The sequence below is a fragment of the Coloeus monedula genome, assembly GCF_965178545.1.
Source record: "Coloeus monedula genome assembly, chromosome: 1".
NCBI lineage: Eukaryota > Metazoa > Chordata > Aves > Passeriformes > Corvidae > Coloeus > Coloeus monedula.
In genome coordinates this window covers 91,709,417-91,820,589 of record NC_138781.1, presented here as the reverse complement: position 1 = coordinate 91,820,589, position 111,173 = coordinate 91,709,417, and the positions used below count along the sequence as shown (strand labels likewise).

At 38.6% G+C, this 111,173-nt stretch overlaps 1 protein-coding gene across 5 annotated transcripts; it reads left to right on the top strand.

The window, feature by feature from the left end:
• The first annotated feature begins 20,664 nt into the window (after positions 1-20,664).
• On the top strand, positions 20,665-108,233 carry GALNT1 (polypeptide N-acetylgalactosaminyltransferase 1). 5 transcript variants are annotated; one of them, XM_082296623.1, is made up of 13 exons: positions 20,665-21,158; positions 46,224-46,393; positions 63,284-63,514; positions 70,831-71,005; positions 84,275-84,441; positions 90,278-90,485; positions 91,970-92,140; positions 93,586-93,703; positions 94,670-94,850; positions 102,186-102,325; positions 103,257-103,355; positions 104,120-104,254; positions 106,588-108,233. In XM_082296623.1, the coding sequence occupies exons 3-13, from the start codon at positions 63,376-63,378 to the stop codon at positions 106,732-106,734; spliced, it is 1,680 nt and encodes a 559-aa protein (XP_082152749.1). In that variant the 5' UTR covers positions 20,665-21,158; positions 46,224-46,393; positions 63,284-63,375; the 3' UTR covers positions 106,735-108,233. The 5 variants fall into 5 exon arrangements, with proteins under 5 accessions (XP_082152749.1, XP_082152748.1, XP_082152750.1 ...); XM_082296622.1 differs by having other exon boundaries at positions 46,219-46,393; XM_082296624.1 differs by lacking the exons at positions 20,665-21,158; positions 46,224-46,393; positions 63,284-63,514 and adding an exon at positions 65,705-65,819.
• The last annotated feature ends 2,940 nt before the right edge of the window (positions 108,234-111,173 follow it).

Below are 111,173 nucleotides of genomic sequence, written 5' to 3'. Positions count from 1 at the left end.
CCCAAAAGGTTTTGTTAAATACAGATTTCACTATGGTAAAATAGAGTTTTATGCTGGCAAAAAAAAAAAAAAGGTGCATGTAATATTTGACTTTGATTTTGAACATTATTCTGGTTGCATACAGTCTGAAAGGAAGAAGCTGGCCATTGTGCAAGTTAATGGAATCCTGTATTCTGTATATCCCAGATAATTAATTATTATGCAATATTTAGCATATTTAGGTACTGTCTCCGAAGATTTATGAATTAGTTTATCATATTAAATTTAATCTTATCTCTTTGAAAGTGAAAATGGGTTAAGAATTTCCCTATTTAGTTTGCATTCAGAGACTGATGAATGTTTTCTGCAGTTATTCATGTGAACAAGTTCTTGATTTCCGAAATGCTCAGCTGAGAAAGATAAAAATGTCATGATACTCATTTGCATAATCTTTAATGTAGTAACCACCTTGAAAATGCTGTGGGTTTGTAGACAGAAAAGTATGTGGATTAGCTGAATAAGTAATCTGATTTAGGAACATAAAATCTTGGTGGGTTGGCTATTAGTTTGCAAGCAATCTGGAGACTGAGCATGGTTATATAATTAATTTATTAGTAATTCTAAGGAATAAATTCACAGAAATAAATATGTCCCATTGAATTCATTAACAGAACAGGGGTTGAAGGCACTGAATAAATTGCTCAGAGGGATTAGCTCACACATCTCTGCTTGTTACAACAAGTCTTTTGGTGCTATAACACTCTTAATTCTCTAGTAATTTTGCATTTGCCTGTACATTAAGCCTGTGGTATTTTTATTGCAACTGGGATACAAATTTGAGTAAGTCAATAATGCCAGCAGTGTCTCTAACTGTTAGTGGGCAATTTGTGGATGTTATTTACTTTGCTCACTATTAATTCTCAATGCAAGAAAAAAGCTCAAATGGTGAAGATGCAGAATTCAGCCAAGATGTGACATCTGCTTGATGACATCTTGACTTTGGTGGTTGTTTGTCAGTCTCACTTGGTTTTTTTCCCTAAATGCTAAATAGCACTTCAAGTGCTAGATAAACCACTGTAGCAGGTTGGGTTTGTAACCGGGCGGAAACACCAATTTAGTGTCGTGGTTTGGTCTAAAATACTCATTACTGTTTATCTTCTGTGAGATAAGAATTAGGAGAAATGCAAAGCAGGCACCAAACTTGAAAGAATATAAAGAAGTTTATTAACAGAACTAAAAGAAGAAAAAAAAAAAATTATACCACCTTCAGAACTCTCCTCCTCCCCCCACCTTTCTCCCTTCTCCCACTGACAATGTAACAAGACAACCCTTAAGATGTTCAGTCTGTTTACCACTTCCATAATAACCTTGTTTAGTCCATTTAGAAAGAAGAGTCTCTCTTGCTCATGCTATGAACACATTATCACAACGAGACAGCCGCCCACTTCCAAATAACTTTGTTCAGTCCATTTAGGAAGAAGAGTCTCTCTACTCACATGTGAGTCCCTTCCCCCGACTTGCAGCTTTTCCCACAACTGCTTTTGAGGGTCCACTCTTGAAGGTTTTTGGGGTACAATTTTAAGGTTGAGCCGTTCAGAAATGGAAGTTCTCTTCACCCATCTCTGGGAGCATTTCATCTCTAAGAACAGAGGCCCTTCTCCTTCCCTGGGAGCAAAGGGTCTGCCTCATCTTCATCTCTAGGATTATCTCTGGAAGCATCTCTAGGAACTGAGGTTTCTCCTTTCCCGTTTGGAGCAAAAGTCCTCATCACTTCCATCTCTCCCTGTCCAAACTTCTCATGAAATTACAGCTGCGTCAGCATCTGCCTATCTCAGCGCAGGTGCTTTTGCTTCATAAGTTGAACTGAACACTCCACCCCCCATATCTTCATGAAATTACAAGGGATACTCTGATATATCATAGCTTCACAACAGAATTTCAGCTCTAAGCATCTCCTCTTTCTCTTCCCTCAGGTTTTCAGCTCTTCACAGCACTGAAAGGGTTAATCTCACCTAGGCCTTGCAGCTGGAATGTGGTTTATCACTGTTGGTCACCTGACCTCTGCCAGACAGCCGTGCCCCTTTCCTGAAATCTTGGCCGCAGTGGAGGGGGGGGGGGGGGGGGGAGCCGAGCTGCTCTGGCTGCCCACAGCCCTGCTGGGGGATGGGGGGGCCTCCGCCCATCGGCTCCAGGATGGCCATGGCCCGGCCCGGCCTGGCCCAAGCAGGGCCTGGCCGGGCCCGCTGGCCCCCACACGGGGCCCGCAGCCACCTGTGCCAGCGCCGGAAACGACACAGAGAGCTTGGGGGGAGTTTGTCTATTCTTCAGTGTGGATCACAGAGGCGGTCACAACTTTAAGTGGCTTAAAGAATTGTCCATATTCAAACTGGCCATCTGATAGGTTCTATCAGGTCATACAGAAAGCTGTAGGAAGAACATCACTTCTGAGACTTAGCTTGCTAACCTATGACAACCACTCTGGTGTGTGCTGAGCTAGTCAGACTGCACCCAGTGTCTTAGCCAAGGTGTCTGCTCTGAGTTGCTACTGTGCAAACCAGATGATTGGATGGACAAAAAAGCCCTAAGTGTGCAGATACTCAAGAGGAGCCCAGTTGGAGCATAAGATTAGAACCTAGAGAAAATGTTTCTGGGCTGTTTTCTTGTTTTTTTCTTAATCTCATATATATATATATATATATATATATATATGTATGTATGTATATATATATAAATTAGCACAGACAAGCACAAATTCACAATTTCTACAGCCAGTGATTTTTAGATTTTTAAAAGTCTCACCGGTTGATCCTGGGAAATCCTTACAGTCCATGTGAAGTGACCAAGAGAAGCAAATTGATATTTATCATCACTGCAGTTTTTGAGACATTCCTAAAAGGATCATCTCTTCTTGAATAAAAAGTGTTCTATATGAAAGAAAAAAAAAGAAAATTAGTTGAACTGCATAAATCATAGGCTGGGGTAAAAATGAGTGGATAACAGTTGCAGTAGAAGGCATTGCAGAGCCTGGGTGATTTATGAGCTGGCTATGAATCAGCAGGATTGCAGTGCCCTGAACACACATGTCACAGAAGCAGAAAGCCTGCAAGGCACACGCTGTATTCCCTTCTCTTGTCAAAGCTTTGGTTAGGCTCAATTTGAATGCTATGCCTAGCTTTGGGCATTACACCTCTGGACTCTCTCCAAATCTTTCCTGTCTTTCTTGGAGAGAAGAAGAGGATGCTCTGAGGTCAAGGGATTGTAGTTTGTGAAGAGTGATTGGGTTATCTATGTGGCATAAGGATAAGGAGGAGAAGGGGACTGGAGGAGATTCCTGCAGAAAAGGAAGAGCTGTTCTCTGTGCCTGTTGTAGATGTACTCAATTTATTATGTGCTATAGGCCATTCTTTATATAATAACCAGACTTCACACATTTTTGAGTTTGTGTGTTTGTGGTTTCCTTTTTACCAACAATGTCCCTACTAGAAGAATCTTTTTTGTTACTTTCTGTGATGCACTCAAGTGGGTATATGTGGAGGAATTTTGGTATTTGCAAGGAATGATGCTTTTTTTTTTTCTTTCAATGATAGGGTGACTACAATTTGAAAGGACTTGGGTTTTCTTTCTAGGTTTTGGTAGCTAAGTCAAAGGATATGAAAAGCCACTGCAAAAGGGGGAGGACCATCTCTCTCTGTGTTTGTAACAATGAAGAAATAAAGGGATTAACTTTGCAGCAAAGAAGATTCAGGTTGTATTACAAAGAACTTTTTTTCAGAGAAGGCCCACTTCACACTAGAATAGCTTGCTTTTGAAGGTTTTGAAAAACAGGTTCGACATCTGCCACAGCAGATCATGCACAACTGATTCTGCCCAGAGACAGGAGAGTAGATTAGATGACCTCTCAATAATTTTTTGCAGTTCTGTTTTCTGTGATTCTGTCAACTCCGTGGTTATTCATTAGAGGCATGTGCTTTCACACAAAGCAGTGAGAATGTGAGGCTGGCTGGACGGGGTCAGACTGTTTACCCAGTGCACCTTCCCAGTGGGAGCTGAAAGCAGATGTGCAGGGAATACTGTACCAATGGGGTGACTACACAGGATGATACCTTTTCTGTAGATGGTTTCTGTGTATTTAGTAGCTTTCATTAGATTCCAGTTCCATTAATTTATCCAGTGCTCCTTGAACAAGTCTGAGCTGTTGGTGTTCATGGTATTCCACAACCAGAAGTTCTTGCAGCTCAGTCACCTGTGTGACCACCATTCTCTTGGTTTTGAACCTGACCTCCTTTTAGCTTCATTTGATGCTTCTTGGCTCTTTCTTTTAGACAGACATTAGAGACCCACCCTCTCCATTGCGGCTAAAGACTTTATAAACCTTTACCTTGTTCATTCTTAAACACTTCTGTGTCTAGCCTCAAAAGTTCTAGTTTACTTAGCTATTTATTATATGGTAGATGATTCCTGGATTCTCCTTGTTGCTCTGTTTAGAACATTTTGAGCTCTGCGTCCTTTCAGATGGAGGGAACAAAAGTAATTTAGAAGTTAAGATGCAGGTGCTGTATAGGTAGCAAAGAGATGTTCTTTGTTTTATTCTCAATTCCTTTTCAAATAAGTGATTTTTTTCTTTTTGTGTTGTTGTTGAGCACTAACCTTCTGTTTCCATAATCTGCTGTCCTAACCTCAAGGCCCCTCTTCCTTAGTAGTGCTGGTCAACTCATTGTATATTTGACATTTGGACAGCTTTGTTCTCCTGTCTATCTTTAAACATTTGTCTACAGCTAATTTCCTGTGCTGGATTATTGCTGAATTTCTAAGTCATGTAAGGTCCGTATGTGGCTCTTCATTGTAAACCCTCACCTTCAACACCCTAAATAATGAAGTGGCATCAGCAACTTTTGCCACCTTGTTACATCTCCTTTTCTGGCTTTCTTAACTCTTGTAGGTGATTTTATTCTATTTTTGAAAAATTCTTCATCTGTGCAAGGGCCTTCATTATTTTTTTTGTCTGTCCTTAGCTTCCTTAACCCTTCTGGAAATCCTGATAGATTGTATAATCTGGATTTCCACTGTCCATGTGCATTTGGGAATAAAAATAAGACAGTAGTAGCAAACAGTGTGGTTATCTTTGACATGAGAAACTATTCTCTTCACCAAATACAAATTTGCTGGTTTAGTCACACTGTCACTTTCCACGTTCTGACACATGGCCTTTCTGTGCTTTTTAATGCTCAGAATGCAATGATGTCATCATTTCTGTCTTAATTTTTTTAGTACTGGCATTATAAATGCATGCATTTTGCCGCTTGAAGAAAGATTCTGATGAAGAACATTGTTAACTGTGTGCTGTTGAGTATGTCATGTTGTACAATAAAAAATTTGCAAACCAATTTGAGTCTTTTCAGTACTAATCATGCCTATTGAAACAAACGACATTTTTTTCTCAGTACTGTTTAGTGTTGTGTTATTGCTGAGCTTGTTGACAAAAATAGGTGTATTGTCTTTTATATTTTCTAATTTGTAGTTGAATATAACTCAGCAAACTGAGTGAGGAAAAAGAAAAAACAGCCTCAAGTCAGGGTTATGCTCTCCTGGTCATGTCCATTGCTCTGAATTTGGTAAAAAGGCTGAGTTTACTTGCCTGTATTAGGTGGATATATACCGCCCTTTGCAAACAAGAAATGTTGCTGATTATGTCATTATATGAGCAAGCTAAGATCTCTGCCCCTTTAATGGAAAAGAGCCCATCATTAAAAATGTAATGCACATTTTCAGGTAATTAAAAATTATGTATCTGAGTACTTTCCGAGGTTTTTCCCTTCCTCCAATTCCTTCCTTCCTCCAACACACTCCTGGCATGGGAATGTGTTGTTTCCTGTGGCAAATATTGAGGGCTGATATGAACAGAAGATATTGTCTTGATCACCTTTCATCTTTTATGATTGAAAATATTATCTGCCTGGTTTTTTGTTTAAAAAAAACCCCAATAAACCTACAAATATTTAAATTCCTCTCTTGAAGTATTTAAAGGAATTTGTCAGCTAAAGATCTGAGAATGCATATAATTATGCCTAATAATTTCACCACTGTCAGATTAGATTGATTTTTAGTCACTTTTGTGCAGATTAGATTCAACTCAGGTGCTCAAACTGAAAGGAGGTGCATTAATCTGCAGTGACGTTCAGTCTCTCTCAATTAGTAAGTTCTAAGAGATGTTAGAGAATGTGAGTTTGGTGATGTGAAGCATTTTTGTTCTGCCATGGATGTAGTAAATTTAAGGAGGTTTAGGCCTTCAAAGACAACTACCAGCAACTTAAGTGTTGGGCCTAAAAAAAAAAAAAGAAAAATTAATGGAAATAGAGAATATTTCTGACAGATTTAAAGCCTGGAGACAAATTAGGGTGGTTGAGACTTTGAGGGAAACTTTAAAAAAAAAAAAACCAAAACCAAACATTATTTCTGTAATGTAGGGCTGTAATGCATACATCTTTGCGCAATCCAAAGGTGTCTTAAAATTTTGGTTGGTGTATTGACTTTTATAATGTGCATAAGTTTATGTAGTAGTTTCCCTAATGCTACATAACCTTGTTTTCTAGCATGTATGTGTTTCTGTGTAGTGTTGAAGGTCACCCGCTAATTTCTGCAAACTGCATGTGGTCAGACCATAATATTAATTATTTGCAAAGCAATGGTACATTAGCATTACAGAAGAGAACAGTGAAGGACGAAGCACTGAAAAACGAAGTGTGAATAAATGACATTGCAATGTGTGCATGGCTTCTGATTTGCCAGAATTAATGCTGGCAAGGCTTTGCTGTAGCTCAAAGTATATGTGTATTGCTTAATTATCTCAGTTACTGAATATGCTTATTGCATAATCTGGGGTAGGAGTAATTGAGTCCATTACTGTACATAAACAATTGCCAATTTATAGTACTTCAGAAAAAATTCCTGACTGTAAACAGATGTTACAGATTCTAAAATATTGATGCTATCTTTTTTTTGCCATGATGAAATCTTAAGTGATTTGCTAAATGTGTGCTCTGCCAATGCTTGTTGAAAATTGATGGTATTTTCTTTATGTTTCTTGGAGAAGAGTCTACTCCAATTTTTTTTTTTTTTTCCTTTCCACACTTGCCTTAATTTTTGAATGAGCTAGTAGTTTATTTTGATTTGTTTAATGTTGGTGTTAGCTAACACCAATAAGCTACCTCTTTTTACTAACTTAAGAAGTCTGGCATTTGATTAAATGAGAGTAATATGGGATGTGATTTTAACTGATGAAGCAATGATGATTTTGTAGGCAGGTAGGCAGTTTTCAGTCTCCTGTTTAAAAAGATGTAAGTTCATTGTATTTCAGGAATGTTTGCATAAATCCCAAATTTTGTTCAAACAAAATACCCAACCTGATAGGAGCTCAATATGAATACCAGAAACTAGTTTGAACAGCCGGCAAGATGTAAGGGTTTTCCTGCAGATCGTAATCCCTTGTAATTTTAAAGTTTAAATTCTTATATTTTGCCAGAATGTTAACCTGCCTAGTCCCAAAGCAGTGGTCAATGTCCACTTCCCACTTTCATAAGACTCTAACTGATTGTTTAAAATTATACATGAGGTTGCAAAGAGGGAATTTTGCTACATCTGAAACAATACAGAGAAGAAATGAGCTTGCTTGCGTGTGGTTTGGGTTTTGTGTTGTTTGGAGGTTTTTTCCTTTACTGGTGGTCCTGCAATATCTTCTGCTATAAAATATGTAACTCCAGCATCAGCAGGGACACCACAGTCTTGTCTGAGTGATTTCTGTTTGGATGGAGCAAGGCCTGGTCTGATTCCTCTTGGAAGCAGAGGAACACTCTCCATTGCCCATAGCAGGAGCTAGAATTCCCGCAGAAAGAGGAGGTACTTCATGTAGTTAAGGAGATGGTATTTCTCTATAACTGCAAGTGGGATCTCTGATGTCTTATGAGAATGAAGTTGCAACTTGTATGAAAGAGTTTGTATCTAACTGCCCCCTTGCTTTGTTAGCTTGTGAATTCTTATTACACTATATGCCATACAGCAGTGATAGATTGGATTTGAATAAATATATATATGAATATACAGGGACCTCAATATTATGTGACTGGAAGTCACATACCCAGACACAAATATATATAGATTAAAAAAAAAAAAGTCTATATATACATATAAAGAGGTATAAGTGAGTGTGTGTAAGAAGACTTCAGAGGGCTCTCCTATTATCATTAAAGCTTTGCTATGGAGTACAGTAAGTGAGTACGTGCCTCCTGTTATGCGTAATTATTCTCCCAGTCTCAAGGGAAAGTTTTGTATCTTACGTCTGCAATATGAAACTGATCTCACAAATACTCAGCCCAGAAGTGTTCATTTAATCTTGGAAGTAGTCCCACTGAATTTAATGAGCCCTTAGATGGTAAATTCTTTGGGGCTCTTATTTTCGTTTGTGCCTTATTCAATTTTAAGAACAATCTCCATTAGCTTTTACATTAGCTTCTACTGTTACTTACAGCAAAATGCTTTTAGGTTTTGGCTTGAAAATGTTAATTGAAACACATAGGCACAAAAACTCTGAGGCAAAACACAACAATTAAATTAGAATTATTCCAAAATTACATTTAAAGAATCTGAGTTGGCTTTCTGAAATTTCAAAAGCTACATTTTTGAGTGCTGCTCCAGGGATTGTCTCACTTTGCCTTCTTTGGGGTTTTTGAGAGAGGAAGGATTGTAGACCTTGGACAGTAAGATTCCAGCCTACTGATGAACACTGATAGTCAAGGTAACTTTGGCTTCTATGCAGCTGGGAGTAAGTGTAGAAGATCACAGCTTTTCTTTACTCTGATGCTGGCAGCCAAAGGTATCTGCTTTTACCCATCAGAGTCCTTTGAACTCCATTCCAGTTAACACCATTTTTCCAAGTGAGCTCACCAGCGCTGGATGAGCCTTCTTTTCTTCATGCTTCCCAAATCACATGCATAAAATAAGTTTTCTGCGGGCTGGGGTGGCTCAGTAGAATTGCTGTGGTCTGCCTATATATTTATTAATAAGCTGTATGTAAAGCACAAGCTCATTCTAGATAATTGACACCTCATTTTTTTTTTCCTTCCCAGATGGTTTCAATCTTTCAGAGCAGGGAGTAATTTAACCTTGCCAGCAGAGAATTTCTAAACTTTGCAATTTTATAAACTTTGGAAGCTTTTTGATATAGTTAGAGCAGCATTTCTATTCTAGCAGTGTAAACAATGTCCCACACTGACCAGAGCTCAGTTATGAGGCTGCAGTGCATGACGATACTCCTTTAGGACCATGCTTTGAAAGAATTCTTGGGAAATTGTGCGCGGTTTCTTAGGTATTTTTATCTTGAGGGTTACTCTGCTAGTATCTGTTATCTTCTCTTTCGAGAAAAAAAGAGTGGAGTAGGAAATGGGAGGAAGAGGGAGCAGTAATAAATACAAATACAAGCAATAAAACCATTTTGTTATGAGAAAATTAGGTGAGATGAGTTGGTTCGTGTATTGGTTTTTACTTTAAATCTGTATTTGAAAGGCACATTATTTACTACATTGGTTTTCTTGTTAAAAAATGGTATTCTGGCTCAGTAGTGCTGTCAAGAAGTACAATATGTCCCACCTCATTAAGTACTATATTTTTTCATCTCCATCTGTCTAGAACAGCAGGAAAAGTTGTTTTCTAATAGAAAAATAATCAGTTTTGTCCATTTCCTTTCTTTACCTCTGTATCTGTGTATGTCCAAAACTTCATTTGCATTTGAATAGGGAAGTGCCTCTAGAACAGCAATCCTAATAAAGGCGCTATTCAGAACATTGGGGTATGTTGTTTGGCGAGGTGATCAACTATGAGAGCCCAAACAAAAAAATAGAGAGTCACAGACTATTTTGGGTTACAAGGGACATTAAAGATCAGCTAGTTCCAACTCATATGCTGTGGGCAGAGGCACCTTCCACTAGACCAGGTTGCCTTTTGCTGGACACATGAGGGAAGGCAAATCTGCCCCCTTAATAGAAACAGAAACTCTGGTTGACTAACAGCACAGCTGAAAGAAATTTAGAAAGGGAGGTATTTCCTGCTCTTTTTGAGTATGTGACCAGGAGTTCATCGCTGTTTGGACATTAGAAGCAGCACAGCACTTGTGCCTAAAAAGCGTGTTTTACATGGAAGTAAATACCTGTGCCATATGCAGGAGAACTGCCCTGGAGGTTGTTTGATTCATTACAGACAGTACTGTTCAGATTCAGGGCCTGATCCACCATAACAGAAGGGCAATACTGGCCACTTGCTGATAGACAGCAGCAAACTGCAGGTGCTGGCTTTACTACTGGACCTAAGAGAAAAACAGCTCCAAAAGCCAGGAAGAAAAGGCAATAGCACAAACATCAAAACACTGCCTATGTTTTCCGGTAATTGCTTTCATCACCATTCAGCTTTTGGGAATTCCAGTGTTCTTCAGGTTAAAGTGATTTTCTTCGTGGGACTTCTATCTGTGCCATCTCCTTATTCTCTGCAGCAGCCACTCACAGGTCCTGCAAGAAATCAATTTTAACCCTGTATTGTCTTTTTGTGTTTGAAGAATACTTCCAAAGACTGAATGAGAGGCTCTGATTAAACCTTTTGCTTTCAGAAGCCTCAGATCATCCTGATAGTGTTCAACTAGTTGGAGTAGTGATAGTGAATGAATGAAATGGTGTTAACTTCCAGAGGTCACTCCTTTGCAAAGTCAGAGAGAGTGGCCATGGGCAGAAGTTGGCTGCAGATGAGGCTGAAGTCCTACATCAAAAGTTGGGTAGAAAATTGTATTTTGCATCTGAGGTAATACCAGAGGATGTGTAACTGTGTGAAAGAGTATTGTTTGTAATAAAAAAGTCTTTTTTAAGAAGCAAATAAATACAGGTTTAGAAAAGAGCAAATAGGCTAGGATAATTTATTCTCTCAATCCTAAAATATTTACAACCTTAGTTCTATTATGGACACAAAAGGTAAGAGACCCCAGTGAGTTAACAAAAGAAATAAGCATGCAAATCAATTTCAGGCAAGAGACATCAGTTACTAATTTGCCACTGGGTGATGTTTAACAATCTGAGAGTAATGAAAGAAATTTTCAAGAATAATTTACTGTGTTCTGGGCTATGCATGTGCTGAGAATGATGTCATACCCTGGAAGAATAACTATGCAGGCCATAAATGGTCTTTCAGCTAGAGATTTAACACTTACATTGCAAGATGGGAGTGTATTTTTGACGAAAATGCTTTTCTCTTTATCCAAAGAAGGATGCTTAAAATCAAAAAGTAAGTTTTATCGTTAAAACTCTGCTACACAGTGATACATTGTAATGAAGAGTGAGCTGCATGTAACAAAATAGAAGCATGACTTAATAAAATGGCCCAGGAGTAGGAGGGGAAGTGAGACCTCGAGTCCTTTTGGCACTAGGTCATTGACTTGCTCTGCAGCCTGAGGCAAGACCCCAGTTGGCCTCCCGAGAAGCAGGGAGGGAGGTCACAGGGTTGCACCCTGCATTACAGGGTCACATGTAGTGTAGTTAGGATTCGGTGTGGTGTCTCTTGGCCTTGATGCAAGTGTAGCTGTCTGTCTAAAAGGAAGGGGACTGAGGCAGTTGCATCTGCAAAAGCTCAGAAGACCCTCAGGCTGAGAACCTCAGGCTAAAACCATGGGGGATGTATATGTTTACTCACCTAACACTTGCGCTAACCAGTGCCAGTGGTCCCAATATTTAATAAAATTCAGATCTTGTGTACGTTCAGATGAGTAGCAAAAAGCTACACTTTGTTTAAATGCAAAGGTGCTACTTTATAAATTGTAGTGTGCTTACTCCTGACTGATGATTAGCCCCAGAATAAGTACAGGACAGCTGGAATGCAGTTAATAACCCTGAGCAGGTACTATTTTACCCTCCATGGTCACAGGCCGTGCTGCATCATTCTGTTGACTGCATCAGGCTGATGAGTTCACATAAAGGCTTTGAAACAGTTCAAAAAGGAATGATCATATTCCTGCACTGTCTTTGACTTTCTTCCATTGTCTCTTTTCCATAGCAAGCCTCACTATCCCACTGGGACTTGTGGTATTTGGGCATTGTATTAAGCACTTTATCTAAGCTCTCTGGAAATACCTACTTACTGAGCTGTACTCACACACATCTGCTGCTCACTTATTATACTGGAAAGCTCATAGACTTTTCCCTCTTGCATTATGGGAAGCTGTCTCAGAAATGGCACTCTGGAGAGTTAAACCTTTTTCTAGAAAAGACTGAGGAAAAGAAAGGTATGAAAATAGATTCATACAGAATTAAATAAATTAATGCTGCTCTGTTGGTTCTAGACTATATGCAATCTTTTTCTCATCTTTTCCAAAAAGTATAGCTCATTGCTTGCAGTCTCCATGTTTGTTACATTTGAGGAAAGGATCTTTCTTACTGTCCACCTGTGCTAGGATTTCTGATATATAATTGTAATGTATAAGAATACATAATTATTTCATATATAATTTTGGAAAATAATGAGGTTTATTTTTAATTTAGCATAATAATTGGCTGGGGGAATATAGGGGAGGCTTCTGTGGCTGTATTGTGTAATAGGCATGAAAACATAATCTTTCTCTTGGATCCACAAGATTACTCTCCAGGTAGAATTATTTGCATCATGTAAAAGAAGAGCAAAAAAATGCAGGCCAGCCACAAGGTGGGAAAAAGCACATCAGACAAACCTTCCTTTTTTTGTCTGTGCCAAGCAGTACTGCTTTGGCTGTGGCAGCTGCTCTAGCTCTAGGGCTGAAACAGCAGCTGACAAGTACTGCCTTGAGGTGCTGGATTTTTTTTCTCTAATCCCTCCATCCTGGACTTGTGCTCAGCCATAGTGCACTCTGTTCCTGTACAGGATTTAAAAATTGGGCAGTAAGCATTAAAATAGCTCCAGGTGGAGGGATTTCCATCCACCTTGTCTAAAATCAGTGCAAGCCTGGAAGGGAGGCAGTGAATGTACTAAGATCAAAGATCATTGCTACACAGCAAGACAGAAGGAAACATGTTAAAATGCCCATATCACTTAAACATATCCTGAGCCAAATATTTTATACTTGTATATACTTTGATATTGTGGGGTAGAATGATTTAATAATAACAGAGCTGTAAAAATTTAGACATCTTCCTAATTCTTGAAAATTTTTAACAAAGAGCTCTGAGTGATGGGTTTCTTGGTTATACAGAAAAACATCTTTATACTTTGGATAAATTATTTGACCCACATACACATCATCCACTGTTTCCAGAAATCAAACCCCTAGGGAAGGTATGTGAATTCCCATGGTGTAGGAATGATCGTCATGGAGAAACTGAATTAAGACATAGAGGTGATGTTTGCCTTTTGCTTTTGCCAGCAGCTTGCTTGTCTACAAAGCTCACCTGCAGCAATTGCATATTGTCAGTACATTTCAATTAGGCATGTACTTCAGGAGAGACCTAGCTAAGGATCATCTTCAGGGTTATTGCCTCTGCAGACTCCTACAAGTTGTAGAAAACAAGTGAAGTACAAATCACCTTTGTATTGAAAAGAGAAAGGAAACCCAAGTTCAGCTGGAAGCTGGGGAGGTGTCATCATGTGTTTGTAGTGGCCCTCGTAATCTTTTCCAGGGTACTCATTTTGTGAGATGTCAGAGAGAGGATATGAAGTTAGACACACCTTTGGTCTATCCCAAACCATTCATTGATGCAGGTGTAGCACACTTGCAATGCCATTTAGGTAAATGGTAAATATAATTAAATAATTGAATTGCTGTGGATGTTAATCATTTTAAAAACCCAGTTGGGAAATCAAACTGGAATCTAGATTAGGGGTGGAGTATTTTGACTGCAAATAACATGTTGGAATGCTACTTAATGCATACTTTAGGAATACCAGAATTACCAGGTAAGGAAAACTTACCAAATACATCTTAAAGGCTTATTCTACCTGAAAAGTGAGTGGTAAGTAGTATATTTTTATCACATCAGTCCGGTTTCTTTATCTGCCAGTATTTCTTCTGATGCTTGTAACAAAAAAAATAAGAAATGTTCCTGCTTTCATCTGCTCCTTGTGCTTAACAAGCCATATATATAACAAATAGTGTTTTTCTAACACAACTGTTTATTAAGTTCCAGTCATTGCCTCCACTAGAAACCCGCTGAAGGCAAATGGACTATTTAGTTGTCACTGAAGGCATAATTTAATGATGCAGTGTATCTCTACACTGATGAATTCAGCCTTTTTATTCTGCTTAATCTATGATGTGTGAAGCAGACGGTAACTTCGCCTTGCAGACCTGTCTGTGGGAAGCCCATTTCCTCTTCTTTGCTCTTCTGTATGTGATAAACAGAGCCTATTTATTAAAGAAGCCATCGAGGTACAAAGTTGAAGCCTCGGGTGCCGCTTTTACAGTCCCTTTTCAGAAGGTACCTTCTCCTTCAAGCAATTGGTTTCCAAGTGGCCTCCAGCATCCCCTACAAAATTGCCTTGTTTCACTTTTGGCAAAAAATTATACTGCTGACCCACTGTGTGAACAGTGATGGTAAATAGTGAAGGATAGATGGAAACATTTGGGTGAGAAATCTGTGACAGGCTTTTATGTGAAAACATTTAGTATCTGCTCTCACTTTAATCGCTTATTATTTTTAAGTCAGTGACAAAAACATCCTGCTGAAATAGGAACACTGGGATCCCATCTGCAGGGAGAGCTGGTAGTGTTAGACAGACCTTACTATCTTGCAGACATGACAGTGTATCAGGCAAACATATTAGTTGCTAGTTTTACTGTTGTTTTTTAAGGCTGCTCATGAAAAGTTGCTTTAGCCAGGCTTATGAACTTTCACAGGGCTGCATAAAATTATGTCTTGTCTTTGTTTATCCATAACATAAAATTATTATGGTAAAAAATAAAATAGAGACTTCATCTTTTAGAAGCTTACTATACCTTTATGTTGCCCTCAGGCTGGCTCCATTTTTCTTGGGAGAAAGCACATTCATATTTCTTGCAGAATGGGACCACTTGGTAAAGGCTGGAGCTGTTTGTGATAAATCTTCAGTCCTTTTTGTTGCATGTATATTTGAATGAAATGTAATAGTTATTTTTCTTTTGTCTCTTGAACATCCACATTTTATAGCTGTGGATTAAGTGTTTTGTAATATATTGAAACATTGCTGTGACAGAAATGTCCTAGAAACACAGGACTTGCCTTTTTTTTTCATGTTACAGGACTTATTTCTAAGTATCAAAACAAATTATCACACATGGAATAACAACAGACTGTGTAAGAGTGATGAATATGTTCCAGGTTTAATGGAAGTACTTTCATATCTGCCAAAACCTTTTAACGTTTTGAAAACTGGTGTTCACATTCTTTGAAATGTTTATATCTAGGCGCAACCTCCTACTTTGGCCAACTTGGTTTAAATCCTTTTGGACCTCTGACAACCAAATTGATGAATATACTGATATGCTCTGATGCTGTGTGAAAGCTTGTTTTCAGCACAGAATGGGTTTGGTTGGAAGGGATCCCAGTGAGTTTTCTCATCCGACCTCCCTGCTCAAGCAGGGTCATCCTAGAGTACATGGCACAGGATTGTGTCCAGATAGTTCTTGAATATCTCCAGTAAGGGAGACTCCACAACTGCTCTGGGCAACCTGTTCAATGGGAGAGTTAAAAAAAAAATTAAGGACTGAGATTTGAGAAACTATCCCCCAATGGGGAACTAAGTCTGAATTCGTTATTCTCTGGTGGTTTCCTCCAGTAGGCCCAATAGGAAAAGTATAGTATCAGTCAAGATGAATTTTAGGAATATTGGAAAAAAACCTGGCAAAGTCACCTACAAGTAAGCATGCTCTTTTTTGAAAAGCTTTGCTTAGTGATTCATGGTCTCCTGCAACTCCTGACCCTCCCATGGTACAGTATTGCAGCACAGATGTCAGTAGCACCTTGTGGCTGCTATGCAGCTTGCACAGGATGCCAAGTAATTCAATAATTATTAGGCTGTCAAACCCACATGATATCTTTAGGGCTAGGCTTACACAGTCCAGTCTTGCAGGTCCAGTCTCACTTTTTCTGTCCTTAATTTTCTCCTCAGGTAAAGGACAGCATCCTAGTGCCAGTCCAATACAGGGGGAAGGGTGCTGTGAAAGAGACCTGTTCTCCCTTTAGTCCTTCCCAGCAAAGGAGTGAATCAGACAAGGGCTTTCCACTCATCAGCTCAGGGAGCAGTCATGGGAAGTGAGAGTGCTGGGACCTTTGTACTCCTCACCTTGGGAGGTGAGATGGTATTCTTACCCTCCATCTGGGTATCAGCAGAAATCCCAGCTGTTCCCTCCTTCCATCCTTAAAAGTCGGGTGAGATCAGATCAGCTGGGAGGTAGGACTGGGTTCATGAAAGACAGACAAGTTCTTGTGGTGCTCTTTCTTTTTGCCATTTGCCCCAAAGGGTGTTTTAATTGATATAAAGAAAAATCCATTCAGTACAGCCACAGTTGTTTTGGAGCAAATCAAAGATCTGAGTGAGGAATAGAGTGATTACCTGCTCCTGTTGTTCGGTTTTGAGCAAAGGAGCTTTAACCCACCTTTATTCACTGCACGTCATGGGAACAAATGAAGGGCATAAAGCACTTTGTTCTTCCCAAGGCTCAAGGGGGAGAAAAAAAAAAAAGAGGTTGCACTGAAAAGACAGAAGCCTGGGATTCTAGAGTAGAAGCTGTGTATGACTGCCTCTCAGATGGTGCTCCATTTCAGGAAAAGTGGTGAAAGGACATCTGTTGGCAAATTGCCTTTTTGGGTTATTGAAAGCAGCAAGTTGAAAAACAGAGGAGACGAGGACATGTGGGATCCCAACTGACCATAAGAAATCAGACTGCACTCTTTAAAAGACAACTGATTACCAGGCATATTAAAGTTTAATCTTATTTGCAGTTAGTAGCCCCGAAGAGAATGCTTTGTTGGAGACCTTCCAGGAACAGCTATTTCAGACAGCTTGTATAGCAAAGACGATGCGATGGAAATAATGCAAATACAATTCAACTTTTGCTGTAATAAAGTTAGTTAATGACACCCTTTGTACCAACCTCAACAATAAATGGCAATTTCCTCATTGGCAGTTAGCTCTGGTGAGACAAACACTTCCCCAAATTTGATGTGCAGACAGTATTTACATATTTCTTCCTTTTGACAAAGCGGACTCTATCTGGCACATAAGTATACTTTTTATTTCTAAGATTTCTAAGTACCATCTAAATACTGAATGAGTGCAAAATGACCTCCACTAAGGTACTGCTCATTTGCAGTTCAAATGAGCTGCTGCCTCAGATGCAGCAAATTGCAAACCCCTGATACTGTGACCTCCTTCAGCTGGGGAGTATTTTAATCCCAGTTCTGTGGGGGTTCTTTGGCAAGGCTACTCCTGGCTGTTGTCCTCAGGACACTAAGTCATGCTGCTGATGTGAATTATACTTGCCTGTGGGGTCTAGTCACTGATGCTTCCATTTATCTTGTAGGTAGCCTGAACCTCAGTTCCTCATCTGGCAGCTTTGGCATTTGTCATGGTCAATTCACCTCTCTGCAGCTGTAGGTGGGCTCCAGATGTAGGATGGAGACCTATGCAGGGAACTGTGCCCATTAGTGCCTGCTGTAGTACAAATTACACAGGAGGTTCTCCTCTACTGTTTTCCTTAGACCTGGTATTTTGTGGGGTTCTGGGAGGAGGAGTGGTGCAGCTTGGGTAAACACATAACCAAAGTAAGAAAAATACTCAAAGTTTTTTCTTGCTTCCCTCCAGGCAATTCTGCAACATGTATGTTAGAAGAATTTGAGAGTCTCACGAAATCAAAAGGCTAGCATTGACTATAATTACAGAGCACACAAAGATTTTTAAAAGTATTTATTTGTTCTCATGCCTGAAAGATGTACATGTTGTAAAACATCCCTCCAATAGTAATTTTACAAAGTTGACTTAGTAGTGCTCCACAATCCATAAACCTGAATCTCAGTATAATTCTCTAAATACAAATACCATAAAATCAGCCCTTAAATTATAAACTATGTTTTTGAAAGTTCACTTACTCCTAAATTATATATTTTTATTTACAGAGTTTAGTGAACTCATGTCATTTCTTAAAGTGTCTTTGGCTGTATCTAGACATCTCACACTGACTTTTTCTTTTCATGAAATTAATAACATTTTTGCTAAGTGAGTTTCCTGGACTTGGCTGCAATGCAATAGAATAGATAATTGAGGTGTCATAAAGACATTCCACCTGAGGCACTTGGGATACATTCTATGGCATCATCAATCATAACAGAAAAAGTATATAGCTGCTTGCATACAATAGATCACTTAAAAAAAAATTAGTGTAAATTTAAAACACACTTTTGTTTTGGTTTTTTTTTGCATAGAAAAGCCTGATACTTCTTGTGTTATCTGCCTGTGTATAAGCGCACACATATTTAGAGCCCAGCCTATAAATGCTAAGTGAAGGCAGCTCGACAGCTCCTGTGTGCCTTGCCTCTCACAGGGAAGCTACCTGTCACAGTGCACACTCCCTGGTGGATGTATCAGCTGAGCAATACAGCAAAGCTCAAACATTTAAGTTGTTTAAGCACACAAGGAATCCCATTCAGCTCACTGAAGGTGAACATATGTGAGAGCCCTCCACTGGGCAAAGAATGCCCCCTTGTCCTACTGTTTATGCATTGGCTACCTTGGTATTTTCACAGGAATGTTTACTCTGTCACCTGACTACACCTTTAGGCATTTTCCAAAATATTTTTTTTTTAAATTCAAACTATTTCAGTCAATATTAGCCAAATTCCCTTTTAGTCTAATCCTCAGTGCACCCTGGCTAGATGTCTTCTCAGGAATCTATCCTGCACTTTTGACTCTTCCCCAGTGAGGGGAGAACAGGCAGATGGATTTCAAGCAGAATCACCATGCTGCTGCCTGCACTCTCCTGTTTAAAGAGGCTGGGCCTGAAAGAGCTTCAAAATATGCATCAAAATATATGGATAAACAGGGTCCTGTATGCTACCTCACAAACTAAGTACTCATCCTCAGTGGATCTGTGTGGGTACATGAGGGTTCTGAACTCGCTGGTTTTGTCAGAAGAAAAAGCATCACAAATGAGTGGCTGGAAAACCTAAATGCCTTTAAAAAAGCCTAAGTAACTTCAGAGGGCAGCAAGAGCAAGTAGCACCTGCAGATATTGCAAAGAAAATTTTTAAAAAATCACTCTTAGGGTTAAATAAAATAAAAACACCATAGGGTAACTTCAAGTTCTGTTGTGGATAAAGGGCTGGAACCAGTCAGTGACTGAACAGAAAGATCTTTAAAGAGAGAAATAAATGGAAGCACCAGCAAAATTCCCCACAAAATTGTGAGGCATCAGTATGACATGTGTTCAGCATTCACCTAACTTTGCACACTTTTTTTCCTTTCCCTGTTTAAGTTCTATTTTGAATATAGGGTTTCTGCCAAGAAACTTGTTAAAAATGTTTATAATGAGCACAGCATGGTTTTTGGGTTCTGTAAACAAATACCTCTTTAAAGTTATACATCATTTCAGAGACTTAAGATTCACTTGTCAAGGAAACCCAACGTTTTCTCGCTGAAACTTTGTGAGTTAGACTTTCTAAAGGGGACATACAAACTTTGATCAATAAACTTTAAAAAGCTGAATTTAAGATTAGGGAGAAGATAAAACACTTCACAGAATTCAAGTGTCAGAATATATCTTGGAGTGTGTGTGTGTGAAGTAATTTTCTAGTTGTACTGAATAATCTTAGTACACAAATGTGGTCCTAGGGGCACATACGTAACATTTTGATGCTTCCTTGCCCAGGGGCCACTGCTAAGAAGAGGCTTTTTTCAACCTCATGACCCAATCCAACATGTGTTTCAGCTATGCGTCCCAACAGCGCTGTCGGCGCACCACGTTGACGGCACACAAGCTATGCCAAAGCCAACCGTGGGCCCAGCAAGGAGCTGGGAGCTGCTGCTGACCCCCATCACAAGGCGTAGGAAGGACAAGACGGTGCCACGCCGTCCTCGCTCGTCCCCACCGACCAGACCTACTTTTAAAGCACACGTAAGCGCGGGTGCAGCAGGTGCCAGCGCATCAGGGATGACACAGGAAAACACCACACCTGCTCACCGGCTGCAAACCCTGCACACCACGGAGAGCCGCAACCCGGCTGGCAGCCACGCACCCACAGCCCGCAGGGCCGCGCTCGAAGCACCGCGCGGCCCCCTCAGCCAGGGACCCCCGGGTCGATACGTGTTGCACTAGAACCCGCCAAAGCCGGCAGCCGCCCTCGCCCGGGGACCCGCGGGCACCGAGGGCAGCGGCGACCGCCGGCTTTGCTGCACCGGGGTGGGCGGCGGTTCCCGCGGCAGGCACCCGCACGCCCGAGACAGCGCCCCGTGCAGCGACATCCCCGCCACGGCGACCCCCGCACATCCGGGGCAGCGGCGGGGCGGAGCGGGGCCGCGAGGGGCGGTCACCGCCCCTTCCCTGATCCCGCCTCCCCGCGCCGCCGCCGCCGCTGCCGCCGGCGATGGAGACGCGGCGCTGAGCGGGGCTCGGGCGGCAGCGGTGGTGCGCGGGAGAGCGGGCGGGGGCGCTGCCGCCGGCGGCAGCAGCGGGAGCGGCGGAGCGCGGGGCATGCGGAGCGGGCGCCGCCGGGGGGCTGCAGCTGCGGGCTCCGAGGCGCCAAGGGAGGCGGCGGCGGCGGCTGCTCCGCGGGGCTCCGTGTGACCACGCCGCTGCGCCCGGAGCGCGGCTCCCGGCAGCCGCAAGAAGAGGGGGGCCGAGGCGGCGGCGGCGGTGGTGCAGCGCTGCTTCCCCGGCCGCGGAGCGAGGCGGCGAGCGGAGGCGCCGGCTCCCCGTGGCTGTAGCGGCAGCCGCCGGCAGCGCAGCGGCAGCGGCGGCCGCGCCTCAACTTGGTGCGAGGCAGCGGCCGCCGCGACGAGCGGGTGGAGCGCGGCTCGTCCCCGCCGCCGCCCGGAGGATTTACCCTGCGGGACTCTCCTGCTCGGGCTCCCGGTGACAGGCGCGGCAGCGGCGGGGCTGGCGGCGCTCCTCGCCTCGCCCCGACGTCCGCTCGGCAGCGACGGAGAGGAGGGCCGAGGTGAGTGTGGGCTCCGGGCGCCTCGGGTTCCGCTTCCCCCCGCCCCGCTCCCAGCCGCGCTGGGGCTCGGGGGAAGGGAAGCGCCAAGTTCAGGCAGTGCCGGGCTTCTTCCCTCTCCGGCCGCTTGCTGAGGAGCCGCCGCTTCCTCCGAGCGGGCTGACCCCGCCGCGGTGCCCGCTCGGGGGCAGGCGGCGAGGCGGACGGGCACACACAGCCTGCGGCTGCCTTCCGGCGCCTTCCCGAGGTGCTCGTGCCGGGGAAAGGGTCGTGGGGCTGGGGACGTCCTGTTGCAGCTTCCAGGGGTCGGGAGCTGCTGTGTGTCAGCAGCCTCCGGCAGCGTGGCCGTGTGTGTGTGTGCAGGGGGGAGTACCAGGGCTGCATCCCCGGCTCTACCTCTTCACCGCTGTCACATCAAGTTCGTTCAGTTGATGTTTATTACGTAACATGTGACTAATATTCTAGAGTTTATTTTATCTGCTGGGCTCCGGATCAGCCTTATTTTATTGCATTTTAATTCATAAAGCTGAAGAGAGTCGGGGAAGCTCTCATTCTGAGTGGTTGCCTAATGGAACTTGGTTTTCCTGTGTCTTTAGCCGTGTTAACAGAGGGTTACTACCTCCTTCCACTCTAGGAAAGCAGAAGCGCGTGTCTTCTGTCCCCTCCACCTCCGCTCCCCTTTTATTATTAAGTATGGGCAAGTTTCTTTAGGTCACACTTGTTTTTAGTTGATTCTGGAACCTGCCACTTCGTGAACTTACAGCGTGAGATACTGAAATAGAAACTGATTTTTGTGCAGCAGCTGCTGAGAGAAATAACTTTTATGGCGATGAACAGGAGTGAAACAGCCTCTTCTGTTTATATAAATGGTGTTGGCACTAGATGAACGGTAAATGAACATAGCCAACAGCTGTGCAAACCAAAACTATGTAACTAACCATGTATTATTATGCATTGCTGCTCTCAACTTCACTCGTTTGTAAAGATCATGCTACCCTGAACACTTGGAACACCACAGAATTAGTTTTTCTTGTGAATACAAAGGATTACTTATCTGGAAGAAAGCACTTCACTTTCTAGTGCCAGCTTCATCGTTTTCTGTGACTTGGAATTGTGATGCTGGCCTTTTTTTTTTTGAGTGGTATTGCTAGCACTTTGAATTTGCTGCATTTTCTCAGGCTTACCTGTGAAACACGAATGTAAGCCGGAGACAATTATGGTCAGTAGGGAAATTGTGGCAGCATGGTCATCTTCAGAAAAATGATACAGATGTTACTTGGCAAGGACACCACATACAAGCCACCCTTGAGATCAAGGTGATAAGGATAGCACTTGGACTATTACTGGATGATGTCTGTCTGTTCAGAATCGTAAGCTGCATTGAACGAGTATACCTTATTCCTCATGCACCTTGTTCTTATAGGACTAGGGCAATTCAAAGACACTAACGAAAGTCATGAAAAAGCTTTAAAAATACCATGTGACAGTCGTTTCATAGCCTAGTGGTGAGGTGGTACTGTTTCACTTTTATACAAAGATTTATTCTTCCCCCCTCATCATTTCAGAGTGGATTTGTTCAAATGAGTTCAGGAATAAGTTATACAGAAAAAGAATGGAAGTAATTTGGAATAAATTTCAATGCCCAATTGCTGCTGTAGGGAAATAGTATCCTGCTGTCCTTTCTTTCTTGCATATGTGTTGATAACCTATATGTTAGCTGTAAACTTGTTAAATATTTTTATTTTTTCTATCACAAAAAGTGTGTAATCTTTGGGCTATGAACAAAAAGTAGCTCCAGAGACACTCATCTAAAAATAAGTTACTTCCAAATACTTAGCTCCTTTGAATGCAATTTACATCATGTTTTGTTCAAGAGACTAGAGACTCTTGACAGATTTTACATTTTATATTTTTAGTGATTTTTTTTTTTCGTTTTAGTGCACATGGTATCAGACTGTCCATGTAGCACAAAAGTTTGATTCACAGGACCAAAATGGTATGGTCTTTGGCTCTACAGTCTTCCCCAGCTTGTGTCTTTAAGTGTCTTCTCATGGAAGTACAGGGACCATCTCTAGATTCAAGTTGAGCTGTATTGGGAGCTTTCAGTGCTTATAAAGAAAAGGAATAGCCTACAAATTCAAATAAAATTCTTTTTGTGTGTAAGATGCATTAAAATACTTTTTAATAGTTGTAGTGGTGCTGTTTAAAATGGTGCGGTTTCATACTTAACCAATCACCTTATTAATAATTTTGGAGTTCTTTTATCTGTCTTAAATTATAACCAAAATCTGGAAATATGTGGTGCTGTCCTTCAGGCCAAGTTATAGTGGATCTTTTGCATTCCAGTGTTGCTCTTCAGGATCTTGATTTTTAAAGTTTGTTTGGAAGGAGGTGGTTTTGGTGCCCCTCTCCTCCTTTGAAGGGTCAACATGGCGATTTTAGTATTGAAATTTTGTGATGCTGGAGTTTATCTGGAGTTCATCTGGTTGATTAGCTCATGACAGATATAAGAAGTGTTAAAGAAGGCAAGTGTTGGATACTTCTGTTATGGTATGAGTCTTGCACCCAATGCTTAATGGAAGTAGGCTTGGATCATTACATGGAATGTTCTTCATCCCAGTCAATTTTTTCTGTCCTATTTGAATATTGACAGATTCTTTATTATAAAGTTGTGCTAGAGATAAGTGAATATTCAATTATGCATTGTATCAAAAAAGCGTATCTCTGGACTGTATACTTCCTGCTTTCACTGAGCAGCATCTTAATTTTTGAGGTGTAAATTATTTCCCTTCTGTTAACATTTAGTCTTCTTATAACTGTGTTTTTCCATGCTTTGTCCTCTGAACTTTTCTGTTTAATTTCTAATTCTTTATCTAATCTAATGCTGCAGCAGCCTTTTTCAGGTCATCATTAAGAATGAAACACTAGTTTTATATGAAGGCAGTTGTGCTAGTGCTTGCCACTGCTGCTTTTGAATCTTGATACTTTTAATTATCAGCAGCAATGTTCTCATATTGAGCAGAGAGCTTCCCCAAGTTCCACAGGGATGCTTGTAATCCTCTTGTTTGTACTAGGCCTGCTTAACTTAGGAGGTTGCTGACCATACTAGTAATTATTTAAATTTCAGTGAAACTTCTTCTGCATTTATTAACATTGACTTTTATCTGCCAGTATATTATCTGTACATCATGGTTGATTAGCTTGCAGTTGGTTATTTTTTTGGTTTTATGTACTTGACAAACCTATAACTATTAACTTTTCTACTTTCTTTTTCAGCTCATTAATTAGTGCCTTTAAATGTTGATAGCTTTATGGATACTTGAAGCATCCTGCTGCTAACCTTTTGCCATGTTGAAATTTGATTACATATTCCTAGTTCAAACTTCCTGTTTCTTAGCTAGGAATAAAATATTTGAAGGAAAATATATTTTCAATATTTCAGTTATATCTGTAGTGTTGAAATCATGGCTTTTACTCAACTGTTAGCACCAGGTCTATGCCTGACAGAAGAACTCTAAATTTAGCATCTCCAAATAAAATGTTTTAACTGCATGTTTGTCATAAAAGCACTTTGACACCATCTTCCACTAACTCTGGCAAAGCATTTTTCCCCTTTACAGTCTTTCTAGAGAGCTTAATCCATTATGTGAAATCAGCCCATCGTAAAAATCAATGGAATTGATATACTTTTAGCTAATGTATTAAAGAGCAGGCTAACTGCTCTATTATTCACTTTTTGATTACTTAAATACGGTTTTGCACTATGAAATATGAAGGTTCTTTAGGGTCATTTACTTTTGGCTAAATTGGAAGCTTGTGACTTTGAGCACTGCATAAATGATTTCATGCATGTGCTGTTGTAGTAATTTCCAACTCATGGAGGCATTCTTATCATTGGGTTCACATAAATGTCTTTTTATAACCCACAAATACAATTAGCTTGAATTCTAAAGCCCTGGATTGTGCATGTTACTGAGTGATGGTTTGTAGTTCCTTGTAGGAAAAGTGATTTTGATTCCTGCCTTCTTTGACCAATAGAACTGAACAGTCAACATGGAAAAGGTGTGTTTAGCTCGTAACCTCAGTTGTCACTGAAAGCCAATGTGCTTGGAGACTTGGTTAGTTTAGAAAAGGTACCCTTGGCAAGCTAGTCTCTGTAGACTGTCTTTTGATACCAGTTACCAACCTTGCTTTTGTGATCCAGGGCTTTATTTTGAAATATTAAAAAACCTTGCCACGGCATTGCTTTTTTTTTTCTTCCTCCTTCCTTTAAGCAGTAGGTAACTGTGGTGTGGAGCTTGATTATTAATTGACTTCAAAACTTTTTTTTTCTTTTTCCCAAAGTATTTCATTTTCATATTGGAGTTGTCAGTTTCATTTCCTTGGAATTAAAAAGTTATCCTCAAGAGGAAGAGCTTCATAATGGTGCGTTTCCATTGGAATCAGCGTTTAATGACCACAGCAACTCTCATTGATAGTTTCAGCTTGTGAGTTGCTCCTCTATTGGCTGACCAGCGTTTAAGAGAAATATTCCGGTAGGGATTTGAGCACTGCTTATGTTGTGTTGCTGTTCTGTGTAATCTGATGGTCCTCAAGACATTTGTGTTTGTTCTCCTGTGAGAAGGTACTGCAAAGAAGAACAGTATAAAGCAGCAGCAGTTTGCTGCTGTGGTAGTTCAGACTCTGGGACAAGCTCATGTACAGCTGGTGTGAAATTCGTTCTTAATTAAGGAGGGAAGTGTTCTCATACTTTTTTTTTTCCTTCTTGTGCCATGCTGGTATCAACTTCTAGAAACTTTACTCTGTTAGAAAACTTATCCAAAAGGTAAGCCAGTTCAGTGTTTTGCTGTCTAGTTGATAGAACGTTAGCATCCTTTGGAGGCAGAACGTGTGAACTGCTCTTTTGTTGCTTAATTCTCATCTTGCTTTATAAGACTTGGTCCTGTAAATTGCAAGCCAGTGTTATATTGTAAATTTTTTGGAAAAGTTTACTTTGTTTTCACTAGTACTAATATTGGTTAAGATGTGCCTGTGGTAGAATCTCTAGGAATTACATTTTTTTGGTGGGATTTCGTACTGTAGATGAGCTCTTAGCCTTTTTTGTACAAATAATATTTCTTTGTAATGGGATTCAGTACTATTTTCACGTTGAGTTCCAATATATCTTCCTGTAACAGAGTTCCCGAGGTGTAAATGAAGTCATACAACAAAATTTGTCATCCTGGTTATGTGGAACAATTGAGTCAGGATGATATTCAGTATCTAAGTTGCTTGTGAAAACTTCTTACAGGCAAGAGAGAGGGTATGTCATGTTCTTTGACTTTTTGTTTTTACAGTGCATTAGAATAGACTCCGGAGTTTCAGCTGGTGCTTCCTGTCAGCCACAGGAATGATGATAATAACAGCGCACATAAATATCTCACAATAAGTAGCTCGACAGGAGGCAGGAATACTGGTCTGATTTTACAGGCACCACGTGACAAAGGCCAACAGAACCTGAAGAACTTGAATCCCAATCTATTTATTTTTCCATAGCCACGGGTCATTTTTATCTTCTCTCTTTTTCATGCCTTTTAAACCTACACTCAGTATGCTGGCAGTGCTTTATTGCATATTGATAACCAGAATTATGCTGAAAATTAAAGGGAAAGTGATAATGTCAGGATTCTTCCAGGGAGAGGGAAACAAGTTTTGGTGTTGGACTTTTGGTTTTGCTTTTTTTTCTAAAAAAGCTTTGGTGTTTTGTTTTATTTGTTTTGTTTTGGGTTTTTTTGTTTGTTTTTCAGATATCTGTGAGGAACAGACCAGGGGATGGAAATACTGGTAACAGGTTGGAATCAATTGTCGGTATATATAGAGAGATTTGAAAGTGCTTATTACATACCTGCATGGTGAAGCTGACTGAAAAACAGAATGAAAAATTGATCAAATTACCATGGATGTCTATAAAGACAAAAAGGTATTTAGTATTGGTCTGAATCACAGGATATGCTGAGTTGGAAGGGACCCACAAGGATCTTTAAGTCAAACTCCTGCCCCTGCACAGGACCATCCCCAAGAGTCACACCATGTGCCTGAGAGCAGTGTCCAAACTCTTCTTGAACCTTGTCAGGCTTGGTGCTGTGACCACTCCCCAGGGGATCCCAGGCACTTCCAGTGCCTGACCACTCTCTGTGTCAAGAACCTTTTCCTGATATCCAACCTAAACCTCCCCTGACACAACTTCAGGCCATTCCCTCGGGTCCTGTCGTGGTCACCACAGAGAAGAGATCAGTGCCTGCTTTTCCTCTTCACCTCATGAGGAAGTTGTAGCTGCAATGCGGTCTCCCCTCAGTCTCCTCTTCTCCAGGCTGAACAGACCAAGTGACCTCAGCCACTCCTCATTCAGCTTCCCCTCAAGGCTCTTCACCATCTTTGTTGCCTTCCTTTGGACATTCTGTAATAGTTTAATGTCTTTCCCATACTGTGGCGCCCAAAACTGCACACAATGTTCAAGGTGAGGCTGCCCTGTGCAGAGAAGATAGGGACAATCCCCTCCCTTGACCAGGTGTCTCCACAACAGTGTTCAAAAATGACTTTAACTACCATGGCCAGGGTGGGAAAGGACTAAGATCAAGTATAAAGCTGTCTCTCACCCCAGCCAAAAGTGGCTAACAAGTAGATGTAATTTCAGGAGGTCAGTTCTTAACTTTTCTAGGTGTCACTTTTTAAAAATAAAGAAAACAAACCACGTGTACAATAGGCCTCCAAATCTTCTGATGGTCCAAATGCATGTTAGTTGTGGATGAAAAAATAAGATTGATCAAATTGTCTTTTCACTTGGTGACATTCATCAGTTTGATTACCACTATGAATAATTTAGCATTAAGAACAGCCCAGGCTCTTATGTGCATATCCTGTTCATTATGTTTCTGCATTAAATACATTCAGTTGAGAACATTCACTGATGGAGCACTTTTAAAGTATCTTTAAGGACTCATTTAGGTTAAAATTAAACTAATGGCTTTATTTAATTTTCAGTTTCTTATGTACTCGGGGTAATTGGGATTGATACACTTTTCAAACACAGAAGCTGAAACCTAATTTTAGGTGCAAAACCCAGCTTTGACTATTGTTTCCAGACAATACTTCTGTAAGGAATTACTTCAGTTTCGCCTGATTGGAATATTACTTTGGATGTCCAGTTTGTGAGTTTGCCATAAAGAAGTTAAGTATGCATTTTCATGTAACTTGGTTTTTTTTAGATCACTTTGTGGTTTTAAACTCTACTGTCTGTAGTGTCATGTGAATGAATCAAATGTCTGCTATCTTTATCTCTGAAAAACGGTTGAAGACAGCACACCAGAGCAGTCCTGTCCCAAAGAGATACCTGAATAACAGCTCTACTTAGAATAGAAAAGAAAGCCCCTACTCCTGCTGGCAGTGTGTAACTTTGTTCTTCCATTTTCCAATATACTCTTGCAATTTTTTCTTCAGAACTTGCTGATCAGAGGTTTAAGAAAGATAGGTACTTAAATTAGTAATAGTTTAGTAAACTTGTTTTGTTTTCAGTTTTCAAATTCTGAAGATAGTGTAGACATGTACACATCATACAACAAATATTAAGCTTCCTAATGTGCAGCAGAGGTGCTATGATTAAATACATTTATTTGAAATACATATTTCAAGAAAAAAGAACTCACCCCTTAAGGCCCTCTGCCTGCAAAGAATGGTTATAAAGTTGAAGAACTTTTTCAGGCTGACATTTCTAAATATTTGATTTTGTGGTTTATTTTTGCGATCTGAAAGTCTCAGAAATGGCATGAAAAATGTGGAGTTGTTCAATAACTTTAGGGAGTAGGGAAGCACATTACCACCTCCAGGAGCCTTAATGCAGGTTAAAAATACACTCTTTGTACCTTCTTACAGTCTTTGAAAGGCCTTTAGATTCTTATCGGGACTTGTTCCTTGCTCCAGTGCTGCGGGTGTATAAGAAGGGTTACAAATATGATGGGAAAGTCCAGTAAGTTAAACATACATTTGCTTGAGACTTAGCTTTAATCTGATTATCTGACCTCTTAGAAGAGCAGCCTGGTAACCTTTTGAAAATGTGGTCTGAGATAGCTGTGAAACAACAACTTCAAGCTGCTCCATGGTCCCTTTCCTTCAGCTTCTGCTGTGGTTTATTTGGGCACTGAAGTGAACAGGGAGAATAATGTGACAGGAAGGGTGCTCAGGAATTCTTCATTCTTTGTCAAGTTCCCTGCTAAAACAGAACAGAGTGGGGCAGCTGCTGCTATGTTAGATGGCATACTTATCAAAAATGTTTTAGTTGATTGGGGCTTTTTTTTTTTCAGCATCAAATTGGTTTTACATATGGTATCACAGGTTTTATGAACATTGGAATAAAACAGTTTCAAATTATAGTGTATAGTATGTATACTTTGAATATGTACTATACTATATATAGTATATATTCGAAGTATAGATCAATAACATCCTTAAGGACAGCTTAGGCTATGCAGAGTTCCAGAAGTAAATGATAATCTAGTCTTCAACACAACTAATGTGATGAGAGCTTAAAATTATTCTTAGTATAGCTTTAGAAAAAGTAGTGTTCAGCATAGGTTTTGTGTGCTCTAAAATTTGTATTTGGTGTTTGGCTGTGAATAGATTCATTGAATTGCTGGGAGCTGCATTAATATTTTACCAAGTCTGAAGTTATGTGTTGGTAGTTAAAATACTACTTGACTGTACAAAATGTTGAAGAAAAAAGCATGGGTACTGTGACTGTCCAGTAACACTAACAGACTCCTGCAGAAAATATTAAGCAATCCATCAACTCTGTAAAAGTGCAGTTGGAAGATAGATACTTAAATATGGTACACAAGAGCATCCGAGGAAAATCTTAACTTGGATATTTGAAGGATGTGTGGTACAGCCTTTTTTTTTTTTTCATAATTCAAATTCAAATGCTATTTCATAATATTATTCACATTATTCTGCTGTGGTGTCATGTCATCAAATGAAAAAGAGTGTTAAAAAACCATGAAGAATTCTAGGAGTCTAGTGAGCAAACAGAGCTGGTTAAACATTTTAAAGTAATTAATACATTGTGTATGCAGACTCAGCAAAAAACTTTTTTTCTCTAGCCAAATATACTTGTCAAATCCTATATCTAATTTTGCGCTGCAGTTCTAAATCATAAAATCTTTATACCTGCAGTAGTTAGTTTAAAAAAAATTACGGTAACCAATGCCCACAGGAAACAAAATAATCTTGTATATTGAATTTGTTAAATCTTTAAAAAAAGAAACCCTATAAAAACCGTTAAACCAACCCCCTTGTTACTAGACATTATTTATTTTCTTTCCTTTCTTCCTCATGTTTGTTTCTTTTAGTTCCTTTTGGATCTTGCAGAGCTGTCAAATCACAGCTTTTACTCTGTCTTTCCATGTCCAGGAAAACAAATCACTCTTCTGCAAGCAGTTAATGCTTGAAATCTGCTGTGTGCAAGAAACCAATTGACCCAATCTCAGCTGGGATCTGATTCATGAAAGTACAACAATATGTCATTTTCTTGCTTTGGATCATATCGAAGCTTTCTTATGCAGTTTTAGACTACCATGACTATTCATTCTCCCCAAATTGTGCTTTCCCAAACACAGTAAGAACTTCTAAGAGCTTGAAACAATGGTTTCTCTATATTTTGCGGGTGTTATGTATATTTGAGAGGCATCTAAGGACTCCTTTTTTAATCATATTTTCCTCTGTATGGAAAACTTCATAAAACATCTTGGCTTCTGCCAGGAAAACAATGCCTTTTATTTGTGTTTTTTTTCTAGCATACCCCATGTTATTTGCAGTAGAGTTGAATAGCAGTTAGTTGTGGTCACTAATTCGCACTAATCTGCTAGTTTGGGTCACTAGCATTTTTAATCAAAGAATCCACAATGGAGTGGTTTTTAAGGTGAACAGACTTCCTTTATGACCTCTTCTGTGCAGAAGAGTAATTAATACCATGCACATCAGGCACTCATTTCCAAATCAAATGTTTGACCTTGCAATCTTCATAGCTACATATTCAACTCTGTGGCTGTAAAAATATTTGAAACCAACTTTCTTACAGCCAATCCATCTTTTATTGCAGAGGTGAATGAAATTATGATTCACAACTGCTTCCGTTGGCAGGGATGAGCTGTGTGGTATGTTTCTATGGAGCAAACCCAAGAAGAATTTCTCATTATTCTAAGAGACTGCTTCTTTATCTGTCATTTGTAGAATGCTGGCTAATTGTTACTTTAAAACTCCCATCAATTATTGTTGTAGCAAACCAGCTTAAGTTTCCATGATTTGTGATTTCTCCATTTCTTCCATTTGTTTGGGTATGTAATGAGTGGTTGGGTGTATCATTAATTTTATGCAGAAGAACATGGTAATGATTCAAGAATGAGAGTGGAGAAATGTATCTGAAGGAAGTCAAAATAGTAGAAATTGCTAGTAATTTGGAGGTTTTGATACATGGTTTCATATGTCTTAGAGATCTGGCTGTTTGAAAGTGAAGCTCAGTGTTTTCCAAAAAATCATCACTTTTCATGTAACTCAAGTATTTAAATTTTTAAAAAAAGGAAATTACCTCAAAGTCAGCTGACTGAGAATGTTCATTTTACTGTACTGGTGCTTGGAGAGTATCCAGAAAAGGTGTAAGGTCTTGAATTTTCTTTTGCGTGTGAGTTTTTGACATAATTTACTAAAGATATTTCAGTGTAGTTTTGAATAACTTAATGAGTCTCTTTATGTTTTAGCAACTTATTAAACTGTTGCATAAAAGGTAAACTAGGATATGTCAGGGGAGAGAGACAAGACTTCTTTAAGAGCAAATTGAAGACTGGCATATTTGAAGTAAATTGAAATGTAATTATCATCAGGCTTCTTGAAGAGGAGATCATCAAAATGGCCCAACTGACAAACACTGTGTTTAAAATTTCCATATCCCAATCTTAGGTTTTGAGGAAAGGAGTTCGGCTGTTTGGTGATGGCTGGAACTGGAGAAGTTTAGCCAGCCTTCTGCATACTTGCTGAAGAATTACCTTCCTTTTCCAGAAGGGATTTGTTTCAGATGGAAGGGTAAAAAGCCAAAAAATATTTATAAAAACATGAATGTTTATGAAGGAACATAACTGAAAAGTCTCCAAGCTTATGAAGTCGACTGTGTGTAGGCTAGGGAAATTTTAAAACACTTCTGTGTTAAAACTGTGTATATGTCTGAAAATCTTTGTATCCACTGTAAATGAAGGCTTATGGAGGAAATACTGGCTTTTGTTCAACTTCAAAAAGAAAGCTTAAGATGTATAAATACATTTTTTTTCATTGCTCCTTTGAGAGAGAGGGAAGTTAAAGACAAAATTTTAATACACAAAAAGTGAACACACGAAACTTAAATCTGTTGGCTCTGCCTGCGTATGGATGGATCAAATGTCCAGACTTAAGTGATGGGAGGGGCATTTGCCTGGGTGTACCACCACTGGCTGGGGTTCTGTTCCCTGCCCACAGTTTGTCTGTCTGGTTTCTGATCGTATGTCAAATATGGTGACATCATGCCCTGTGATACTCCTTTTTGTAAAAGCTAATAGTGTTTTTTACTTGAAGCTTGCCCCAGTAAGGCAGCAAAAATAATTTTGGCTGGAGAGGAAGAGTTGCCTTTTTGGGACAGTTTGAGCTCCTGCTGTGTTCACCCTCCGCCCTCCATCATTCTTACCTTGTGCTCCTACCACCCTCCTGCTCCAATTTGTAGATGGCTTTTAGTCATACTTGATGGGCAAAAATCCCCAAAATATTAAATTGGCACAATCTGGGAGAAAATTGAAGAAAGGTAACTCTACAGTTACCTGGTGTTTTCTAGCCTGCCCGTTCAGCAGTGAGCCTTACTTTTGGCTGGCCAGATGGAACACCTAAACCTTGGAACAAACCCTAGCATCTGATACCTCTTGATGATTTGGTAATTAAGAGGCATAGGGAAGATGTCATAGTATTGTGAGGGGAATGAACATTTTGGAGGTGGAGGAATAAAGGAGAGCTTGTAAGGGGCAGCAGCAGCAAGGTGCTGAGGTTATTGTTGTCAGTGGGAGATAAACCCAAAAGTTCTGCTTTCCACAAGGCAGGATAAATTGTTTTAACAAGGGCTGTTTGCAGATAGACTGTAATTTTAATTTCTAAGCATCAACATTCCATCAGTCATTTTTTTTTCAGTGTGCTGCGGCTGGTACTGCAGCTGGTCTTTTTAAATCATAAAAAAAGTATCCAGCTGCTGCTACAGGGGAGTTTTTTAGAAGAGCATAGTGGTAAAAGTTAAACCACTCTGTATTAATGAATGGTTGATCATGTTTCTTCTCCCTGAAACAAAGTTTCCACAGTTTGCTTAGGAACTGTTTGGTCTGAATTTATGGAAAGAGTTAGTTTCATATTTTTTATTCTTAATGGGAGTAGTTGAAAGCTGCTTGTAGAAGGGGCAATTAGCTGATAAAGTGGCTATTTTATAAGTGTGACTTCTCCTGTTCTTCTGTTGGAAAACCAAAGAGGAGCACAAGAGAGCAGACTATAGACAAGGTGAGGAGAAGATTAATGTATTGTTCATGCATGTAAAGTATGTAAGCTGATGTAATTAGGAAGAGAGATAACCTAGGTTATTTGCTTTCTGAATTGCATGAGGAAAAGGAAGGAAAGAATCTGAATGTACTGTCTTCGTGCTAATATTTCCTGCACTAAAATTAAAGTGGATACCTTACTCTTACTGGGAAAACTGAGACTTCTTTCTTAACTGTGACAGCTACTTGCACAGAAGAGTGTACGAGAATATTAATAAAGCAACTTTCTGCAGTTCAAAAATTTAATAAAGGAAGTTCCAAATTCAGTTGTTGGATATTTAGTTATGACCTTGTTTCTTTGGTGGACATGTGTTCTACACTGTAGTGTCATAGAAACTATTAAGAAAGACTTCTTATATTGCAAATAAAAGTATAATATTCTCCACTTTTCTGAATGAATGCTACTAGCTGATATGATTTTAAAGACTTGACTGTTACTAAAGTGAAATGTTAATGTAAGCATGGACATATTTTTAACATTGTTGTCAGCTATACTTTCATTCCAGTTTTTACCTGAATTGTCTGCTTTTTATACACATGATATATAATATGATAACAACTTTCTTGGCATAAACCAGTGTAATCATGAAAAGAGGTAGTTACTTCACGCCTTGAAATTAATAAATCCTAAGAAGAAGTGTAGGTTGTCTTAGGATATATTGTAACTATTTTTTCATCTGTTGGTATCTGAATTATATGTTTATGTTGATCTTTCTAACAGGGATTGCACTGCACATTAGCAAAAAAATTCCGAATTGCACATAATACAAAACATTCTGCTACACTCAAATTTCCTGTCATTCTGGTGATGTTCATGAGTCACTGACATACATTTCAAAGCATTATAAGTAAATCAGTGGGTCACGATATTGAAATACTGTACTGTTGGCTCCTCAGCTTGGAATTATTTCAGTACGTATGTAACTTGTAAATAGTCAAAGGCTAGGCCTCTGCTTTAAAAAAATTGCCCAAAGTCTGATAATGAGACATTGCTTTGTGGAAAACTATTGCAGAAGTAGATTACCTCAAAGAGCAAATGTTTGAGATTGAGGAGAATTGAGATTGGATGGTGTGAGTGATGCTACCAAGCATCTTTTAGCAGATAAAAGTAGTTTGCATTGTGTCAGAATTAGAGGCTTTGGCAAGTGTTTGTTGCGAGCTCAAAATAAAGGCAGACAGGTACTGGGCAACATAAAACTTGTAGGAAAAGGAAACAGAAAAGTTGGCAAGAGAGAATAAAATGTAAATGTGTTGCTCTAGATGATCACAAAAATATTAAAATGTCTAAATAGTGTTTCACTATTTCTTTTGTCAAATAGTGATGTTACAGAGGTAATAGCAAGGTAATTAGTAAAAGATGGCAAATCCAGAACTGTTAAGAGAATGTGGAAGTGTTGACTGGGGACAGTTTACCTGTTGGCAGGTAAAAGTTTTGACTAGCATGGTTTGCCTGTCTAGCCAATTTCAGACCTTCTTTCTTCCTGCCCCTCTTGAATGGTGAGGGTAAAATTTGCTCTTGACATAGGATTTAGTTTGCGGGAAAATACCACTGGGATCTTTGCAAGATCTGGGATGGGTTTATATGCCCCAGTAAAATATAGAATAGGCACATCCTCTACTTTCATTTACAGCATAGGGCACAACAGTATAGTCCTGGGGTGTGTTGGAATAGTGGTTGAGGGGGTGGGAAAGACAGTTTATGTATTTGGATAAGACTGTCTCCTGAGCAAAAAGTTACTGGTATTCCAAACCATGGACCATATATAAGAAGTTAGATGTACGTGTTCTTTAAATACTTGTAATTTTCTTTTACATTCAGGTGGTGAAGAGAATACTGAATTGTAAGTCTTTTACAAACTTTTTTTGCCATATTCATTCTTGATGAATAAGCAGAATGTCATCACGGTTTGGAAAATCAAATTTAATTTCCCATTCAGTTTGTAATTTTCCCATTAATATGGAAGGTTGATAAGGCTTTTGCTGAAAGGATCATATTTAAGTAATCATATTTTTATTTAGAGTTTATTTAGAACTTGCTTTCTGGAAGAATGCAACACTTTTTGCTACAAATCTAAGAGCAATGCTGACAAATCACTGGTTTGAGCATTCTTGGTTTGTAGAACACTTCAGCTTGCAAAGCAAATACCTATTCTCAGCACTTGCTATTCTTTTGAAGCTGATGAAGCACTTGAGCTACTACTTATAAGTTGGTGGTTCTTAATTTTATATCAAAGTGTTTTGAACCTAAACGTTCATCTATCATCATGGAAATCCAGCTCAGGTATTTTGACAAATGGATGGTTTTCTGTTTTGGTGGAAGCCTCGCAGGGAGGAAGTTGCAAGCCTGAGGTTTTCAGTTGCAGAGGAAGGTTTTAGAAATGCTGTTTGATCTGGCACTGCTTTCTCTAGTTTACTTAGTAGTGATGGGCTGAATTTGAGTCTTTAAAAAGCATAGTACATATAGCATATGTATATCTTTAAATAGCATATACAAAAAAGACAGTTGATACTTTCCACCTGAGCCAATGTTAAGGAGTCATTTGCAAAGCATGTAACTTTGTCAAACAGTTGAGCTTAGAGCTGAATGAGTTGGGAGGCTTTGTTTTGGCCCGTCATGAGGTGGGCAGAAGTGTTGAGAGCTCCCTGCTTGCTTTGCTGCATGACAAGTTAAACATTTTGGGGTAAGTGGTTTAAGACAGGATAGTACTTCCAAGGATTTTTCCCATGTGTCTAAAGGGATAAAAATAATTCAGTGTTGACTGAACAAAAGTAGTACAATATTTTTTTTATTGCGTTTTATTTAACTGTATTTTTAAAAGGTGCCTTCTTTAATTTTGGTGCTTCCTGAAACATTCTATAGCATAGCAGCCCCCACTTATCAAATGTTCAGATTTTATTCTTCTGTAAGTCATAGTTCTCAATATCCTGGCCTTCCTTTCAGCATAGCAGGTGCCTAGCCTACTTGTTACGCTATTTTATCTTTAGTAATTTTAGTTTTAGGAGCTGATTAGAAACTTAAACATTCTGCATGTTTTCATATTGCTGCCTAGCTTTTGATGTACACTAGGATGAGCTTCTATATAGAAGATTCCTGTTGCATCTCTTTCTGGAATATTCAAGCAAGAATTATTCCTCGACCCTGAATCAGTCAGGTGTTTAGGAACAACTCATGTTGCCAGTTATTGAAAATACTTAATGGTCAAATTCATATCTGAATAACTGATGGAGATTTCCAGTAGTGAAAGTTTCTCAGGCCCTGAAGCATTCTGCCAAGTATCAGATTAATAATCCTTTCCTCACGATATTATGATGTAATTAACAATGTTTGCAGCCCAGCTGCTAAAGAGCTGCTTAAATTGAAGTGGAAAACTGATACAGAATAACTGAAAAACACTGCAGAATCGGAGAAAATAGAAGATACAATTGCCACATAATAGCCATGTTGAGATTTAGTGTAAGAACAGTGGCAACACTTAAATTTTAAGAGCTAGGTTTTTAGCTTCATGAGTCTACCTGTGCTGCTGAAGTAAAGTCTTTTCCTGGCCATTCTTTCCCTTGCTTAGGCAATTATTGTGAAATAGATTGCAAAAATTTCTCGATTGCAGTATATTTCTGTGTTGAATTAGCTCTACTCTGTACTCAACTGTGATGTTGTCAGAAAGGAGTGTGGGGATAGAGCAAATGCTTAGGGACTAGGGGATGTTATTGTGCAGTCCTTGAGCTGCAGTGCTGATTTTCAGCATTCTTGACTTCTTTTTTTTTTCACTTGTTTTAAGCATGGTGTGTATGTAAACTGCATACCTTATTTCCTGCATCCTGAGGTATCATTTGGCTTTGTGCTTGTAAAAAGAAAGATGCTGCAAACAGCTGACTGACTCAGCAATTAGTAAATTAAGTGAAATGGGATATTTCTAGGAAGAAACCTGAAGGTTTGCAGCATGATTTGGGAAACCGTGGGCAGGATTGCTGCATTGCCAAAGGCTGCATTAAAACAGCAGTGCTTTTTTTAGAAAAGCTAATTCATTGGGTTATTGTCGCAGTTTCCTCATCCTTGTTTTGACGGTGTTAATAGCTCAGGATTCTGTTTCAACAACCTGAAAGTAGTTACTGACTTTACAAAAAAAGGGACAAGAAAAAAATTAGGATCTGTATTACTAACTGAATCCATTGTTTTGGAAACTTGATAGCGTAATGTTTCCTGTGTTCCTCCATGGTAAACAAAACTTCCTGAATTAGGGACCATTATCTCACCTGAAGCCAGGAAAAGTTTGCCTGCTTTATTTTACTTAGAAGAATGGAATATTTTGTTGCTGTTGTTGTTTAAAGTGATCTTCCTACTCTTGCAAGTGAGAAATGATAGTCATTTGTCAGCTCAGCCAAATTTCAGATACTGTTGCAAGCAGCAGAGCTTTGCCTGGAGGCAGATGCATATATCCGAAACTAGAATTTCTGTGGGAGGGTTAGTATTTGTGCATGAAGACATATGCTCAGCCAAGCAGTTTGTTGGTTTGGGTATATTTTCTCCTGCTGACACTGACAGACAGTCTTACTGAAGAGCTTTAAATCTGGCAGAAGGCAGGAAACTATTCCCTCCTCACTATTTATTTCCCTCACCACAAAATTTTGGTTTTAAATAGAGCATTAATATTTTTAAATAGAGTCCCTAGGGCCAAACTTTTTTTTTTTTTTCCCCCGGGGAGGTTCTATGTATTAGCTCTGTGCCCTAGGGTAACTTTTTTCTGAAGGTTTACTTTTGTGTACTGTGAACTTAACTGTTCCCTGAGTTAAAGTCCTCCTAATAAGCAATGTGTTATTTTGGACTTTGGAGTTATGATGCTTGTTCACCTCTTAAACTGCTGTCTCTAATAAGGTTTCCATTACTTACTGGGGGCTAATGTTGTAATGTGTGATAATGTAAGACTTAGTAAAAGCTTGTGGACAAGAATACAATTTTCTCATTTTCCTCTTTGATTAACAAGTGCTAATTACATAGTGCAAGAGACTACTTCCTGTTTGATTTGTGAGAGTTTTTATCATTTCATTTAGTTCCTAAGTCAGTAAATATATAAACAGCCTTTTTTAGCTCTGTATACAGCCACAAATGCTTTAGTTTAGAACTCTAATATTTATATTTCTTCTGTGATGAGGCTACAGAGCTGAATAGACAGTAGTCTGTCTCGTGCCAGAGTGCTGCAAGAAATGATTTCTCAGTGTCTAAAGAGACGTAATTGGATGTGTGGAGCGGTGGTTTTACTTGGGGGATTTTCTACCACTTAGGACTTTGTTTGTTATCTTTGTGAGAAAATATTAATATCATTGAGGTCCTTTGTAAATGTTGAGAAGCATTGTGTAAATGTGACATTTGCTTTTACAAATTTACTGGTTGCTTTATTTCAAGTACTGCCTCTTGTGAATGGCAAGTTTTAGGATCTTGCTTAGTTACCTCCCCCTCCCATTTTTCTCACTCTAAGTAATGTGCTATCGTTCCTGCTATAATACTCCATGTGTGTGAGCTTAAAAAATCTAAGCCTTTGACTAGAACAATTCTGTAGTTCCCTTTCTCTGCATATAGGGTAGAGTTGCTGTAACTTTATTATCTCACAGTTGTTAACACTTGCAAACTTGATTTCTTGGCCCATGGAAGGCTGAGGTTGTGGTCTTTTAAGCAATATTAAAGCAGTATATTTGGATGTCTGTAATTTTGCATCCCTCTGATCATCTCTGAGGTAATGGGAGATATTTGTAATTATTTCACTCTGTAGTTCCATTAGTAATTATCAGTGGAAATGAATAAAATGGGTATGGGAATAACTCATGTACATTTTTTTCCCCTAAACTCTGTTCTCCCATGCCATCCATACCTGTAAGATTTACTACTATCTGGGTGTTTTGCATCAGATCAGTGAAAGGGAGGTTACAGATTATTCATTTGAATATTATACCTAGAAGAAAGCCGGCAGCTCTGCTGAAGCCCTCTGCATGCTGTTGAAGAAAGCATTGATCATAGGGCATGCAATTTTACAGAATGTAAAATTTATGAGGGCAGCTTTAATTGATTTTATTGTACCTATGTATTTAGCTGGTTTGTATTCATTATTAAATAGGATTAAATAGGATAGGTTTTTACTCAGTAGGTCTGGAAACTTTTAGTCTTTTCTTATGGGTTAGGGAAGACTAGAAAATGTTAAAGCACCATCTTTCTCAGCTGAAAGGACCCTCATTGATACGTTTGCCAGTGTTAATATTATGTACACTTTTTCTAGCAAAGCACAGTATTCTGAAAATGGAAACTGAGCCACATTTATAAAAACCAAGTGAAGAAATTCACATTGTGTACATGACTGTGCACATGCACACACATATGTAGGTATCTGGGGTTACTACTGGTTTGTACTGTGGAGGGGCTGATGATTCTGCCTGGTTGCTGCTGCTTGGTCTAAGGCTGTTGCCATATTTGTGTTTTTTGAGGAAGATGACTACTTGATCTGTTAGAGTAAGTGATAACCTTCTGATGTCTCCTGAGCTTCATGTGACTTGTGGTGAAGAGTTGCTGGTGAAGTCCAAAGTCACTGCTCTTTACACAGCAAATGTGTTGTCTGTAGTGTCAGGCATGTGCATCTGCTGCTGGTCCCACCTGAACTCATCCAAGCAAGGGGTGAAAGGACAAGACTGGAGTTGAAATTGAATAAGAAGTTGGAGTTTTTAGGGCAAAGTACAGCTCAGAGTTTATGTTTTCATAGCCTATTACAATAGAAGCATTACTGGCAAACGACACTACCCACTCTTTATAAACAAACAGTGCAAACAAAAAACTTCAGTTGATGCAAAAATTATTTTTTTTTGGCTTCTGGGTTCCTTCATAGTGAATGTTTGTCAGTCGAGGGAGCTGAGAGGTGTCTAATGCATTTTGCACTGTGGCTCACATCCTCCATACGCACCAGCGCTGGTTGCTTTGCATACTTGTGAAACAATGAGGGTAGTGTTTCCTGGCGGCTGAAGAGAAGGTGCAGAGGGTGTCTGCCAGCTCGCAGCAGTCAACACACAACTCTTTGTTGATAGTCCCACTGGAGACGAGCATGCCTGGATTGATGCTCTGTGCTCCTACTTAAGGCTGATGTAAGTTAATGCTATCAAAATAAACTGGTTTTGCTGATTGCCTTACTAATGTTTTTGAGTCATGATAGTTAAGAAAGATTTCTGTCATCTTTACAAAGCTGCAGTGCTTCTCCTTATTTGTGAATAATTTGGGTTTTTGTCTTTCTGGAGAGCAGTTGTGAGGTTATGAAAGATAGCTTTTTTTTTTTTTTTTTTTGAGTTGAACAATTCTGTGTAGGTAGCTTGAATTATGAAAAAGCCATTTCTTACAGTCCAAAGAGATTTAGTAGTGATGCTGAATATGACAGTAGACGATTCACTGGTGAGAGCAGTAGACTGTCTTGTATTTTTTATTTTTTCGTGTGCTTTCTAGCAGTGTAGTACTCTCAAGTAACATGAAAATGAGCTTTTCGGTAGTCTTGATTTGGGGTTACAGGTTGGGGTGCACTTCTAAAAATCATGTTTACTTCAAAATACCTCTATGGGTTCAATCACTCTTGGTCTCTTTCATACACTGCTTGTGTTGGCTTGTGTTGCTTTGGGTCCCTGTCCCCATGGGCAGCAGGAGGCCTGTGAGAGGAAGGTGTTCCTGCATTGTTTGCATGGCTGTGTGTGCCAGAGTCATTGCTTGGTTGGTGAACAACCTGTCAGTGAAGGCCAAGAAAAGTAATGACATACGCTTTAGATGTCAGTCTGATCAAAGCAAGTCTTACCTTGACAGATTTTTTCCTAAGTTTTGGGGAGATTATATGATAGCAGTGTGTACTTAACAGCTGTTAAACATAATACCTCTCTTTATGGTTTTGCTGATTCTATTATAAATGATGCCTATAAATCTTTTTTTTTCAGACAAGTTGCATGCAGGGAAAAAAAAATCTTTGGATTGTCTCCATTAAGAAAGATTTATTCAAATGATTTTTTTTTTCCCTTGCTGCCTTTCTGTATAAGATAAAACCATGGAGACTTAAGGAACCAAACTGTGGTTGTTTTGTTGTACACTCTGCATTTTTTATGTATTTTGGTCACTTCAAGAAAACAGGAAGATGATGTGGTTTTCTCAGTGTTACAGATCTGTTTTCTCCAGAGTTTAATGGCAGCCTAATAATTTAATGCTTTTTTGTTCAGTCTCTTGCACTGATTTTTCTGACCTTGTGCAGGGTCATACTGAGCTGGTAGAAAAGTAATTTGATGCAATGGAGTTGTCTTCATACTTTATGGCATGTGCATGATTTTGTGTGTGTGGGGAGGTGTTTCACTGAATACAAAAGAAATTGACTGCACAGACTATAAAGGTAATGTGTGACTAAAAAATAATACAATCAATCTGTATTATATTTAGGAAGAGGTGAAAGTGGTAAGTGGGGTGTGACAAGTTGGGATAGATATTTCATTTGGGCATAGATAGCTCTGCATGATTCTTGCTGTTTTTAATATTAAATGTATCAGAAGGAAGTTCTCTGCATAATACAAATGCAAATATTGAGACTATTCAGTATAGACAGTTGCTTGAAAATGAGACAGTTATATTTTGCAATCTACAAACACTGTGGCTGTGAATCTGGTCAGCATATTAGAGCAACTGACTAAAATTTGTTTAGGTTTAAAAAAGCTTCAAATAATCCTTTCTTCATTTTCAAGTGGTTTGGCTGTGATAGAATTGATTTTCTTCTTAGTAGCTGGTACAGAGCTGTGTTTTGGATTCAGTATGAGAATGATGTTGATAACACACTGATGTTTTAGTTGTTGCTAAGTAGGACTTACTCCAAGTCAAGGAATTTTTAGTGCCTCATGCTCTTTGCGTGTGCAAAAAGCAGGGAGGGAGCATGGCCAGGACAGCTGACCCAAACTGACCAAAGGGATGTTCCATACCATAGGACATCATACTCAGTATAAAAGCAGGAGGTGGGGGGATGGGGAATTGGCCTGGGGTACAAATACAGGTTGTGTGGGGAGTGGTTTTGTTGATGGATGAGAAGCTCAACATGACCCAGCCATGTGCACTCACAGCCCAGAGAGCCAAACGTGTCCTGGGCTGCATCCAAAGCAGTGTGGGCAGCAGGGAGAGGGAGGGGATTCTGCCCCTCTGCTCTGCTCTGGTGAGACCCCACTGGAGCTCTGCATCCAGCTCTGGGGTCCCCAGCAAGGAAAAAGTGCACCTGCTGGAGTGAGTCCAGAGGAGGGACACCAAGGTGGTCAGAAGGCTGGAGCACGTCTCCTGTGCAGATAGGCTGAGACATTTGGGGCTGTTCCACCTGGATAAGAGAGGGCTCTAGGGAGACCTTAGACCTTCCAGTACCTAAAGGGAGCTAAAAGAGAGCTGGGGAGGGACTTTTTACAAGGACAGATAATTACAGGACAACAGGTAATGGCTTTAAACTGAAAGAGGTTAGATACAGATTAGATGTGGAAAGAACTTCACTGTGGGGGTGGTGAGGCACTAGAACAGGTTGCCCAGAGAAGTTATGGATACCCACTCCCTGGAAGTATTCAATGCCAGACTGGATGGGGCTTTCAGTAACCTATTCTGGTGGAAGGTGTCCCTGCCCACGGTGTGGGGTTGGAACTGAATGGCCTTTCAGGTTCCTTCCTATCCAAACCATTCTATGATTCTGTGAAGATCAGAAATGCATAATCAAGCCAGTGTAACATCCTCTGTAACAGGAAGCTTGTGGACTGGAGAAAGCCGCATGTGATACGGTTACAACGCAAACTAAGGAAATATGGCACAGATAAAAAAAGCTATTTTAGGATGTGTGTAAACTCATTAGGTTAACAGTAGGCAGAGGTTTTTTTCAGTAGCTCTCTTTCAGCAAGGAAAGCATATTGTATGGGATTTTGTATAGTTCTTTCAGCTAACTGTTCTTGTTCATACTGGCTAATTGGCATATGGTTATGAAATCTAAAGACAAGATGTGTTTGGGAATAAATGCACTTACATGAAAGTGGGATGGCAATTCAGAAAAGCTTTAAATGTTGGAAAGGTGGCCTGGGAGAATGGGATTTGATTTAGAAGAATAAGTGAAATGCTTTATATTTAGGTCAAAATAATGTAAAGTATGGAGGACATCTGTTAGGTTCCTCCTGCCACCCCATTCCTCACCATGGAATATAAAATGAAAGCAAACACTGTACTTTTGACAAAGAAGAGGTGCGTGTATGTATTGGCATTACTAATTGGTAGTATAATCTGGAGGGTGAGGAGTTGAACCTTGTGCTCTGTTCTATATTGTGAAATTCAAGTATTGTATGTGTTTTGGCCATTTTACTTCAAGAAAGATGTAGGCACGCTTAAGTTGCCTCAGGACTGTAATGACTGATGATTTGGAAAAGGTGCTGTATGCAGAAGGAATAATTGAATTGGCATTTCTGTAACCCAAAGAAAAGATCAAGGGAAATAATAAGCTTTTAAGTGTGTGGAAGCTCACTACAAGTGAACAGCTGCCCTTGGTAGCTGTGCCTTGCTTACTAGTGGCAACGTGGGCCATACCCTGTGTGTCGTCCTCTTACTGTTTGCTTTTTGGGGTTGTGTTTTATAAGGACTATTTCTAGTCAGTGTCTGGACAGCACTGAACAAAGAGCCTGAATCTTAGGATCCTTTGAAGAAATATGTAAATTAGCAAAATCACTGTAGTAAGGATCTTCATGTAACCAGACAGATGTATAGAAAGATACTTCAGTTTAAACTTTAGAGCAGATAGAAGAAAATTTGCTCCCGGACTTGCCAGCCACTTGGCCAGTGGCCAATTTCCCCATCGGTAAAAAAGGATCCTCTGTAAGCACCTGAGTTTTAGTGAAGAAAAGTGCTACACAAAAGGCTAATTTACCATAAGCAACACTCATTTTTTTGTGTGTGTAGTGCATGTTACAGTGCAGTGTGTAGAGCCTAGTCAGATACATCATAGAAATCTGTTTAACCTCTTGAAGGCAAAAGCTAGTTTGCTTTGATAAAGGAGGTTGGGTCTCTGCAGAATTATGTCATGAGCTCTTATATTAACATGTTCAGAAAAGAAACAAACATGTTTATGTTAGGTTTCCTGCCGGATATTTTTCTGGCTCTTTGAAACCTCCCTGGTTTTTTTCAGATTTGGTAAAAATTGGTATCATTTCTAGGAGATCTTTAGCCAGTTCTTTTAATAATCAGCCTTTAAGCCAAGACATTTTGCCCTTCTACTTTGGTATGCAAAAGACGGGAAACTGCCAAATATTATGCTTATTTCACCTGCTTCAGTATAGGGGTAATAATTAATGATTAGGCAATTGACAAACACCTTTTCTATCACTGCCAATCTTAGCCTTCCTTACCACATACTTCCTTCATACTGTCATCTTACCAGAGTATCAGCATCTTTTCTTTTTTTTCCTGCCTTGTGCAAAGATGTTCATCTGGACACATACGGGTGGTATAGAGGTAACAGTTTAAACAGGCAGAGCAAGAAACTTGAGTAACTTTGTAGGTTCAGATATAATGTGGCAAGTGCAAGATACAAGCTTAAGTAATATATGGCAAATATTACCTAAGTGTAGACAAATTACAGTTGCATCAAAAATTGAACAAAATTCTCTTGAATGTTAAGACACATTCTTTACTTTTCAGCTGCTTAGAATTTCCTTCAGACATTGCTGTATTAACTGGGCAAAGGCAGAGATTTGAAGGAATTCATTCAATATTGCTAAAGTTTTAACGGGTAAGACTTGGAAAGGCTCAGCCATCATCTTTCAGGTGTCACTTTTTTCGTAGAAGTGAAAAAACGTCGCTTCTTAAGCGTCAAGTCTGTGTTACTGTAATAACACCTTTTTTTTTTTTACAAAAGCTGTCATTATAAATGCTAATGTTTAACTTGTGGGCGAGAGATGAAAGAATGTAAAAACCCCTACATCTATAAACTAGAATATGTATAGGAAGATTTAGTCCAAAAGAGTGATCATCTGGGGAGTTGCTCATGTGAATGTGTGCTGTTTTTTGAGGAGGCTGTTTTCTTGCCTTACTGAGAACAATTCATAGTTTGTTGTGCTAAGTATTCATGATTGGATAGAGGACGACATATATAGAACTCAAAAATAGATAACGGCTTATTTGGGAGGACAGGCAGTCCTCCCACTTAAATCATATCATCTGGAAGGCTAAAAAATGTTGATGACTTGTTCCACCTCTCCACTCTACCCTGCATATGTTGTTTTCCTCACAAGCTCAGTTCACTGCCTTCTTTTAGAAACAATCTTTGACTCCTTCTTCCTTGCATGGGATTTTAGATTTTGAAATCTTAAATGGGAAACTTTCCTCCCCTTCCACCTCAAGCTCTGCCAGTACTGAGCTAGGAACTTATCTGAATTTGTTTTTCTTCTAGGGCAGCCTTAAGACCTTGCTGGTGGAAGACCTCTTTTGCCTCTCCGTTCATGTCGGAATGGCCTAGGCCAGTCTGTTGCTCTACGGTTCCTGCCACAGGTGCTCTACAGCAATGTGTCGGGACTTTGCCACCAGTGCTAGTGGGCCATCCCGATGGCTGTAAACCTGCAGAGGAGGTGAGTACAGAGTGTGTTCCAGGAATTTTTGGTGCTTTGGTCAGGTCTGGCAGCTTTGGGTGTGTGTCAGAGCAAAGGGAGTGCTCAAGGACTGCCTGTGTGCCCCTGCGGTTTGCGGGGCAAGGTTTTGCTAGTGAGTTAGAGGCGTCTTCTCTGAGAAGCTGCTAGAAACTTCCCCTGTGCCCAGTGGAAGCAATGCCAGCCATCTCCCAGAGGGACCTGCCACTGGCCAAGGCCGAGCCCATCACTTAGTGGTAGAGTGTCTGGGGTACTGTACAGGAAACCCGTGCTAGAGCAGTCTGTTCCTGAAGGACTGCACCCTATGGAAGGGACCCACACTGAAGCAGTTCATGAAGAACTGCAGCTTATGGGAAGGACTCAAGTTGGAGAAGTTTGTCAAGGGCTGTTTCCTGTGGGAGCAGGGAAGAAGTGTGAGTAATCCTTCCTCTGTGGAGGAAGGAGAGGCAGAGCTGGGATGTGATGAACTGACTGTAACCCCCATTCCCTGTTCCCCTGTGCTGCTGGGGGGAGCAGAAGGTAGAGAAAACTGGGAGTGAAGTTGAGCCCAGGAAGATGGGAGGGGTGGGAGCAAAGTTTTTTAAAGATTTGTTGTTATTTCTCATCCTACTCTGATTTGATTGGTAATAAATTGAACTGATTTCCCCATCATGAGGCTGTTTTGCCTGTGGTGGTCCCTGGTGAGAGGTTTCTCCCTGCCCTTATCTTGACCCACAAACCCTTTGTTATATTTTTTCTCCCCTGTCCAGCTGAGGAGGGGAGGAACAGTGACTTTGGGCACCTGGCATCCATCCAGGGTCAATACTCCGCATGAATATTCCATATTTTACTGTTCCTTCAGCATCCTGTTGGACCTGTTCAGTTTTCTGCAGCTATTGAACAAGTGTCCATAAGAAACCCTTTGGATATTAGTGCAGACCTAATTAAACTGTTACTTTGGTTGTCTCTGAGTATTGGGAAGTATAGTATCCAAGTGGATAAAAGACCTCATTATTGGTTTTCCTAATTTTACCTTTACCTTCTCAGTATATCTTGAAAAGAGTTATCTAGTCCAGTGAGCTGGAATTCAGATCACCTTTCCATCCAGATGACCTAAGAAAGCCTGAGTTTCATTTTCTGTGTTTCTACAACAAACACAGTACCCTTAAAGCATCCTTGTCAGACCAAAGAAGATTCATTAAACTACAACTGTGTAGTCACTGGGTGTGCAGTGAGGTGTTTAACAACTGAGTACTCATGAAGCCTCCTCTGTGTGTGCATCTCCCACGCTTTTTTTAAGCTTGATTGAAGCAAGATGAAGAACCAAATTTTATTGGGATGGACAGGCAAAGATGTGGGATGACAAGTCCATTTCCTTTGGCAGAAAAGTTTAACCAGTGCAGTTGTATTTAGTATGTTAAATGCTGTCCTGCACTTGGAATTGTCAGTATTGGCATTTTGTGCTAATTTTTCATCCTGATTTTTTTCTTTCCTGGAACCTATTAGCAGTTTTCATAGATTAGTTTTCACAGGCTGTGTTCTGAAGGACTCTTTGGGCCCAATTCTGACGTTCAGGTTCAGCAGGGTAAAATGGGAAAAGCCTGTTTCATGTTTGAGTAGGTCCTTTTCCAGTCAACTTGAAAAGATCTAACTTGTACTCTTAAATTCAGTGCTTAAAAGGTATAAATGGATCATGTATCAGTTTAGAGGAGAGGAAAAATTATATCCAAAATTACTACCTAATACTCTTTAGTAGTAGAGGCTACTAAGAAAAAAATCTAGGGTAAAAAAAGGTAGAGCAAATTTTTACTTCTGGGTTTACTTCTTTTGGCTGCTCAAGTGGTATCTTCACTGATATTTCTTCCATGGTAGCCCAATCACCTCTTCTGTGTTTTTTAACTCTAATGTTGAGTTTAATGAAAAAACAGATTTGAGTAGAAATAACTTCTGTTGGGGGGATTGGTCTGGGTCTGCACTGAGGGACCAATGTGGCTGAATAAACACAATTGTTCTTGGTTATTTTTCAGTTGTGTTAGTTCTCTGGTTAAGTTTGTTCCTTGCTGTGTAGATTTTTGCTGGCAGAGCAGAAGGCTGGCATGTTGGAGTAGCAGCTACTTACACAGTAATAGTGTGTTGATAAGTCTTTAGCTGTGGTCTGGCTTCTCAGACATATCTACTCTCTCTTCTTGTAAGGATTCTAATGCTTTCAGAGAACATGAAAATCTTTCAGAAAAGGTACTGAAAAGTAATTTTAAATGTCTTGGAGCACAGAATTTTAAAAGATGTTTTAAAAAGTGTCTGATCTCTGATCTGATTTTAATTTAAATTTTAACAGTGATTTTTATTTCTCAAATTCCATGATTTTCAATTAATATATAGCTGAATTTCCAAAACAGTTCCATCATATTCTTTTCTTTAATGTTTTCTGACAGACTGACCTTTTTTATGGTGAGTCTGTCTCTTGGCTTCTAGTCAGGAATTAATTTTGAATTGTAAAAAAGCTCAAGTTGCTACAAGCTTTATACTTTCAAAAATCATGTGTCAAATTAAATACACTAGCTGTTTTTTTCATGAAGTGCCTGACAGTTTCTGGGAAAACAAAATGGCAAAGTAGTAAGCACCAAAGTATTTGAGGAAATGTAAGTAATTTAGTGAAGTCTGATGCATACCTGCCATACCGAATGTTCTGATTGTTTTCTCTATGCAACTATGCAGAAAATTGTTATCGTCACACTTACAGGTAACTGGGGAAACAAGTGAACTCTTCCACAAAATAATCTTTCTGCCTCAAATTGCATATCACACTCTTCAGATTTCTCTGGACTGCTGTACAGCACAACAAATAAATTCTAAATTTTATTTTCTTTTTTACCTTACTGATGCATTTCCTATATCTTGTTATGATTATCTTATTTAAATTTGTCAAACCTCTTTCATACTAGGATGAAAACTTACAAGTTAGGCCAGATGAAAAACATGTTTTGGAATCACTAGCTTGAAGAGTATAGTCTTGAAATTTAGTGTCTGAGTGAATCTGCCATTTTTCTTCCACAGAAAGAAATACTTAAGAAATAAAAAGAAATATTTAAGAAATAAAATCCAGCTACATTTGAAAAGCATTTATTACAGAATAATGAAAATGTAGCATTTTCTTTTGAAAATGACTTTGTTTAAATAATTCCCATGGCCTAAGTGAGAACTATTTTTTAAAAGTTTTATTGATTTTTGTTTTTCTAGCATTTTCTTTCGCAAATGAACTCAAAGCATGATATGTTTGCCTTTTTTTTAAAAAAAAGTGCAGATTTTTGAAGCTATTAACAAAATACGACTGCTGTTTCTATAGAACTCAACTTATCTTTTCCATAGTGCTGCTTTTGACCAAATGTGAACTTGAATGTAAATTTCTGTATTTTTCAATGAAGTTGAAAATTAGGAAGAATATGGGCACGGCCAATTAAAATCTCTGTGATTTGGCCCATATTTGTCTACCTTTACAGTTACAGAAATATATTTAATTGGATGGGTGGATGCTGTGTGCCCCATGCTTTTTGAATCGTATGAGTTACTTTATATTTCTTAGATAGGTGGGTTCTTCTGCCACTTTCTCTTCCTCTTCTTCTACAGTCTTGAGTCCAGCAGTAGCAGATCATTTTCCATCCTGTCTCTACTTTACCTGTTATCTTAATTTTTGTTGGTATGGTAGCAAGCTACCATAGATGTAAGAACAATGGGGTAGGAGGGGGCATCTGCTTGCAGAGACCTGAACTGGTGATAGCTGCTCCCTGGCAGAGTTAAGGATAGTTTGCTTGCTGAATAGCAAAGAGAAAAAGGCACTGAAAAGGAAAGGGACAGTAGAACTGTGGTGAGAATGTCTCAGTGTGAAACCAGCCTTTGCAAGCCTTTGTTCACAATGGACGGTATTGATACCTCTGTAAACTCTCTTGTAATGTCAGGCATCACAGGTCAGCATATAAACCTCTGTAGCTCACCTGAAGTCTGAATTCTAGAGCTTAAGTTCAGTTCCTGTGGAAATATCAGTACCAGTGCTAACAACCAAAATGCCACATGGACAAAGATCCAGGACTCTAGTCCTGAAGAAGAGCCATTGCTATATTGTTCTGCTTGCAAACTATTCTAGCAGCTTCTCCCTATCAGTTTCTTCTTGCCTTGTCCAGTCTTGGAAAATGTTCTCAAGTTCTACAGGATTTCCAGAACTCTGCGTTTATTATTCTGCCTTTTTAGCTTTTTATCTGACAGTTCTTTTCTTCTTGTTCACCTCTTCAGTGTAGAACCCAAAATATGCCTACTTTAGAAATAAACTTTACATGGAAAAATTTGAGTCTCATGGTTGAAAAAAATCTCATCGTTGTTCTTTTTATACCATGTGTACATTTGCATGGATTAACAATTGAAACCAAGGACTTAAAAGTGTGATATTTCTCAAACTTGTGTTGTCAGCTGTACTAGTTTGAAAGCAAACCAGTGAGAGACTCAAAATCAGAACTACAATTTAATAGGAAAATTAAAAATAAATGCAGTAGTACAGAAACACTGACAGGGTCAGGATACAACCTGACACCCTGTCGTGCAGGGTGGTGGTAGCAGTCCAGTTAAGTGGTGGCTGCAGTCTTCTTGAGGTGATAGATGTGGTTCTGTTGAAGCAGTGATCCTGTAGAAGGGTCTGGTCCTCCTCGGAAGGTCCAGTGGTGGTTATGTAGCTCTTGTCCTCTGGGAATCCAGTAGGAAAGGGCTGAGTGTGGTGTTCCAAACCTCAGAGTATATCCGGGTAGGAATACTTGGTTCCTCCCCCTGGGCAGAGCACCTCACAATGGGAGGATGTAATTTTATGAGTCGTGCAGTGAGGCTGGACAGCCCATTAACAGAAGATATCCTCCAGAGGGAGTTATCAGGGATGTGTCTTGGAAGAGATAAAGAACCCTGCTCTACCTGGTTTTAACAGATGGTGATAGAACACATACTTTTGGTTAGGTCTTACACTGTAACCTAAGACATCAGTGATCTCTGGAAAGACAGAATTAAGAAAAACTGCATCTAAAACAAGGAAGTCTAAGGGGGAAAGGGAAGGATGGATGTGAAGAATCTTCTCCTTAGTGCGATACTGTGTGTGTTAATTAAGTACAAAGCAGTTGTTAGCAGCAGAAGTTACCTGCTGAGCAGACAGCTTTATGATGTGAGAACAGGCTTATCTGAGAATGTATGCTTATAAACTGTATGGCCTTTCTGTATAAATACAGCCTTTTGCTCTCTAGGTAGACTTTTTATTTGCCTATGGATATAAAGCACAAGTTTTTGGGAGAAACATTGCAAAAATTTCATGAATGTATTGCAAAATTTGATAATGCTTTTCTTTTTTTTCTCCATATCCAATCAGTCTTTTCTTTCTAGAGAAAGAGAAGCATGCATACTTCCTGATATTTTGTTGTCGTTGCTAGACTTTTCTGGATGGAGATCTGATGTTTTCTCTGTATTTCAGAGTGTTTAGCCCTGCAAAACTACTGATTTATTTTGGTTAGAATTTTGATGTTTCCCTAGACATAATGAGGTGTGGTGCTTTTCAATTTCTATTTTAAACTATCTGCAGTGCCACTTTTAAAGGAATGGGAAGTAGAACTTGTTAACTGGTTTGAATTCTTTGCCATTCTTCATTCTGCTTGCAATATCATTCTTCATTTTACTTGCGATAGTAGAACTGCAATGTTAAATGTGTTAAATGATTGTCGCCTTTATGTTTTCAAATTATATATCCCAATTCTTCGAGTCTTCACGATTAGTCATATGTGTTATCTTATCAGCAGTTTTTAACTTGATATCGGCCTATATTTGATTTGTCAGCAAGTTCTGCTGTTACTTTAGGCAGAATTCAGCCAGCTCCTCTGGGATAAACGCCCTATAGCCCCAGCATGTATCATAATTTCTTCTTTATCTGTGTTTTTTTCAAAGCTTTTCTTCTAAAACGCTATTTTGAATATTTACCACATAGGCAGAGAAGGCAGAGAAAAAGTGTTCTTCAAAGTTATTTGGTATTTCTTCAATTTTCCCTTCTGGATTTTTAATCTACAGTAGAAAGTTTTCAGGATTAGAGGTTTCTGCAGTTACTCAGACAAGGATGAGGATGATTGAATCTAGTGACTGGAAATCTCCTCTATAATATATTTTTTTCTCTAATTAGCTGACTCTGCTTTTCTTTAAATCAAATTCTTGCCCATTAGTGATTCACCCTTAATGATGGCTATTTGCCTATGTAATTTTCTGCCATCTTTTAAAGTGTTTGAAGAATTAATGAATAATTTTATTCTGCTCTAGCTTGTGGCTTTGATATATACCTAAAAAATAATCAGAAGCTTTATGGAGATTTGATATTTTAGAACATTTGAGACTTAGCTTGAAAGATTTAACAATTTCTTACAACATACAAGGAAGCTGTCAAGGATGTCTTGTATAAGATTTATTCACTTGATTGTTCAGAGCCTGCATAGGTATTTGTCTATGAAAAATGTGTAGCTAGCTTTGTGATGGTGAATTCGCCTGACCTTCAAGTAGTAAAAGACTTCTCCTTCAAGTAGTAAAAGACTTCTCCTTTGTAGTTCTTTCATTCTGACACCTGAGTTTCTAATTTTCTTGTCTTCTAACTTAATAGAAAAACAGAGAGTAAATTTGAAACCCTTTTATCTGTGTTTGTCACTGTTTTCAAGAAGAATTTGCTTATTTCCTCAAAATACTTCAAAAGCAAATGCTGCCTGACATTTATGAGCATTGACATGTGCAGACTGAAGAAAGTATTGTCTGTAGAAAATTCTGTTATTTGACACATTTGTTTGAAGAGCAACCTATTGATAAGGATAGTATCCATTTTAGTTCAGTCTCAGCTGGTAAATTCTGAGTTTGCTGTTAGACATTTAAATATAGAACTTTTAAAACATTTTGGAAGAGAATTTGGTTTTCTGAACCATGCAGAAACATTTTAAAGGAAGATGGAAAATATGAGCATTGAGACTATGAAACTGCTTACTGTTCTTTTACTTCCACATAATCTAATCTCCTGCATATGATTTCTTAAAGAATCTTGCTCACAATACTAAATTTAATTTTTTCCAGAAGGAATTTTAACTTTAAAAGAAGTCCTATCAGCTAGCCTATTCTACTTACAGCTCATCTGGCACCTGCCAAGTTATTTAAAATAATCTTTGGAATGTATGACTTCTTGATTATTAGAAATTCTTGACTGCTTACATGCTTTGTTTCTTAGTGAACATATGCCTTGTAAGGCCAAGTGATGCTGCTTTTGGCTAGAAGCCTTCATGCTATGTTACATCCTGTCACATGATCAAGTACCTAAACATATGGAGGTGTTTACAGCTTTTCCTTGCAGACAGCAAATAGGATCCTAATAGCCTAATCTCTACTACTGTGACACTATTCCACTTCAATATAAATTTTGGGTAGTTCAGCTTTTAATCTCTTAAAAGACCACTTAGCTCCAATAGGGAGCCTAAAATTACTTAGTTTTAAACTGTTTCTTCTGAGTAATAGTAAACCTGCACAGTCTGTACCTCACATGACGAATTGTTTTTCTTGATGAAATGGAGGTCCTCACCTAGAACACCTGTGTCGATGTGACCTCGATTTTCCTCTAAAAGTCCTGCAGTGTTGAGGTTGAAAGACAGCTAACACAGCTCTTCAGGGATTTATTAAAGACTGGAGTCAGTTTATAGCTCTGGGATGCTGGTCGGCAGGAGTGTTGCTGTGCTGAAAAAGCTAAGTGCTGGGTCACCATCTGTGAATCTTCCAAAAAGAAAAACTACTCAGTGGTTCTAGTCCACTTCAGCCTTCTAGGCTGCTGTGAAGGGTAGCAGAAGGCTCAAATAGGTCTTACTGATGCGTCTTCAGCCATTAATTATTGCATGTCAAGGGTTTATGAGCTTAAATCATCTCTTGCTGCTGTTAACAACAAAAGCTTTTCACTCATGAATTGCTCATTGTCTTCATGCTGCCTCTGATACTCAGTGATGAAAATACTGCCTGTGTTCTCTAGCTGGCTGTTACTCTTAGTCAAGCACCCTCAGTAGCCCTCCCAGAGTGTACATGTGAAGTAGCTATGGCTTTGAAGAGGAATGTTTGCTCTCTGTCAGCATCTGAGGTGTCAGTAACCCAATTTAAGACTGCAGTTGTTTCAGGAAAAGAAATAACTGTCTTTCGGCTTATAAATCTGCTTTCCTAAAAGGATTGCCTATTCTGCACCTGTCAGGAGAGGCAATTCTGCTTTTCGGTCTAAGAGGGAAAAGGTTTGAATAGTAGTGGTTTGAACTTACCTGCCAGTACTGCAACACCCAATAACTTAATGCCCATGCAAACACCTCCTACTTCTCTTTGCTTCAGGGTGTTGTATATCTGTGTATTCATTTTGTTACGTGTTGCAGTTAACATGGGCTAATGATGTACGCTAAATATTTGAAGCAGTACTGTAAAAAGATGTGTAGTTGTTTTTTGATATAGGATTGGCAATATTAAGTAATGTATTCTGATTTCTCACTGGACATAGTAGAAGTATATTTTAAATTTTAGAGCAGTTGAAAAAATGGAAATATGTGGAGAATCCCTGAATGAGATGTCTGGTTTTAGATAATTTTCATTCAACCTGTAGAAGAACTGAGAAATGAAGTTGTTGCCTCAGACATTTGAAATCTACTTCAAAGTCGTAGAACAGACATCTAGTGAATCTCAGCTGGTTATATGACAGCAGGAGTCCTTGTACTTTTATTGTATTCTTAATTTTCAAATTTTAGCTATCCTCTTGAGCTCTTGCAATATTTACAGTGATATTCTGATAGGGAATATTTCATCTCCCTCCTGGATCAATTTATTCCTTTTCTTGCATAGCAAAAATTGCTGTAAAAAAAGAATGTAAATCCAAAATCTGTGGATTGGACGTTTGAACTCTTATTATTTGATTTAGATATTGTTCATCTGGTCCTTTGAAACCTTTCCCATTGCAGTTTCTTCCTGCAAGCAAGACAAGGCTTTCTTAAAGTCAATCTAAAAAGGTCTGACTATGACTGGGAAAAAGGGTAATTTAAGTGATTTCAAAGGTTTTCATTTGAGCAGTTGTGTAAATAATATTTTATTTCATTCTCAAAAATGCTCTATTGAGGGATTTTGGCATGCTTATAAACTTATTTGAGAAACCATTAAGAACTGATTTGCAAAATTATAAGCTGTTTTCAGAAGTTCAGTGACTATAGCTAAGAGGTTTCTGAACACTATAGGTACCAAAGTAGCATTGTATTTTCAATTAACTTTCCTGAATTAACTGAAAGAACTTGTTTTAAAAGTCAAACTTTTTAAAAGCCAATTTTTTTTCAATTCAGAAATGTAATTTCCTTACTATGTAGAAGTACTTAGAACTAACCATAGAAGTTTAGGGGTTAAGTAAAGACTACTTGGGTAAGAAGGCCCCTTCCAGCATGAAGTAGTCAATGATTCTGTGATTCTAAACAGGGAGAATCAGAGGTTCAAGTACTTGGTCGCATGGTTCCCATACAGTTATAAACAGTTTGACAAAACTGTAGTTGTAGTGCATACCTGTTGTTCCATTTTGGGTATTGGTTTTCTATGTGATGAGAGATTTTAACCTCACAAGAGCTTCTACTTTTGTAAGTATAATGGTGCATTCTATTCATTTGTAGGAAAGGAGGTATGAACCAATAGCTTCTGCCTTGGTAGATGAAGTTCATCCTTGTTTTTCAACTGTAGTCAGCTACTTCTATGTTTGTGTTATTCTGCCTTTATTCCGAGGCCTACCAGTTTTAGAAACTTAATTGATATTTTTTTCAAATGGTCAATTAAAAAATTGACTTATGAATTAAAACATCACTTCTGATGAATTAAAAGTGCAATCTTCCTACACAGAGCAAAAGGAATAGAAATTTATTTTACTGACCTACATTTCTCAGATTTTTCTGAAGAGCAGGTTTGCTTTTAATGATTTGTTTTCATACTGTTTAGACTGGTATGATCTGCTTTCTCTCATCACATCCTCAGAACTTACTTGCTGAATTGTACTCAACAGATGAGTACACAAACCTTTCAAAATCCCTCCAATGAGCATAGCCCCATGAAACCTACTTCTCTTATATTAACTTCTGAGCAGAAGAGTACTGGCACCCTCAAACTCTTTAGTATTATTTTTGCCTGTTGAAATTTACTGGATGTATTTGTGTTTCTGTGAAAAAGATGAAGAATAACCCTTTTTCCACAGGTGATGGGCTGACCTTCTGATTTAAACATTTTTTTACACTTGCTTTTATAGCACTGAAAGGTAGTGCTTTGTTTATCCTCAAACTGACCTGTTTACTGGCGTTCTGATGGTAATCAGCTCTCTGCAAACAAACACTAAAACCAATTTAGGGCATAGGCCAGTAAAAAAAAAAAAAAAAACAACAAAAATCAAAACACATCAGCACAGTAGCAAAAGTAGTTCTGAAACCTGACTGTAGTGTTGGCATCACTTCTGTCATTACTAAGTAGACGGAGAAGCTGAAAATTCAGCTTTGTGTAGGCTTTCAGTCTTTCCTTAGATGCTGTTCAGTTAATCATTTGCCATTTAGTTTAAATTGATATTAGTAGCTTAAATATAGCAGATGTTGTGTCAGGATTTTGATGAGCCCTTACTTTGTGCCAGCTTCTGTTTATTCATATCTGAAAGTCTGGAAAACAAACTTTACATCAGCTTTGTCTGGTTACGTGCTGCATCCAGTGTAGAATCCTGATTTAGCTGAATAACGGCAATGAAGTCCTTTGTCAGGTTTGCCACAAAGTCGTATTGAAGACTGATCACTAGTATAAACAGAGATAAAGTTGATCCAAAGATAAAAATGACTGAGTATTTGTATGCCATACTGAAAAAGAGCAAGTTTTCGTGCCCATGCCAACTGTGTGTGTAAAAGAGGTGGTTATGTGAAACAATGCTCTTTATATGAGCAGTAATTTTAAGGATGACCTTTTCCTATAGTGTCAAATGTATCATGGATTTTGTCACAGGGAAGAAAAATTCACTTGACCTTCAGAAGTAACAAGACTTGAATGTACCCATTTTTCCTCTTTTCTCTTTATTCTTGATAAAGTACAGCCTTTGTTTCTACCCTTCCCACGGTGTTTTTAATACTCTTTTTTCTTCCATGGTGTAAGAGTTTTGTCATCTATAATCCAGTATTTTGAAGCGATGAAAAATACTCGGTTTTGCAAAAATCTTCAGTTTTATTACATTACTCTGTAGGTAAATGCAGTTATTAAACCTATGCATTTGGGGATTATTTCTGTGGTTGCTGGACTAGTTTATAGATGCAGTTGACTTTCTTTGCCATAAGGACACACTGCTTATTAATTTTAAATTTGCTATCAGGCTCCAAAGGTTTCTTCCTGCAGAGCAGCTTCCTAGCATGGTAATACCCAGCCTATATGGATAATAATCATAGAATCATAGAATAGTTTGAGTTGGAAGGGACATCAAAGATCATTCTAGTTCCAACCCCTTGCCATAGGCAGGGATGCCACCAGCTAGATCAAGTTGCTCAGGGCCCTATCCAACTTGGCCTTTAAGTACAGGAATTTGTACTTTTTACTTACTAAATTTTTGAGGTTTTAACCTGACTGTTTTTCTAACCTTTGGATGTCCCTTGAACCAGACACCCAGATCCATTCCTGCATATTGTTTCAGGTTATTGTCTGCATGTTTCACCCCAGTTGGGTGTCACCAGCAACCTTGCTGAGTATGCTTTCAGTCCCATCCCACAGCTTCTCAGTAAGGACACTAACGAGTATCAGCTCCAGTTCTGGCCTCAGACAGCTGCCACCAGTGATTGTCTGTCAGCTGGACTTTGTACTGCTGGTCAGAACACATAAAGCCTGGCTGTCCAGCTAGCTGTCCAGCTAGCTGTCCACCCCCCTGATAGCCCACTTCTTCAGATTAAATCTCATTAAGTTCTGAAAAAGTACTCTGGAAGACTGTCACAGTCCCTGTTGAAGCTAATGCAAACACCATTCACTGCTCATCCTTTGTTCACCAAACCAGTGCTCTCCTTGAAGCAAGCTGCCGAGTTGTTCAAGTATGGTGTGGCCTTGGTGTATTCATGCTGCCTGTTCCCCTTTTGGTTTCTGTGTTGTGGTGATCTGTTTGGGATTGGGTTTGTTTTGTTGTTTGTTGTTTGGTTTGGTTTTTTGTGTGTTTGTATGTAAGATTTCTTACATAATCTTTTCAAGGACTGAAGTGAGACTGACTAGCAGATGGTTCTCCAGATTCTCCTTTTCTTTCTTGATGACAGCTTTTTTCCTAATCTTGAGGCAGCTCTGGATCACCATTTTAGACCTTTTACAGATGATAGAGAACTGCCCTGCAGTAAGATCCACCTGCTCCTTCAGCACCCTCAGATGCCACCTTTCTGATGCCATGGAGCTGCACATGTCCAAGTAGTTTAAGAGATCCCTGACTCAGTCTGTGTGTCCTGCATGTAAAGTTTCACTCTCTCAGACTCTGCCACTAGGTTCTGGTATGGGGCACCCAGTAACAAAGAAGCTGAAAAAGCCACTGAGTATCTTAGCCTTTGCCATGCTCAGCACTGGATCCGCTTTATTCTCAGACTTTTTTTTTTTTTTTTATATCCTTAAGGTGCCTTTCTTGTTGCTACTCTTGTTTTGTTCTGACTTGTACTCCAGGATTATGTGAGAACCTCCTCACGTGCTCAGGAAATGTAATTCAGGCATATTCGTCAGTCTTTCTTCGTACAGCATCCCAGCCAGTATAATTGTTCTGGAAGGGCACATCTGCAGGCTTTCCTTCTGTTGCCACAAGTAGCTAATTTCCTGGATTTGTCTCTCTCAGCCCCTGTCTTGGGAGTCTCCATCCACTTATGCTTTGAGTGCAAGGCTTAGGTGCCTCTTCTTTTTTTGCATCATGGGGCTCCAACTTGTGGCACTTCAAGGTCTCTGTGGAAATACATCCACCTACAGTTAGTTCTTGCTCACTTTGATCCATAGCCTCTTCCACTGAAGAAGCAACACCTCAGGCAGAGTGTCCCTCCCATGGTTGAGGCCACCACCAACTCTCCAGCAACGGAGGGAGAAAACAAACGTAGGGCTCAAGCCCTGGGTGGCAGAGCCCTCTTCCCAGAGCTCTGGGTCAAAGTATGCTGAGGGCAGTTGCTTCATCAGAGTTTCTGGGCCCCTCTGCTTCACTGCTGTGCTGCCTGAATTCTGCTGGGAAGCAGAGAGAGAGAGTGCTGTCATAAAACCAGGGGTGAAAATACAGTGTAATTCATGAGATGGTAGGCTGCCCAAGGGAATGAGAGCCTTCATCTAAAGGCACAGGGAAGGGCCTTATCGATGGAAAACAGAGTGTGTTGAGCTTTTGCATGGCTGTCTTTTCATCACTTGCCTGAACCCTCGGAGGATTCCAAGGGTTCACAAAGTCTTTCTTTGACATTTCACTGAACTGACAAAGGAATTTTCTTGTGTTAGAGGCAGATATACCACCAGGCTGTGCATTCTCAAACACTTGATATAGTTGGTATTTTTATGGACAGAAAGTCTAGATTATGGTTCTCCTGATGTCTTCCTAATTTGAGGACCCCAAAGCACTGTGCAGTGTGTGTTTTACACTGCTTTATAGCCTAATATCACACAAGTCTGAACTTCAAGAAGTCTGAAATTATAAGAATTGATAGAGTTTTCTTTCAAAACGTGTTTTATTTTATTAGCATTTGTATTCTTTAAGTACAAGCAGGGTGGTGGTATGACTTGATTCTTTGCCAAATCCTTTCTATGGTGTCCCAGTTTGGAGCAAAAGAAACCTATTGTGTGAAGAGTTTAAGTGCAGTCATGTACTGTGTCAGACAAATTTTGTCAGTATACAGTGTTTGTTTCTGCCAGTGGTTGATATGCATATCTAGGGCAGAGAATAGGGGAAACTGGAATGATGCTTCCTTGCTGTACTCTCCTGGAATGCAGTGACTCCGAAGTTCACGGTCAGGGACTGCCTGAAGTAGGAGTGAGGACTTGGTATTTAATAGCTGATGAAGAGACTTGCAGCCCTGGCAGGGGATGGTGGCAGGCAGTTCCCCTGGATGACTACCCATTGTAGGGAATACATTCTTTTTTTGGGTTTTAACCTCTTGCTGCTAAATTCACTTGATTTCTGCCAGTACAAGAGGAAGGAGTAAAAGGCAACAGTTGATCTCTATTTACCATCTCTGTACAGCTTTTGGTTTTATAGACCTGCCACTTGATTTAGGTTGCATCTTTTCCAGAGAGGAAAAATGCTACTTTCATCTTATAATGAAGCCATTCTTTGTCGTATTCATCCTTTTGCACTTCTCACTTGTTCCTTCTAATCCTTCTATATCCTTTTTGAAATGACAAGACTGTATGTTCACACAGCACTCAAGATGGGAAAGCAGATACTGTGTAATGGCACAGTGATGGTTTGGTTTCTGTTTTCTACGTAGTAGTCTGTAACAAATTTATTTTTCTTTTGCTGCTGCTGATGGTTTTACAGAACTTATAGTACAGCTCCCAAGACCCAGAGTTCAGGTCTACCCTCATGTCTATTTTTAAAAAAAGATCAGAAAAAACAACCAAAAAACCCCAAACAAAACAACCCCTAGGATTTTTTTCTCAACATACATCACCTAATGTTTCATTGTGGTAATTTCATCTGTTACTTTATCATCAAGTTGTTAGTTACAGATGCTTTTGCAGTTCTTAATTTCATACAGTCATCCCTGTAACCCAAAACTATATAGATACAAGCTGAGATCCCAAACAAAATTCATTCTTGGCATTTGATGTGCACCTATGCAGGAAGCAGAGGGAGATGTACACCCTTCTAACCTTGTACAAGTGGAAGGTCACAGGCTTCTGTGTTGCTGTGCCATCCAAACCTGTGTGACTTCAGAGTACAGGGATGCAGGGAGATAGGAATGTGTCTGCTGCTGATAAGAAGAAATAAGCTGTATTTAGAAGAGGGAAGTCGTGGTATTTTCCCTTAAGAAGGGTGGAGGTAGGCAGGGGTCAAATTATGACAGTAAAATACTAAAGGAAGGGAAGTCTTAACAAGGCTTTTAAATGAAGTTTTTGCATAGTTACAGCTGATGTTCTTTACGTCCAGCTGGCATCCAAGCCCCATGCAGCAGCCACTCACTCACTCCCCACCACCCCGATGGGATAGAGGAGAGAATGGGAAGAATTAAAATGAAAAATGAATTGAGTTAAAGCAAAAGCTGCACAAACAAGCAAAGCAAAACAAGGAGTTCATTCACTATTTCACATAGGCAAGCAGGTGCTCAGCCATCATCAGGAAAGCGAGGCTCCATCATGAGTAACAATGGCTTGGGAAGACAAAAGCCATCACTCCAAACATGCCCCCCTTTATTCCCCCCTTTATTTTTTCTTCCCCCAGCTTTATATGCTGAGCTTTATATGATTCCATATGGTATGGAATATTGCCTGAGTCAGTTGAGGTCGGCTGTCCTGGCTGTGTCCTCTCCCAGCCTCTTGTGCACTCGCAGCTCCCTTGCTGGTGGGGTGGGGTGAAGAGCAGAAAAGGCCTCAGCTCTGTGTAAGCACTGATCAGCAGTGACAAAAACATCCCTGAATTATCAACATGTTTCCAGCACAAATCCAAAACATGGCCCCTACTGATTGCAGTGAAGGAAATTAACTCTACCCCAGCCCAAACCAGCACAAAGGCTTGTGACTAAAGTTCCCCTTTTCAGTAAATTCTTCAGTTTTCACTGAAAGCATGTAAGAAGAACTTCGTGTATGTAATTTGTAAAATCTCCTAGTGTGTCTTTGAAGTCTCTTTATTTTATTCCCTTCATTTTCTGTGTTAAGAGTGTCTACAATTCTGGTTTTAAGTCATAAGCTGTTCCCACTGGTAAACATTTCAGAAGTACTTTGAGTTGAAATATGTCAGTGGTGGTAAAAAAAAAAATTAAAACTTAAACCCCTCCATATTTTAGTGTAAGGAAGCTCAAAGCTGTTCTTGATTCTGCCCTACCAGTCATGGAAATATGCAGTCTTTGTAACAAAGTCTGTAACTGGAGTAAGGCAAAAGAGAATTTCAAAGGTTGGCATTCTAAAATTGCAATGTATACATGTTGAAAAGGTATAAAGGTTTACTCTGTAATCAAACATTAAGCTAATAAAGTCAGTTTAAGTATCAGAATCACTAACTTTAGCTTTGCATACCTAGTAAATGATCATGGTGGCTTTATGGGTACGTTGTTAACCTTGCCTACTGTTTAATTTTACCAAAAGGGATGTTTATTTTTGGTTTGCTGAAAGTAAAGCATTTATCTTTGTGATGAATGTGTAATATGCAATTAGACCCTGTGTAAAATCCTGGCATTTGTAGGCCAGCATTCCTAGTGATGGACCCAGAATGTCAGTGTGTGCTTCATGGGAGAAGCATGAGAAATATTAGCTGTGGAATTCACACAGTAGAGACTGAGACCCTACTTCCCAAGATGTTCCTGGTTTTCATTCATTGAAGTTGCTCTGGTTTCCAGAGGATCCAGAGAGTTTCTTCTCATGTCATTAGAGTGCCTACCTTCTTTTCCACTGGCTCAGCCAAGGGCTCTGTTTTGGTCACTCATTTTAATGTTTCACATGATGAATGTTAACATAACAAAGGACTGGAATAATGCTGCTATAACTGACCCTGCTCCCTTAATCTCATTGAAATGCATAGAGTGTTCATTTTATTACATACATCATTTGGTAATTAAATTGTTACATTTAAAATAGAGTTAAAATTTCTGCTTTTAGCATCTGTCCTCAGGTAAATTTTGTGACGTTTTTTTTTTTTTTTTTTTTTTCCAGATATAGAACGTGGTCTCTCAAACTGGATTAAAAAATACCTGTTGATGTTTTTTATTTATACTTTTTTATTTTTGTATTTGACTTAAAGTGCCATGAAAAAATTTGCATATTGCAAGGTGGTCCTTGCCACCTCTTTGGTTTGGGTCCTTCTGGATATGTTTCTATTGCTGTACTTCAGTGAATGCAATAAATGTGATGAGAAAAAGGAACGAGGCCTGCCAGCTGGAGATGGTAAGTTTTCTGCCTGAGTATTCTTTAAATTATGCTCCTTTAAAATTGCTCTCTTTTTAAAGATACAGGATTTTTTTTCCCCCAACAATGTAGCATTGTGTCAGCATTTAGGTCTCTCAGAATGTTCTTTGAATGACTAGGAAATAACCATGTTTCCTGAGACGTGTGTTGCAGACTTAAAACATTTAAGATGTAGAATTTTAAGCACTAATGTGTATGAAATAACCCTAAAAAACTATGCAACAAGAAGCTCAGAAATGTAAGCCATGTTAATGCAGTCTAAAGCATATTTTAAATTTCCATGAGTGAGAAAGCAAAGTCACTATTAACTTCACTAGACTTGCTAGTACAGCAAACCAAGCCAACAGCCAAGCTCATTTGTCTGCCTGCCCCTGCAAAAAAAGACTTGAACCAACCAAACCAAAAGACACTTCCTGCCCCACAACCCACCTAAGCCAAAATTTGGACAATGACTGTAGCAATAAGGCACAGTGAATATTGTCATGAAAAGGTTTATGATAATAGAATGGACTTGGATGTAAAAGTGACAAGTATGAGCACGTGTTTATGTACATAACTTGTAAGTGATAGCTGTATTATTCACTACTAAAGGTCTTCAGATAAGTTTTCAGTTTTGTTATTGCCATCTTTGTTTTTGAGTACCAATTAGACGAGTGGAGTGTGGTGTTGTTTTGTTTTGGGTTTTTTTGGCAGCACTACTATTGATGTTGCCAACTTTATTTTTAGGAAGTCAGCATAGTTGATCACATGGGAGAAAGGAGTGGTGCAGGGAGATTTCTCATCCCTGCAATGGCTCAGCATATGCATTTAGAACTGCAGGCAGCTGCTGCCTCCAGTTTGTTTGTGAAACATCTGATTTTGTAGTTTGGTGTCTCTCCCACCAAAAAAGCTATGTCTGTATTTCACTGCTGATATTGGAAACCTATTCAGAGATGCTAATTGTTAAGTCCAGTCAGCCAATTGCACTCAAGGTTATTGCTTTCCATCACAAAAAACTTTCACCTGTTGACATCTGGTATGAACCTTGACCTTCCTGGGAAATTTTTTGAAGTATTTTAAGAATTATGTTGCTCTGTTACAGAATAACACCAGGGAGGTATTTAGGAAATGTCAGATTTGGTTTACTTGTTTTCTTTCCCTGTGACGAAAACAAGCCAATAAATCTCCCTGAAGAACACTCTATAGAATGTAGAATTTCTGTGCTCAGCACCTCTGGACTGCTGTTTCCACAACTGCATACAAACATTTTAAAAAGGTTCTAATACACCTGAATTTTGCAGAAGTAACTTAAATTTTCCGTTGTTTGCATTTCATCTTTTGGGTTTCTTTTTCAGTAAGCAGAAAGTGGTGAGAAAATTAAGTAGGCTCATGTAGAAAGTATGTCTTCTACAGGAACTCAGTCTTTTTTTGTCCTCTTTTTTCTTTTTTTTCAGAAGTTTGGTAATTCTTATGATGGTAAGACAATGACTGATGTGTTGTTATGTAGGAATAGATCCACTTTTTGGCTTCCCATAAAGCAGATAACTTATGCCAGCAAACAGCAGGTGAAGTCAATATCTTTCAACTTAGTGTGATATATTGATAATGTTGAAATTTCAGATGACTTTACGCATGAAGTCATTGGGGGAACCTTCAGGTGAGGGAAAGTCTTCTGTTTTGACAGATCAGTGTTATGACTTTCCCTGTGCAACACTAGTTTTACTTAGTTGAGTACAGTCTTCATTCTGACCTTTACCCAAATCTGTGTGTGTTAAGATTCTTGATATATTTTTAATATCTTATAGTTGGCTGGTAAACAAACAAATGAAAAACCACCCAAACAAAACCTTGTGTGTAGTTTTGTACATTTTCTTGGGTAATTTTTTTTTTTAAACAGTTGATCTGTATAAGGCATGTGCAGAAATAGGCCTGCTAGAAACCTTGGCTGACCCTGCGACATTTCCTTTCAACCAAGCTGCGTGCCTGATAATAAATATTTTTACTTGTTCCAATAGTTTACTGGCTTGGAAGCTGTAGTGGATTTGTTCCTGCTCAGAATGCCTGGAGTCTTCTCAGATAACATTGAGGCTATTTTGTCTGTTCAGCTTTTATCAAATCTGCTTTTTCACTTCACATTTTCCTCTGCTTTTAATTTTCATAATTGAATTAGTTTTCTTGATTCAGCATAAATTATGCAAGTGTTCTGAATTTAATAGCCTCTTGTCCATGTCACTCTGGTATACAGCTTCTCTTTGCAATTCATGGAAGAATTCCATGGCATTTAATGAACCTACTCAACATATAAGTAAGTTTTTCTGAAGAGTTGGACAATTTTAAGTTGTGCTTTTCTAGTTGGAAAAATCAGTCTTTAGCTATTTCAGCAAGAGCAAAGGATTTTGAGGATAATTTTGGACAGTTTGGGCTTTCATAAAGTTAGAAGGATACTTTCCATAGGTCTTTAATACAGAAAATGGAGGGATTTTCTTTTTTTAGAATTAGGCAAGAGCCATAGTCATAATTGTCTTTGAGAAGAATCTTTCTCCTTGGTATTGATGGCATAAGATACTACCATCTTAAATCAGGAACTTCAGCTTATGTGTCTAATACTGGATTTTAGGTATACTGCTGTTATATTTTTTAAATTGGTCAAAATAAGGAATGGTAAAGGAATGTGCAACTGTAGAAAAATTAGTGTACATGATTATGGGGAACTGTAGGATGAATGAGATAAAAGTCTTTGTGTCTGAGGGCTGGGAGTTGAAATGACACAAGCGTGGAATTGAGGGGACAAAAGGTGAGATATAAAAGAGACAGGCCACTAGCCAGGCAGGAAGACAGCTCAAGTGGAGATGCCTTGGGAAAACGGAGCCTGGCATGGGGTCTGGTGAGTACAAACCTGGGGAACTAAGATTATACCATAGGGAGGGATAGTTGGAATCTAGTGACTTGTATTGTGTGGGATGATTTGGCTGTGGACTCAAGCTTTTGCCCACCCCTTCCACCATGGCAGAAGACATCTGCAGTAGCTTCAGGAGGTAACCTGGGGAACTGGGATCGGAACACCCATCAGTATTGCTTCCAGCAACAATCCATGGGAGCTGTGAGGGAGCCTGTGCTTGTCCTAACTGATATTGCTGCTCTTTCTTCTCCCTGCCGTGACCACCCCAGAGAGGCTGGGAGTAGACTGGGGGAAGCTCTCTCCCAGTGCTCAGCTCTGAGGTTGCCTCACCTACTCTGAGCCACCCAGATGATGTGGATGGTGCACACCCCGTACCTAAAATGCCACACATTTTCTTCCTATTGCCACATCTTCTGGGCGGTGGTTCCCTTCTTGTAATTCCCGATGATTACTCTGTAAAATTCACAAAGAGTAATTAATTGTTGTCTGTGGAAGGCTGTTGCTGTTAGTTTAAAGGTTGCTATGAATTGGGAAAAAAAAAAAAATCACTTAACCTTAGTAAGCATCATCCGTGTTATGCAGTATTTTTTTCCAAATCTGAAATTCATAGGATAGTTACTTGAGCATTATGGGGATTGGCATTACACTTTAGATTTCACAGCCTGGAATAGGGCTTGCTTAACAAATGTAAACAAGTTCCAGACTTAAAGAGAGGGTTCAAGCTGTTCTCTAACAGTCCAATTAGGTACCTTTCTTGTAAACAAAATATGCTTAGGTAGTACCACGATTTTAGTAATAAAGTTATAAAGATTATTTTTGTGTAGCTCTGTCTTAGGTAAGAACCCTGTATGTCATCTCTGAGGTCTTGACTTAAATGAAGATGAAATGAGTCATTCTTTACCCCCAGCTATAGGCTTCTTAAAGGTATGGTTGCAAAACAACTTCCAGCTTTGGCACTTGATGTGGTTTCTAACTAAACTTTCAAATTCATCCTTTTTCTCTTTTTTTTCCTCCCTCAAGCTGCATTCCCCTTGTATAATGATTAGAAGCCCTGGGTGGTGGTGAATCTTTCAGAATTAGGACTGGTGTGTTGCAAGAGTCTTGTAATCTCAGCTCCTTGCTACTTATGCGCTTTTCCTGGAGCAATGACAAAGTTAAACTAGGACCAGCCATTTTTGTCAATTGCCAATCAAGGCCTTGTGTTCTGAATTTAGAGCTCTGGTAAAGATGGAATCTCTAAATTATGTCTTACTTCTGAATAATCTCATTTGCATGAAAAAATCCTAGGAAGAAAAGCGAGCAATTTCAAGATACAATTCTTGAAAATGTGAACCATTCATCATAAATCAGTCTTGTTCTATTAAGGTTGAGGTGTGTGTAAGAGGCAGAACTTCTCTGAACTTTCACCTGTCCTAATAGCTTTCTTGTAATTATGGCAAAGCCTCCAAAGGTGGCTGGACTTTGCATTGGTCAGTTTACCTGGGCCCTAAAGACATCTCACCAGAAGAATACAATCATTTTTCCTGTCTTCAGATAGTCTTGGATTTTGAAGTATCTGTTTTTTGTCAAGCATATTGCCTGGTAAAAAGAAATTTGTAGTCCACAGACATAGAGTTCCTGATTTTTTAATGAAGATCTGGAAGACATCAAGCCCTCTTTGAAACTAATGGTTTACTGATACAAACAAGAAATATCTGGAAATACATTACTAGATTTCTTACTTGATCAAGGGGTGATTCAGTCATTCATTTAGTTCTGAAACCTGTAGCTATAAACTAAATTTCTGTTTGTTAGAAGCATATCATCAGTACATGGAGTCCTTCAAAGGAAATTTTTTTTTTTTGTATTTAACTGACAAAAGAGCCCTGTGGTTTGAATGCTTAACAATGCGTTTATTAGTCATTTTTGGAGAACGTTGTTGGTTTGTGTTTATGTGAAAACTACGTGCTTTTGTGGGAAAGCAGATAACCATAAAAAACCCCCAGACAAGATGGTTCTCAGAAACTTGAGAGAAGATGGTTAGCTTTTCTTGGAAAGTCATTGCCCTGTCCGTGCCCCAGTTTGACTGTCTGCATTTAGTGAGTTGCAGAAAATATCTGGATCTAGTTAGTTGTTGCTGGATTTTTCTGCAAGGAGAATGGAGTACTGAGGTAAAATGTGTAATCAAGCAGTATGTATTTATTAATGAAATTTAAAAATTCAACTGATAAATTTGTGGAATTTGTACACCAGGAGCCCAGTCACTGATGTGCTAAAGTCTCATCTTAACAGCAAGATCTGCAAATGTGAGAGATGAGGTTTTGGCTGATTTAGGTAATCAGTTTAGCTGGCTTAGTGAAAGTTAAGAAAGAACTGGAAGTATAAATGAAACAGGAAATTTATTTTTTCTTCTAAATAGGTAATTTGGTAGGATAAGGCATTCACTCTTCAGAACTCTGAAAAGCATGGTGCACATGACTATATTCTGATAGAGTTTTTTAATTGTTTTAGGTATGTGGAACACCCATTATCTAATAATTTTCTGTCTAAGTGAACCTATGTACTCATTGTTATACACTTAATAAAAATCTTTGTGATAGCCCACATAACGATACCAAGCTGAATATATAAAATTAAGCCCAAATAATTACTTTATTGTGTACCATAATTTTAAGTTACTTACCCTCCAGAAGGCACAAATTGTAGTTTAAAAGGTTGTGCAATTGCAAGTCAGCAAGTTTTGATGCAGGTTGCAACCATACCTTCTTAAGGGGCAAAAATGCAAAGCAAACCACTTGCTCAGCTCAGCCCATGGCTGAAACGAGCACCTTGGCCCATCTGTTCAGGGTTTGCTTGAACATGCTGACTCTATCAATTTTCAGTGGGTGAGTGGCTGGCTGGCAGCTTCCAGGGTTTTATAGCTCAACTGGCAATCAGAGAGTTTGGTAAAAAGAAAGCACCCTTGTGATGGGAGGATTTCCTCTGCTAAATGCTACTGTGTGAATGCCACTAGTGCAGTAGCTTCGGGTTCTTGAAAGTTTCTCAAGGAGCACGCTGGGCTTGTTACCAATTGAAGCTAAATGCAGACCAGCAAAAAGCCTCATTTATTTGTAATACATGTTTAGATCTTAGTGTTTCAGCAAGGATGGAAGGCTCAGGCTTTTTTTGTAAAATTTTTTTAAAATTTTTTACGTGGCTATTTAATCTCTGCCTAAAGTTTAATTACACTGTGCTATCCTAAATCCAAACTAAAGATAATTTGAAGCTAGGCTTAGTTCTCAGGGATTTGGTGCCTTTATTTTAAAATACTTTGTTCCTCTGTTTAGATCTTAAATTACTATTTTTTAAATTAAAACTTTTGCTGAGTTTGTAAAGTAATAATGCACCTCAAATTCAGCATTTGAGCATTTCTGTTTGGGAGAAGAATGAATGGTACTTGTAAAGAGAAGTGTAACGTTTTAAAAACTATTCTGGTTTTTTTTACTTATTTTGTTTAAAACCCTAATTAATTCAAGAGTCTGAATTCCTTTTCTCCCTTTCTTTCTCTTTAGTTTGATCAAATATTTGATATTCAAGGTTTAAGATGTGTAGTATTACTGGTTTTGAGTACTAATGTTAAACTCCAAAATGTAATTTTGGAGTTTAAAATTGCATAAAATAACATTGGTGCAAACAAGAGAGATTGTTTCTAAACTGTTGCTGCTAATGTCATTCTGTCAAAATAAAAATGTGGAAATAAACGTAAAGCTACACTTTTACTTTAATCGACCCTTTACTGTTCTGGAACATCATTTATCACAGAGTCACAGAATGTGCTGGGTTGGGAGGGACCTATCAGAATCATTGAGTCCAACTCCTGGCCCTGCATAGAACACCCCAAGAGTCACACCCTGCGCTTCTGGTCAGTGTTGTCCAAATGCTTCTTGAACTCGGTCAACCTGGGGAGCTGTTCCAGTGCCCAACCACCCTCTGGGTGAAAAACCTTTTCCTAATATCCAACCTAAACCTCCCCTGACAGAGCTTCAGGCCATTCCCTCGGGTTCTGTCACTGGTCAGGAAGAGATCAGTGCCTGCCCCTCCTCTTCCCCTCATGAGGAAGCTGTAGACTCTGATGAGGTCATTTATATCCCATTTTTTTCTTGCACACACGGGTTTTCCTGGAAAAGTTGAATTTTCCTTTACAGGAACTTTACTAAAGTCAATTATGATGTAATGGTGGATAGAAATAAATCCTTATTGGTATTTTACATGAGTTTTGGTGTCTAAGAATAGCACTTAAATATTTCTGTTAAACTCCCAAATGTGAAGATTGGTTTTCACTTTCAAAACCTGGTGGGTTTAGGACTGTTCTAAATGTAAGCATGCCTACATTGTGAATTAATGTATAACAAACAAAAACAAGCATAAAAGGAGTTAGTAACATTTTATTTGTTCTAAGTTCCAGAACCCATACAAAAACCACATGAAGGACCTGGAGAGATGGGGAAGCCTGTGGTCATTCCAAAAGAGGAGCAAGAGAAAATGAAAGAAATGTTTAAAATAAATCAATTTAATTTAATGGCAAGTGAAATGATTGCACTCAACAGATCTTTACCTGATGTCAGGTTAGAAGGGTAAGTACTTTATGTTGTATTAAAAAGGTACTCTATTTGAATGAAGAATGTGCAAAGACTAATCCAAAGCAACAGTTCAGTTCTGGAAGATATTACTCTTCAAGCAAACAGTTGGAGAATTTCCTGTATATAAGACACTTATTTGTAAAATAAGGTGGACCAGCAGAAACTAGTTTTCTTCAGTGTTATTTAACTTTGAATCTGATTACAAGTATGAAGCCTGTTCAGGGAACAGAAATTATTTTGGTTGAAGGAAAGTTAACTTAAGCATTGGCATTTCAGGAAAAAATCACTTGTTTAAAAAATTCATGCACTGCTTGTAATGAGGCAGACTAAAATTCTGCATTGTATAAAATAAAAGAGATGGGTGATGAGAGAAATACTTCAAAAATTTTCTTACCTAATGAAATGTGCTAAGCCTCATTTAGATTGCATTATAATGTTTTCTAATATCCATCTGGTTTGTTTTTGATCTTGCCTCTGGAATATTGATCCTTTCAGAGCTATTTGAGTCATAAGTAATTAAAAAGAAAATTGTAGCCTTATTTTAACAAAAAATAAGATTGCTTTACTCTCCTGGGATTACTCTGGCAGAATAGCTGATGACTCCCCTCACCTCAACCCCCCTTCTTTATGAAAGGGACATTCAGGTTGAATAAAGCTTATGAAACAAAATTTTCCTAATTATCTACATTGTCTTGCAAGAATCAGATGCTATAGAAACCCCATTTCTTTAGAAGCTCTGCTGTTGTATACACAAGGCCTAGCTGCTGGAGGAATTTGTTTTCATCTCCTACCTCAGAAGATAATATTAGCAGAGTGAGATGATGCTCTTGCTGCTTTTCATTTTTAATGAGTGATAAAGATCTGGTTTGTAGGTGCCTTCATCCGTTGTGATGAAAGTGATTCTGTGTAGCCCGCAAGTTCCTGGTAGTGCTAGTGTTCTTAATAATGGAGGCATATTTTTCAAAGTATGATTTCACAAGTTTGAAATAATGTAGGTTTTCAATCGATTTGCAAATATGAAAACATACATTTGAGGATCTGAAAAGTTGACTCAATTGTTGAGGTCTAGACTTTGAATTAGCCAAAAATGGAGAGAGGAATTGTTATAAACTATTAAAAAATTATTACCTAGGCATCACTCAAGCTTGCAATCAAGTGAAATTGCAATTTCAAAATCCAGTTTAGCTAGATAGAAATTTCTGTCTTTCACATTTGGCTATGCTCTGCAGCTATTGTGTTTCACAGTAAGACATGTGCTACAAGTTTTGTAATGTTGCATTTGCTTCTCTTCCATTTTTTTCTGGATATAATGCTGTTGCTATACTCTGTGTGTGAAAGTGGAATCGTAGTATAAAATTTTAGGTATAGTCTCAGGACAGAGCTGGATTTTTCTGTTCTTGTAAATTCCTGCCAAAATTCAACATTTACATGTGTTTGCATTTTTAGTAGTTTTTGAGAGAAAAATGCTTCCCCAAAACCTCTTCCATTTGTTATCTTTTCAGTGTGTACTTTATAAGGTTGTGCTAATTAAGAAGTTGTGGAGTACGTTAACATTTCTCTGGGAAATTTGAGAACAGTACTGTGTTGACAATGCAAGGGTATCTTAATCAGTATGTGTGGATCAGTATTACTCTTCCAGAACACTGTAATCATTTTCAGAATTGTGAAACCTATAAATATACTCTGGTGTTGTGTGTATGTCTTATGAAACTATTTATCTGATTAGCCAAAATACTCCAAAGTCAGAAACACTGTGCTGCATTAGTGGAATTACTTCTGTTATAATTTGTTCTATCTATGTCCCTGGTAATATGGAAATAGTTTATGGAGAAGGAGAATGGGTAATTTTTAATCATTTCTTACCACATTTATGTGTCTACAGCACAACTGCCAGTAGTACTTTCAATCAAGGTTTTGAAAAAGCAGGATATGTTCAAAGGCGCACTTAGCTATTCAACCATGTAATTATTTTCTTCACAAGTTTTGTGGGTTGCTTCCTTTAATGTGGTGTGGTGGAAAGAAGTGATTATTTCAAGTCCTCTAATTCTCCAGCATGTCAGTTTTTCTGAAGTGCAGAAGCCTGCAGAGGTTTTGCCTAGTGGTTAATCGTTGGAAAGCTGGTGGAATTAAGAGTGCCAGGACCAATTTGCCACATGTATTTAATGGGAATGGCATAACGTGTCAGCTGGAGAGCAGCTTTTGCAGTAAAGTGCATTATCCTTCAATTAATTTCTAGTTCTGCCAAACCCCTATCACCTGTGTAAAGACAAGTGTGTTGGTCCTGGAGTGCTCATAGGTTAATCTCTGCAGATGACCCACTCAGGGCATCCTGTTTATGTTGTGGCCAAGAAATTTTGTTCCCTTACTAGAAGAACAAAAATACGAGCTTCTTTAATAACTTCTAGGCACTTCTCCAGCTAAGGGAACTCCTCAGTACAAGACATCTACAGAAGCTGACATCTCTGTTCTGGCAAGTGTCCCCCAGTTGTATTTACAGGTTTACATTTATTTTTATTATTTGGCACAAAATTACTGAGGCACATGGACACCTATAAAATCATTGACATGTGCCTGAATTGCTGGTCATCTTGTGTCTGTTATCATTGTTCTACTTCTCTTTATCCCAGCTGAGTGTGATGTGCTCAACAGAAAAAGCTAAACCAGAAGTAATTTTTTTTTAGCCTGGATACTTCCCAGAATCTGGACTGGGACATGTTAGTGTAACAAACTAGTATAATGGACAAGGCTACAACCTCTGGACAAAAGCTCTTGCAGGGGAATAAGCAGCTGTGCATGCCAGATTGGTTTTAAGTTGTTAATAGAATAATTCTTGCAAGTATGTCTTATTCTAGTTGTGAATCAATCATCAGAGTGGGAGTTGATTCACAGTTGCCAGGAAAATATGCAGCTGTGGGCTTGACATGACAGCAAAGAATAAAAGATGGATGATCAGGAGCACTAGAGTCTTGCCTTGATCTTGCTGAAGATGAGGGAGGCAATGAATAAAATAGGTGCCAGTGAGTAAAGTATGAGTTCAGCTGCTCCTGTGTGCCTTAGATTGGTGTTCGGACTGGAAAGTGGGGGGGTTGAAAGCATGAAATTTGCATGTGTTTTGTGACTTGGTTTGGCTCTCGGTGCAGTTGGAGGTGACTTCAGAAACTGCTTTGCAAAATGAAGAATGAGTATTGTGTTCTAAGACTGAGCTTTCCAGCCTGAATTCATTATTTAACAATTTGTGGAATATATAAAACTTTTAAGTGGACATTTGTTCCCTTTTGTGAGAGTTTAAACCAAATTCTGAGGTTTTTACACTTGGAAAGAGCTGCTTAAAACACTCTTCTTTTTCAGGCACAAGGAATCAAGGCTTCGAACAATGGAGGCATAGCTGGGACAGAATGATTTTGTGTTCATGTAGGCTCTGGTCCCCACTGGATCTTGTGATGCAGTGCTAGCAGGGTGTCATATTTTGCAGGCTGAGATTTCTTGGAAAGGTGATGGGCTTCCCCAAGTAGACGTGCAGCAAGGAGGAGTATCCACGCTCCTTGCTGATCCCTCAGCAACCCTTTCTCCAAGGCTACAGGCTCCATACAATTTGACATAAAAGGTCTTCCTTGTCATTTTTCCCTGGATGGTATAATTTTGCCAGAATTAAAGGTATCAGACATCTTGTTATAACTCAGTTAGTTCTGCATAAAGTCTGGGATCTTTTAACTATCATTTTCTCAAACTGTCTGTACTCAGGAAGGTAGGTGTGCTGGCATTTTGAATGCTATAGTTCCTGTTAGGGTATAAGCAGAGTTTTTAGCCAGGTGGCCCTACATATTTGAGTGAACTGTGTTTGAATCCATACAAACTATGACTTCAGCCACTTCATGGAAAAAAGAAAGGTGCATATCTCTGAGACCTTCATGTTTAACTGGTACATTAATGTTGTCAGATTATTATTATTATTGAAGGGGTTTTTTTTCTGAATCAAACTACCCTGCCCAGTTCCTGCTGCCAAGCTTCCTTTCACAACTGGGAGGAAGTAGACAATTTTCCAGGTTAAAAACCATTCTTCCAAGTTTAAGTTATACATGTATGTTGGGGAGTTTATGGCAATTATGCTGGGCTTCTTTCTGAGTAAATCTAGTAAAATAGTAATTCTGACTGATTCTGTCATATCTTTGAGTAAGAACAGAATTTGGATTTAGGCACTGTTAATTAGATGATACAGTATAATGTTTTTCAGTTACCACAATCTGTTTTTCATATCTATGCTTTAAAAATGTCATGTTGATTTTAAGTATGAAATATGCATGTGAGAATACACTGGAATTTCAATTTTTTACCTGTAAAAGCAAATTTATTTGCTCTATGCTTTAGGATTCTACAGTTGAATCAAAATATAACATATCCCTAAAATTAACACAATCTCAATGTGAGGAAAATAGCTTGAGTAGAACTATTTGTTGTAATACAAATGGAAGCACACATGCAAGAGCGTGCTCTTGGAACTCAAATGTGATATTTCATGGGTTTTTAAAAGGCAGCACTGAAGGTATTTGCTTCTTTGTGAGGCTTGTGAAAGTGTGCTTTCTACTTAGAGTTAGTTTAATTCAGGAGAATAGCTAAGGGCATAGTTTCATACTACATATAATTTGGTATAAATGTGGATTGCAGATGAAAGAAGTTTTCTCATCACTTCTGTTGATACTAATCTGATGATTGTGTGGCCTGGATGTTCACTGACTGGATGGACACCAAAAAGTGGAAAAAAAATACAGTTTGTTGATTCAGCAAACTGAAGCAACACACACAGCAGCCATATGACTACCAGATCTGGTTGAAAGAAGAGAATGGAACAAAAATGTAATGGTGAAAGGTGGGTTTGTTGCTTTCTGCAGCAGCCCACAGTCACACTGGATTAGGTGGAATATGGTGGGGAAAAAAGCTTTCTCAGAACCTGAGTTTTGAAATCCCCATAAGGCCGTAGGGATTTAAATAGCTCCATAAGTTGTGATGCAGTTTGTGAACGTTAGATATTCATTTAGCTTTGGTCATAGTAATGTAAACATTATAAAAAAAGAGCAAAGTTGTCAACATAAATGGTGGAAGACTCAGGAGCTTTTGATGCAAGCTAGAAATCCAGGCTATTAATTAACCTGGCATCTGTAAAGAAAATCTGCTGACCTCATCACCAGCAATGTAACTTTCAGCAATGTCATGGAAGTCTGAAAGCATGTGAGGTATTAAAGACTTTACTGTTCTTTCAAGCAGGAATGTTTTTTTGTCTGGCTTTCATGGTGCCTATAGCTTGTTACTGGCCCCTTGTAGAGTCAGTGTTTGGAATTGTTCTTGTTCACATTGGTTTAGTGAGTTAGTTGAAAGAAATTCCCTAGAAACCTTTTTCCTAGAGAAAGCTTAGTGGGGAAAAAAAACCCATTAAAAATCAGCTTACTTCCTGTAAACTTTTTTTGGAGGGAGTTTACACTATACACTCAGAGATAGATAGATAGATATATAGATAGATAGATATATTATACACACACACACAGGTGTATATGTGCACAAATACATGGCAATCTCCTTCTTAGTTGTAATCTTTTTATTCATGTTTATCCGTTTTGGATGAGCTGCCATATCCGGAAATTTATTCAGATTGTTAGGTCAGGTATGGAAAATAATTGGTCTAGAGATCTTAAGGTTCAATTTCAGTCTCTGTGGACAGAATTGCTTTTGCTTCTGTCAAGAGATGCTTTTCTGTGATTGCTTTCAGGACAAGGAAAATAGTCAATTGCAGCTAGTATTACTTTTATGAAGTTCTGCTTGAATTCTGTAACCACAATGGTTTTAAGAACCATTTTGGATTTTGTTTTCAGGGTTTAAAGAAGATTTCTACTTGACTCATGAGATAATGCGACCTTTCTTATATCCAAATCTTTGAGATCAGAAGAAAGGAAAATTTCATACTCTTGATGTCAGGTAAATTATGTAATACTATTGAAGGCAGATATTAAGCAGGCTGCGTTGAAATGTCTAGATAAGGATAAGGGATTTGCCTGCATTCAGGGCACCTGTTCACAAAGATTAATTGAAGTTGTGATATGAATTATAGAAAAAAAGGCCTCTTCCTAAAATGAATTGCTCTGATTTGATTGGAAGAAGCAGCTTCAGGGTAGTGTGAAGTTTTGTTGCAACCTTATCTGCAGTGCTTTCTCTTTATTCAGTTGCAAGTTAAGCCGTGGCTGTGTGCAAAGTCTGAGTAGTGAAATGTGGTTTGGTATGTTACAACAGCCAGTGAGCCCATCTTTCTCAGAAGAAGTGCTTTTAGTCCTTTCGGCTGTATTGCTTCTGTGTGAAAATCAGATCTTTATCCAGCTTGATTGTCTTCAATTTAGGAGCTTGGAGCATTCTTATAATTTATATAAAAAGCAGATTCACTAACACCTGCTCTTAAATGATATTATGAGGCTGCTCCTTATACTAGATGGTCCTTGTGGGTCCCTTCCACCTCAGCATATTCTGCAATTCTGTGATCCAGGAAAGACTAAGGCAGTGTCTACCAGAAAAACACCATGTGACTTGAGTCCCGGTGGTTCTTGTTGTAGTGTTTTGACAATTTCTCTGACACTCTGCCACAGGGCGTTCTCCCTTGATGGAAATGTAGGTCAGTCTCAGCAGCTTCGGGGTGACTCTTGCAGTCTTATTTCAAAACTTGTTTTCACCTGTGATTTAAGTAGAGAGGAGGTTTTTTGTTGGGCATAGCTGTGCCTCAGCTCTGTTACATTAACTTTATTGCGGCCTATAACTTAAGGCATATGAACAGGTAAGCAATGGAATGCTGACATTTTATAGCACTGCAGTGATATTCATCAGATATCAGTAATTAAACCTGAGGTTTCACAAGGGGAGTTCAGATTTTCCGATTTTGTTTTCTATCGATCTGGAATTAACTTTTGTAACCTCAGAGGAAAATAATGTGTGTTTTCAAGTCAAAGGATACTGATGCTTGCTTTCCAGAGACACTCAATATATTTTGATACTGAAATGTGTGTTGTTTGTACTGCATCAGTAATATTAAACAAATTTATTACGGAGGCTGTGCTGTGTAGTATTTCCTCAATACTTCAGCTCTAACCTGATTTTCAGCAAGACTTGGATTATTCCAATGTGTCATTGTCAAATTTAAGCCCTGAGATGCAGTTTATTTATAACTGCAGTTTTTATTTATAACCATTGTTTGTAGTGTGCTAGATACAAGATTGTACTAAATTTGTAAGATGACTAAATGTGCTTCCCTTCCTGCCCCAATCTGTTGCTAGTTCAGCTTTCAAAAATGCATTGCCACTGTGTTATCATACTGCACGTATGAGCACAATCTGAGCTCCACTGGGACTTCCCAACTGAGCTGCTCAGTGCACAGGAGACACTCTTGTGTTCCTTCTCTGTCCTTTATCAGAGTGCTCTGGGCTGTGTGCACTGGGCTAGAAAGCAAGGATTGCATACATGTTTTACTGCTGTTAATGTTTTTGAGCCACTGTAAATTATTGTTCATGACTTGTTCCTTTGAAAGGCTGGTGGAATATGGGAATAAAACTGGAAACAAGTAGAGCAAATCATGGCTCAGGTAGAGTCTGACTGTTAATTTTCATGATTAGGTAAGCATCAGTAGCCTTGTTTTGAAAAATCCATATAAAAAATAATGTTCCAATGTGTAACTTCTTCTCTCATTTCTCCTCTGTGGAGAATAACATGTTGGCAGCATCAGAAGGTGAGACATTTTCCCTGTAGTACTTAGAAATTTAGCATTTATTTCTAATGCAGACTATAATTATGGCCTCATCTTTCTAGAAAATGACCTAAAATTTATTTCATGTTTTGCCTCAGTGAATGAGGTTTTCCTCATTGTGTCTCACTGCATAAGCATTATGGTAGTGTGTAACTGATTTCCTACAAGACCTTTTCCTTGCTTGTAGCTTTGTTTGGGGTGTGATTTTTTTTTTAGCCTATGAAAAGGTATTTAAGAGCTATCCAAATGGTAAATCCTTGTTTGTCACTTTCAGAAATGATTTAGCATAAGTTTGAAGGATGTGCAGACAGATCACTACCAACATTGTAAATAGATGTCTTTCAAGATTTGCCACCACTACACATGTAGCACTCAATCTTGGGTTTCAGAAATGATTCCTAAATTGATCTGTGAATGCAATTTCTTAACATTGATAAATTGCCGAGTGCTATTCTGTAATAAGATGGCTGCACAGTTGGGGGTTTTCCTAAAGTAATAGTTGGAGTGTTTGTCAAAGACCCAGCAGTAAACTGAGAGAGGTGGCATGAGGACAGCGCAGGTGATGTCCCAAGTTTCTGGAGTCTCTGCATGCCTGGCTGTGGGTAGCTTTTTTTCTCTCTGGGTTGGAGATTGAGCAGATCAGATAGGTATCAGAAGAATTTCACCTTCTGATGAATTCAATTGAAGCATCTCGTATGATCAGCTGGTAGATTTCTTCTGCCCCTGCAGTGGTGAAGTGCATTTGTTTCCTTATTGCCTCAGCAGTGTGAGAGAAGAGAGGCTTCCATTTCTCCTTCTCAGATGTGGAGAAGGATTGAGTGTATATTTGGTTGTGGTGTTGTAGAAAGTGCAAAATGAAAAGTTGTCTTCTTTCTCTGCAAGTTTATGCTGAAGCTGCAATTAAACTCTGAGATTTAATGGCTTAATTTTATTTGGACATAATTGCCTTACTTGTTGTCTCTTCTGGTTATTTTTGTAATGTCTCCTGTGGACTATTTGTACTCTGGGCTGAAAGAGAATGCAGCAAAACAGTTTATTCAGAGGCTCTTCAGATGCATTTGAAGTAGCATCAGGTAGTTTCCAAGTGGTTATACTTAATCTATTGAATAAAATTCTCAGAGTTTTTTTTTCTGAACATCTCTGTGTATAAAACCTGCAGAGCTTCTATGAAAGATTCAACTTTCACCTTCACAGAGAGTCACAATAATGGAGAAGCAAAACAAAACTCCATTGCTTTTAGCCTTTCATTTTAAAAACTTTTGTAATGGTTGTAAAACTTTGAGTTCTGGCTACAGGGTGTAAGGGGCAACAATGTGTATTTATGTTGCTGTCATTGTTCTTCTTTAGCAGTGTTATATGCTAGGATCTGTCCAACTTTCTTTGCTTTTAGTCCATTAAACTTGATTTCAAGTTATAAAGTATTCTGACTTGTTACACTGCCCTGTGTTCTTGGGGAGATGTGGACCTAGGACTAGCTATATGGTTGTAGTGAACTGGGCCAAATTATTCTCACAGACCCATAGAATCGTGGAATGGTATGGTTTGGGTTGGAAGGGACCTTAAAGATCACCTAGTTCTAATCCCCCTGCTGTGGACAGGGACACCTTCCACTAGACCAGGTTGCTGAAAGTCCTGTCCAGCCTGGCTGTGAACACTTTCAGGGTCATCCACAAACTGGGCAACCTGTTCCAGTTTCTCATCACCCTCACAGTAAAGTATTTATTTCTATAATCTAATCTAAACTGACCCTATTTCAGTTTAAAGCCATTCTCCTTTGTCATGTCATTACAGGCCGTTGTAGAAAGTTCCTCTCCAGCTCTTCTATACCCCCTTTAGGTCCTGGAATGTGCTATAAATTCTCTTCAGAGCCTTCTCTTCTCCAGGCTGAACAACCCCGGCTCTCTCAGCCTGTCTGCATAGGAGAGATGCTCTCTGGTCATCCTTGTGGCTTTCCTCTGGACTTGCTCCAACAAGTGCATGTCCTCCTTATGTTGATGGCCGCAGACAGAATGCAGTACTCAGTATTCTGAATATGTGATGCAAGATTTCAAAGAGATTAAATTCTGTGAAGAATATGTGTGAGCATCTTACAGAGGTCAGAGCAGAGTCATGTCTTTACAGTTATGTGTTTGTAAAACAGCTTTAAAAAGTATAGGTACTAAACTTAATTATTTTTTCTCACATCTGATTTTGATGGGGCATTAAAATCTTTGATAATTTTAATTCTATTTCCTATGTAATTTTCCACTTTATTTCTGTTGTGGTTTGACCCCAGCTGGCAACTAAGCCCCACACAGCCACTTGTTCACTGCCCCTACAGTGGGCTGGGGGAGAGAATCAGAAGGGTAGAAGTGAGAAAACTCATGGGTTGAGGTAGACAGTTTAATCAGGAAAGCAAAAGCCACATAGGCAAGGAATTCATTCACCACTGCCCATGGCAGGCAGGTGTTCAGCCATCCCCAGGGCTCCATCACCTGGAACAGTGACTTGGGAAGACAAACACCATCACTCTGATCATATTTTAACAATCTGGTCTATTCTTTTTATGTGTCTTTAGGTAATAGGACAGAAGTCTCCGTTTGTATTTAAAGTATATGATGTTTTTGGGGAGTTCCACAATCTAAATAATATATGGAGTCACATTAGCTGAGAGTTTGCATAGTGAATTCTGTAGATTAAGGAAAGGAAGATGCATTCCATGTGGAGTAGACATTCTCAGCAGCTGTTTGGAGTCTTCATTAAATTACTGGAGATGGTGTGCCTTCCTAATATTATGCACTCAATTTTAAAGCTGTTTGAGGCATGATCCAACAAAAGGAACATAATGTATTAGTAGCTCATTAAAATTCAAATTATCCTTAATTCATAGGCTGTGTGTCATACCCCTCATGGTTTGATTCTGCTTCTAATGTTGCATAACTTGGTTGAAGCTAATGCTGTATTTTAAATTCTATAGTAGTCTTTTCTGGGGTAATTTGTTTTCAAATGAAAGACAAAAAGAATTCTTAATTTAAATGTTTGTTAATAGAATAAAACATGAAGTTTCCTTAGAAGGCTAATGTCTAATCATGGGCATCAAGTGTTCTCTTTTATTTGTCTTATATTCTGCAGTGATATTTTTCTGGGGGAGAAGGAGTTACCAGTGTTTTCAAAATTAAAAACAGGAGGTTTTATTTGTAATGTATTCATAACAATTTGTACAGATATAGCTAAAAGGTATATGGAAAAGGGCAGGTAAAAGGAATATTAAAAAACAGGTCTCATACCATCAATTCTTTCAGTTACCTTGTCTGCATCAATGAATCTTTCCAGAATAATTTCACACCAAACGCTTTATTAAGAATAGCATTCAAAAATGCCAAGCCAGTTTTGTTATGAAGCACCCTTGTGTTACGCCTGGCAGCCTTTCACGTGTTGGTAAACAAGTGTCATGGGTTAAACCCAGCCAGCAACCAAGTGCCAGTGCAGGGTCACTCCTAAATTGTTAGCCCAGGAAGAGCTGTTCTCTGGGAGTGAGAATCGACATGTTTCATTATGGCAAAGTGGAGATTCACCTTCTGCAGAAGGGATGCCTTGCGGTAGGGAGGGGTGTCCCCAAAAAATTCCTGTAAGCCTTCCTGTTGGTGCCAAAAAGTTCCCCCTCAAAGACAGATCTCAAATGTTTTGATATATTTATACTTCAGACAGTGTAATGCTGTATAAACATTGTAGTCCCTGATCACCTGGCTGATGTTTATACCAGTTCATTGATTTGAGCTCAGTAAAATAAAATCTTCTGTAAAACCATTATAAAAGGCAAGGCTGAAGATGAGAGATTTCGTACTACAATAGTAGATCCTGTGGCTATCCCAGCATGATATTCCTGGTGAATGACACATTGTTACTGTTTTTCACAGAGAACTGCTAACAGGCTTCTCTTGACTTTTTTACAAATATTCGTCCAAAAAGTAGAGGAGCAATGGTGGATTTGTATTACTATTGTAGCTGAATGTCTACAGTCAGAGACTTATTTTCTGGTCTAGAGAGCAGTGCAGCAGAAGGAATAAAACATTTTGGTTTTAAAGTAGCAAAGCAGACTGAACAAGTGGCAAACATGGGGATAAAATTATATGGCTTATGATTGAATTTTTCATCTGAAATTCATAGCATTTTTGTGAAAACCTATTTTATTTTTCAAGGGATACCAAAGAAGTAACTTTTTCAGTTGGCATGCTTTGCAAGTTTTTTTTTTTTTTTTTTACATGTGAAATAAATCAGGATAACATAGGGATATATGGAAGCTTTCCATAAAGATTTTATTCATAAAGATTTATTAGTTCAGTGTGATGAATAATTAAATGGGGCATAGTTGTATAATAAGTAGGTATAATATTGAAGGCAGATAGTGCCTGATCCTACTGCTTCAGTTCTCAGAAATGATTTCACAGATGCTCTTCCAGGTATTTCTTCATTTGCACCTGGACTTACTGATCCTTTTTGAGATGTGTGTGCATGCTGGGCTTTTGTCACCACCTCAGAGCTGAAATGCCAGTTTGCTGTGAGAGCTGCTCTCTCTGAGAAGTGCTCTGGCTGAGTTATTCAGACAATAAAATACTGATGTTGGGAGCCTGGTTCTGGCTGACATTCCTGGTGTCACTGTCTGGCATACTGACACCATAATCCTGTTTATTGGCAGGCTGTTCCTTAAGCATTGCTTCTGTATATTTAGGGTAGAGGATATGCACTCTGCCTGTCAAGCCCCTGGACAGTGCTGCTGTTAGGATGATAGTCATGAATACTCGTTAATGTATTTTTGTAGTGCCTAGATCAGGTTACATTACAGTGAACTGACTTAACAATTTGGGATCTAATAAAAGCTTTTTTGTTGGAATGAAGCTCCATTTAATATAATTCCTTTTCCACCTCAGTGTGTTCCTTGTGTTTGAGATCTGCATATATCTCTTTAACTTTGATTCTTGGAGGATTAATACCATGAAATCTTACATAAGTAACCATGTCATTTTTAAATGTGCAGGAGGAACAGATCTCTGCAGAGAACACTTAAATTTGTGTGGTTATTTTTTAGAGCAGAATTGGAGTTTTTCAGAATTGTGATCAGTACTTTGTGTACAGTGTATTGATTTTTCTAGAAAATAATGAAAACATCGATTGTTTCAGAATAGCATTGCAGAATGTAAAAATTTTGGAGGCATATGGGATTACTTGAAGTGTATGTCATAGTTTACGTGAATCCCCTATATGTGCTGTTGGACAGCTAAACCTATGGTTTTCCATGCTAACTTTGGAATGTGAATATAATTCTCTTTTAATCTGATGAACTTCTGAGCACTTTGAACATGTATCAAATGTGCACTGTGTGCTCCTTTTTCACACTCTGCATGAAATTGATGTATCAGGAATGTTAGCATCAATACTCAAGAGATGAACCCCAGACTTGCAGCTCCATCTGAAGGCCTGACCTTTACAAACACATGCTTTAATTTGGTTTATAGGTGTAAAACGAAGGTGTATGCAGACAACCTTCCCACGACCAGCGTTGTCATTGTGTTTCACAATGAAGCCTGGAGCACCCTGCTGCGGACCGTTCACAGCGTGATAAACCGCTCCCCGCGGCACATGCTGGAAGAGATCGTCCTCGTCGATGATGCCAGTGAAAGAGGTGAGGATGACATCGATGCTTTAGCTTGCTGCTCTTTATACTTCAAAAGCTGAAACTGACTTGATGTGGGCTTAGCCCTTCTTAGCAAAGCACAGCACCTGGGGCAGGGGAAGGCAGAGGGAGCAATGCCCATTTTGTAATACGGATGGATCATTCTGCACTGAAAACTGGTGTCAGTTTGTCAGTCTGGTTACTCTTCTGTTGGCAGCATGGACTTTGTGTTTGCTAGTGGGTTTATTCTATTACAGTTTTAGTGTTTTCCATGTAGAATTTTAGCATGTTCATACAGCTTGAGGGTGTTTAGTACTTGAATCATCTGGTGAATACTAGCAAAGGCAATTCTGCTTGTTGCACGCATTTGAATTTACTATCACTGCCACCGTTAGGCTTGGGGTTCAGAGGGATCAGTTTTGATTATTCAGTTCATGGGAAGTTAAAATTCAGTTTCTATGCTGCAGAAGGTTCCACTTCTTAATAAACAGTGCTCCAGACAAAAACTCCATGCTACAGAATGAAACTTGCCATGTGTAATAAGCAAAACTTGAAGCTGATTTTTTTTCTTAAAATATAATATTATTTAGATTTTAAACTTCATGGTATTTTTAAATTACAGTATATTAGAAATAAAAATAATATTCTATATAATACTTAACATTTAATTTTGGTTAATAGTTGATATTTGGCTTGTTCTTTGCTTAATATTTCTTGTTGGTAGAGGTTATGAAGTACTTTTTTCCCCTGTGCTGGTAAATGGAGGTGAGAGGGTAGTACAGGTTTTTTCATCTAAAACATGGCTATATTTTTATATTGATCCACCTTTTCTATTTCTATACTTCTATTTCAGAAGTTTTCTCCTAGAACTAATGGCTAGTAGGCCACCAGAGAAAAAGTCTTGACAGTCACCACTTGTAGGCTGTTGCCTGTATCAGAAGGAATTCCCATGTGTCACACAGAGAAGGGTTTTACACACAGCATGCTCAGTGTTGCTCGCGCAACTCAGCCTGTTGCTTCTGATTCCAGTGATGCAAAATTCGTGTTTTGCTGCTTATGGTAATTCCAAATTCAGGGTAGGATGTCTGACTGTTGTCTAAACAGCAGGATCTGCCCCAGATCTGCATGTATGAAGAGAGACACTCGATTTGCTCGAAATAGCACTATGATATGTGGGTTACAGTGGCTAACGGGAGGTTTTAGGATAGTTAGGAACCATCTACCATGGCTGACCAGGAGCTTTTGTAGCTGGAGGAGCATTAGAAGTGGATTTTTGCACTAAGGTGGTAGAAAATATACTGAGTTGCTTCTTCAGCTTAGGGGTGTGTGTGTGTGTGATGCGTGGCGCGTTAGCTGGCCTGTTCCATGCTGGCTAGGTGTGGAGCACGGCTGTTGTGGAGCAGCCGAGGGAAGATCCCGTCAGCCAACTGCGCTCTCAGCGATCTGCTTTCCTGAGGAAGCACAGCTCACGCACTCGGGTTGTGTTTGCACTTGTCTCTGTTCCCTTCCTCTCTCGGGCACTCTCACTGGCTTTTCCTTTTTTACCTAACTCTAAATGATTCAGCTAATTCCAGTGCAATTTGGAAGAAAAGACAGAAGCATTAAATACAATTACATTCCGGCAGCAGAGGAGAAATGCCTATGCAAAGTGCCACATAAACGTGTTCCAGATTAAATGAGAGGCACGATCAACTTTTGCACAACATCAAATCTTTGCTTTTTGCACTTGTGGGTAATGTGTAATTATAGCCCTTGATTTGTTGCAGTTTTTTAACCTTTATATAAAAATTCCACTCCACATTTTTTTAAATCAAAACAGTTCTTGGCACAAATTCAAATCAGGGCTAATTATTTTTTGTGACAGGTCAGCTGTCAGTATGACCTAGAAATGAAGAGCAAGCTAATATTAGAATGATGTAGACATCATATTACTTACGTTTTGCCTCTTCAATTTCTGTTTTAGAAAAAAATCAATTTCAACATAGCAATAGAGATGTCCTCACTATGAATAATAGAATTATAGTCCACTTAGAAAAAGCATATGGCTTTCTCTAGCTAAATTTTCTGTTTCTGGGTTTGGTAATATAAACAAATGAACTTAATTCCAGGCTGAAAGATAGAGCATTTCATACTTTTTTTGGTGGTATTACTGAACCTGTTCCAGTATTTCTTTTTGAAGTCTGTGAGCTTCATTTCAGATCACTTAGGCATCTTTTATTTGTTGTTATTCTCAACAATTACTGCGAGGTTTTTTTTTGTTGTTCTGTTTTCCAAGAACTTGTTACGGTTCCATCAAGCATGCTTTTACATTAAACAAAACAGAAGGTATGATGACTGAAGATGTGAAGGGTTTGTGTTTGCTACTTAAGCATTCTGTTTGTGTTGAATTAAACCAGCATACTTTTCCAGAAAAAGACAATGTTCAGCCTGAGTATTGTATATTGAATTCTAACATCAGAGTCATTTTAACTGGAATAAAGTAAGCATTCAGTCTGCCTGAAGCACACTTTGTACCTGCTAGTGTCATGCTCTTAGAAGAATGAATTTGCATAATATCATGCATTTATTTACACCCAAAAGAAAAGCATTGGAGAGACAAGGCATATCTGTAACATTGTTCTCTAGTTACTGATCAGAATTGCACCTTTAGTTTTTAAGTACTGGTCTTTGGTAACTAGTTCAAAACAGTTAACAGGGGAAATCGGGATTTGCTGGTACTCCAAAGCAGGTCAGCACCCAATAGCCAAGTGTGGTAGGCAGATTACATCAGGATAGATCACATCCACAGAACTTAGTTACAGAGATACAGGTCAAAGCAATGCGACCGCAACGAAATCCTGCCAACGAGACTTGTAAAAATGTTCATACTTCCTAAAAAACCATGTTTGCATGCTTATAAAAATGATAAATCTGTGTTTTATTGTAGTTTAATTTTAAAAAAGGTTTGAAACTTAATTTTTCATTTATATTCATATCAGTGTGACTCTGTAATAGAATTGGCAAGGTATTTTTCAACTAATGCACTTAGTTGACTTGAACAGAATATATTTGCTCTTTTGGCTTCCTTAGTTCTGCTACTTCCACAGAAGGTGCTCAGTCCTAGGTAAAACTATGCAGAGTTTTGACAGAGAAAAGTCTTGAAAGGAATATCCACCACAAAGAGTTATACCTATGAAACTACATTAATTAATATTGTTCCAAATTAGAAGTATTGTGGAGATATTTGAGGTTTTTTTTAATGTTATCAAACCTCACTCTGCAGTAAATGAAACAATGCTGAAAAATTAATCAGCTCTAATCCTGGGTCACTTAAAAGCAGCTGACACTATAATGCATAAAACTTCTCATCTCAGTGTTCAATATAGAATTTTGTATAAATATGACCAACAGGTTTGTATAAAAAAATCATCTTCACAGCTTGATCCTGGTGTTTCTTGTAGGCCAAAATGTATTACAGTCATTAAAAGATTATTCAAATATTTGCTTTTTTAAAGGGAAAAAAACAAGGCTTACCTAATAAGAAACTATTACTAGTTTCTGGGTGCATGACTAATCACAAAAGCTAGATTCCTGCTACTTGAACAAAGGGAGCAATTTGTAAGGGATGTGTATTTGTAAGGGATGCTATTAGAGAGAGGGTGTTCTGGAGGGAAAATAGCTGCTTAGATTTGACATTTTACCCTAACTGCTGGTAGCAGAGGAACTTTGGAAGTCTTGATGCCTGAATTGTTTACTCTGCTTTTATAGGGATGAGACATCAAGCTTTATCTTTTCTGCCTATTTTGCTGAAGCTCTAGTAATATTTTAAGAACACAGTTACTGAAGGTCTGTCACAATGTCAGAGGGGTAGTTGTTCCTTCTGAAGTTTTGAACAAGGTGATAGTTCGTAAGAATATTCTTATGGACAGGGTTGAACATGGGAGAAGGACTCTTCTTAACCTTTTTCCCTCCATAGTGAAAACACTGCACGCATCTGTGATTCTTTCTTAGAGAAAAAAAGTTGAAAAGTACTTGATAAATTGAAATTTTAAATACTTTACAGAGAAAATGTAGGTAGGACTCAAGATTTTTTTATGCAATACATTGGGCATGACTTTCTGTAATGTAAGTTTGTGTTTTATGCTAGTTCTTGACTGGCTGCAGTTGTATTATTGCAATCTTTCTCTCTTCCCCCTGCCAGAATTTTACTGTTTCGTTAATGTAACTACATTCAAGAACCAATGTCACAGCCCATATTCATTCATTTAAGTTTAAAGTGGATGGAACAACTTTAAAAGCTTATCAGTACTACACCTGAAATGTGCAGAGAAACGTGGTGATTTGTGTGACTTGCTCGTAAGATGGTGAGCATAGAGAGGAATGCTGCACATTCTATATATATATATATCATGGGAGCCATATACATTAAAGCTATAAACATTGCCATGATACTATTTCTTTTAAATTAGTGTCTTTGGAAAGCTACACTGTAAAGAGATAAGTCTGTATTTGCTACAGACTCAGTCAAATGATCTCTGTTGAGACAAAGCCTTGCAAAATGTTCAGACATGTATACGCTTGGTTTGTACTAATAAATATTTATTAATTTGAGTCTCTGTTCATATGCAAAATAAGAATTAACTTGCTTTGAGTTTCTCTGGAAACAAATATTTAGATGTATCAAATTCTTATCTACTTTTAGCACAGTTTAGCTTTCAAGGCATGTCAGAACTTAGTTCTGTGGGTTTTAGTGGCAGTCCAACAACGCACAGAAAAAAATGTGAAGGCAATTAGAAGTCATTCATCCGTGGAAGTGGTAAGGAATGGTAATCACCTTCAAGTTAGCCCTGCCTCTTGAGGTTTACAAAAGACCCCCTAAGAGTTCATGCTGAGCCTTTCCCATCCCCTCCAGTGTCACTCTTGTAAGAGGTACTTGCTACCTTATGTGAAATCCTGCTACAGGCTTTGCACTCTTGTAGTACAACTTTCAGCTCCTGTGTCCTTTGAGTGTACAATGTAATATTCCATAGTGTGCAGTAAGACCATTTTGCCTTTTTTACACATTTAGAATCTGCGAGTTATTGCAGAAGTCTATTTCTGTGACTGTCCATTGCATTCTCCCTCATTTCTTTGTTCTTCCTTTGGCATCATTTATCACAACCCAATAGCTCTTTGCAGTGCAGGTAACTTTGAGTCTCTAGGCATATGGTAATCAACTGTTGTATTCTGAATAACTTGTTCTGCATAATTCTTGCTACATTGAGATTTGTTGTTGTTACAGATTCTCATTTATGTATGGCTGATTACTTTTTTTTTTAGGTGTTACAGGGATAATTTAATAGGAAAAAATATTAACCAGAAAACCCCAGAGAAGGCACAATGAAAAGTCAGTTTGATTGTGTTTTAAACTTCTCACAAAGAAATTATCTATAAGTTGCATTACTGTAGGAGGCAAATCATTATGGTCACCTAGTCAAACCATTTCTGTATTTCCTTGGTGGAGAAGTGTAATGTCCAAGAGCACTTATGCATGTTTTTGAAAGTAAGAATCACATCTTCTCTGCCGTAAAAACTTGCCTATCCCATCTAGGTTTTGTGTAAGCATTCTACCCTCTCTTCTTTTTTGTGTTTTCCATAACGAAGAAATAAAGAGGAGGAAGAACTTTCTGTGCTATCCAGTGAAACACTTGGGAGATGTGGGAAGGAGTATTGTGAAGTGAAGAATACGCAGTAGAGGAAACCAGCTAAGAAAGTAGAAAAGGATAGGCAAGAAAGAGGAAATGTGTCTTAATTCAAGTCTCTTCATTAAAAAAAAAAAGCTGAACTACATAACCAACAGTTTTCATTGTTTTGATATTCTTTACAGACTTCTTGAAAAGACCACTGGAGAGTTATGTGAAAAAATTAAAAGTACCTGTTCATGTGATTCGTATGGAACAGCGTTCTGGATTGATTAGAGCAAGATTAAAGGGGGCTGCTGCTTCTAAAGGCCAGGTCATCACCTTCTTAGATGCTCATTGTGAATGTACAGTAGGCTGGCTTGAACCTCTGCTGGCAAGGATCAAAGCTGACAGGTAATTATCCATCTATTTGCCCATGTTGAGTTTTTTCCAGTTATTAAGAAATTTTCCAAGTATTACAAAATAGCCTACAAGCAAATATTTACTTTCGGAAGGGCTGAATAAATTCTCATTTGTGTAAGGATAAAAGGCTAATTCAGTTAAACTTTTAAAAGTAAAACTCCGTTTCACGTGAAGTCTATATTGGGATGCATGGAATAATGTGTTAAATAGCAGGAGCAATGAATGAAATTGAGGAATTAAGGGAATTTGAGGTCTTCAGTCTGCAGCCTGGCCTATTCCTTCAAGAATTTGGGAAGATATTCTTGAGAAAGAAATAGAGCCCTGATGTAGTGTAGCACCAACATTGTGAGCAAGAACTGTTTCCAGGCTCTCATTGTGATTTCTTTATTACATAATGGTTTTGGTTGTGCTGTGTCTTGGTCTTCTGGGATGTATTTTCTAAAGTTAGAATAATTACCGGAATGATGATGATCTACACTTACATCAGTGATGGAAATTGTATTGGGGATGAAAGTGAGAGAATTGTCCACTTTGTAAAGTATTCATACATCTGAACAGTACCTCTAGTTGTGCACTAGTCTGTTAGTAGACAACGTATTAAATAGAATAGGTATTAGGTATGGTGTTAAAGATCCCTAGTTTTTATTGTTATAGATAAAAACCACACTTAAAATTCAACGTTACAAAATATAGTGTTACATAAAGAATAAGCTACAAATAATGAAAAATCTTTTTTCAGCACTGTGCAAAAACAAAGTAAATTTTGTTGTCATTAATCAGGTTTTGTGAGACTACAATACATCCATTGTTACAATCTGTGCAAATGCGTTCACTTAAGTTCTTTGAATTCAGTTGCAAGCAACCTCTGAATCTTTTTAAGGAGCTTCCCATGAGAGGAAGCCTGCTTGAGCTTGACACTTAAGTGTCTTTAAGATGATTAGAATTGGTTTCTGTGAATATATGTATTAATAACATCAGGACACTAGTCAACAAGGCCACCTTCTGTCAACTATGATGTAGTAGTTGTACTTCTCTAACAATGACTGTCATTGCTTAGTCCCAAGGGTATATAAAAATACTTACCCAGACTTAATGCCCAAGTTTTACTTTCAAAACATGAAAGTTACTTTGGCCACTCAACTAGAAACAAGAACCTCTTGTTTTCTATCTAATTACTACGTAACAATGAGAAAGTTGGGATCATTATTTCTGTCTGCAGAGGGATGAATATTTATTGCTGGTAGTAATGCAAATATGATTTAAAAAAAGATGTGGCATTGCCAAAATTGTATCAGAATTACAATTAGCAAGGTAGAATTTGAGTGTTCCCTGTTAATAATTTATTGAATAGTGTTGTTAAGAGATGGCGTTATAAAAATTTCAACTGTATGTGTTAAAAACAATATTAAAAAAAAACCCCAAACATCTTTTTTGACACTTTTGGTTAATAGATTTTGTTTCTTTCCTTTTCCTAGGAGGACAGTAGTGTGTCCCATCATTGATGTAATCAGTGATGACACCTTTGAATATATGGCAGGATCTGATATGACCTATGGTGGATTCAACTGGAAGCTGAATTTTCGTTGGTACCCTGTTCCTCAGAGAGAGATGGATCGACGGAAAGGAGACCGAACCCTCCCTGTTAGGTGATGAGAAATTATTAAATTGGTTAAAATCTTTGTCTGATGTTTGCTCATAACCTTTTTATGTTGAACTTGAAAGTAAGTACTTAAGGTTGTTAAGTACTTAATCATTGTAGCATCTTTTTTGTCTGATTGAAGGAATAACATAAATGTTTTTGCATGGATTGGTTGTTGGTAACTTTTGGTAGCAGTAAAGGAATCAATTTGTCACTTTGGAAATACTTTTCAGTTCTATCTTAATTACTGCAGAATTGCTAGTTTTCAGATAGCACTTACAATGATGCACAAGTTTTTAACAAAGCTTATTTTTATTTTTTTTTAATTGAACCTTATTTTTATCTTTTATTCTAACAAAGTATACTGTATTTTGTAAAGATGCGTTGATTTTTGGTGTGTGTGTATTTGTGTATGTGCATTCATATGCAAACTTTAAGTCTTAAAAGGGGGGATGGGAGGTGAATTTATACTTGGATATCATGTAGGTTTATGAGAAAGGTAATAAGAAAGATAGCTTGAATGTAATATGTACCTTTTGACATACATATTCTGTCCTTACTTTTCTGGAAACTGGGCAATATTCACTTGCAGTAAAGCTCAGGATCTGACCTTTGCTGGGTTTTTTTTTTTTTTTTTGTCTTTTGTTTAAGAAATTAAGAGGTCTTCTCAGGTTATGGTTAATTGTATTCCTCCCTTCCCCCAATTTCCTTTTTAGTGGGGAAAAGACATATAAATTTGTGGTTAGATTGTGACCTAGCTTGTATTTTATATGTCTTTCAGAAAAAGCCCAAAACATTTCAGGAAAATAGCTAGTGATATAAAACCATTTTTGCCAGAAGTGTAAATAATTGAACTACAAAGTTATGTCAGCAGCCTAACATAGAATTTACTTATTGTATATTTGTTGTCTCAAAAAAGTTGAAATCTGGGAGATGTTTCTAAAGCTCTGAGAAGCTACTAGCAGAGTTTTATTATTTTCTACCAATAAGGAGTCTGTAAGGAAAATCTGGATGTAACCCTGACCGTACAATTTTCTTGCATGAAGCAATAAAAGTGAAAGCAAGCAGGCTGCTTAATGGCCTCCCAAAACTGTTTCAAGAGCAGTAGCCAGAAGTATAATTTTCCTGTATGAAACTGGTTTCTTTTTTATGAGTTACCAGCATTGGAGGCAGAAGTCTTTCTCAGGAGTGACAGCAGCTTTCTAGGGACTGTTTCTCTATCCAGATGCCAGTTTGAAGTGAGAAAATAAGGAGAATTGCCACTACCTGATTCCAGCTCTGGAAAATTTTGAGCTAGCAAGTACACCAAAGGTAACAGGGTTTGAGTGGAAGCTTACTGAGAAGGAATATGTTAGGAATTTGGGAAATAAACAGCTATTTTGCCAGTGTAAGTGTGAAATGTATCTAAGTATGTTTTTTTAGTGACTGATGTGCATTTTTTTTCCACCCCAGGACACCTACAATGGCAGGAGGCCTTTTTTCAATAGACAGAGATTACTTTCAGGAAATTGGAACATACGATGCTGGAATGGATATTTGGGGTGGAGAAAACTTAGAAATTTCCTTCAGGGTAGGTAAAACTCTGCAGTGTTTTATTAATCATTAATTTGTTAGGACAGTGCATCTTGAGTTCACAAGATCTGCCGCCTGCGCCAGTGTGCTCTTCTCTTGCAACTGGCACTTCCCATCCCCATAAGTTCCTCAAGCAGAGATACACAAAGACTGTACCTGTCAGTGAAATGTGCATGGTGAATAGTTGGTAGAGCTTTGTGATTAAAAGATTAACCATCTCTGTGATTAAGATGATTATTCTGAAGAGTGAGTGTTTGTCTGTTAAAAGTAATTTGGTTAGAAAAGCTGGTGGGGGAGCATCAGCTAAGGGTGATGTAGTCAATATGCTGTTTAATGTGTCAGTGAAATGTGAGCACCTCTGTTACAAACCCTCTCTTCTTGCTCTTTACTAACTTCATGATCTCATGTGTTCATTTGTTTTTGGATCTAACCATTGTTATTCTCATTTTTGTTCCTACCAAGTAGCACAATTTCCTTTCATTGTATTTGTCAGCAGAAGGTACATAGGTGGACTCTTCTGAAGTACTTCAGCTTTCTGAATCTGCCGTTTTTCAAGGTCCAAAATAAAACTGAAAATATTTCCAGAGACTTGGGAAGTGTATGGATTCTTATACATGGAGATTCTGTTTCATAATGGACTATTTTAGACACCTGTTAGTTCCTGTGATTCATGTGAGCCTTTTCCTTCCTTTGTGGTCAGCTTGCCCCGTTCTTTAAAGTAATCTCTGGCTGATGTGGTACTGCTCTGGGGGCTGAAGTACTTTCACATGCTGTCTTGCCTGGGCTTATGAGCGTCTTTGGCTGTTGAGCAGGAAAAAACATGCAGTTCTCTTCCATGCAGTATGCATTTGTTCTAGACCTCAGCTAATGTTGTTTCCCCACCTTGAACACAAGCAAGTGATTAATGTTTTGGAACTTTTTTTAACAACTTGTAACTATGCAATAATTGTTCTATCGCTTCCAGATCTGGCAGTGTGGTGGCACCTTGGAAATTGTAACTTGTTCTCATGTTGGGCATGTGTTCAGAAAAGCAACACCGTACACTTTCCCAGGAGGTACAGGGCAGATAATCAACAAAAATAACAGGCGGCTCGCAGAAGTCTGGATGGATGAATTCAAAAACTTTTTCTACATTATTTCCCCAGGTGAGCAGGTCTTTGGTTATGAGAAATACTTATTAACAATTAAAATGCTGTTACTACTGGGAAATAAAGTGGGTATTTATAGAAGAATGTTATTGCTTTGAAGTTTGTTAAGACAGAACTCAATTAAGGTGTACAAAAAGTAAGGTCTTAATTGAAGAAGACTTTTGTTAGCCAGAGATGTGCCCTGAAGGGTTTTTTGTTTGTTTTTTAACATGAACATGATTTATGAATGAGCTTCCTGTGCAATAGAATTGGAACTCAGTGGAACATGAAAGAGCTCAGCTGTAGTGCTGAAAACTAGCCATCTGAATTCATATCGTAACGTGCTGAAATTTGGGCTCCGGCTTCTATGTTGTAGGCATTCCACATTGAATACATCAGAAGTGATTTAAATGAAACCCAGAAGTAGGAGTGGCAAAAGTGAATGTCGTCTGTCTTGATAGAATCTGTACTTCACTATCTAGAGTATAGGGGCAAGTTGCCAATACAATTGACTGTGATGGTATTTATTATGTTTCTTTACGTGGATGTTAACAAAACAAGAGGATGTAAAGTATGAGAGTAAATTTCCCATAAACTGACATTTGCTGGAAAAAAAAAAAAAACAGGAGAAGAAAGGAAGCCTGCGAAATATTGAATTATTACTTTTAACTACAGGTTATTTTTATTGTATAAAAAAGACAAACTTTGGGTGGCAACAGGCAACCTTTCTAAATACTTCAGACATTAGACTTTATATACTAAGTTTTATATGCCACATCTGCTTTTCCAAGTAAATTTCCTTAAAACTAGTATTTCCTTATGACCTGCTTATTAAACCTGCATTACTATTGACATCTGAAAGCTGTAATACAATGCAATATGAGTCTGAACAGCATTAAATTTTAGATTATGGGGTTTAGAGATGCTTGTGAGAGCAGCTGACAGTGCAGATTTACGGTGGTTTTGTCATAAAATAATGTTTTACTCAAATGAGACTGTGTAAGACTTTTAATTAAAAGAAAGTCTTGATATTATTCAAAGCTTTTTAGGTGAAATCAGAAGCTAAGAACTTATTGTTATTGCCCTGTAATTAATACAGCATTATGAATTCAATCATGAGCATGTATAAATATTCAGAAAAGTTGTATATAAATAGTTGTAGTCTTTTTTCATTAAGATTGCTCTTATGCATCCATGTCAAGCTAGATTTTAAAATATACAAAGTTGCAGGAAGACCTAATTATAAAAAATAATCAAATCCTTTTCAAAATGTAAATTACTGATAAGCCATGATAAGGCTCTGTTACGTTATATGTAATCTCTATATTCCTTCAATTTGGTGTGGTAAGCATAAGCTACAAAAGGAGTTACACTCTTTGAATTTTGTAAGATAGGGTTTTTTTGATAGGACTTTCATAGCATTGCAGTACTGTAGACTATGTATGCATTCTCCAAAGACAGTAAAAATTCTGAAATGGTGAAAGTAACAAGCAGTTCTCTGTTACTGCACTGTATATTTTCTTTCCTTTCAAGAGATGCATGTCTGCATAATTTGTATGCTAATGGCCTGAGTGATTGTTGGATAGGGATGTGCTCTTGCCAAGCTCCTCTTAGAGCATCTGCACCTGCCGCCTGTCACACGCTCTCGTTTGTGTCCCCATGACCGTATTGACTGTGCACTGAAGTTCGATGCCAGAATTTTCAAGTGTCTCGAGAATAGGATCATATTGTATCTGAATAAGTTGGGTTATTCTGAAATTGATTTGTTGCCTGGGGCTGAGCAGAATGCCCAGTACTGTGGGTCATTCCTTAGCTCTGGTGAAAACCTCTTGTTCAGAGAATGAACACACAAATGTACTCCGTGCCGCTCATGCCTCTCACCCCCCCCCCAAATCCACATAAATTGTGAGAGCCAGTAGATATTAACTAACAAGAATTACTATTTTGGGAAGTTCACAAACACCTTGTTCTTGTTATTCTGGTATCTCCAATCTTAGCTGAGTGTTGCAGACTGTGATTTTACCCATTGACAACAAATAGCATCAGTACAAGTTTCAGTAAGTCTCCTGTGGGTATTAGTTGTTTAGGAACTCAGTGAAACTCTGCTAGCTTGGCTCTCTTAGCTTTTCCAGATATCCTTCTAATATAAAAATTTAAATGTATAGTTCTTACAGAATGCTGGTGTAGTAATCCTCAGGCAGAGCACAGTATGCAGCCTGTGAAACTGCTTGCTAGTACAAATGTGTACTTTCAGTATTACTGTGAGAGTGTCACGAGTTCTTGCAAGGAGCGAGGTGAGGATTCTTCAGCTGATGCAGGTTTGCAAGCCTTGGGTGCAGATGAGTGTGGAAAACAGGCAATCCTCTGTGCACCCAGAATTTTTCTCACTAGTTGATATGGATGAAAAAATTGGATTTCGAAGGAGATAATACACTGACAAGCAACATTGAGCCTAGCTAAAAAGACACTTGTTTCCTCCTTTATATTTTCTTTTCTGTTCCCCTAGGATAGTGAATCACAGAGGGATTCATCCAGGAAAGCAAATGTAAGATTCTCAGGTAGCTTTCCCACTTCACGTAATCTGTGTTGTCTGGGAAAAAAAGGCTTGCTGCTTGAATGATAGGAACTCAAGAGACTTTTACTACTGATGTAATGCAGTTAAATGGAAAGCTGCCCTCTTGAAAAGTAAGCCTGTAATCCTTTTCTGCTTTTGTAAGTATAGCCCAGTAGAAAATGCTACTTGTCTGTTTTAAGCTTGTGTGCATTTTAGAAGCCTACTCCTCTGCTTAGGAGTGGTTAGGTACAGATGGAGGTTGGGCAGGAACTTGTTGCAGCTGCTGCTCAGCCAAAATCAAGCCTGTCTCTTTGCAGGCAGCAGCTCTTCTCCCCGGCAGCCCAGGCATTGGCTGCAGGCCTTTCTCATTAGCTGGTAGCTTTTCTCGCAGTTGTGTGTTACACCAGGGCCCTGTTTCCCAGACTATTTTCTCTTCAGCTTTCAGAAAACAAATCCAGCATGTGAATAATCTGTTTCCTGGCTCCAGTCATTCTTTCTGTGGGCTCTGCCACTTCTTTATTTCCAGTGCTGGTCTTTCATCACTTTCTCCAGGCTGAAATATTAAGACTGTATTGTCCAAGGTGAGGAGGCTTCACAAGGTGGTGATGCCAGTCTCACAGCTTGCTGTGAGGGGAGTGCCTCGCTTTTCATGGCAGGTGTGCTGGTATGGCAGGTAATAGGGCTTCACCTCCCCTCACTTACTGATCCTTCATCTGCATCAACTGCTTCTATGACTTGCTGGATTTCTCAGGATTATTTGTCCTGTGGGCTGGGTCCCCAGGGGTTAAGTTAGAACCTGTAGCAGCACAGGAGGTACAGCAGGAATGTGAAGCTCAGCAAGGGAAGTTGCCCCTTTGGCAGCAGCAGCTGCAAGGCATTAGGCTGGTGAGCTGAAGACATCCCCAAAAGCAGCTCCAGTGAGCTTGGGTACAGCCTTATATAACTTATACGGAAATTAATTTCATTGGTGACTAAATGTATGCCCCAAAGGGTATATTCTGGGATATACCCAGAAGATGTGTTGCCCTGGGACTAAGTGGGCAGGCAGAAAGCCTGAAAAGACAGCACTGTGGAATTACCTAAGCAGGAGTCACCTAAACAGTGACAGGGGTGTGTTATCCTGAAAACTGGATCCGTAGGCCTCATATCTAATCACTTTATGCACTGTTCTCTAGCCAGGTATGGTAAGTCAAGGTGCAGTATGTACAAACTGGAAATGGAAAACATTATTTATGGTTGATAGGGAGGACAGAGGAGGGACTGAGTCCACATCTTGCGGTGTAGCTAAGCCTGTGTTCAAAATACATACTGAGTGTTTCCATGTGGTTTTGTATTCAACTACTATTCCCTACTAGCATTAATTGGGAATGCAAAGAATGTAGCTATTCAAATTGGTTTTAAATTATTATTGCTGATAGAGTTTCATAATACTAAATAAAAACAAGTTATATTATTTTTATCAGAAGACTAGATTTAGATGAAACAGTTTTCATACTCTGCTTTTGAAAATGACTGAGCAATTTATAATCATGATGATAAAAACATGCTATTTTTTTTCAAGGGAGTTTAGCATAAGTATATTGCCACACACTATTAAACTTGGGCAAGGAAGCCTTTGGCTCTTGAAATTTTGAGGATGTCACAACTGTTGCAACATGACTGATGGGAAGCTTAAATATAAGGTGCCAAAGAATATTAAAGGAGTATTCTACTGATAGACATCATTACATTTATGTTTTTGTAAAGGTATAAAGAAAGACCATTATATTTAATAATCAGAGTGATTTGGTTCTGTGTACCAGACTTCAAGAATAGTGATGGTACAAGCAAGTGCAGTCTTATATTTGCACAAAAGAACTGGTGCTGGTGCTGGATGACTTGGTGTTGATTTTTTTTTCATTACCAATATTTATATTTTGTTTGTCTTTAAGCATGTGTGTGAAAAAAAGCATGTGATTGTCCCACAGCAAACAGCAAGCTGCGTGACAAATAGAATCATCAGGGAGGCCCAAACTTTTAAATGTGATTAGGGTTGGGGGCAGGGAGGTTGAGGAAAAATATATTGTTATGGTCAAATAAAGACAACAGTAGCAAGGTTTCTTAACTACTATTTCTGATTTGTCTGATGTGGATGCCCCATCCCTGAAAGTGTTCAAGATCAGGTTAGATGCATCTTTGAGCAGCCTGGCGTAGAGGAGTGTGTCCCTGCCCGTGGCAGAGGGGTTGGAATGAGATGATCCTTAAGTCCCCTACAACCCAAACCACCCAAACCATTCTGTGATTATATGATTTTTTTCCTTTTTATTTTTTTTTTTTTTTTTTAAATGAACCAAAGATTTGAGAAAACATCAAGTGGACATGGCTGTCTTCCTTGCGGTGTGCATACCTTTAGAATCTGGCATAATTCTCTCCTGGGAGGAAATCTGAGCTAAGTCATGTTTTGCAGTTGGGTTTTTGTTTTGTTTTTTAGCTGAGCCTTTGACAAAATGTCCAAAACTCCTAGAAGGTCATATGTCACTGTTGTAGATATACATATAAATTTTACTGGTCTGTGGAGGAAATGATGATTTAAACCTGTACTTAATTTTTGGTAGGCTTTATACTTTGCTGCAGTTTCTCTTGTTTTCTTCAAGTCTTTTCCCCCCCCCCCCCAAAAGAAATTCCTCATAAGTTAACTGGCACTGCACTGGATAGAAATACTCAAGCTGGTTTAGAGTAGTATTGGTAATGTACCAGAAATCTTGGAAACAGAATAGTTCAGCCTTAGTAGAGGACACCCTCAAGGCAATTCTACCTGTTCTGCTCTTCAGTCCATCTGCTAACCTGATGCTAACTGTAGTCTTGTGTATGGTTTGGTGCAGACCTGACTTCAGAGAGGATTTTTTAAAAACCTTTCTGAATAAAAATGGTTTAATGGAATACCTTGTAACAGAGAAAAATGAGCTGGCACTTTTTTGTGGTGACATTTAAAACTACCTTAAGAAACAGCTTGCTTGTATGCTATGAAGTCTCACTTTACAGTTAAGAATTAAAGTCACAGCCATAAATAATTATTGCCATTCAGTAATGTGACAAAGCCTTAACAGTGTTGTTTTCTGGAGGTTGGTGTAGCAACCTGAGTAAGTTTTGAGTGTTGTATGGTTGTTGTGAGAGTGGCATGAAAACTGCTTCATCCATCAGCTGCTTCTTCATCACTGAAAAACGAAGAATCAAGTACTTAGCTGTGGTTGGAACCTTTCTGTTCTTACATTAGCTTTTGAGAGAGTGTTGCTTTTCTTGTAGAGCAAATATTTGCTCTCATGAAGATAGAGCAGCATTCTGTGGCTGATTTTTTTTGTTCTTTTTTCTTTAATTTGTCTTGTGTTTTTTGGTTTTGGGATTTCTTCTGTGACTTGAAAGCCCAGATTGAAATTTTTTGGGATTCTATAAAAACAAGCTTTCCTTTGCTTTCATTCCCTTACCACTATAGCTTTCCAATATATTTATTAAAATTAAGTCTTTAATTTAAAAAAAAGCCTAAAATCCTGGCTAACATTTTTTTCTTTCTGGAATATTGAAATTGTGTTTTTCATTGACATTTACAGACAGTTAGCTAAAGTTTGATCCAATTATCTGTCTCAATTGAGTAGAAAGACACCATCTGCTGGCAAGTCGATTTAATACACAGTATGCCAGCTTAGAAATGTCTCAAACTCTTTCCCAGTTCAAGAATTTTAGAGGTTACTTGCAGTCCTCCAAGTGGAGAGATTTCTGAAAGATGTGTGCATCTGGAGGTCTGTGTGCTGGCCAGTTGAGCCATATTAGTAGTCTCTTAGGGGAATTTAAATTGTCACAACTAGTTTTTGTTCTTGTTTGGGATTTTTGGTACTGTACTGCATTTGACCTGTGTGATATGGAGTGTGGTGTGGGAAACAGAAAAAAGACATGATGCTTGAAAACTAGAAATTATCCTACTCTTATTAATTGTTATTATTGGAATATTGTATTGGATACAATAGTGCTGAATTCAGGCGAAACAAAAATACCTACTGTTCATGCGCACCATCCTCAACCCATCTGCAGATGGGACTTGCACAAATTAATTTTCAGAAGGAATTAAAGCAACCATAAAGGAGTAGAAAGATGCAGGATAAAGGAGCACTTTGATAAATGAGGAGCAAAGGAATAAAAAGGCAAGCAAAATACCACCAGAAAATGATAGCAGTCATAATGGTGAACATACTTCCTGCAAACGCTGCGGTTATCTTGAACAAATGCTGAATTATTTAAGGTTTAGTGCTCTGTATGAAGGCTGCTTTCTTCCTGCTTCTTTGTGCAGCTAGATAGATGAAGACGAGTCCAGCAGGTGGTACCTGGCTTACAGAAATAAATTAAATTGGAATTCTCCTTGCTCCACAGAAGGAGACTGCTGTGTTATGCTGCATAGATACGCGCTCCAGTTACCACTGGGGATAGAATGGCATTAGTGACTAAAAAGGTTTCAGCCTTTCTCCTCTGTTAACTTAGTAAGCAACTACATTCAAATTGTTCCACAAACCACAGGTAAGAAATTGTCATGCACAGCCCAGATGTAGTGATTCTATCTGTTGTGGAAAAAGAAGTCACAGGTTCAGACATGTTCTCTCTGAGTATAAGCAGCATAATGCTCTATTAAACAAAAACCCCTTTGTATAGAGGTGACTTTTTAGAGAGAAAGTCTTTCATGGAAGTAGTAAATTATACTCATGTGTTTTCTTATGAAGTGGAATTAAATGATATTTATTGGCAGCCATCAAAAACAACTTCCTTTGTTCCTACAGGAGTTACTAAAGTTGATTATGGGGACATATCTTCACGACTTGGGCTAAGGCGCAAGCTCCAGTGCAGGCCTTTCTCCTGGTACCTGGAGAATGTTTATCCTGATTCCCAAATTCCACGCCATTACTTTTCTCTGGGAGAGGTAAGATTTTATCTTTCATATTCATCTTCCCTATGTAAAGTACGTTGTGCAGTAAGTTGTGTTTTGAACTGAGTAGTGCAAGCAAGTTCCAGCAAAGTTCAAGTATCTTGCACCCGTGTTTCTGTCACAGGTAAAATGACAAATCTGGCTTCTTAGTGGGGCAGACACTGAACTTTGGTATACAGTACTGTAATTTGAATATTTTCCTTTTTCCTACTACAGTACAAAATGTCATATAAATGGCTTTGGAAATATTCCTTCAGAAATGTAGTTGTGGATAACTTTCTGTATAATGTTCTCTGCATACGGTATGAGTGAAGTTTTGCTTGAAAGCTATACTAGGTCAAGCAAGGTCTTTGCCTAAAAGCTGTTCTGAACTTTACCCCAGAACCCTCATCAGTGACCAGAAAATTCTAGTGACCTCTAGGCCTTGCTGTGACTGTAGAAATAGTGCAGATGATGCTGTCCTAAATAGGTAGGCACCCTCTCCTCTATAAGTCATGTTGAACTAAATATCAGGTTTGCTGTCGATTGATTTTTGTACTGTTTGGTTTAAAAAGAAACACTTTTAGCAAAATGGAGCAGGCATTTGTGCTTCTGCATGACTATCAGGAGACCTGATATTCCTGCCTGCTTACTGTACAGTGATACAGGGATTAATACTTTTGAAGGTTTTGGGCTGGAGACTCCATTGTGTCCATTCTGTTGTAACTGAGTCTTTGAGCAAAAAGTGCTCCCAAGGTGGAAGGATCCCCCAAAGAAAGCACAGAAACAATCATGGTTCTGTAACCTGGTAGCTTGAACATTTGCTTGGGAGTTTGTCTTGGACAGTGATGCCTCATTGCTAATGTGGGTCATTTATTTCACATAACCTCTGGTGTAAAGAGATAAATATATCAACCTTTGGTGATGTGCTCTTTTTCCCTCCTAGATAAGAAATGTGGAGACAAATCAATGTCTGGATAACATGGCAAGAAAAGAAAATGAGAAAGTTGGAATCTTTAACTGCCATGGAATGGGTGGCAATCAGGTGACAATTTTTAAAAAGGAATTTTCTTAATGTATTGAATTATTTGGGACACTACTGCTCATTGGGGAAATTCTTGGATGTTTTCAGTATTTATCTTCAAAATATACTTAGGAAACCCTCATTAAAGGAAATGCCTGTAAGAGGAAATGCATGAGAAGATTTGGTAGTGGTTTGTACTTGCATGTTTTTGAGGCCTGATTGCAGTACATTTTAGATCAACTTTAAAGTCAAAAACAAAATCATGGGAGGACAATACTGTTGTGAGCTAGACTTCACCTCCTGTAGGTTCTCTGGAAATGCATTCTGTTTTGAACTCCTGACTGGCATTGTTACTTTAAAAAAACCAACCAAACAAACATGCCCATGCCTGAAATACTTTTTTTAATATGTGTTTTTCTGGGTGTCAGTTGTGGGATATATTTTTCATCTATTTTTTTGTTCTACTTTCTTAATGATTCTTGATGAATTGTTTTCATATAAACAGAGATTACCTGTGTTTGGGGATTCTCCTGTTCCTTCACAGCAAGCAATCTTCAATTCAAAAGAAGTCTGTTTTGACTGAAGAGCTTGAGACAGTGTTTATATTTGTTCAAATAAAAAAATATTGTTTTTATGCCTCACTATTGTGAAGGGAAGAGAAAACAAAAGAAAAAATTAGTGGGGATAAGTGAAGTAATGCACAAATGTTTCCCTTTCCCCTCACTCCAGGAATCTTTTGGTTGAAACAGTTGTTTTTCAGTTCCTCTCATTCTTTTTCTGTCTAGGTTTTCTCATATACTGCCAACAAAGAAATTCGAACAGATGATTTGTGTTTAGATGTATCCAAACTTAACGGCCCAGTAACAATGCTCAAGTGCCACCATCTAAAAGGAAATCAGCTTTGGGAATATGATCCAGTGGTAAGTCTTCTAATGACTTTTGACTGTAAAATGAGACAACTTGGGCTTTTACATGAGCCTACAGAGCAACGTTATTCCAGTGTGGGACCACTGTTGGACAGACAAAACAGGAAACAAAGTCAGGATCATGTTCCCTCTGTTATTAATTCACTATGTAGTCACACAGTGGACATCTGTGTTGATTTAATTACCTGGTGAGTTTTGGGGGGCTTTTGGAAGAACATTTTGAATGTGCTTTTGGACCATCTGGAGAAATATAGTCAGAGAGCGTAGTGTTGTGTTAGAGTTAGATCAAAAATGGGGGTGTTCCAGGTGTCTACTGGACCAATAAAAGATAAGAGTAATGATGTTTGACAAATTCAGCACTTGGTGTCTTCTCTTGCACAAAGTTACAAGGAAATGCTTGTCTAATTAAAAAATGAGCTTTCCAAACTAATAAAAATGATTGTACATTTCTAATCATGGTATGTCTGAGGTATAGGTGCTTAAGACACCTTTATTTAAGTCAGGGTCTTTCTTGTACATAATGTTCAAATTTACTTTGAGGTTCATATGCTGATCTGCCAGATCTAGAAATCATTGTCCATGGATCAATTCATCATTAATTTGATTTGCAAGCTCTAAAAATGATTTTGTGATTGAGTAATGCAGTCAAGAGCTCTGACTTCATGGGTAGTTAAAAAAAAGTAGTTCTCAAGCTTATTAATTTAAAATCAGTTATTACAAAAGACAGTTGTGAGACAATTTGTGGATGAAGAATCTTGCCAGTATATTTGCAATGACTGTTTTTAAAAAGAACTTTTATATATTTAGCTACTAAAAAGTAATTTCACTAATTAAAAAGCAAGGTGGGGGTTGTTTCTGACTAAATATACTTGTTATAGACTTCAGTAGCTGAGGTGTTAACAAAGCCTGTAGCCTTTTAGACTAAGAGCAAATATGTAAGTATGATTTTCTGATTAGAATGGCATTAATGTGGAAGACAATGGATCTCTACTAGGATTTCTGCACATTGCTGGCAACTGTTTATAGGACACTGAAGAAAGCTGAAGGCTTGCAGGATTAAATTGGTCTTGGGAACTATTTGTTCTTGGTTTTAATGTAGTTAGTTTACCTGACTTAAGCAATAACATGAATAATATTACCACCTACAGTGATTTACCAAAGGGCAAGTGGTTTTCATTAGGTTTCTACCTTATCAGTACTAAGAAAAATGCATCTTTAGGCACCTAATCGCAATAGTCTGTCTTGCAGTGATTGCCACAGACTTCCCCTTTGTTGATCCTTAGCCATAAATTTGGTTATATGTGGTTTTTTGCTATATTCTGTAGCAGAAAATCTAGGCATAATCTTCAGAACATTACTGAAAGATGGCAAATAAAGCTCAAAAATAAGTTATAAGGTACTTAAAAGAACTCCTGCCTACATAGTTGAGTGATTTTTTTTTTTCTGTAGGTTTTTTTTTTCCTGCCTCTGTTCGACTCCTTCCTTCATTCTTCAGCACCTCTCTGAGTGCAGGGGATTGATGTGCTCAGGCTTTTGAATTTGATTTTTTTTTAAATTATGCTTTGCTGCTTGTGCACATAAGGCCACGACTTTCCAGTCATTCCAGTGTCCAGGCTGAGCTGTTGAATGAGAGAGGAAACACTGATAGTAATGCCTGTGGTACCATAGGCAAGTTGGTGCACTGAGGAGTATCCATAGTACAGTGGCAGGAAATGCAGCTTCTGAAGAGCTCTTCTCCATGAGGGTAGTGCTGAGGTGTAGATGGAATGGTTTACCAAAGATTGTATAAATGAGATTAGTAGGTATTGGAAAAGATGTATACTTACGTGAAATTGCACATACTTTTTATAAAAGAACATACTTTTAGAAAAGAGCCGAAGAAGTGCTAAAAGAACATAGTGTAAAGTCAGTATTGTGTCCCCAGCTGAGGAAAAAAATGTACTTTTGAAAACATATTCATTCTGATCTGATAAAAGCTACTATTATAACTAATAATTGAAGTTGTATGTCTTATCAACCTGTAATTTCTAACTCTTCAAAGATCCCTAGCTGTATAGTCCTATTTAAAGAATGGTGGATGTTGCTTGATAAAGAACATCATTTACAAGTTCAGACTGTTTTGTTTTTCATAAAGCACTGCTTTTAGTATCTACAATGTCAAATAGCATATTTAAGTGGTTTTTAGGACTGGGATCTGGAGTGTGTAACCACAGGGTCTTGTCTAGTTCTTACTTACAGAAAAGGTTTTGATGCCAACTAGGAATTTTTTGGTTGCCTTATGCCTGGTGATTTTTATAAAGCTAATTTCTTTTTATTTTGTCTTCAAGAAATTAACCCTGTTGCATGTGAACAGTAACCAGTGCCTGGACAAAGCCACTGAAGAGGACAGCCAGGTACCCAGCATCAGAGACTGCACCGGCAGCCGCTCCCAGCAGTGGCTGCTCCGCAATGTCACCCTTCCAGAAATATTCTGAGGGGTTCTAAAGAAAAGCAAAGATTGACTGGGCTACCTCGGCTGATACTTTGGCTACACTGTTAAGTAGCAACAGAAGAAACTTCTGCTCAGAAGAATCCACAGTTCCTCAGCTGTTAGAACTCCTGCAGCTTCTCAGTATCTGTGAACCAGCCTTCCTGTAAAAGGATGTGAAACTACCACACATAGCAGTGAAACTGTGCCCACTGATGTTTACAAGATTGAAAGAGTTTCTTCCAGCAAATAACTTAGAGAACCTTTGGACAGTGGAAACATAATCAATGAAATAGTCTCTCTGAAGAGCTACATATCGTTTTAGTTTGCTTGCACGTCAGTAACCTATGCTGAAAGTGCTGTTGTAATGAAGAAAGTTTCAAGAATTCTTTTTTTCCTGGTTAGCAGTGGTAACCAGACTGCTAAATATAGATCCACAAATAAATGAAAGAGAGAGCTGGAAACCAGATTCAGTATCATGACATAAGAATTCTGTGGTTTAAGAACAAAAAGTAAACAGGGTTTAATGAAACTAAATCAGAACTATGAAAAGTACAATTTGTTATAGTGAAGTATCAAATTTATATGTAGATTTTATACCTCAGTGGGGGAAAATAACCAAGTCAAAAGGCAATTGTTTCTCTTTTTCAATTGTGTGATAGTCCATAAATACTTTCTGTTTTTCCTGGCGAGTCTAAAACTATTTTGGGCGCAAACAAAATGAGCATAAGAATAAACTGAGCTCTTGAATGTCAGATCAACTTTTTTTAAATTTTAATTTCTTGGCTGTTGGAATTGTATCTTTTTATTACTGTCTGAAAACTGGAGGTTAACATGCTGTCTAACTTTTTTTTTTTTCCCAGGCCTGCCATTTCAATTTATACTTGGGTCAGTCAGCTTATGGACTTTCATGGCCAAACAAAAGATTTAAGTACACTTTGAAATTAAGTTAACTTGAGTATGCTTTAGCGCCCAAGACTTGTACTACTCTACTACAATTTTGTTTTCATAGCAATAAATCTTTTGTTCCTTGTTTGATTTCAGTCATCAGAAAGCCAGAAGAAAAGATACATGATTTGGGTAGCAGAAGATTGGCAAAACTGAAGGTTTTCTGGAATCCTTTTTCACTTCATATTCAGATGTGCTTCATTGTCAAGTGCATATTTAGATTAGACTCTGAATTGTAATGTTGATCTGCTGCTTTTTTCTAATAAAACCTAAAGAAAAATAGCGAAATTGGCATGGTTTTTAAAGTTAACATAGCCAAAAGCAATATGACTATGTCATTACATTGGTCTGCATTTTTTAACTGAATTGCTTTGTTTTGTTAAAAAAAATCTGTATGGGCTGATCTTGAAAATGAGCCACTGAACACTCAGAGTATTCATTGAATTTTCTTTTGGAAAGAAAAATGAGATTTGCTTAATGGAGAGGATATTTTTATGATAAATGTCATTGTTTGGCCAACTGTCCTGTCAAGCAAATTAAACCTAGACTCAAGCAAAAGTTGTGTGGGATTATATTTGGCTGTTAAGGCATTTTTAGATTTACTATCCCAGGTTGTTGTAGTCAGTGTTATCTCCATTATTTCTGTGGCAGTACACAAGAGTTTTCATGCAGAAAGCAGGGGAAAGGTTAACAAATTGTACTATTACATCGCTACTTTAAAAATACATGGGCTGAGACAGTGTGGGGTTAATATCAGATAAAACATCCAAATATCTAACTGTCTTATATTGACCCCTTTGGATAGTCCTGCAAATTGTATGAGATTGAAGTGAATTTATGAAAGCAATTTAACAGAAATATATTGAAAAGTGCCAAGATGACTTAAAAAAGAAAAAAGGGGAAAAGTCCATCTTAATGGTTATGTGAGGAATGTGAGAAGGCTTATTCCTTTCTTATGGTCAGTGAAGTGGATAAGGTGGGTGACAGTGTAATTTTTTTTTTTTTTTGATCTTAGCAGACTAGCCATTTTTAGGGCATGTGTGTGTGGTGGTGCCTAAAAATGTGGCATCTTTTACTTCAGAAACAATTTCCCAAACACAAAACATCCTTTTAAAAACATTTCCAGCAAAGAGGCTCTAAATCAGAGTTGGGTAAGCTTTCATGGAGTGAGAAGCAGGAGCATCAGAAATGCAGTGCAAAAGTCCTTAAGTTTTCAAAATTTCTTAATTTCTTTCAGATTTCATATGCACACAGCACATCACTGAACACACAAAACACATTTTCACTTTGTATTTTCAACACTTATGATTCCTGCTGTGATATCCTGTTAACAAAACTGAAGTGCCATGGCTTGCAAGATAAACTGATAGGCAGGCCTCAAGGTTACTGTGATTTTACCCTTCTTATTTCAACAAGTCCTTTTATATATCGGTCACATAAAACTTCAGTACAAATAATTGCACAACTTAAACTGCATGTATCAAGTTGTCAGCAAGCTGAAGGAGCAATCAGATTTCCAGCCTATATGTTACCAGTTCCTGCCTGCTGAGTATGGGGAGGGGAAGCAGCAGACCCAAGAGCAGCTGCAGCCCCGAGGTGTTTGGCTCCAAACCCCTCAGCTCAGCCAGTCCCATGGTGGGTAACTGGTGCTGGTTTTACGGGCAGTGGGCTGTGCTTAGCCTGTCCATGTCTCCGTGGCACGTGCCCAGCAGCTCTGCTGTGCTGGTGGACAACACAGGGCTTCTGCAAAAATTCCCTGCACCAACGTGCATTTCAAATACTCTGTCGTATTAAGCATTTTTCAAACATGGCCACGGAACAGCTTCCCACACAGTTATCTTAGAGCTTCTCTTGACACAGAAGCTTGTGTCACCAGAGCTCCCTGCTGCAAGTGGTCCTTAGGACCCTGCTCAGTTGTGTCACCCAGCAGTGGTCCTCCACTTACAGGCAGTGTGTTTCTATATACCAGCTTTGAGTAGGAATATTAGTTGGCTGTATCAGTTGCAGGCATACTTAATTCCTTCCTATCTGGTCTGTCTTCTTGTGCTGAAGTCTTCAGATAGAATTTTAAGAATCTCTGTAGGAATTTTTATTTAACCTGTTTCGAAAAAACCAAAGCATTGCCTTTCCTTACTGTGTAACACACCCGTGTTATGAGACATATAAATAGTTTCCAGTAGGAATCCCACTCCAGTTCCTCAGCATTTATTGCTGTTCAGACATGGGAGGGGGGGTGGGGAAAGACCACTGCTGTCTTATTTGACCTTGATAGCAAATAACATGCAGGGTAGTGAAAAAAAATCAGTACCTATATTTTGAAGAGAATTGGTAAGTTCTCTTGTTGTCCTTTGTCTGTCCTGTGCTCAATGTATTTAGCATAAATTTCCTATGCATGTTCTAAAGGCTGTGTTCCATTTTCCATCTCTTTTCATTTGCGTGTGCAATGACATTTATTGAGAAACACCAGTGCCTTTTAACTAAATTGAAGTAAATGATACATTATGGTACAAACTTTAGATAACTACATTGTGCCAGGTCTGATTAGGTCATCTTCAGTCTGTTCAGATACTGAAAGTTGCAGAAGTTATCTGTGTGTGCATATGACTGTGACTGTTGTCTCAATCTGTCAGTTTGTTTTATCAGTATTAAATTAAGTTGTATTTTAGTAGCTTTATTTTTATGGTAGTTCCATTCAAAGGGGCTTAGCAGTCGCTTTTCATTTTATCACAGCAATGGTCCTCATCTGAGGTATGTACTGTAAGCAAAAGAGAGAATCTGTGTTACAAGTTAGAAACAAAATTAAGATAATCCTTTTTAATTCTTTCTTGTTTTTGTTCAAGTAATGTAGCACATTCAGAGAGATGAGCAAAACCCTGGCAGATTTATTCTGCTATATTTCCCCTTCAAGGTAAGAGAGGAGATGCAAATGTGCTTCAGAAGATTAACTAAGAAATAGTAACTCAGATCTTTCCTTCACTACGTTAACTGTTCCTTCAAGCTTTCAAATGAAGAAATGTGGGAAAACATAAGTGCTGCGGAATAAATTTTGATGGCTTTAGGAGCCTTGTATCTGATTTGAATGAAATTGTAAACAGTAGAGATTTAGGACAAGACAGGAATGTGCAAAGTTTGAAACTTGCAGAGTGTCCCAGTGCTGTTTGCTCTCAGGTCTATTATAGCATTTCTTACAGTCATTTTAAAGCAAATAGTTCTCAGGTTTGCATCTTACTCTGACCACTGATGATTGAGAATTGTTCAGCTAAGCATAGTTGTGATATGTAAAGGTGGTGAGCACAGTGTATGGTACTTTGAACAATAAATTAGTACTTTTCTATAGTAATAGAAATAGTAAGTTTCTAATGCAGAAAACAAAACTGGCACATAACTAATAGGTTATCTAAAGGCTAGAAATTATGTCATTGAGAAGAAAACTAATTCTCAACATTGTTCACTTTCTTAGTGAATCTTAGGGGGTGTTTTTGTAGCATTCTGCTTGCA

What these genes read in the sequence shown, in the direction of transcription:
- GALNT1 (XM_082296623.1), top strand. Translation starts at nt 63,376, where the DNA reads ATGAAAAAATTTGCATATTGCAAGGTGGTCCTTGCCACCTCTTTGGTT. An exon ending in GCAAGGATCAAAGCTGACAG is followed by an intron (nt 90,486 to 91,969) that starts GTAATTATCCAT and finishes TCCTTTTCCTAG; the next exon opens with GAGGACAGTAGTGTGTCCCA. An exon ending in ACTTAGAAATTTCCTTCAGG is followed by an intron (nt 93,704 to 94,669) that starts GTAGGTAAAACT and finishes TATCGCTTCCAG; the next exon opens with ATCTGGCAGTGTGGTGGCAC.